Source organism: Elephas maximus, chromosome 4 (assembly GCF_024166365.1).
Source record: "Elephas maximus indicus isolate mEleMax1 chromosome 4, mEleMax1 primary haplotype, whole genome shotgun sequence".
NCBI lineage: Eukaryota > Metazoa > Chordata > Mammalia > Proboscidea > Elephantidae > Elephas > Elephas maximus.
Genome location: NC_064822.1, coordinates 159,830,299 through 159,974,477, shown reverse-complemented (window position 1 = coordinate 159,974,477; position 144,179 = coordinate 159,830,299). Strand labels below are relative to the sequence as shown.

Here is a 144,179-nt window from a genome sequence, read left to right as displayed (position 1 = left end):
GTCAGATGGATCCTGGCTGAAAGCAGAGAATACCAGAAGGATGTTTACCTGTGTTTTATTGACTATGCAAAGGCATTCGACTGTGTGGATCATAACAAACTATGGATAACACTGCGAAGCATGGGAATTCCAGAACACCTAATTGTGCTCATGAGGAACCTTTACATAGATTAAGAGGCAGTTGTTCGGACAGAACAAGGGGATATTGATTGTTTTAAAGTCAGGAAAGGTGTGCGTCAGGGCTGTATTCTTTCACCATACCTATTTAATCTGTATGCTGAACAAATAATACGAGAAGCTGGACTATATGAAGAAGAACGGGGCATCAAGATTGGAGCAAGACTCATTAACAACCTGCGTTATGCAGATGACACAACCTTGCTTGCTGAAAGTGAAGAGGACTTGAAGCACTTACTGATGATGGTCAAAGACCACAGCCTTCAGTATGGATTACGCCTCAACATAAAGAAAACAAAAATCCCCACCACTGGACCAATGAGCACCATCATGATAAGTGGAGAAAAGATTGAAGTTGTCAAGGATTTAATTTTACTTGTATCCACAATCAACAGCCATGGAAGCAGCAGTCGAGAAATCAAAAGGTGCATTGCATTGGGTAATCTGCTGCAAAGGACCTCTTTCAAGTGTTGAAGAGCAAAGATGTCACCTTGAAGACTAAGGTGCGCCTGACCCAAGCCATGGTATTTTCCATTGCATCATATGCATGTGAAAGCTGGGCAGTTAATAAGGAAGACCGAAGAAGAATTCACCCCTTTGAATTGTGGTGTTGGCGAAGAATATTGAATATACCATGGACTGCCAAAAGAACGAACAAATCTGTCTTAGAAGAAGTACAACCAGAATACTCCTTAGAAGCAAGGATGGCGAGACTGCGTCTTACATACTTTGGACATGTTGTCAGGAGAGATCAGTCCCTGGAGAAGGACATCATGCTTGGCAGAGTACAGGGTCAGCAGAAAAGAGGAAGGCCCTCAACAAGGTGGATTGACACAGTGGCTGCAACAATGAGCTCAAGCATAACAATGATTGTAAAGATGGCGCAGGACCGGGCAATGTTTCGTTCTGTCGTGCATAGGGTCGTTATGAGTCAGAACCGACTTGATGGCACCTAACAACAACAAGAACATTGTTTGTGGCAAGAGGATGGAGATATTGTTTCTAGTAATTGGGAAAGACTTCCTTGAGGAGGAACATTTGAGCTGGGCCAAGAAGGGAGAAATTTAAGGAGGGAGGGGAAGATTATTCTGTCCATTGAGAATATAACCTGCAAACAGAGATGAAGAGGGAAGGGAATGGTAAGTAACCCAGAAGGGCTGAAGTACAGAGAGGATGGTGAGGGAGCTGTAGAAATGGAGGTAGTTTGGGGAACGTCTTAAGTGGCAGTCATCATTAAATTAATTTCTCTTAATACAGAATACCCAGTAAAGAAGAAGAATTGTACTGTTTTTCGTTTTTGCTTGTATAATATTCATGATCCTAGCCAGGGCTAATTTGGTGGCAAGAAGAATTCCCTGGCAGTCTTAGGATGCTGCATGGATAGCCGCTAACGTCATTGGCCGCAGCTGTTCATAAGCTGGAGCTCTGGTGGAGCAGTCATTAAGAGGTCAGCTGCTAACCAAAAGGTGAGCAGTTCAAATCCACCAGCTGCTCCTTGGAAACCCTATGGGGCAGTTCTGCTCGACTTATCAGCAGAGTTTTTTTCTTCATAAACTATGAACACCTTATCAAAGTTCCAAGATCCTCTCAGCCCCACACAGGCCATTCCTGGCCATAGCCACAGAGACCCAAGTAGCCCAGAAGTGAGTGCCATTTGGGCGTTACTGTCATTGTGCAGGTCCTGGGGGGCAGGGGGAGGAAAGAAAAACAATTTTATTTTGCAGAGATACAAAAGGTTGCTCAAACGAATATGGCTGAGAGGGTGATTTTAGCTGTTGTCTACTTGGATGTGGGATTGATTCACTCCCACTCAGAGGTTCTTGGAGCCTAGAATTATTACATCAGTGAAAAGCCTGATACATTTGGTCTCTGTAACACTAATCCACCACCTCCACCCCCGTGCATCATTTTCAATATTCATACTGTACAGTGATATCTAAAGGGCAGGACTTGAATGTTTTTAAGTTAAAAGAGGAAGAAACGTAGAGCCTGAATGGTTCTCTTCGGTCTTTGTGCCTCTAATTGGAGAAAGCCATCTCCATGTCTCCATAAGAAACTGACAGGTAGGGGATAGGTACAAGGCTGGAGTCATGTATGATCCTGTCCTACGTGAATGAGGCCTGATTTTGGACGTATTTTAAGGGAGAGGCTTGTAGCTTGGCTGGTCTATGATTAGACTGGCTGAACTGGTTTTTCTTGGGTTCATAAATGCACAGGCCAGAAATACCTCTCGGGTATAGAATTGGTGCATTGTCAGATTCAGAGGAAACAGAAAGTATGCCTTAACATATGCTCACGTTTTGAGCATTTGCAGAGGATAGGCATGACCGCAAGCTTCAGCTTGTTGTTCTGCAGTCGAGTCAGCCCTAACTCATGGTGACCCCACGCACAAAGAGATTGGACCGTTGTAATCCATGGGGTTTTCATGGGCTGATTTTTTGGAAGTAGGTTGCCAGGACTTTCTTCTTAGTCTGTCTTAATCTGGAAGCTCCACTGAAAACTGTTGAGTATCACAACAACACAAAAGCCTCTACTGACAGACAGGTGGCAGCTGCGCATGAGGTACCTCAGCCGGGAATTGAACCTGGGTGTCCCGCATGGAAGGCGACAATTCTACCACTGCCTCTGACTCACGGTAAACCTGTGCTTCATCAGTTACCAGTTGTAAGAATAAAAAAATAAACATGCAGGTGTTTCTAAACATATGATATTTGGCATTGTTAAGCAATCACTGAATTTTTGGGGGGCCTCGAATCAGTTGGTGGATGTTTACAGATTTTCAAACAGGTTGCTTCTAGGTTGTGTTATGTTACAATAGGTATCTTTTAATGCTTACTTTCAATCATAATAAATACTAGGAATACCTTACATTTATAAAAGCACTTTTTTAAAATATAATTTACAGTCATGTGTTGCTTAACATCCATGATACGTTCTATGAAATAGGGTGTTATGTGATTTGAATGTCGTACAAACATGCATAAGTCACCAACAATAGCATTCACTGATTTTCCACTTTCATGTTGTTTAATAACCGTTTGTTTCACTTAGCAGAGCTATATGGGATACTGTAGTGTACTTCTATTGACTAAATACCTGAGATACTATACACATACAGTACTGTATTTTAGCGAATATATCTGGCAAGGTAGTATATAGTTAAGTGGATTATTACTGTGCAATACTATATACTTAATATAATATACATGGGCTTATATGTAATCTGTACTTACCACAGCCGAAGCCTGCTGGGCTAATGTAGTGTTGGGTGAGCCTGGAGGCTGTTGCTGGTACAGCCCTGTACTGGATAAGATAGTGAATTTATGCTAAAGTACTGTATGTACATTATAATATACTGTACAGCTGTAGGTACAATAAATACTTTTCTTACTTTATTTCTATAAACTAACCTTAGGCTACTTTGTAAGCTTTTTAATTTCATTTTAAACTTTTTGTTTTTTCACTTTTTAAACTTTTGTATAAGCACCTTCTTAACCTGATCACACACAGTTTAACAAAGAGGCACTGTTCTCAACTTCCTCATAGTGTCCACTGGGAAAGTTTCAGGCTGAATAACCTCCATCGATTGATGAACTGTCACCAACAATGATAATATCTCCTATATCGCCTAAAGGACCTGGTTGAGGCTCTTCTTGGGGAGGTGTTGGCTTCCTTAGGAATATGTCCAGTGTTGTTTGCCTAGTTTGCTTTTTCTTTTGTTCATAAATTTCTTTATATGCAGCAAACACCTTACACTCTTCTCTGTCAGTGAGAAGTATTCAGTGTTTGGGTTCATCTCTTTGGCAAGCTTTTAAGGTCTGGTTGGTGGAGAATTTGGCTAACCCCTTAACAGTGAACATCTGCGCCTGTTGTTCTTCTCCTTCTGCAGTTTGCCTTTCCCTTGCCTCTTCTTCAGTTATTTGCTCTTTCTCTAGCTCCAGCAGCTCTTCAGTTGTTACTTGCTTAGGAACCGCCTCTAGGAATTCTTCAAGGCCCTCATCATCTGCGTCTAGGTTAAGGTTGTTCATTCTCATCATCCTTTTCAAATCCGTTAAAGTCACGCACATACTACTTCAGTATTTTTTTCCATATGCTAATCGTTCACTCTTTGGTCACTTCATGCCAGGCCCAAGCAAGGTTCTTCACGTGGTGTTAAATGTTGTACTCTTTCCAGAGTTGCGTCAGTGTCTTGCCAGTGTCATCAGTTGCAGCAATAGCCTGAGCAAAGGTCCTCTTCAGGTGGTAGACCTTGAATGCTGCAATAACCCCTTGGTCCACTGGCTAGATTAAAGAGGTAGTGTTTGGTTGGAGGAATACCTGTTTGATATTGGGGTGGAAGTCACCAATGCAAGACATATGTCCTGGAGCATTATCTACAGTTAGCAAAATCTTGAAAGGTATGCCTTTTCCAAGCAGTACTCCATTTCACTGGCATAGCAATTGAAAAGGGCGTCCTGAAACAGCATTTGTGTCATCCAGGAGTTTTTATTGAACCCGTAATAAACGGGTAAAGTGTATTTGTTAATGTTCTTGAAAGCCCCGGGGTTTTCACTATGCCGAATAACAGATGGCTTTAACTTGTAGACAGCAGCATTGCTTCCTAACAACACTGTCATTCGGTCTTTAAAAAATCTTAAAGCCTGGCATGGACAGGCATTTCCTTCCAGAATAAGGAGGTCTCGTCCATATAACAATATTGCTGGAGCAAATAACCTCCCTCTACAATTAGTTTGGAGCCCTGATGGTGCAGCGGTTAAGAGCTCGGCTGCTAACCAAAAGGTTGACAGTTTGAATCCACCAGCAGCTCCTTGGAAACCCTATGGAGCAGTTCTACTCTGTTCTGTAGGGCCGCAATGAGTTGGAATCGACTGGACAGCAATGAGTTTTTTATTTGTTTACAATTAGTTTATCTAAAGTTTCAACAAATTGTCCTGCTGCCTTTACATCAGCACTCACAGACTCACCACTCATATTCACATTATTCAGCAAAAAACTCGATTATGATCGTCCGGTCCTGCTTTTTCTTTGTGATCATCAGTGTGCTGAGAGGGATTGGCTTTTGTGTTTGGTCCTCAATCCATGTCATTAGTGATTTCTCCATATCTGATGTAGTCCCTCTAGCATTTTCCTTAGCCTTGTGGCTTTCAGTGGAGACAATCCTTTAATAGCCTAGAGAAATTTTTCTTTGTTTTTGAGGATCATCGTGATTGTTGAGTGTGTGTGACATGCCTAAATCATGAACAATAGCATTCACTTTTTCCACTCTCCTATTGTTTAATAACCTTTGGTTTCGCTTCCAAATCCATACTTCTCCTTTGCCTCCTGCTGCTGCTATCATCGGCACTGGTCGTGCCGTGTTTGGAAGCCATGATGTGCTTCATGGTAATATTTCTGAAAGAAAATTAAACAGAGAGATAACACTACATCACTGAAGAGAAGTGTGATATATGAGATTGGATGCTGCTGTCGAGTCAAAGCATATACTGTTATACGGTAAACTTTTTATTTGAAAGTAGGCAAAGTTCACATTAAAATAATGGTAGGAAGTACAGTCCAGTATATACGTAAGCCAGTAACATAGGCGTTTTTTATGACTATCAAGACATATGTATTAAAAGTTAGTATATACCTGAAGCACTGGTGGAGCGGTGCTTAAGAGCTACGTTGCTAACCAAAAGGTCGGCAGTTCGAATCCACCAGCTGCTCCTTGGAAACCCCGTGGGGCAGTTCTACTCCGTCCTTTAGGGTCACTGTGAGTCAGAATTGACTGGATGGCAGCGGGTTTGGGTTTTTTGTTTTTTTTTTAATATGCCTGGCAGCACAATCACTTTATATACGAGAGACATGGCATAACATGCATTGCTTGCGGGTAGCTGTTGCGTTCACTATGTCCGGTTATGTCTGCTATGTGCTATTCTCGGATGCGGATTTCTGAACTGGATTATAACCTTGTGGGACCATGGGCGTATTTGTGGCGGGACATTGCCCAAACAGACGTTGTAGGGTACATGACTGTATTTTATTTTTTGTTGGTATTGACAATATACACAGCAGGACATATACCACCAATTCAGCAGTTTCTGCATGTACAGTTCAATGACATTGCTTAAATTCTTCAAGTTGTGCAGCCATTCTCACCCTCCTTTTCTGAATTGTTCCTCCCCCATTAACATTAAAAACACTGCCCCCGAAATTTCCTATCTAATCATTTGAGTTGCTATTGTCATTTTGATCCCATATAAATAGACCTTAAAAGAGCACCATAGTCAAGGCAGACGTTCTTTATTAGTTAAGCTAAACTACTGTTTGGTTCTAAGAAGACTTTAGGGGATATTTTTGGTTTAAGGTTTAAAGTTTACCTCAGAGCAATAGTTTCAGGGGTTCACCCAGCCTCCATGGGCCTAGAAATCTAGATTCCATGGGAATTTGAAATTCTGTTCTGCATTTTCTCCCTTTTAATTAGGATTTTTCTATAGAATTTATATAAAACACTTTTACTGGCCCCACATCATCAGATTCTGCCCAGAACCAACAGAGGCATAACAAATAGTATCCCTTTGAGCTGCAAAGGATGCTGACGCTGAAGTTACACGACTTGCACAAGGTGACAAAGCTCAACAGTGGCAAGCCCAGCAGTAGCAGCCAGCTAGGTCTTCTGCCTCCAGGTTCAGTGGTGTGGCCTCTCCACATGGCCAGGGAATAGTGTGACTTGATTGGTTTTCTAAAGCTCTGAATTTTCACCTTCCCCAAGGGAACTGGAGTAGGTCGTCTTTTTGTTTCTTCATTATGTTAATCCAGTTATACCTTCTCTTCTATGGATTTCTCCATCTTCTAGGATGTGGGAAGTGAATTTTACAATTAGCCAAGGATTTTTTAAACCAAATTTATAAGTGAAATCTGTCTTTTTTTTTTTTTTTTTTAGCAAGAAACAGGGAAAACAAATACCTTTGCTATAGTGATTGCCTACATAGACATGCTAAACAAGGCTCTAAAAAAGGGTTGGATTTTAGAAATTCAGATTATTTTGCTGTCTCCTAAAATAAAAACCTCCTCGTTCCCTCTCCCCACTCCCCTTTTTTAACTACAACCCTGTCTCTCTGCTCCACCTCCTTCTCTTCACAGGCCAGCTTTGGAGAGAGCTGGCTGACTTCTTGTTCCCGTTCCCTCACCTCCCTCTCTTTTCCCACTCTACTCCAGTCTAGACCTGGACGGAGCCCAGGTTTTTGTGAAGGTCACTGTGGTTTCCTTGTGAACCAATTCAGTGGTACTCAGTTTACTCCTTCTCCTAGCAGAATCAGTACACATTGTGACCTTGGAAAAGTTACATAATGTCTCTAAATTATTTGTAAAATGGGGGTAGCACATTTCTCATAGGATTTTAGTGAGATCCAGATGAGATAGTTGGTGGGAAGTGTTGAGCACAATGTCTGCTGCCGTGATAAGCAGCTGATGTAAACATTAACCATTGTTTTTATCAACACACTCTTCCTTTGGTTTCAGTGGCACTGTATTTTCTTGTTTCCCTCCTACACCTTTTGCCCCTTCCACTCCTCTATGATATCATGAAATGTTGGAATTTATTCATTCCACAAATATTTATCAAGCACATATTTTGTGCCAGAACATTTTCCTGGCTCTAGAGATATAGCAGTGAACCAAAGTAAGTAGCCGGTTTCATGGAGTTACATTTGGGGGTAGGAGATTTTTGAAAATTTAACGTATAAAATATAATATGCCATATTATTTTATGATAATAAAAAAAAATACAACCCTTTGCTGTTGAGTCAATTCTGACTCATAGTGACTCTATAGGACAGAGTAGAACTGCCCCATAGGGTTTCCAAGGAGCCCTTGATGGATTTGAACTGCCTACCTTTTGGTTAGCAGCCATAGTACTTAACCACTAGTCCACCAGGGTTTCCATATAATAAAAATATAATAGTATATATATAAAATAGTATTGTACACCATATTATTAATATATAATAAAACCCAAACCCATTGCCATTGAGTTAATTCCAGGTTTTACATAGTAGCCCTATAGGATAGAGTGGAACTGCCCCATAGGGTTTCCAAGGAGTGGTTGGTGTATTTGAACTGCCAACCTTTTGCTTAACAGATGTACCTCTTAACCACTGCAGCACCAGGGCTCCTTAATATGTAGTAGTATGTATTATATAATAATATGTAAGGAGCCCTGGTAGCACAGTGATTCGAACCCATCAGGCACTCCATGGGATAAAGACGTGGTAGCCTGCTTCTGTAAAGTTCACAGCTTTAAAAATCCTATGAGGCAATTCTACTCTGTCCTATAGGTAGTTATGAGTTGGAATCGACTCAGTGGCAATGGGAATAATATACAATATATGTCAGATGGATGTATATCATATCAGATGTTAATGAGTTTTAGAAAGCAGGGAAGGGGGATGGATAAGTCGCAATTTAGAATAGGATGCTCAGAGATGCCTTCACTGATTGGCTAACATTTAGCTAGAGACCAAAGGAAGTTAGGGAGTGATGCATGGGGAATATCTAGAAGAAGACCACTGCAGACAAAGGAAACACCAAGTCCAAAGGCCTTGAGGTGAGAGAGTACTTGGCATGATTGACTAAGCTAGTATGGCTGAGAAGCAGGCAGGGAGAGTGGTAGTGGTGGAGACAAGGTCAGAGAAGTGGCCTGGGGTTAGGAGAGGGGCAGGGCAGACCATGTGGTCTTCTGCAGGCAGAATAAGGGCTTTGCTTTATTATGAGTGGAATTAGAAGCCATTGAAGTGTTTAGAGCAGAAGAATGGCATGAGTTTTAAAATAATCAACCCTGCCTGCTATGTGGAAAATAGATTATAGAGGGACAAGGATAGATGCAGGAGGGTGGTTAGGCAGCTATTAAAATAGTTCAGTGTTTTTCTGCGCTCTGTCCCAGACCCTCTCCTTCCCATCCTGCCCTCTCCCCTTGGACCACACCTGGCTTCAAATAGCATCTACATGCCTACAACTTCCAAACATAGGTCTCTTGCTCCTATCTCTCTTCTGACCTCCGGCCTTACTTATCTACTTACGTCTGTACTTGGGTGGCCACTCAGTGTGTCCAAGTGTACCCATGATCCTCCAAGTGCCTTCCTTCTCCTCCCAGGTCCGCCAACTTTGTAACCAGTGGCTCACGTGTGAAACTTGGGAGTCCTCCTTGGTACCTCTCTCTCTTTAGCACCTCATATTTATAAAATCACCAAGTCCTGCTGTTTCCATCCCACTGAGCTCTCTCAAATGTACTCTGCCACCACTGTAGTCCAAGCCTCCATCACTTCTAGCCTAAACCAGAGCAGTAGCCTATCCCTAGGTGGTTACTCTGCTTATTCTGTGTCTATTCTGTCCCTTTTGACTGGACATAGAGTTGTCAAGTGGTATTTCTCACAAAAATGTCAGATTCTCTGGTGAACAGAATTATTCTGTAAAGGTGTACCTTTTCCACAGAGGGACAGCTTTTCAAGTGAGTAAGAGAACACTTAGTAATATCTGAAGCATTTGTTTGTGGATTGCATCACAGAACTTGATTGGGACCTAAGGACTCTAGGCAGCCCACTAACATTTGCATGGCCAGAGGGCTTCTTCCCAGAACACAAAATTTTTTTGCCCCAAATACAAATTTCCATATCTTCCCTTAGCTGCAGGAAGTCTATTTCTGTCTGTTTTTTAATAATAGTTTTGTATCTACATCCTACTACTCAGAGGACCCCACTACATAATTAGGTAATTTTTTAATTAAAAAAAAAAAGACAGGGAGTGGGTGGGGCACATATACATGTTTACTTCTTTATTTAGTTTTACAGGAAAGAATGTAGGTAACATACCAGGTTATCCAGTTCCACCATAAATGCAGCAAGAGTAGGATCTAAAACAACAATAAATAATTTATAGCAATTGAATCATGTGACTTTTCTGCTTAGAACTGATCGACAGCTCCTAATTGCCCTGGCAGTAAATTCTAGATTCCCTCATCCGGCCCACCAGGCCCTATATGATCTGGCACTTGCCCTGTCTTCAGCCTCATCTCTCACTACTTGTCTTTCCAGCGACACTAGATTTATTTCCACTCTCAAGTTTATAGCACTTTCTCCTCAGCTCTCTTTTTCTATCCCTTCTGTACCCAGTTAAAAATTATTTTTCTTTTAGGTATCAACATAAATGTCTCTTTATCAGGGATTTCTTCCCAACCCTAAACCTGCTTAGCTCTCTTTGCCATATGCTCCCTTCACACCCCTATTTCTTCCTCAGAGCTCAATCACACTGTACCAACTTGTTTAATGTCTGTCTTCTCTGATCAGTGCTATGTTCCATTCAGCCAGGTTCTCTTAGTGGCCTCAGTCACCTGCTGTCTCCCTGCAACCTGGCTTGAGCCTCACACAGTAGGCCCTCAAGAAGTATCTACTAGCTCGCAATCATTAGCCATTAGAAAGATGCAAATCTTAATAAATTCTATTATGAAAACATTCTGCATCCCACTTTGAGGTGTGGCGTCTGGGGTCTTAAATGCTAACAAGTGGCCATCTAAGATGCATCAGTTGGTCTCAACCCACCTGGATCAAAGGAGAATGAAGAACACCAAGGTCACACAATAACTATGAGCCCAAGAGACAGAACGGGCCCCATGAACTAGAGACTTACATCATCCTGAGATGAGAAGAACTAGATGGGGCCCGGCCACAACCAATGACTGCCCTGACAGGGAACACAACAGAGAACCTCTGAGGGAGCAGGAGAACAGTGGGATGCAGACCCCAAATTCTCATAAAAAGACCAGACTTAATGGTCTGACTGAGACTAGAAGAATCCCGGCAGTCATGGTCCCCAAACCTTCTGTTGGCCCAGGACAGGAACCATTCCCGAAGACAACTCATCAGACATGGAAAGGATTGGACAACGGGTTGGAGAGAGATGCTGATGAAGAGTGAGCTATTTGTGTCAGGTGGACACTTGAGACTGTGTTGGCATCTCCTGTCTGGAGGGGAAATGGGAGGGTAGAGAGGGATAGAAACTGGCAAAACGGTCATGAAAAGAGAGACTGGAAGGAGGGAGCGGGCTGACTCATTAGGGGGAGAGTAAATGGGAGTATGTAGTAAGGTGTATATAAGCTTATATGTGAGAGACTGACTTGATTTGTAAACTTTCACTTAAAGCACAATAAAAATTATTTAAAAAAAAAGATGCAAATCAAAACTACAATGAGATTCCATATCACCGCAGCTAAAATGGCGCTGATTTAAAAAAAAAAAAAAAAAAGATAACAAATGTTGGCAATGATGGGGGAAGGTAGGTTCCCTTATCCATTGCTCGTGGGAATGTAAAATGGTACAACCACTGTGGAAAATAATATGATGCTTTCTCAGAAAACTAGAAATAGAACTACTCTCTTGTAGTTGTTGGGTGCTGGCGAGTCATCTCTGACTCATAACCACCCTGTGTATAACAGAACGAAACACTGCCCAGGCCTGCTCCATCCTCACAGTCATTGCAATGTTTGAGCTCATTGTTGCAGCCACTGCATCAATCTATCTCGTTGATGGTCTTCCTCTTTTTCACTGACACTCTACTTTACCAAGTATGATGTTCTTCTCCAGGAACTACTCTATGATCCAGCAATCCCACTCCTAGGGATATACCCTAGAGACCTCAGAGTAGTGACATAAACAGATATATGCACTTCTATGTTCATTGCAGCTTTTTTCACAATAGTAAAAAAATTGAGACAACCAATGTGACCATCAGTGGATGAATGGATAAGCAAAATATGGCACATACGTACAATGGAATAGTACATAACCATAAAGAACAACGATGAGTTCACAAAACTTAACATGGATGGACCTGGAGGGCATAATGCTAAGTGAAGTAGATCAAGCACATAAGGACAAATATTGTATGATTCTTCTTTTATAAAAAGACAAGAATAAATATATATAGACCAGCGTTCAGTGGTGGTTACCAAGGGGAGAAGGAGAGGAAGGGTAAAGCAAGCTCTAGATCGTAAATACTTATTATTTTTGGTGATGTGAAAAGTGGCACCAAATGTGGGTGTAGTGAGCACAGCATGACTAAATAAATGGTGCCAGTGAGAAGCACTCATGAGAAAAGTATGCTTGTACCAAAGAATTTGACATATATTAGAGGACAACAAATCCAATAAAGAACAAAAGGCTAGTCTAGGATTGCATAAGGGTGGGTATAACCAAAACCAAACCTATTGCTGTCAAGTCTACTCTGATTCGTAGTGACTCTGTAGAACAGAATAGAACTGCACCGTAGAATTTCTGAGGCTGTAAATCTTTACAGAAGCAGACTACCACATCTTTCTTTCACAAGGATGGGTATAGGCACATACATACACAGGTAGGTGCAGGTATACACATATGTGAAAACAGAAGTATCTATATGTATATAAATACAGATACGTGAGGGCAGGCACATATATTCATTGAAGATACTACTACAGATGCTCCTCAGACATAGCCAAACACCTTCTGAGATTGATTTTCTAGGTTTGAAAGCTTAGGACCATAGTCTCATGGGACAGGTCAGTAAACTTGCATAATATAGCTCACAAAGTTCATGTTCTATATCCAAGTGACGTGAGTAGTGTCTGTGGTCTTAAAAGCTTGCAAATGGCCATATAAGGTACAACTATTGGTCTTTACTCATCAGGAGCAAAAGAATAAGGAGGTAATCAAAATCACATAGAAGAAACAAGTCCATAAGGCTGATGGCCTACATGAGCCATGACCTCAACTACCCTGAGACCAGAAGAACTAGATGGTGCCCAGCTACCACCACTGGCCAGTCTGACTGGGCCCACAATAGATGACCCTGGTTAGAATGGGAGAAAAATGAAGAATAAAACTCAAATTCTTAAAAATCTCCAGACTAACTGGACCACTGGGGCCAGAGGACTTCCTGAGATTATCACCTTGAGATGCTCTTTAAACCCTGAACCAAAACAATTCCCTGATACCTACTTTTAACAGAAAAGCTAAATGACACACAAAATAAAGGATATTAACCATTAGATTGATACTGTTCTAAAAAAAAAAAAAAAAATCTGTATGAGTCCAAAAGGCCAACATTTAATCAGAGCAAAGATGAGAAGGGGGCAGAGAAACTAGAGTACTAGAAATGGAGCAACCAGGACACAGTTAACAAGAATGTTGACACAATGTAAAAAATGTAACTAATGTCAGTGATCAGTTTGTGTGGAAATTGTCAAAGGGGAACTTAACTTGCCTTGTAAAGTTTCACCAAAAATACAATAAAATATTATTTTTTTAAAAAAACAAGTATCTACTGGCAGGCTTGCTTGGGTTTTGGTATTAATGTCAATGTATTTGATAAAACAACATGTTTTCCTAGTGAAGGTTGAAATGGCTACTCCCGTTAATTTGGTGATCCCTTAACAGGAGAAAGGTAGAGTAGTTGTATGAACTATACCTTTTAAAAAACTGAAATAGAGTTTCAAAGGGGGGTGGTAAAATAAGGGCAGGAATGGTGAAATACTGATGTGACTCTCTATCAGCCTTTTTATGAGCTTCATTTCATTTGGTCCAGTTTCATAGACTATAATGGTTTCATAAGCCTAATCCAGCAAAATAGGGTTGCTCACAGTTTTAGGCCTCAAAGAATACTCATAATGTGCTCTCCCTGAATTGAGGGGCAAGGAGGGTCAGGATGGTGAAGATAGAAAGCATCTTCACAAGCCCCCAAATCCAAAATGAAGTTTCTTTTACCCTTCCTCTCTAACAAGGTTGATACCTGAAGCTGCAAATACATTGTGTGACATTGGTTGCTGTGGTACCAGTATGTTTCATAATTTGTTTAGTAATGTCCATGAAATAAAAGATTTTAACCAAGTTCTGTTGGTATAGAATGCACTCAAGTCCTGCCAAAAGTTTCTCTTCCCTCCTTTGAAAATACTTATCTCACACTTAAATACTTTGATTTCCTTTTTGAAAGACATGGCTCCTTTTCTTTAGGAAGTGTGTGTTTCTACCGGGATACAAATAGGACTTCAAATACTGAAGGAAGTAGACTTGATTTACTAATTATACCCTTGGCAATTGAGAGAAAGCTATCTGAGATTTAAAAAATAATCATCATCAGGTTTGCCAGTGTATCACCTTGAATTGCAAAACTGCAACAAAGTTATTATGCCTGGAACTTTTTGTTGTTCTTCCCTTTAAACACACTGCCTAATTATGGACTTGACTACAGAGAAACAAAAGAGGCTCATTTCCTTCCCGGTTTTCACCCTCTTGATGATTGCCCCAGGGCAGACTTAAATTTTCTCAGTGATCCAAAAGAAAATTGAGGATTATTAAAGCAAAACAGCTTTCACCTTAAACCCACCCATAGCGACCCTATAGGACAGAGTAGAACTGCCCCATAGAGTTCCCAAGGAGCACCTGGCGGATTCGAACTGCTGACCTCTTGGTTAGGAGCCGTAGCACTTAACCACTACACCACCAGGCTTTCACCTTAGACTCTAAAAATCTGCATTAATGTTAGCAACAAAACACAAAAGTCTACCAACAAATGTTACCTGCTACCTGTTGAAAACTAACATTATGCCACTGTACACCTATGAGCAGTAATAGTACCTGCCCTTTGAGCTATTTTTTATGGATGGGATGCGTAATTTCTCCTGCAGTTTCAATTTTCCATATGAGGAGTTAAGGATGACCTTTGTGTTCAGAGCACTTTCGGTCGATAGGTGTGAAGCATTAGGTCTCATTAGCTCTGTGGTCCAACAGTGCTTGAGTTTAGTTGTGGACAAGTAGTTACCAGTCTACATCAAATAAATATAAATTAATTATTCCCCCTGCCAAATAAAAATATCTCTGATTAATGGAATTCCAGAAATTGAGCACCAGTGCTCAATTTGATGAAATACTTTACAAATAGACTATAAGTTTTGTGAAACAAATACAAGGTTCTAAGAAGCTTTCACATCTAAATATGCGTGACATGTTTTAACCATGCATTCTGTACTTCCTTATCTGTATGTCTTCTTCCACTTGGGAAATGTTATATAATAAAAAGGGTTACTTTCTGGTGTCAGGTAGGCTTGAGTTTGAATCAGTTAGTAGCTGATTTCTGTACCTTTTTCTGCCTCTCACCATGAATATGAGGTGTTGGGCACATAAGACATAGCTCAGTAAATATTTGTTCGAATTGTATTGGTAAATTTCCTTTCCTTACTCAGTTAAGAAGTGCTAAATAGCACTGCATTGCATTTTCAGGGCAATTCATTATTTACATTGAAAATAAAAAGAGTCCAAAAATCTTGAAATTTTTCATTACTTATTAATTAAGGTCAAATAGCCAAAATTTCACTTTATTTACCCATCAATTTGTGTTAATTCATACTTAAGTAAATGTCAGTTATGCTGCCAAAATAGAACCCAGTAACAATGCAGGAATTGAATACTAGGAAATAAAGCCAAGGTTTTGAGAAACTGTCAAATCTAATTTTGTATAATGCCATTATAAATATCAGTTTTGAATTTAATAAAGTAACTTCGTTCTGTTTATTAGAAGGCACAGGGCAATGGGAAAGAGTTGGTCTCAGGTATCAGGCAGACTTGGATTTAAATCAGTTACTCTGAGTGACAGTGGGCAAATTTCTTGACATCTCTCAGGTTCAGCCCCACTGTCCTATGACTGCATGGATGTGGTGAGATACATGTGTGAAAAGCGTACAGACACGGAACTGACCACCAAGCAGGTGCCCACAAACACTGCAGAGTCTCTCCAAAGTCTCTCTTGTACATCTTCCTCCAGCTCTGCCACTCATTAGCAAATCATTTCACATGCCTGTTTCTCAGTTTCTCATCTAAAAAAAGAAGGCTAGACCATCCACTCTTGAAGCTTCTCTACAGTTCTAAAGTTTTGCAATTCTAGACTTTAAAGATATAAATACTAATAAAAATGTTCCTACTTAAAAAAACAATATTGGTACCATATTTAGAAGCATGGTTGATATGTAAATTAAAATATCTGAAGACTATGAACTGTGTCTGTTTTTTAGGCTCTGAGTTCTTCTGAAAGCAAGTTAATTGCAAAATCAAGAAAGCACCAATGATTTCTGCCATTCACGTTAAGTGAGCAGTGAAATCCCATACCCTGCAGTCTTGAAATGAGTAAATGGAAGGGTGTAAAAATTGGAATGAGAATGGGGCAGAGAGAAGTTTTGCTTTGTCTACTGGTGGGTGGTAACACATCTATGGATCATTGTTTGCACTAAGTGTTTAATAATCCCATCTGTTGAAAATGTATATTTGGAGGTACTTTGAAATTGCTATAAGCTACTGAGAAATTGGCAGGGAAGTAATTCTGGAGAGATCCCAAACTGCAGCAGACAAGAAATCAAACATAAATCAATATGTAATTATAAAGTCCCATTTTTGGCTACAACTCTTGAAATTATTTAGGCATGTATAGACTTTTGTCACCAGAGTCTGGGACCCCAGAGTCCTTTGCTAGCCTCAGGTCCATTTATTTGGGGATGCTGTTTATTTGACCTGAAAATTCCCACTCCTCATTTGACCCAGGCTTGCAGTCATTGTCAGAATGTTCTGCATCTTCCCCAGCTGCAATGATGATGACATTGTCCCCACTGATAACATCATGCTCTCCCTTATCTCGCAACTGCTTTTAAGCAGACTGTCTGATTTCAAAAATGAATCACTCAGCTTTTGTTTGTTGTTTATTTTTGTTTGTTTTTTTACATAACTTCCTAAAATTGAGTTTCTATAAAAGGCTCATTAAAAAAAAAAAAAACACGACTGTCTTATAAAAACGTTACACTTCTTTTTCCTTCCTGTATCTCTTTTTCACACCAGAACTTTACTTGGTCAGCCCTGCTCTAGCACCTCAGCCAGAGAAACACGATTACAGCATGTTCTTACCTCTCAGTAGTATGTTTATATAGAATGTCTTTCTTTAAAATCTCAATTCACTGTTTTCCCATTTCCCCAGTCTCTTCTGTTCCTGTTCCCCGCACTCTCACTTTCTATCAGTGTGTCACTAGGCTCCACACACATGCTTTCCACAGAGGGATGGCATATTAGAAACTGTGGCTGCTCTGAAGAAGAAAAGACTGGGTATTTTGGAGGAACTATTAAAGGCATTTAATGGGTCATTATTTCTCTAGTTATTTCTTTTGATGAGCTTTTTTATGTAACTATCTCTATGTGAGATTAAAGTAGGAGTGTAAGAGTACCTAATCAAAATGAGCAGTTTTCAACAAAAGAAATGAAGGTTTTATTTTCCCAGGCTCTTGGAGATTCTCTCTAGATTCAGAGAGGCTTTCTCTTTCACTTCCCAGCTGCTGCTGCCCCTTGTCTCACGGCATGGCTCTTACATGTGTTTGCCAGATTAATTATCACATACACGGTCATAGCAATATCGTGTCTGCATTACGAGATCCCTGGAAGTTCAAACTGAAGAAGCCAAGAGCCAACTCTCTGTTTTAATGGTATAAAAGATAAGAGATTTAGAAAACAGGGGCAAACAACTCTCAAGCAGGAAGTAAACTCGCTTGAGAGGTGATGTAGAACATATTTGATTTGTAACATGTTTGAAAACATTCTTTTTTATGTCATACCCTAGTTTTGGGGCTTGGGCCTTCCTTGAAGTCAGGGAAGAGACTTCAGCGCCGGCTCAGGCAGACAGAAGTGAAACAGACCCTCTAGCCCACAGAGAGAGCTCTGCCCAAGCTAACACTCTGAAGTGACTGACACATGGCGTTAGGCTGAGAGGAGCTGGCTTAGATGTAGGTGAGTGTGAGGATACAATAACAGCCCAGGTGGAGGTGAGTCGAGAGGTGCTGTTTAATAGCACTGGATTTTTTTGTTCAGTTGGATTTTTGGTTTCAGCTTTATGGAGTTAGCTTCAAAGAAGTCTTTAGAAGTATTTTGCTCACTAGCTGAGTCGCTCCATGTATTTGATGGCCTCTGCCTCAGTTCTAAAATTTTGACCTTTATAAAGCCACAAATGACTTCTGGGTTGATTCAATACCTTAAAGAAGAAAAAATGTGTTTTAAGTACCCTATTGTCTGTCTGGGTGGGCATCTTCGCGATAAGACCTTAAAAGCCGTCAATTCTGTTCCTTTTTGTTTCTATTGGTTATGCTCATTGCGTAGGAACAGTGCATAACAATGTATACTTATGTATGTTCAGAATTTTCAGTGAGTTATCAAAAATAGAAAATGTGAATATAATTTTCAGAGATGAAGCAGATTACCTGGTTTTGTGTGCGTGTGTGTGTGATAGGAATTTACTGCAATTTTATTTTTTTCCATATGAAAAACCCATTGTTTTTATTTTTAGAAAATTTTGTTTTTGTACTTTAGATGAAGGTTTACAGAACAAACTAGTTTCTCATTAAACAGTTAATACACATACTGTTTTATGACATTGGTTAACAACCCCATGACATGTCAACACTCTCCCTTCTCAACCTTGGGTTCCCCATAACCGGCTTTACTGTCCCATCCTGCCTTCTAGTCCTTGTCCCAAGGCTGGTGTGCCCCTTTAGTCTCGTTTTGTTTTATGGGCCTGTTCAGTCTTTGGCTGAAGGGTGAACCTCAGGAGTGACTTCAGTACTGAGCTGAAAGGGTGTCTCAGGGTTTCCCCAGTCTCTGTCAGGCCAACAATTCTGGTCTTGCTTTCTGAGTTAGAATTTTGTTCTACATTTTTCTCCAGCTCTATCAGGGACCCTCTATTGTAATCCCTGTCAGAGCAGTCAGTGGTGGTAGACAGGCACCATCTAGTTGTACTAAACTCAGTCTGGTGGATGCTGTGGTAGCTGTGGTCTGTTAGTCCTTTGGACTAATCTTCCCCTTATAGCTTTAGTTTTCTTCATTCTTCCTTGCTCCCAAGGGGGTGAGACCAGTGGAGCATCCTAGATGGATGCTCACAGGCTTTTTAAGACCCAAGATGCTACTCACAAAAGTAGAACTAGAACGTTTTCTTTATAAACTATGTTATGCCACTTGAGTGAGATGTTCCCTGAGATCATTGTACCCACAGCTCTCAGCTTAGCAATTTTGTCCCTCAGAGAGTTTGGATGTGTCTATGGAGCTTCCATGACCTTGCCTTGTACAGATTGTGCTGGCTTCCCCAGTATTGTGTACTGTCTTACCCTTCACCAAAGTTAACACTTATCTATTGTCTATTTAGTGAAAAACCAATTGTTTTATTGGAAAGGAATGGTCCATCTTTTCTCATTGATTTATAATGCCACTTCCATTATAGATTATGTTTCCGTATGTGAATGGGTCTATTTCTGAGCTCTCTCTCATCTCATTGGTCTATATGCCTACTCCTAGTCATGTTAACTTAATTACTGTTGCTTATAAAATGTCTTGATATCTGATAAGGAGAACTCATCCTGCCTACCACCACTTGCCATATTTTTTTCTTTGTTTTTCGAAGCTTTACTCTCCAAAGTTATCTTTGCTGTCCAATGCTTGTCAAGTTTTAGGGAAAACTTTTTTTTTTTTTAAACTAGGTTATGTGTCATTTATCAATTGATTTAGGGAAAATGGGCATCTGTTCGATAAGTTATCTTCCTCTCCATGAGCACGGAATACCTCATTATTTATTCCGGTCTTCTTTTATAGAAAAATTAATTTTAAAAAGTCAACATATGCTATATTCAAATGCCCAAACATTTATGGTGAGATTTTCATTGCAGAGATTTTACTGGACACTGATAGGGTTTTTAAATGAGCAAGATCACAGACTAGTGGAGAGAAGTGTGTACAGTGGTAGTTAGTTGCCACTGAGTCAGCTTCAACTCATGGCAACCTTACGTGTAACAAAACATACACATAATTAATTTAACATAAAATATACTGTGATATAAGTACTATTCTCAAGTTAGATATAACATGCTACCAGAAAGGAAGATTAATTTTGACCTGAGTGATCACTTGGGGAGTTATACATAGTACAAAATTTATATAGTAATACAAGCTTTATATTACTATTGTAAGATTACTGTATATGATTTTATATTACCATATAAAACTATATAATTTATATTAATATAAACTTATATTACTCATATTTTATATAACAAGATGTAGAGAATATTTGTAAACTTCTGTGTTTTCATATTTTGATAAGTAAGTAAAAGTGGTTTTGTTGCGGTTAAGATTCTTGGTTTTTATTCATGGAGTTTTCCTTTAATTAAGAGCAAAGTTTAGACTAGCACCATCCAATAGAAATATGATGTGGGCCACATATACAATTAAAAATTTTATAGTAGCCATATTAAAAAATATAAAATGAAATTAATTTTAATAATATATTTTAATACAATATATCTACAATACTACCATTTCAATGTGTAGTCAATATAAAAAATGGTTATTGCGATATTTTACATTCTTTGTTCTAAGTCTTCATAATGTAAATTAAATAAAATTTTAAATTCCATTCCTCAGTCATAGTAGGCACATTTCAAATGGCAATGGCTGCATGTAGCTAAATGCCTATGGTATTGAACACACAGCTTCAGATGATATTTATTATAAATTTATTTTGACGTCAAAATGAGGGAACACATTAAAGCACAATAGTTTAAATAGGTGTTTCTAGAATGGATTTTTATGAATAATCTACAGTTTAATTGACATTTTATATTCTAATTGATTATATCAAATCATTACAATATTTTTGTATTGAAGAGAATGCAGCTGTAAAAGGAATCAGATGGAGACAATTAAGAATGGGAAAATCCTCATATCAGTAGAGCATTGTCCAGAGAGTAGTTTGCAAATTCAAGTGACGGGAAGCTATGATGAAATTTATGGATTTCCTGCCTCTTTGCATGAAGCAGAAATTCAAAATTGAGCTTTATGAACTGTTTGATCTCTTCTTGGACCTTTTATTTGTTTTTTTTTTCTTATTACCTCTAAGGGCCCTTTTTAGCAGTTGAAAGAAATACCTATTGTTTGTTAAATGCCAAATGACCAAACCCTGCTGATGTTCTGAAAAACCTACACATTGCCTTTTTTATAACTTCTGATTTTTCCTGTCTGTGTGCGTGTAAGTATGTGTACATGCATGAGCATTCGTGCTTGCCTGCTGGGTATCCTGTATGTACCATGATATTATATTAATTACTTTAAATTTTGTACCTGGCATAGCATTTTTCTCTTTTTGTGAAAGACAGTCTTCTAAGTTAGAAAGGAAAATCAATGGGATGTCAGAAATATTAACTGGGAGTACATCAGCCACAGCTATCTGGGAAGAAACAATGAGAAATAACAGAACTATAGAATACCTTTCAGAAATGTCAGCTAGAACACAGAGTACTTCTAAGTACTTACAGAAAATTTAATCTTCACTTCCAAAGTGATATGAGAGTTAAATTTTCATTTTGTGAAACTGAAAATGCAAAACTGATCATCCAGAAGTGTTTGGAGATGATGGAAAAGATATACAAAGAGCCTTCAGATATAGGAAAAGTCATAATGGCATAATTTTGAATTTAAGCAGTCCTTTTTGTCTTCTTTTTTTCAGGGAAAGAACAGGAAACAAGAGGCTTAGAATATAAAAATCATCTTCATGAGGTTATTAGGAATGCTGAACGCTCACTAAATTGTTTGGGAACAGCAAGGAAATGTTGGCAGGGAGTGGGGTTTGGGTTAGTTAAGTTCATATGAATTAAATGTTATGTGAGGGGACATGCCAACAGTGGAGTTTCCAAATGCACTGAGGTTCTTCCGCATTCTCAGTAGTGCTAGTGTAGATCTTTGGTCAAGAGACAGTTATTGTTTAATGGATATTATTATCCCCATTCTACAGGTGAGAAAATTGAGGCCTATAAAGGTTAAATAAATTGTTCAAGGATATACACCTAGTAAATGAGCTTTGGAGTCAGATAGACCTGGAATTTGAGGTCCACTTTTGCCATTTATCATAATCAACTTAAGGGCAGTAGATTTGCTTTGGTTTGGGTTTTTGTTTTGTTTTGCCATTTATTAGGTGAGCACCCTTGGTCAAATCACTTAATCTACTCAGAAGCCTTGGTTTTGACTCTGGGAAAATAATAGCATCTACCATGACAGAATTGAAGAAATAACTCAGAGTTGTGGATTTGAAGTATCTGGCACAGATGAAGTTAGCTAAGTAGATAACTATTGTCATTTGTTGGCTCTCTATAAAATACTGTAGAGATTCCGTAGGAAGACACACACACACACACACACACAGAACAGAGGATGTTTTTCTTACTCTTTTTTTTTTTTTTTCTTAAGTAGTATTTATTGGATTATTGACCATTTTGCCTGAACATTTGTAGGGTGGGATGGACCAGGACATATCACCATTTGTAATACTTTGTGCCAGACATTTTATTAGGCTCTGGATCAGTCAGTATCAGTTCTCATAATGAGAAATAACCTTCCACTTAGCATTTTTATGCAGAACATTTCATTTTCAGCAACTGATGACTGATGTTGCTTGGGAAAAACCTATTAAAATTTATTTACCCATTCTATTGTTGATGACAATTGGGATGTTTCCAGATGGGCAGTATTACCTCTTTGAATATTCTCGTAGGTGTGCCCTGGGCCACATTTGTGAGTGCTCCTTTAGGGTATTTACTGAGGAGTGGAGTGGCTAGGTCATAGGGTCAGCTTAACAATATAGTGCCAGTTTTTCAGAAGGGTTACACTATCACGTGCCCACCTCCAAGTCTGAGTGTTTCTGCTGCTCCAGATGACTGTCAGTACTAATTATTATACTTTTTAATTTTGTCAATCTGGTAGGGTTATCCTGGTCCCCGCCCCCCCATTACATCATTACATAAACATTTCCTGTTTCTGTGGATATGATCTATGTACATATAATTACGAATTCTTCCTAAGCATAATTTGTAGTAGGTGTCCAATATTTCTTGGTATGAACATACCATAATTTATATACTCAGTCCTTTATTTTTATAAACAATAAGCAGTTTTTTTCATAAACAATCTTTTAGATTATTTCAAATTTTTCAGAATGATAAACCATGATGATGGGCAGTCTTTGTGTGTAAAACTTTTCCTGTATTATATTATTTCTTTAGGATAGATTCCTAGAAGTGGAATTATTGGATCCAAGTATACAAGCAAAAAGAAACTCCATATTATATGTGGGAGCGGGTTCCTTGGGAATGAAGGGAATTGAAGATTAGTGTAAAAGGAGGAAGCCTGCCCTTCTCACTTCTCCTGGCTTGCAGATTCTGAGGTGGGAGCGACAGGATCCGCAGAGGCCAGGTTGGGCAAACTGGAGTCCAGAGCCTAACCAGAGGCTCCTACTGTCTTCCTAGTCCTACTAACAACATTTGAGGTGATGAGGTATATCACTGGAATGCATTTTCTTCCTTAATGTAACACTGTCCAAGATAACAGCTTAAATCCTTAGAGTCTTATCAGTAAGGAGAAAAAGTTTTCACATGAAGACAAATTTTAGGTTTTGTTTTATTTTCAGCATTTTTTTAAGCTCTTATTTTGTGCAAGGCACTGTGCTAAGTGCTTTACGTATAATATCTCATTTAATCCTCAGCAACAGAATGAGGTAGGTATTATCATCATCCTTAGCTTACAAATGAGAGAACCCAGGCTTTATAGTCAGTAAGTCGCAGTGCCAAGATTTGAATCCAAGCAGTTGGTCTCCAGTATGCCAGCCTGTAACAGTATAAGATCATACATAATTACCATGTGAGTGACAGAAGCAACAGATACTGTCAGAATGACAAAGAGATGAGTGTGGACTGAAGTGGAAAAGGAAGGCTTCAGCAAGCAGCATTTACTCTTTTTATAGGACTGTGACTTGGACTGCTTTTAGACATCACATCAGATTTCTTTGGCAGTTCCATCCTTATCTTGATAAAATGCAAAGTGAATTCGAGGAGTTTAGCTAGCTTGTCCTTCAGATTCAGTATGTGCTTAATGAAAAAGAATTTTCCTGGGTTGACTATGCATACAATGGAGTCAGCTAGAGAGCTGCAGAGAACTGCTTTCTCTGTGGTCTAGTGAAGTAGGAGCGCACAACATCACAACTCCAGTCACCGATGTAACTGAATGGAACGTTCTGGGCCTGGCACACAGTAGGGCGTTTTCATCTATGTTTGTTTTCTGTCATTGTTGCAGACTTCTGGGAAACAGCATTAAAGGACAGTCAAGAGTTATGCATGGTGTCAGACAGTGAAACTATTTTCTTGTAAGTGGTAGGATCAAGACATTAGAAATAACAAAGCATTCATGTTGTAGTTGGTGAGTATATGATATAAAGCAAAGACCCAGACCAACATGGGAACCCCAGAACAGAACAAAGCACACAAATTTGAGGAATTCTCTACTAAACCTTACAATGTAAATTTTGACTAAACCTACTGAGTCATTTTCAGCCTGAAACAAACCTGTGAACTTTATTCTTTCAAGTAAATCAGGACTTAACTATCAGTCACTCCTTTACTCAACAAACTCTTACAGAATCACTGCTTTATGCCAGGTGCTATGCTAAGAACTACTGGTCCAAGGATAAAGGGAACCTACTTTTGGCCCTCAAGCTGTTCATAGTTGACTTGAACCCCAGACGCAGGGTACGTTACAGCCACGTACACACATTTGTGGTCACATTAATAGAAACTGTCCACAGCCTTTTCTTTGTCCCCAGGTCCTAGAGCTAAGTCTCCTTCTTTGGTGGTAACAAGGGACCAGAACCTGGAAGAACTTTCTCGTATGGACAATTTCTCCTCTACACCACTCACTTGCACTTACTGTGCCACTAACTCCCCAAAACCCAGTTTTTCCTGTGAAAATTACGGTAATTGTGCCTAAATTTAAAATAAATTTTTATTATGTGTATTTATAATTAAAATTTTTGAGGTTTTTATAGATTCGCATGCAGTTGTAAAGACTACTACAGAGAAATCCTGTGTACCGTTCACCTTGTTTCCCCAATGGGAAACTATATTACAATATCGTATTAACATTGATACGATCCACCAATCTTATTCAGCTTTTCCCAGTTTTTTTGTTGTTATTGGTGGCGACAGTTGAGTAGATTCTGACCCAGATTGACCCTTATTTGTGCATGCATGAGTATGTGTCTGCTTAGTTCTCTGTGGTTTTATCACACCACACAATCAAGATAGTACCATCGCCAAAAGGATCCCTCATGTTGCCTTTTATAACCATACTCACCTCACTCCTGCAAACTCCTTGGCCCCTACTCCCCTGTTCCTAACACCTGACAACAATTAATCTCTTCCCATTTCTATAATTTTGTCATTTTGAGAATGCTGTGTAAGTAGAATCGTACAGTATATAATCTTTGGAGATTGGCTTTTTTTTCATTCAGCATAATTCCCTGGAGATTCATCAAAGTTGTTGCATATCAGTAGTTCATTCCTCTTTACTGCTGAGTAATAGTCCAGGGTATGGATGTTTTGTGGAAGCATTCACTTGTTAAAGGACACCTGGGCTGTTTCTAGCTTTTGTGTATTGTGAATAGAGCTGCAATGAAATTCATGCACAGATTTTTGTGTAAAGAGACATTTTCTTTTTTTTTTTCTTATGTGATAAATGACATTTCAGTAGCTGGGTTATATGGCCAATTGCATGTTTGGCTTTGTAAGAAACTGCCAACCTTTTCCAAGGTGGATGTACCATTTTACACCCCTACCAACAACGTATGAATGATGCAGTTTTTCCACGTCCTTACCGACATTTAGTATTATCACTATTTTTTATTTTAGCCATTCTGATAGGTGTGTAGTGATAGCTTCTTGTAGTTTTAATTTGCATTTCCCAAGTGGCTAATGTTGCTGAAATTCTTTTCATGTATTTATCTCCATCCATATATCCTCTTCAACGAAATGTCTGCTCATGTTTTTTGTTATTGTTGTTGTTAGGTGCTCTCGAGTCAGTTCTGACTCATAGCGACCCTGTGAACAACAGAACAAAACACTGCCAGGCCCTGAACCATCCTCACTATCAGTGTTATGCTTGATTCCATTGTTGTAGCCACTGTCTTAGTTCATCTTGTTCATGGTCTTCCTCTTTTTCACTGACCCTCTGTTTTCTCAAGCATGATGTCCTTCTCCAGTGACTGATTCCTCCTGATAACATGTCCAAAGCACACAAGACATAGTCTCGCCATCCTTGCTTCTAAGGACCATTCTGGCTGTACTTCCTCAAAGACAGATAGGTTCATTCTTTTGGCAGTCCATTCTTTGCCAACACCATAGTTCAAAGGCATCAATTCCTCCCCAGTGTTCCTTATTCATCGTCAAGCTTTCATACGCATATGAGGCAATTGAAAACACCATGGCTTAGATCAGGTGCACTTTAGTCTTCAGGGTGACATCTTTTCTTTTTAACACTTTCAAAAGATCCTTTGCCCAGGTTTGCCAATGCAATCCGTCATTTGAGCTCTTTACTGCTGCTTCCATGGGTGTTGATTGTGGATCCAAGTAAAATGGAATCCTTGACAACTTCAGTCTCTTCTCTGCTTATCATGATGTTGCTTATTAGTCCAGTTGTGAGAATATTTGTTTTCTTTCTGTGGAGGTGTAACCCATATCAAAGGCTGTGGTCTTTGATATCTGTAAGTACTTGAAGTCCTCTTCACTTCCAGTAGGCAAGGTTGTGTCATCTGCATAACACAGGTTGTTAGTGAGACTTCCTCCAGTCCTGATGCCCTGTTCTTCTTCATATAGTTGAGCTTCTGAGAGTACTTGTTCAGCATACAGATTGAACAAGTATGGTGAAAGGATACAACCCTTTCCTGACTTTAAACCATGTAGTATCCCCTTGTTCTGTTTGAATAACTGCCTCTTGATCTATGTATAGGTTCCTCATGTGCACAATTAGGTATTCTGGGATTCCCACTCTTGGCAGTGTTATCCATAATTTGTTAAGATTCACATAGTTAAATGCCTTTCATAGTTAATAAAATGCAGGTAAACGTCTTTCCAGTATTGCCCATTTTCAGCCAGGATCCATCTGACATCAGCAACGATACCCCTCGTTCCACGTTCCCTTCTGAATCCGGCTTGCATTCCTGGCAGTTCCCTGTCAATATACTACTGTAGCCACTTTTGAATGATCTTCAGTAAAATTTTATTTTACTGTGCAAATTTTATTTGCATGTGTGATATTAATGATGTTGTTGTTGTTAGGTGCCGAGGAGTCAGTTCCGACTCATAGCGACCCTATGCGTAACACTATACACTGCCCAGTCCTGCACCGTCCTTACAATCGGTGTTAAGCTCGAACTCATTGTTGCAGCCACTGTGTCAATCCACCTCGTTGAGGGTCTTCCTCTTTTCTGCTGACCCTGTACCCTGCCAAGCATGATGTCCTTCTCCAGGGACTGATCCCTCCTGACAACATGTCCAAAGTATGTAAGACGCAGTCTCGCCATCCTTGCTTCTAAGGAGCATTCTGGTTGTACTTCTTCTAAGACAGATTTGTTCGTTCTTTTGGCAGTCCATGGTATATTCAATATTCTTCGCCAACAGGACAATTCAAAGGCGTCAATTCTCCTTCGGTCTTCCTTATTCACTGTCCAGCTTTCACATGCATATGATGCAATCAAAAATACCATGGCTTGGGTCAGGCGCACCTTAGTCTTCAAGGTGACGTCTTTGCTCTTCAACACTTTAAAGAGGCCCTTTGCAGCAGATTTACCCAGTGCAGTGCGTCTTTTGATTTCTTGACTGCTGCTTCCACGGATGTTGATTGTGGATCCAAGTAAAATGAAATCCTTTACAACTGCAATCTTATCTCCACTTCTCACCTTGCTCATTGGTCCACTTGTGAGGATGTTCGTTTTCTTTATGTTGAGGTGCAATCCATACTGAAGGCTGTGGTCTTTGACCTTCATCAGTAAGTGCTTCAAGTCCTTTTCACTTTCAGCAAGCAAGGTTGTGTCATCTGCATATCGCAGGTTTTTAATGAGTCTTCCTCCAATCCTGATGCCCCGTTCTTCTTCATACAGTCCAGCTTCTCGGATTATTTGCTCGGCATACAGATTGAATAGGTATGGTGAAAGAATACAGACCTGGTGCATACCTTTACTGACTTTAAACCAATCGGTATCCTCTTGTTCTGTCTGAACAACTGCCTCTTGATCTATGTAAAGGTTCCTCATGAGCACAATTAAGTGTTCTGGAATTCCCATTCTTTGCAATGTTATCCATAATTTGTTGTTATTATTATTAATGATATTGTTCAATAATTTCCAAATTTGGTTAGATCACCTTTCTTGGAATAGACATAAATATGGATCTCTTCCAGTTAGTTGGCCAGGTAGCTATCTTCTAAATTTCTTGGCATAGACGAGTGAGCACTTCCAGTTCTGCATCCGTTTGTTGAAACATCTCAATTAGTTTTCTGTCAATTCCTGGAGCCTTGTTTTTTGCCAATGCCTTCAATGCAGCTTGGACTTCTTCCGTTGCTACCATCAGTTCCTGATCATATGCTACCTCCTGACCAGTTCTTTCTGGTATATTGGCTCTGTGTATTGCTTCCGTCTTCTTTTAATGTTTCCTGCGTCATTTAATATTTTCTCTGTAGAATCCTTCAATGTTGTGACTCAAGACTTGAATTTTTTATTCAGTTCTTTCAGCTTGAAAAATGCTGAGTGTGTTCTTCCGTTTTGGTTTTCTACCTCCAGGTCTTTGCACATGCCACTGTAATACTTTACATGGTCTTCTTGAGCCACCCTTTGAAATCTACTCAGCTCTTTCACTTCATCATTTCTTCCTTTCACTTAGCTACTGTATGTTCAAGGGCAACTTTTAGAGTCTCTTCTGATACCCATTTTGGTCTTTTCTGTCTTTCCTGTCTTTTTAATGACCTCTTGTTTTGATGTAGGATTTATGATGTCTGATGTCATTCCACAACTTGTCTGGTCTTTGGTCATTAGTGTTCAACAAGTCAAATCAGTTCTTGAGACGGTTTCTGAATTCAGGTGGGACATGCTCAAGGTCGTACTTTGGTTCTCGTGGACTTGTTCTAATTTTCTTCAGCTTAAACTTGAACTTGCGTAGGAGCAACTGATGGTCTGTTTCCCAGTCAGCTCCTGGCCTTCTTCTGACTGATGACATTGAGCTTTTCCATGTTCTTTTTCCACAGGTGTTGTTGATTTGATTTCTGTGTCTTTCATCTAGAGAAGTCCATGTTTATATTTGCCATTTATGTTGGTGAAAAAAGTTATCTGCAATGAAGAAGTCATTGGTCTTGCAAAATTCTGTCATGCCATCTCCAGCATCATTTCTGTTACCAAGGCCATATTTTCCAACTACCAGTCCTTTTTCTTTGTCTCCAACTTCCACATTCCAGTCACCAGTAATTATCAACATATCCTGATTACTTGTTTGATCAATTTCAAACTGCAGAAGTTGGTAAAAATATTCCATTTCTTTATTTTGCCCTTAGTGGTTGATGCGTAAATTTGAATAATAGTCGTATTAACTGGTCTTCCTTGTAGGCATATGGATATTATCCTATCACTAACAGCATTGTACTTCAGGATAGATGCTTTTTTCAACAATGAATGCAACGGGATTTTCTTCAATTTGTTGTTTCTGGCATAGTTAACCATCTGATTGTCTGATTCAAAGTAGCCAATACAGTCCATTTCATCTCACTAATCCCTAGGATATGGATGTTTATGTGTTCTATTTCATTTTTGACGATTTCCGATTTTCCTAGATTCATACTTCGTACATTCCACATTCTGATTATTTAATGGATATTTGCAGCTGTTTCTTATTTTGAGTCCTGCCACATCAGCAAATGAAGGTCCTGAAAGCTTGACTCCATCCACGTCATTAAGGTTGACTCTACTTTGAGGAGACAGCTCTTCCCCAGTCGTATCTCAAGCGCCTTCCAACCTGAAGGGCTCATCTTTTGGCACTGTATTAGACAATATTCTGCTGCTTTTCATGAGGTTTTCACTGGCTAATTCTTTTCAGAAGTTGATCGCCAGGTCCTTCTTCCTAGTCTGCCTTAGTCTGGAAGCTCAGCTGAAACCTGTCCACCATGGGTGACCCTGCTGATATTTGAATACCAGTGGCATAGCTTCCAGCATCACAGCAACACTGGAGTCCCCACAGATGACAAACTGACAAACAAGTGGGGGTTGTGTTTTTTTTACCTTTTTTAAAATTGGATTTTTTCTTTTCTTTTTTTACTGTTGAGTTTTGAGAGTTCTTTATATATTCTGGATACTAGTCCTTTGTTGGATATGTAATTTACAAATATTCTTTCCCAGCCTGTAGCTTATCTTTTCACCTTCTTCACAGAGTCTAACGCAGAACAAAGATTTTGTCTTTTTTTTTTTTAATTTGATGAAGTAAAATGCATTGTTGTATTTCTTAATGTAGCCTCAAGTCTATAGGAAATACATATGTTGGAGACCAGTTCCCCGAACATTTGAAGGGTGCCTGTAGAATCCTCTTTAGGAATCATTGTTCTTGAGATACCAATAGCATGGAATTGTTGCATTTGCTAAAGAGTCTTAGAAGCCTACAGAATTTGAGTTGAGTCTTTCTACTTCCGTGTTTTTGATCAAACTCTTACCAGGTAAAGTGTTGAGACTCTGTACGAAATAATTGTTGATGCTAAATAAACAGTAGTGAGTATTTTCTTACAGTCATATAAAAAAACCCAAAGCCAAACTCATTGCCGTAGAGTCGATTCCGATGCATATAGACCCTGTAGGACAAAGTAGGACTGCCCCATAGAGTTTCCAAGGAGCACCTGGTGGATTTGAACTGCGGACCTCTTGGTTAGCAGCCATAGCTCTTAGCCACTATGCCATCAGGGTTTCCTACGTTCATATAGAACACACTATTTTAGAACTTAAGTGTAAATGTTAACAGTGATGATTTCGAGGTGTTTTTAAATCAGGTGGTTAAAATTAGAGGTTTATATTTGCATCAAGCTGGGCAGCTTCTGAACCCTAATGTAAACATTTTATATATATCTGATAAGCATGCCTTCATCTCAAGCTAGCTGAGAAAATTTTTAAAATATGGCTTATTCTTCTTTTCTCTCTCTCTATTCTTAAATTCTTGGGGAGAAAAAAAAAAAGCTTACTGTACTTTTTGTCTTATAAATCTTCCCCCCTCAGAGGGAACACTTTCCAGTACTATTAAATCAAAAATGGAATATGAAAAGAAACACATTTTCCTTTATCTTATAAAAGGTTTGCATTTTCATCTTTAAAATTAGACTTTCCTTTATATCTATTTCCTTCTGCCTGCTGTGATGACATGGTAAGACTGAAACACCTAAGGAGATGAGTTAGGTTCCTGAGACAGTCATGTCCTTCCTTTGTCCTTCGATGATACCAAGGACATAACTGCATTTGCATCTGTAGCAATTTTGTTTGTGTGTGTGTGTCTTTGTCTCCGTATGTCTCTTTGTGTCTGTCTCCCTTTTTGAATAGGAAGTCCCCTTAGGATTGGGCTATGTCTTACTCATTTTTTGTTCCAGCAGCAAGAAAAAAGTCCATTACACCAAAGGTGCTCAATAAATAGAGAATTCACATACTTCAATACCTACTCAGTATCTGAAAACTGGTAACATTCATCACTTAGCAAATTTTCATCCTTATATATTATTCATTCCAACCTCTTGAGGATAACGGCTATCTATGTCTTTCTCATTTTTCAATCCCCAGTGCCTGGAAAATAAGAACACATTTAATAAATGTTGAATTCATTCATTTGTTCATTAGTTTATTTGGGAGTATATATTGAGTGCATGATATTGTGTTAGGAACTGTCAGGGGCATACACACTTCCCTGGAAGGCAAAGTCCTTTCTCTCAGGTAACCTGCAATCTAGTTGAAGGTGGAATGGGTCACAGAAATGATCACATGAAATATTTAATAACATTATGAGATACTGAAACTTTTAATTGTGTTAGAATGAATAGTACAGATTATAATTAGCTTGACAGCTTATAGATGGTCCTCTGGCATAAATTGACTAAGGAAGGCTCTTATAGCTAGTGGCCTGAGGAAACTTTGTGTGCCCACTAGAGTTCTCTGCTCAGCCCCCCAACCCCTGCCATAGATGCCGTCCATACTTCTTGCCATCTCTTGAAATGCTGCCCTTCTCTTTGCCTTCCTTCTGTCCATACTTAGCATTGAATGTTGTGATAGTCAGGATTCTTTGGGCTGCAGAAGTCAGAAACCCATCTCTAACTGGCTTAAGCAAAAAGAGGAATGAATTGGTTCATATAGTAACTGATAAAAGGGTCTAGGCATGGCTGCATGGTGAATCAATTGATAAGATGGCTGCCAGCAATTTCTCCTATCCCTGTATATGCACACTACTCCTTTCATTAAGACATGGATATTATTTCTCCTCCCCTTGAATGTGTGCTGGCCCTTTGAATCACTTTGACCACTAGATTGTGACAGAAGTGATTACAGTTCAAGAGGACCCCAAGACTGCTCTCAGGTTCAGTAATTTACTAGAAGGGCCCACAGAACTTAGCAAAGCTATTATACTCATGGTTATGGTTTATTATAGCAAAAGGATACAGATTAAAATCAGCAACAGGAAAGGGTCTAGAAGATTCCAGTCATGAGTTTCCTGTTGTCCTCTCCCAGTGGAATCATGCAAACAGTGCTTACTTCACTAAACAATGATGTGTGGCAACATGCATGAAGTATTGCTAAGCAGTGAAGCTCACCCGAGCCTTGGTGTCCAGGTTTTTATTGGAAGTCAGTCACATAGACAGGCTGACCACTCACATGATTGACCTTAGTCTCCAGCTCCTCCAGAGGTCAAGCTGATACCAATCAGGCATGGCCCCAGGTAAATAGAGACACTCTTATCAGGCATAACATCCCAAAGACTTAGAGCTTACCTTCCAGGAGCTGATCAAGGACCAAACCTTTTCTCGAGCAAGGTTAATCCTTTACTACACAGAGATACTCTGTCAGTTCCAGGCCCAGGCCTTAAGAGGCCTGGCAGCTTTCGTTTTTGTTCTCTTGGAAGTCAGCTATCATGTAAAGAAGTACAACTACAGAGGGAAGGGAAGATGGAAGACTAAAAAAAACATAGAAGTAGGCCTGGCTTCCCCCAGCCATTCCAGCCACCCCAATTTTGTTGCTGCATATGAGTAAAGCCATCTTGGATCCTCCAGTCCCAGCCAATATCACATGGAGCAGAGACAATCCACCCCACTCAGAGGCCTGCCCAAACTGCAAAACCATGAGCAAATGAATGGTAGTTCCTGTCGTAAACCAGTAAGTTTTAGGGTATTGTGTCATGTAACAGAAGTAATGGAAAAAGCTGGATCTACGTGATCTAATATACTCAAGGTCATATTTTGGCTCTCGTGGACTTGCTCTGATTTTCTTTGGTTTCAGTTTGAACTGCATATGAGCAACTGATGGTACGTTCTACAGTCAGCCCCTGGCCTTGTTCTGACTGATGATAATGAGCTTTTCCATCGTCTCCAAAGATGTAGTCAATTTGATTTCTGTGTGTTCCATCTGGCAAGGTTCATGTGTATAGTCACCGTCTATGTTGGTGAAAGAAGGTATTTGCAATGAAGAAGTCATTGGTCTTGCAAAATTCTATTATTCGATCTCTGGCATTGTTTCTATCACAAAGACCATATTTTCCAACTACCGATCCTTCGTTTCCAACTTTCACATTCCAATCACCAGTAATTATCAATGCATCTTGATCGCAAGTTCAATCAATTTCAGACTGCAGCAGCTGATAAAAATCTTCTATTTCTTCATCTTTGACTGTAGTGGTTGGTGTGTAAATTTGAAGAATAGTCGTATTAACTGGTCTTATAGGCGTATGGATATTATCTTATCACTGACAGCGCTGTACTTCGGGATAGATCTTGAAATGTTCTTTTTGATGATGCATGCAACACTGTTCCTTTTCAAATTGTCATTCCCAGCATAGTAGACTATATGATTGATTCAGAATGGCTAATACCAGTCCATTTCAGCTCTACGATATCAATGTTTATTCGTTCCATTTCATTTTTGATGATTTCCAATTTTCCTAGATTCATACTTCGTACATTCCAGGTTCCGATTATTAATGGATGTTGTGGAATGACATCAAGGACATCATCCATGAAAAAAGCAAGAGGTCATTGAAAAGATAGGAAAGAAAGAAAAGACCAAGATGGATGTCAGAGGAGACTCTGCAACTTGCTCTCTACTGTCGAGCAGCTAAAGCAAAAGGAAGAATTGATGAAGTAAAAGAACTGAAGATTTCAGAGGGCGGCTCAAGAAGACAAAGTAAAGTATTGTAATGACATGTGCAAAGAGCTGGAGATTGAAAACCAAAAGGGAAGAACATGCTCAGCATTTCTCAAGCTGAAAGAACTGAAGAAAAAATTCAGGCCTTGAGTTGCAATAGTGAAGGATTCTATGAGGAAAAATATTAAACAATATAGGAAGCAGCAAAAGAAGACAGAAGGAATACACAGAGTCATTATACCAAAAAGAATTAGTCGATGTTCAACCATTTCAAGAGGTACCATATGATCAGGAACCGATGGTACTGAAGGAAGAAGCCCAAGTTGCTCTGAAGGCATTGGTGAAAAACAAGGCTCCAGGAATTGATGGAATATTAACTGAGATGTTTCAACAAACAGATGCAGCGCGGGAGGTGCTCACTCATCTATGCCAAGAAATATGGAAAACAGCTTCCTGGCCAACTGACTGACTGAAAGAGATCCATATTTATGCCTATTCCCAAGAAAGGTGGCGCAACTGAATGTGGAAATTATAGAACAATATTATTAATATCACATGCAAGCAAAACTTTGCTGAAGATCATTCAAAAGTGGCTGCAGCAGTGTATTGACAGGGAACTGCCAGAAATTCAGGCAGGTTTCAGAAGAGGACATGGAACCAGGGATACCATTGCTGATGTCAGATGGATCCTGGCTGAAAGCAGAGAATACCAGAAGGATGTTTACCTGTGTTTTATTGACTACGCAAAGGCATTCAACTTTACGGATTGTAACAAATTATGGATAACATTGCAAAGAATGAGAATTCCAGAACACTTAATTGTGCTCATGAGGAACCTTTACATAGATCAAGAGGCAGTTGTTCGGACAGAACAAGGAGATACTGATTGGTTTAAAGTCAGGAAAGGTGTGCACCAAGGTTGTATTCTTTCACCATACCTATTCAATCTGTATGCTGAGCAAGTAATCTGAGAACCTGGACGATATGAAGAAGAACGGGGCATCAAGATTGGAGGAAGACTCATTAACACCTGCATTATGCAGATGACACAACCTTGCTTGCTGAAAGTGAAGAGGACTTGAAGCACTTACTAATGAAGATCAAAGACCACAGCCTTCGGTATGGATTACGCCTCAACATAAAGAAAACAAACATCCTCACAACTGGACCAATGAGCAACGTGATAAATGGAGAAAAGATTGAAGTTGTCAAGGATTTCATTTTACTTGGATCCACAATCAACACCCATGGAAGCGGCAGTCCAGAAATCAAAAGACGCACTGCATTGGGTAAACCTGCTGCACAGGACCTCTTTAAAGTGTTGAAGAGCAAAGATGTCACCTTGAAGACTAAGGTGCGCCTGACCCAAGCCGCGGTATTTTCAATTGCATCATATGCTTGTGAAAGCTGGACAGTGAATACGGAAGACCGAGGAAGAACTGACGCCTTTGAATTGTCCTGTTGGTGAAGAATATTGAATATACTATGGACTGCCAAAAGAATGAACAAATCTGTCTTAGAAGAAGTACAACCAGAATGCTCCTTAGAAGCAAGGATGGCGAGACTGCGTCTTACATACTTTGGACATGTTGTCAGGAGGGATCAGTCCCTGAAGGAGGACATCATGCTTGGCAAAGTACAGGGTCAATGGAAAAGAGGAAGACCCTAAACGAGGTATATTGACACACTGACGGCAACAATAAGCTCAAGCATAGCAACGACTGAAAGGATGGTGCAGGACCGGGCAGTGTTTTGCTGTGCTGTGCATAGAGTTGCTATGAGTCGGAACCGACCAAATGGCACCTAACAACAGCAACAACAGGTGCTCTAATAATTCAGTTACAAGTCTTTCTCCATTTAATGGCTCTGCTTTCCTCAATTTAAAAATGGCATGGTGGAGGTGGCCTCTGACCTCATCTATCTCACAAGGGAGAAGGAGAATCAAGATCAACAACAGCCCAAGTCTCATTCCCGTGAGGCAGAGGTCAGATATGCCTCCACCCTCCACCATCTGTCCCTCCCACAGCACTCTCCTCTGCTAGGTTCTATAATTTGTTGCAGTGGCCACAGAGAACTCACAGACCATAGTAAGGATCATGGGGCTTATTAGGAAAGTAATAGGTTATAATTCAGGGTCAGGAAATATTCAGAATATAGCTCTTCAGTTAGGACAGCCGCTTCTCAGCCATGCTCTTAGGGAGGTCTCTCTCTGGCCCTTGGCCCCTTGGCCTGGCCTCTGTCCTCCTTGGGCAAGTGTTACAAAGCTCTTTAGCTCTGCCAGTACGTGCCCGGGGGCACCCCACTCCACCAGGAAGCTTCCACCTGAAGGAACTCACCTCTCTTGGTTTGTGAGTCAACACACACATCTCGCCATCTCCTGCTGGTTTCCTGGTTCTGCTGCCTATACTGCCGCTATTTCTCTGCTACTGCTTCTTGCTGTCTCTGGTGTTATAACTCTCCCTCTCTGTCCTGGTTCTGATGCTTCTGCTACCTGTCTCTGCCTTCTGAGTTAGAGCTCCTTTTTATCTCTCTCTCTCTCAATGTCTCCTTTTAAGCCTAGTAGGATGGCAGAAGTGACCAATTCTTTCATTAGGGTTCCATACACCTTATTTGTATGGTCCCACCCCCACAAGGGTGCTATGCACCTTATTTGCAATATTAGCAAGCTATCCAATCCCCTTGGTGGTCCACAAGCACCTCATTTGTACCTCATTTGCATAGTACCACCCAGTCATTTGGTAGGAGTTACAAAGGCTATGGCTGTTGTTAGGTGCTGTCGAGTTGGTTCTGACTCATAGCAACCCTGTGTATAACAGAACAAAACACTCCCTGGTCCTGTGCCATCCTCACAATCATTGCTGTTTGAGCCCATTGTGGCAGCCACTGTGTCAGTTTATCTCATTCAGTGTCTTCCTCTTTTTTCCTGACCCTCTACCAAACATGGTGTCCTTCTCCAGGGACTGGTCCCTCCTGATAACATGTCCAAAGTATGTCTCACCATCCTCACTTCCAAGGAGCATTCCAGCTGTACTTCTTTCAAGACAGATTTGTTCCTTCTTTTGGCAGTCCATGGTATATTCAAAGGGCCATTTTAAGTAATTCAGTGCACCTCAGGCCACCCCCTGGCATTTCCAGCCAGTGGCCCTTTCAAACTTAAAGGATTAACTTCCCCCCCCCAATCATTTTTCCATTCCAAAACAGGCATTAGCAATTAGTCATTCAGTAAGACAAAGAGTCCTATGGGTGAGGTTACTCAGGTACCAACCATTCAGGTTTCCTGCAGGTATCTATCTAATCTGGTCAGGATCTCCAAAAGTTCATCTCTTCTTCACCCTTGATGACCTCTGATAAAATTTAACTGAGATAATTCCCATGCTCTGTGCCTCACAAGGTATCAGCATAGTAAAACCTTTAAGGGTCTTTGGGTTCAGCCACTGTACTCCATGCCAGCAGTGCCTCCCCTCAGTCCACTCTTTCACACTTATAGCTTCTACAGAGTTTTTACCATCACAATTAACCCTGTTAACAGTCAACACTCACAGCTGAATCATATGCTGTCAACATCTTAACCCACACTCTCTTGCCCCGACCTATCAGAAAAAGAGGAATCTATTCAGTGAGAATCTTCCCTTGTCCCCCTCATTTTGAGTCTAAGGATACCCACAAAAGCGTGTAAGCCAGCCACTTCGTGCCTTTATCTTCCCCTGTTTTCGATAGCCAGTGTTTAAATTGCCCGTCGCTATCAAACCAGTACTCTAAAGAGACAAGCATATTCATTGGTGCAGAGTCTGTTCCACTTGAAACTTTGAGCATCTGTATCCTTAAGCAAAGTCCAGTCCAGAGGAAGCCCTCAAATTGCAACATCCTACACCAGCTCACAATGTCAAACATCTTTCTCTTCAGTTGGTCAAGTTCTGGTCAGCTTATCCCTAGCCCCTGCAGATTAGGTCAACAAGCACCACCCATAGGCACAAGAGTCCATACGACTCCCTGCACTTCATGCCAGCCAGTGTTCTCTCTCCCTCTCTTATTCCAAGCCTCCATGGCACAGGTCAGTGAGTGCCAGTGGAGCATGTCCAGACTCAGTCCGTCTCTTCACTGCTGCATCTCCCCCACTTCTACTCGAGTGGATCCAGGTGGTCACCACAAGCAAGCATACCAGGCTGTCCAATCACCGACTGACTGCCTTTAACTTCCAGTCCTAAGACCAAAACCAAACCTGTTGCCGTTCAGTCCAACTTATAGTGACCCTACAGGACAGAATAGAACTGCCTCATAGGGTTTCCGACGAGCGGCTGGTAGATTCAAACTGCCAGCCTTTTCGTTAGCAGCCAAAACTCTTAAACACTATGCCACCAGGGCTTCAGTCCTAGAAGGGGATTTTTCTGACAGGCACTGACCTTTCCTGCCTCACAGCACTCAAAGGCAAACTATCTGTTCAAAATTCAAAACCAAAACAGTCATTTATTTTTTTCTGCAAGCTCTTTCTTTACATGCAAATTCCGGGTGGGGCTCAAGTCTTTTACCTAAGCTTCCACTCCATACTTGGATCCCTGGTGGGGAGTGGTTAAGCATTTGGCTGCAAACCAAAAGGTCAGCAATTTAAATCCACCAGCTGCTCCTTGGAAACTATGGGGCAGCTCTACTCTGACCTAGAGGGTCACTATGAGTCAGAATCCAATTAAGTATTGGCTGAAGGCGGAGTTTACATGCTCTATTATCTGTAATACCCAATATTCATTTCTGTCATACATTTAGATCTGTTTTATAACACTAGGTAGCAGAAACATTCAATATTCATAGTACATTTCAGAAAAGCAGTTAAACCTTTTTAAACATTCTAATTTCATCTTCTCCACACCTTGGCTATCTTCCCATTCATATGCATATGGCCTTGGGCCTCTGGTTGGGTTGAGCCAGTAGACCCTGGCCGCCTATCAATCATCTCCTTTATTTGGCCTGGTTTTTGCCCCCAGGCCATCCCAGATGCAGCCTTTCTCCCCTCAGCTGTAGCATAACATCTCTTACTTTCCTTTCAGTCATTACAAGTAACAATAAGCAAAGTAACCACCTAGGAATCAAAAGTTTCACTTCCCACACCCCTTGGTTCTTTCTCCTCCGAAGTCCCAGGTTTCCAAGAGTCTGGAACTATTGAAACAATCCCTGCTTCTGACACCAACTATAAAAATGGTGAGGCAGAGGTGTCCTCTGACCTCCTCTATCTTCGCAAGGGGAAAGGAGAATCAAGATCAGTATCAGCAGCCCAAGGCTGATTTCATGAGGTCAGACATGCCTCCACGTTCCAGCATTTTTACCAATTCTGCCACTGTCTGTCCCTCCCATGGCACTCTCTTCTTCTCTGTTACCCATTGTCATTGCTGTTAAGTCGATTACGACTCATAGCAACCTTATAGGACAGAATAGAACTGCTCCATAGCATTCCCAAGAAGCAGCTGGTGGATTCGAACTGCAAACCTTTTGGTTAGTTGCCAAGATTTGTTGCAGTGGCCACAGAGGACTCACAGACCATACTCAGGATTATGGGGTTTACTAGGGAAATGTAACAGGTTACAATTCAGGATCAGGAAATAGGATATAGTTCTTCAATTAGGACAGCCTCTTCTCAGCCACGCTCGCACGCAGGCCTCTCTCTGGCCCTCAACCCCTCCGCCTGGTCTCTGCCCTGCTTGGGCAAGTGTTACAAAGTTCTTTAGCTCTGCCAGTATGTGTCTGGGGGTACCCCACTCCACCAGAAGCCTCAGCCTGAAGGCTGTCGGCTCTCTTGCTCCATAGGTCAGCATACCTACCACGCTATCTCCTGCCAGTCTCCTGGTTCTGCTGTCTCTGCTGCTGCTTCTCGCTGCCTCTGGTGTTACAGCTCTTCTCCTCTCTCCTGGTTCTGCTGCCTCTGCTGCCTCTTTCTGTCTTATGAGTTACAGCTCCTCTCTCTGTTTCCCTTTAAGCCTAACAGGATGACAGAACTGACCAGTTCCCTCATTACTGTTCCATATACCTTATTTGCATGGTCCCACCCCCACAAGGGTGCCGTGTACCTTATTTACATTATTAGCAAGCTATCCAATCCCTTTGATGGTCCACAAGCACCTCATGTGCATAGTCCCACCCACTCATTGGGTGGAAATTACAAAAAACTATGGCTAGAAGGGCTATATTAAGTAATTCACTGCACCGCACTCAGGGAGGCTCTCTTTGTATGGTGACAAGGATTTCCATCACAGCAGGAGTCTTATAATCTATCAACTTAGCAATGCCCACTGAAAGGGCACAGTTCTTTCCAGCAAAAGTCTCAGGGATGACTCTGGGTTTAACTGGGTCGTGAGCTTATCTCTGCATGAGTCACAATGACTCTGATGGCCAAGGCAATATCACATGCGTCTCTTTGGATAGAGGGGTGGTGAGTGGTCAACCTTGCCTAAACCACCTGTGTTGAGAGTGGGGATAGGTTGGGTCCACAAAGAAAAAATCAGGCACTATTTCCAGCATAAGGGGCTGGATGCTGGACCAGCAAAAACACCAAATATGGACCACAAAAGTTCAGTGTAATCCTACCTCTTTTCTGAAAGCTTTTTCATCATTCTAAACCTTAAACTATTACAGTTCAAATAATCTGTTCCACTTCTTTAATGCTTACCATTTGCTACCTTGCTGTGCTTCTTACACTTTCAAAGTAGATTCTTATTTCACGCCTAGGTTTTTTACCTGTGTGTTCTTTGTTGTTCCAACTGCATTTGTTACTTTTTTTGCAGAGAGAGGCTTTTGGGGGTGTCATAAGAGGCAGAGAAAATTCTTACCTTGACAGGAGAAACTCACTCTCTTTCTCTCGAGGACTGATAAAACCCTAGGGGTTGCCTCTAAAGGAAGGGACATGGTCTGTTTTCCCCTTGAGTGCTACTTCCCAAAAGGAGCTCCAAATGGTCATGAGTGCTGCTTGTTTTCTTTCTTTTCTGGGGAACTTGCTCCTGCTTTTGTGCTATTTAATTTCTGTAAAAAAATATTTTGTATGAGTTCCCAGCAGAACAGCTTTTGGGCAAGTAGCTTATAAACTAAATCTAAATGATCTAAAAAAGAGCATCCTCTGTTAATTGGAATTTAAGCAAGCCTAATAAAATTTTAATTCATCCTTCTCACTCGGGGTCAGCATTTCCAGGACGGAGCTCTAAGGGACACCAAGACAGCAATAGAAATGGGAAGTAGGTATCCGCTGATACACCGACCAAAGGCCAGCCTTGGTTTTTCAGGGGTCTTACTTAGCTTTATGGAAATCTCGGTAGCTCAGTGGTTAAATGCTACAGCTGCTGACCAAAAGGTCAGCAATTTGAATCCACCAGGTGCTCCTTGGAAACTGGCCTACTCTGTCCTATAGGGTCGCCATGAGTCGGAATTGACTTGGCGGCAATGGGTTTGATTCGGGTTTTTTGTTCACTTAGGTTTGGTAGCAAATTTGTCCCCTCTAAAGTTATGCACCCCATGCATCTGTCAGTTTGTCGTACTGTGGGGGCTTGTGTGTTGCTGTGATGCTGGAAGCTATGCCACCAGTATTCAAATACCAGCAGGATCACCCATGATGGACAGGTTTCAGCTGAGCTTCCAGATTAAGACAGACTAGGAAGAAGGACCCGGCAATCTACTCCTGAAAAGAATTAGCCAGTGAAAGCCTTATGAACAGCAGCGGAACATTATCTGATATAGTGCTGGGAGATGAGCCCTTCAGCTTGGAAGGCACTCAAAATATGTCCGGGGGAGAGCTGCCTCCTCAAAGTACAATTGACCTTAAAGACATGGATGGAGTCAAGCTTTCGGTACCTTCATTTGCTGATGTGGCATGACTCAAAATGAGAAGAAACAGCTGCAAACACCCATGAATAATCGGAACCAGGAATGTACAAATTATGAATGTAGGAAAATTAGAAATAGTCAAAAATGAAATGGAATGCATAAAGATTGATATCTTGGGCATTAGTGACCTGACATGGACTGGTCCTGGTCATTTTGAATCAGATATTCATATCATCTACTATGCTGGGAACAACAATTTGAAGACGAATGGCGTTGCATTCACCGTTAAAAAGAACATTGCAAGATCTATCCTGAAGTAGAACACTGTCAGTGATAGAATAATATCCATACACCTACAAGGAAAACCAGTAACTGCTACTATTATTCAAATTTACGTACCAACCAGGCCGAAGATGAAGAAATCGAAGGTCTTTATCAACTTCTGCAGTCTGAAATTGATCGAACGTGCCATCAAGATGCACTGGTAACTACTGGTGATTGAAATGCGAAATTTGAAAACAGAGAAGGATCAATAGTTGGAAAATACGGCCTTGGTGACAGAAACAGTGCCGGAGAGCAATTGATAGAATTTTGGAAGACCAGTGACTTCTTCATTGCAAATACCTTTTTTCACCAACATAAATAGCAACTGTACACATGGACCTCGCCATATGGAATACACAGGAATCAAATCAAATACATCTGTGGAAGTAGACGATGGAAAAGCTCAATATCATCAGTCAGAACAAGGCCAGGGGCAGACTGCAGATCAGACCATCAATTACTCATATCCAAGTTCAAATTTAAACTGAAGAAAATTAGTCCTCACAGCTGGACCCATAAGCGACATCATAATAAAACAGAGAAAAGATTGAGGTTGTCAAGAATTTCATTTTACTTGGATCCACAATCAACATCCATGGAATCAGGAGTCAAGAAATCAAAAGACACCTTGCAATAGGCAAATCAGCTGCAAAAGACCTCTTTAAAGTATTGAAAAGCAAAGATGTCACCTTGAGGACTAAGGTGCGCCTGACCGAAGCCATGGTGTTTTCATTCGCCTCATATGTATGCAAAAGCTGGATGATGAATAAGGAAGACTGAAGAATTGATGCCTTTGAATTGTGGTGTTGACAAAGAATATTGAATATACCATAATCTGCCAAAAGAACGAACAAATCTGTCTAGGAAGAAGTACAGCCGGAATGCTCCTTAGAAGCAAGGGCAACGAGACTACGTCTCACATACTTTGTACATGTTATCGGGAGAGATTAGTCCCTGGAGAAGGAAAACATGCTTGGTAAAGTGGAGGGGCACTGAAAAAGAGGACGACCCTCAAGGAGATGGATTGACGCAGTGGCTGCAGCAGTGGACTCAAGCATAGCAACACTTGTGAGGATGGCGCAGGACCTGGCAGTGTTTCGTTTTTTTGTGCACAGGGTCGCTATCTCGACGGCACCTAACAACAACAAAGTTATGGATGTGCATACACACACACACACACACACACACATGCACACACACACACTTGAGTAGTATCTTTTATAGCTCCCTGAGTGGCTCATGGAAACCATGGTGGCATAGTGGTTAAGTCCTATGGCAGTTGGAATCTAACAGAGGCTCATTGGAAACTCTGTGGGGCAGTTTTACTCTGTGAGTCAGAATTGACTTGATGGCAGTGGGTTTTGTTTTTTGTTTTTTGAAGTGACTCATAAAAATAATTGAGTATCAGGTCAACTAGGGGGAAGACTAAGAGATGGAGTCTCAGAGATTTTCAGAATTGAACTTTGAAAGGTTGACACAATGTTTTTCTTTTTCCTTCCATCTTCTTTTTTTATTATTATTTTTTATTGAGCTTTAGATGAGAATTTACAGAACAAACTAGTTTCTCATCAAACAGTACACACATTGTTGTATGACATTGGTTAACAACCCCATGACATGTCAACACTCTCCCTTCTTAACCCTGGGTTCCCTATTACCAGCTTTCCTGTTCCCTCCTACTTTCCAGTCCCCACCCCAGGGCTGGTGCACCCCTTTAGTCTTGTTTTGTTCCATGGGCCTGTTCAATCTTTGGCTGAAGGGTGAACCTCAAGAGTAGCTTCATTACTGAGCTGAAAGAGTAGGGACCATACTCTCAGGGTTTCTCCAGTCTCTGTCAGACCAGCAAGTCTGGTCTTTCATTTTGAGTTAGAATTTTGTTCTACATTTTTCTGCAGCTCTGTCCGGGACCCTCTATTGTGATCCCTATCACAGCAGTCAGTGGTGGCGGCCGGGTACCATCTCGTTGTACTGGACTCAGTCTGGTGGAGGCCATGTAGATGTGGTCCATTAGTCCTTTGGACTAATCTTTCCCTTGTGTCCTTAGTTTTCTTCATTATTCCTTGCTCCCGAAGGGGTGAGACCAGGACCAGTGGAGTATCCTAGGAGGCTGCTACACCAAAGTAGAATGTGGAACATTTTCTTTATAAACTCTGTTATGCCAGTTGAGCTAGATGTTCCCTGAGACCATGGTCCCCACAGCCCTCAGCCCAGCAATTTAGTCCCTGAGGGAGTTTGGGTGTGTCTGTGGAGCTACCATGGCCCTGCCTTTCACAGGCTATGCTGGCTTTCCCAGTATTGTGTACTGTCTTACCCTTCACCAAAGTTACCGCTTATCTATTGTCTATTAAAGGTTTTTCCATCCCCACCCCTCCCCACCTTTGTAACCATCAAAGATTGTTTCTTTTTGTATGTAAACCTTTTCGTGAGTTTTTACAGTAGTGGTCTCATACAATATTTGTCCTTTTGTGATTGACTTATTTCACTCAGCATAATGTCCCCCAGATGCATCCATGTTATGAGATGCTTCACAGATTCATCATTGTTCTTTAGCATTGCATAATACTCCATTGTGTGTATGTACCACAGTTTGTTTATCCATTCATCTGTTGATGGGCATCTTGGTTGTTTCCATCTTTTTGTTATGGTGAACAATGCTGCAGTGAACATGAGTGTAGATATATCTATTCACGTGACAACTCTTATTTTTCTAGGACATATCCCTAGGAGTGGGATTGCTGGATTATATGATATTTCTATTTCTAGCTTTCTAAGGAAGCGCCATATCATTTTCCAAAATGGTTGTATCATTTTGCGTTCCCACCAGCAGTGCATAAGAGTTCTGATCTCCCTGCAGCCTCTCCCGACATTTGTTATTTTCCATTTTATTGATTTGTGCCAGTAATGTAGGGGTGAGATGGTATCTCATTGTGGTTTTGATTTGCATTTCTCTGATGGCTAGAGATTGTGAGTGTTTCCTCATGTGTCTGTTAGCCACTTGAAAGTCTTCTTTGGTGAAGTGTCTGTTCATTTCCTTTGCCCATTTTTTAATTGGATTATTTGTCTTTTTGTTGTAGAGGTGTTGGATTTTCTTGTAGGTTTTAGAAATTAGACCTTTGTCTAATTTGTAATAGCCAAAAATTTTCCCTCAGTCTGTAGCTTCTGTTTTTACTCCTTTGGTGAAGTCTTTTGATGAGCATAAGTGTTTAATTTTTAGAAGATCCCAGTTTTCTAGCTTATGATCTGGAGCTTTTGTGTTGTTGGTTGTGATTTGTATCCTGTTAATGACGCTCCTTGGAAACTCTATGGGACAGTTCTACTCTGTCCTACAGGGTCACTATGAGTCAGAATCGACTGAACAGCACTGGGTTTTTTGGTTTTTTAATGCCATTTATTAGGGACTCTAGCATTGATCCTGTTTTTTCTTCTGTTAACTTATGGATTTACATCTGCGTTCTCAATTCTGTTCCATCAGTCAATATATCTGTCATTGTACCAGTGCCAGGTTGTTTTGACTAACGTAGCTGTATAGTAGGTTCTGAGATCAGGTAGTGCAAGTCCTCTTACTTTATTCTTTTTCAGTAGTGCTTTACTTATCTGGGGCCTCTTCCCTTTCCATATAAAGTTAATGATAAGTTTTTCCATCTCTTTAAAGAATGTTGTTGGTATTTGGATCGGTATTGCATTGTATTTGTAAAACGTTTTGGGCAGAATTGTCATTTTCACAATGTTGAATCTACCTATCCATGAGCATAGTATGTTTTTCCATTTATGTAGATCTCTCGTAGTAGTGTTTTGTAGTTTTCTTTGTATAGGCCGTTTACATCCCTGGTTAGATTTATTCCCACGTATTTTATTTTTTTAGGGACTGTTATAAATGGTATTGTTTTCTCGATTTCCTTTTCATCTTTCTCTTCATTGGTGTATAGGAATCCCACTGATTTTTGTATGTTGATCTTATACCCTGTTACTCTGCTGAATCTTTTCTATTAGTTCCAGTAGTTTTCTGGTGGAGTCTTTTGGATTTTCTAAGTATACAATCATATCATCTGCAAATAGGGACAGTGTAACTTCTTCATTACGAATTTGGATGCCCTTTATTTATTTTTCTTGCCTTATTGCTCTATCTAGGACTTCCAGAACAATGTTAAATAGGAATGGTGATAAAGGGCATCCTTGTCTCATTCCTGTTCTCAGGGGGAATGTTTTCAGCTGCTATCCATTGAGAATGATGTTGGCCATTGGTTTTGCATAGATGCCCTTTAATTTTGAGAAATTTCCCTTCTATACATGTTTTATTGAGTGTTTTTATCAGGAATCGGTGTTGGACTTTGTTGAATGCCTTTTCTGCGTCACTTGAGATGATCACGTGATTCTTTGCTTTGCTTTTATTTATGTGGTGGATTACATTGATTGATTTTCTAATGTTGAACCATCCTTGCATACCATCCTTGCATACTTGGTATGAAATCTTACTTGGTCATGGTGTATTATTATTTTTTTTTTATATGATGCTGAATTCTATTGGCTAGGATTTTGTTGGGAATTTTTACATCTATATTCATGAGAGATATTGGTCTGAAATTTTCTTTTTTTGTGGTGTCTTTGCCTGATTTTCGTATCAGGCTTATGCTGGCTTCATAGAATGAATTCAGAAGTATCACTTCCTTTTCTGTGTTCTGAAATAGTTTGAGTAGTACTGGTGTAAGCTCTTCTCTGAATGTTTGGTAGAATTCTCTAGTGAAGCCATCTAGGCCAGGGCTTTTTTTGGTTGGGAGTTTTTTTTTTTTTTTTTTTTTTTTTTTTAATGACCTTTTCAGTCTCTTCTCTTGTTATGGGTCTGTTCAGATTTTCAACGTCATTTTGTGTTAGTTTGGGTAGGTAGTGTGTTTCTAGAAATTTGTCCATTTCCTCTAGGTTTTCAAATTTGTTGGAGGATAGTTTTTATAATACTCTGTTATGGTCCTTTTTTATTTCACTTAGGTCTGTTGTAATGTCTCCCATTTCATTTCTTATTTGGGTTATTTGTGTTCTCTCCTGTTTTGTCAATTTGGCCAGTGGTTTGTTGATTTCGTTGATCCTTTCAAAGAACCAACTTTTGGTTTTGCCAATCCTTTCTATCGTTTTTCGGTTCTCTATTTAATTTATTTCTGCTCTGGTCTTTAGTTATTTCCTTTTTTCTCATGGCTATGGGCTTCTTTTGCTGTTCTCTTCCCATTTATTTGAGTTGTGTAACTAATGTTTTGATTTTGTCCCTTTCTTCTTTTTTGATGTGTGCATCTAATGCTATTAATTGACCTCTGAGAGCTTCCTTTGCTGTGTCCCAAAGGTTAAGGTATGATGTGTTTTCATTTTCATTTGATTCTAGGAACTTTTTGATTCCATCTTTGATTTCTTCTATTATCCAGTGGTTTTTAACCAGGGTGTTATTCAGTTGCCATGTAATTATTTTTTTTCCTTGCTCTTCCTGTTGTTAATTTCTACTTTGATGGCATTGTGGTCAGAGAAGATCCTTTGTATTATCTCAATGTTTTGGATTTTTTTGAGGATTGCCCTGTGGCTTAAGATGTGGTCTATTCTGGAGAACGTTCCATGTGCCTTAGAAAAGAATGTGTACTTTGCAGCTGTTGGGTGGAGTGTTCTATATATGTCTATGAGGTCAAGCTGCCTGATAGTGCTCTTTAGCTCATCTGTTTCTTTGCTGAGTTTCTTTCTCGATGTTCTGTCCTTTATTGAGAGTGGTATGTTGAAATCTCCTACTGTTATTGTGGAACTGTCGATTTCTGTTTTCGGTGCTGCTAGAGTTTGTTTTATATATTTTGGAGCCTTCTCATTGGGTGCGTAGATGTTTATTATGGTTAAGTCTTCATGAGAGATCATCCCTTTAATCATTATATAGTGCCCTTCTTTGTCTTTTATGGTGGATTTTGTTTTAAAGCCTATCTTATCTGAGATTAGTATTGCCACTCCTGCTCTTTTTTGATAGTTATTTGCTTGATATATTTTTTCCATTGTTTTAATAAATTTACATCTGTGTTTCTAAGGTGTGTCTCTTGTAGACAGCATATTGATGAATCCTGTTTTTTTATCCATTCGGTCACTCTGTGTCTCTTTATGGGTGCGTTTAGACCATTTACATTCAGTGTAATTATTGATCAGTGTGAGTTTATTGCTGTCATTTTGTAATGCTTTTTTTTTTGTGTGGTGCTAACATTTTCTTTGTTCCTCTTACTCTCCTGTACTGAGTTTCTTTTGTTTGTGGATTTCTTTTGTTTTTATTGAGACTTTATGTTTTTCTTCTTTATTTTGATGAGTAGGTTTGTTAACTTTCTTTGTGGTTACATTGAAATTTACCCTTATTTTCCTAGGTTTGAACTAGTCTATGATTACTTGGTATCACCTTGCCTTCCTCTCCATTAGAAAGTTGTATACCTATACCATTTATTCCCTCTTTTATTGTCCTGATGTTGTTGTCATTTACAGATTAATCTCTCTGGTTCCCTGTTGTAATTGTTTTGGTTTTGAATAGTCCTTGAAAATTCATTTCCTAAGTTGGTATCTGGCTGGTACAATCTTTCCTATCTTTCCTCACTCTCTGTCCTCTGTCAGCTTCTTATTCCATCCTGGTGCTTGGCTGAGCTCTTTATCTCTTCATTTGACACTTCAGGTTCCAGGAATGATGTTTGTCTCTCTTTTTACTTAGTTTTTCGGGTCTGCTGTAGAGGTTCGGCGTAGAGCTTGTGTCCATGGTGCCGTGTCGGCTGGGAGACACAATGTTTTAAATTAATAATAAAAGGCTATCTTGCATTTATATCAAGCATTATACTTATAAAAGTGCTACTATGTGTATTTATTTGAGAAGGCCCTCCTACTGGTGACTTAAATTTCAGTATTAAGGACACCATCATCACGTCTATCCCTTGAGCCTTTGTTGCCTTTAAACTTTTAAAGTATTATGAAATTGTGTGTGTGTGCATGTGCATGTGTATGAATAAATACATATCCAGTGTACCAAGAGTTAGCTTTCTTAAACAGAGCAGTATTTATGATGAAGCCCTCTGGACCTCTCTCCTATTGAATTCTTCTTTATCCCCCTACCAGAGATAAACACTCCTGGAATTTGTGTTATCATGCTCTTGTTTTTCTTAAACAGTTTTAGTATATATCTTTGTATATATCTTTTTTAAAAAGTTGGGCTTTTTTCTTTTCGCATTTTTTAAAATTTTGCATGAATGAATAAAATTATGCCAAATGTAATTTTCTGTGGCTTGCTTTGTTTTTGTTTCTCAATATTGTTTGTGAAATTTATCCATATTGATTTCTTTTTTACCTCTAGTTCACTCTGTGACTTATCTTTTGACTTTATTATTGTTTCTTTTCATGAGTAGAAGTTTTAAAATTTTAATGTTTTATGGTTTATGCTTTTTGTGATCTGCTTTTTATGATGTGCAGTCATAATGATATTCCCTCATTTTCTTCTGACATTTTAAGTGGTGCCTTTTTTCTCCTTGATCTTTAATCTGTCCAGTATTGATTTTAACATATGCCATGAGATAAGGATTTAGTTTTTTTTCCCATATTGAAAAACAGATCATGTCATTGCTTTGCTCAAATTCTCCCAGTCTTTCCATCTTCCTCAGGAAGTATTTAAAATGGCCTAAAAGCCCTGTGTCATGGGTTGAATTATGTCCCCCCCAAAAAAGTGTGTATCTGTTGGGCTGCACCATGATTCCGGTATTGTGTGATTTTCCTATATGTTGTAAACCCTGCTTCAGTGATGTTAATGAGGGAGAATGGACAGCAGTTCTGTTAGTGAGGCAGGACTCAACCTACAGGATTGGATTGCGTCTTGAGGCAATCTCTTGAGATATAAAAGACAGGAACATGCAGAGAGACAGGTGGCTTCGTACCGCAAAGAAAGCAGCACCAGGAGCAGAGTGTGTGTTTTGAACCTGGGGTCCCTGCACCTGAGAAGCTCCTCCACCAGTGGGAGATTGAGAACAAAGACCTTCCTCTAGAGACAGCCTGCCCCTGGAGCTGACGCACTGAATTTGGACTTTTAGCCTACTTTACTGTGAAAAAATAAATTTCTCTTTGTTAAAGCCATCCACTTGTGGTATTTCTGTTACAGCAGCACTAGATGCCTAAGACACCCTGTATGATCTGGCCTTGACACTTCTCTGACCACATCTTCTACTGTCCTTGCAGCAAACACTGGCCTCCTCACTTTTCCTTGGACACTCCCATTTGATGTTCCTTCTGTTTGAAATTTTCGGGTATCTGCATGTCTAGCTCCCTCGCTTCTCAGGTCTGTGATCAGATGTCACCTGTAAGAGAGGCTTTCTCTGGCCATCCTGTCTAAAATCTTACACACACACCCCAACATTTGATATATCTCTTCTCTGCTTTGGAAAAACTTACTGAAAAACTGTCTGGGTCTGGTGGTAGTTGCGTGTGCATTGGGGGTGTGTTATTTTTAAACTATTGATTCAATTTCTTCGGTGGTTTTAGAACTACACAGATCTTTGTATTTCTTCTTTAAGTTTGGCCTTGTTATTTTATTTAAAAAGAAGAAAGATCCCCTCCCCCCAGAATTTTTTTTTTAATTTTACCTTTTGGATACTTAATGTGTATTTTACAATAGAAACATTCAAAAAGTTTAAAATGTGGAAAATAAATCTCTCACCCTTGCCTTCTAGCTACCTACTTCCCCTCCCCTGGCACCAGTTTCTTCTCTATCTTCTTAGTTTCTTGTTTATCATCCAGAAATATACTGTGCACATATAAGCATGTACATAAATTGTTTTTACATAAATGGTGAAATACCATATACATTATTCTGCACATTTCTTTTTTCACGTAGCCACGTATTAGAGATATTTCCATAGCCATACATGGAAAGCTGTGTCATTCCATTACCAGCAACCAATTGCCGATGAGTCAACTCCAACTCATGGTGACCCCGTATGTGCCAGAGTAGAACTGTGCTCAGTCGGGTTTCCGATGGCTGATTTTTGGAAATAGATCGCCTGGCCTTTCTTCTGAGGTGCCTCTGGGTAGACTCAAACCTCTAACCTTTTGGTTAGCAGCCAAGCACATTAACCATTTGTACCACCCAGAGCATTCCATTCTGTTAAAGTTGTCTAATATTCCATTGGATGATGTACTGTAGTTTATTTAACCAGCCTCTTTCTGAAAGACATTTAGGTTGTTCCCAATCTTAGCAATAGCCCCCTAATGAGTGTCCCTCACCCATCTTCAATCAGTCAGTGCTTCATACTACTGTCAGATAAACCCTTTGCCTAAATTTCCGTTCTGATGTTGTCTTTTCCTTGCTCAAAAACTTCCAGCAACGGCCCGATACCAATAGCCCTGAAAGTAGAGCCCTGCACCACATGCTCTTCACCCACTTTTTCAGTCATGTCCTTCTGTTCCCAAAGACACTCACTAAACTGACTACTACTCTGTTTTTATGCTCAATGTTTTTCTTCAACCTGCACTACCCTCCTCCAACCCTTTGAAGAGGAGGAGCAAATTCCTCCCTCCCTCTAGGCTTGTCACAACTCACTCTAGCTACTGGCTGGAACAGCTGCGCTTTAAATATTTCAACTCAGTCACCCACTAGCACACCCTACATAGCAAGACGAGGTGTTCTGAATTCTGGTTTAGGCAACTTATATCTAATTGTTCTCTGATCACACCTTTGTCATCTAGACTCCAAACGAAAAGATATGGTCGTTACTTTGAAGTAATTTACAAGGAAATGTAAAATGGGATATATGTGTGTGTGTGTGCGTTTAAGGGTTTTTGGTGTGTGTGTGTACATATATATATGTAATTTACAAGGAAATGTAAAATGGGATATGTGTGTGTGCGTGTGTGTAAGGGTTTTTGGTGTGTGTATATATATATATATATATATATATATATATATATATATTTTAAGTCTCTGATCCCTAGCGTAGGGCCTGGCACCTGGTAGATCCTCAGTAAGTGCATGTTGAATAAAAAATAACATAAAAGGAGGCATTTAAGACAAGCCTCGAAATCTTGCGATTAAAGCCATTTTTTATTATAAACATACAAATAATATATACTGTAGGTGTCTCTCATCTTTTGAAGAAAAAGAGGGCATTGTAGGAGGGAGAAGAATCAAGTTTCAGCCAGAGGCAGAGAAATTACACCTGGAGAAGGGTCTTGGCAAGGGAGAGGCGGGAAGAGGGGAAGAGGGCGGAGACTCTTGCATTCCTGCCCCGCCCTTTCCACCACCCCGAGGCGTCGGTGGCGGCGGCGGCGCAGGGCGGCCGCGCGGGTGGCAGCAACAGCTGCAGCAGCCCGCGCCGCCCCTCGGCCGCGGCTCCCGGGGCGAGTCCGAGCACGGCCGGCGGTTCGCGGCACGGTGTCCCCGGGAGACGGGAAAGTTCCAGCTCAGCGCCGCGATGCCGGGCAGCGACACGGCGCTCACCGTGGACAGGACCTACTCGGACCCAGGCAGGCACCTCCGCTGCAAGAGCCGGGTGAGAGCCGCGGGGAGGCGTGTGGTGGGGGCGCCGAGCCCCTCGGGCAGCGCGCGCTGGGAGCCAGGCCGGGCGGTGCTTTGGCTCCGGCGTTAACTCTCGATGGCCGCATTGCCCTGCCTGCCTCGCTCATCTGCCTCCTGGGTTTTTCGCTTCCGCACTCTGGAGGGTTGGGAAGGGGACGTCGGACCCCCGCTTGCGGCCAGGATGGAGACCTCAGGTCTGCCGCCGGGATGGAGTATAAAGTCCGGACTGCCCCTCCTGCGCCCACCGTTCCCCTGTCCACGAGCGCCTGTCGGGGACGCCCGGGTCTCCCCGACGGTCCGCGCCCTGTGCTGCGCTCGGTCGCCCCCTATGCCAAGGAGAGCCCTCCGCGCGGCGCCTGGACTTGTGGGGATCCCTCCAAGTCACGCCCTTCCGACCCCGTTTTCGGGCTCGGGGTACGTGGCCCCAGCCCGCGCTCTGTGCGCGGCCGGAACGCAGAGGGGCGCGGCTGGATCGGCTTCCTCATCTCCCACGGCGGCTGCTCCTGGCTCTGCCCAAGTGCAAAGTCAGTCTTCGCGCTGCCTCTCCGGAGTTTCTAACCGTGCAAAACAGGCGCACTCTTCATTGTTTGCAGTGTAATTTGCTGTTGCTGATTTTGGCTGTGGGTGAAAATAGCTCTTCTGTGCTTGCCGCAGAGACGAGCCATCTATTGCTTCCAAATAACAGCGGAGGCCGCAAGCTGAGCGCTTGTTTCTCCGGGGAGTGGAAGCCTCCGCCTTTCTTGGGGAATACCTTTGCCCTCCTGGGCTGTTTCATCGTCAAGCCTGGACGCGAGATTGGGTACTCCGTTCCTCCCTTGGCTGATTGAGTGCCGTTTAAAACAGCACCTCCTCCACTCTGACATCTTTTCTCCCAAGAGATAAAAATATATATATATATATATTAGTTGTTTTTTTTGCTCCGCAATCCGCTCGCTTGTCCAAGATCTTGATGTTTGGGTGTCAGCTTCCCTGTATAAAGTCCACAAAGGTAGAGCGGTGCTCAGATTCCGGCCTGTCACCTCCGAGATCGAAAGCCCCACCGGAGGGATACAGTAGTAGCAGTGGTGTCAGAAACGTGGCATGGCCCCTTGTGCAGGACTTGGGTAGTCAATAATATTTTCAAGAAGTAATCGGTTGCCCAAAGTAAAGTAACTAGTTCCGGGTATATATTTGCCTGCTTTTCTTTTTAGCATCTATTAATCAATGTAATAGAATAACGTAAAATTTTATAGTTTAAAAGTTTTGTTATATTTGATTGCACCCACCCTACTCTTCCACCCTCTAAAGCAAGGCTTTTGTTTCTGTGCTTTAAAAATAAGTGTCATAGCAAAACATCGATAAAAGATCTTAGGTTACCTACAGTTACAAGTTTCTAGAAGGATGACTGGTAGTTAACGCAGTTAACTATGCATCAAAAGTGAAGATCTTTTTTTAATGCATTTGTAATTGAGGGCGGGGTAATATTGAAGTTGACAGAAGAAATTTCAGACTTGAGAAGAGTGTGGAAGCTGGGATTTTCCTGTCACAACTGTGCTGATTCTTGTGTAAATAACAGGGTTAGAAATCCTCGATGGCTCACTGAGAGCTCATTTCAGTAATCTGGCAAAACTCATGAAACTTGCCAAAACTCACTCTTCTAACCTATAAAATGGTGGTGATAAAGTTTGTACCACAACTACGTAGATGGAAAGTGACAAAGCAGTCTTGTAACAGAACTGCAGACTTAGTTTGTCAATGCCATTGTTCCATTTCTGAGCCTGTCATTGTTGTTAAAGTACCACAACCTTATGTGAAAGGGGTTTCTTTAATTCATTAAAATTCTTATGGATGTTACACATACCACATTGCCTTACTAGCTTGGAAAGACCCCATTTTTTCAATAGCCTGTGTATTAAAACTGAGTTAGACATTATTAAAAAAAAAATTGCCAGAGTCAATTCCGACTCATAGTGACCCTATAGGACAGAGTAGAACTGCCCCTGTAGGGTTTCTAAGGCTGTAAATCTTCACGGAAGCAGACTGCCACCTCTTTATCTCCCTCAGAGCAGCTCGTGGTTTGACCTGCTGACTGTTCAGTTAGGAGCTGAGTGCTTTAACCACTACTCCACCAGGGCTCCTGTTAGACATTATGTGTATTGATTATTCTAGATTAACTTATTGGGCAAATGAAATCTAGTGAGGACTAAAAGAAATCAGACTAAGGAAAGCTAGAATTTTAATAGACCATGATCATAAATTCTACAGGAGTGTTGTTGGACTCCTTGAGATCCCAGTTAAGACTTGTTGGCTGTCTGTTGTGAGGATTTTTATCATTGAGCCAGTGAGGAATAGGGAGAACAAGTGAAAATTTTGTAAACTCATAAGAACTTTCCTTTCTGCTAACCAAAAAACAGCAGTCCGAATCCACCAAGCTTTCCTTGGTGGATTTACATAAGAACTTTTCTTATGTAAACTCATAAGAACTTTAATGAGCTCACAATCATCAAACCATCAGGTGGGCTGATGTAATTCTGAATCTGTTCTTCAGGCTGCAGTAAGCATGCTGTAATGAAAGGAAAGCAGCCACAACAGTCATTTCCCTGTGCAGGAAGCATGCATCCCATTAGTTGATTCTAGCTCCTGTTTTGTGGAACTCACTTAGATGTAGCACGTCCAGACTTATTTTCTGAACATACTGAAATACATTGAGCTGTGTTAGGACTTAATTCCTTGATGTCACTCTCTTTTGGGGAATAAACTATCACTAGTGTAAGATTTTAAATGAACTTTTTTTTTGGTGGAATCATTTGGTAAATTAGCTCCCTTGAAAATGCATGAAAGAATTGATCTACTTTTCAGGGATATGAAGGAAGAAGCCTAGACTCTTGAGTTTGAGTTCTTGGTTACTGAATGGTCATTTTCTGAGTTCAAAATTGATACCTTGTTGAGATAACAGGGAACATACGCGTCTCTCTTGCTGGGATTGTTTAAGCCTTTGAGACTGAAATAATAATGAGGCAGTGTACTATTTTAAGATTGCAGAAGCCTATTTTTACAGCCAGGTGGACTAACCTAGATTCCACCCCCTCTCCCCCCATGAAAATGAAGTGTAACTCACTAAGCTGACAAGGCAAGATCATTCACGTTTTTAACCTTAAACTTGTAAAACTCAGAAATTTTGCCTGTTACCATGATGCACATAATATCCCTCTACTTCAAAAGAATGAGTATACATAATTAGAATCCTACTTTTTTTCTTGCCCTAGATAGTTAATGCCTATCATCTTTTTAAGAATACAGGCAGTCTGCTTTCTATACAGTGGTTTTTTATTAATCGCTTTTGTGTGAATAAAATTTTTGTTAGTTGGTTCTAATTTTAAATGTTTTGGAATGCCACCCTAGGCCAGTTGGGTGTAGAGGTGAATGGCTGGAGCTCTGGAGTCAGACTGACCTGAATTGTATCCTGGCTGTTTGCATTTCCCAACTAGGTGACCACTAGGGCAAGGTCCTAACCTTTTTGAGCCTCCGTTTCCCATCTGTAAAGGAGATGATAATAGTCCATACTTCCTGGGAGTGATTGTGGGTCTTAAATAAGAGAACATGGTTGAAAAAAAAAAAATGGTCGCATGTGCCATTAAGAGTTTTTACCCACATGTAAAGTGAGTACTTTCTTTCTGTTGGCGGCACCACTGATTAGACCTGCTAGTCATTTTGCAGAAACTCTGGTGGCATAGTGGTTAAGAGCTACGTCTGCTAACCAAAAGATCAGCAGTCCGAATCCACCAAGCTTTCCTTTGAAAGAGGCAGTTTTACTATGTCCTATAGGGTAAAAAAAAAAAAAAAAATTATTTTTTTTTTTATAGGGTCACTATGAGTCAGAGTTGACTCGACGGCAGTGGGTTTTTCAGTGGGTTTTTAGTCATCTTGAGTGCCTACCATGCTCCCACCTCTGTAATCTATCAGCAATGCCATTGGGTCTTTTTTTTATTTTTCTCTGGAATTGGTTCATTCCTCCTGTGAGGAGGTTCATGAATCTCCCACCTTAGCTTAGCCACTTGCGACCTCACCAGGCAATAACTGCTACACTAGCTCCTCATTGTTCTGTGATTTCACCTTCTATTCCATCCTGCCTCCAAGGACCAGATTATTCTGCCTACAGAACAACTTTCATTAGACTGCCCTAGAAAACAGATCTTTCACTAGTGCTGCTTATTACTGGTGTGACCTTGGACCCTATAACCATTCTAAGCCTCAGTTTCCTCTTCTACATCATAGGGGTGTTGTGAGGAATAAATACAGTAATGTCTATAAAATGCTTAACTCAATGCCAGCGGCATAGTAAGAACTTAATAGATGGTAGCCATTCGCGTTTATTTCTGTACCTAAGAAGGATTCATAAGCTTGAAAATGGAAAGACTGCTAATTTTGTGAAAAGTGTAGAGCATTTTCTAGCGCTTTGTACCTAGCTCCATATGTTCCTCATCACATTGTTTACCTGTCTGTTATAAACTATTGATGCTTGCACTTGGAGGACAAGATGCTTCATTCATTCAACAAATACTTACTGAGCACCTTCTATGTGCCATCTGCAATTCTGGGCTTCAGAAATACAATGGTGAATGAAACATACAGTGTGGTCTCTCTAGAAGCTTAATATCCAGTGAGTGTTTCTCATTTATGCTTGTGGTCAGGCAAGACCCTTCGTTTTTACAGAAGGAAATGAAGATAACAAGTAGGGAAAAAAAAAAAAAAAAAAACTTGTGTCAGGTCTGAATGCCACCTGTAGTGCTCATTAAGTGTTCCGTGAGTTGGAAATAGATTCCAAATTGGGTAATGAATAATGACCGAAGGCATTCACGGATGTGATGTTGCGGCCCTTCTCACAGTGGATCTGGCCGGGCAGTGATGTAATAAAATGATGGTGACATGCTTACTCCCAAAGCAGGAACTAGGCTGAGTGGAAACGGACTTCCATGGTGCCAGACACTGACAGTGATGCAATAAACTGAGGAGTTTGCGAGTACACTTTTAATCAGTGATTTATTTTGTTCTAAAGAGTTAATTAAAGGGACTGTGAACAATGGGGAGTGGGTCTCAAGCCAGATTTTTCTTAAATTCAGGATAGATGGGTTGATGTGGTGTGTTTTTGAGCTATGCTTTGCTACAGGCTCACCACTTCTCCCTTAAGAGGAGAACAAATTGCCAGCCACAGCAGCACAGCCGCTTGTCACATCCACTGTAGAACACCAAGACAGCTGCCACCAACTTGGATTGCAGGATGCGTTTTGCTTGAGACTCACGGTCTGAAATTTCCAGGACTGCTCTTTAGGTCAGAAATCAACCTGATCCTACTAGATGAAAATTGCCAACATCTTGACTTAGAGGAGGCTGCAGCTTTCAGTCCTGCTGTTTCTTAATTGTGTTTTTGTGTTTTGAGTGGAGGAGGGTTGGTGAGAAGAGAAGGAAGAGAACCATGAATCACTGCACTGTGAATCAGAATGAGAACTTTTCATTCCCTATAAAAGAAACATCAGGGTATATTATCTGTGCATAATCCAGCAACTCCATCGATTTAGGGGGGATGCTGCTTGAGGAAAAACATGGTATATTTGTTTGTTATTCCACTGTTAGGAGGCAAAAAGAACATAAATGAAAAGAAGAATGTAGTAACAATGATAACAGCCAGTGTGTACTGATTTCCCTTACCATACACAAGTTACAATATGAAGCACTTCAAATACACTGTATTCTTAATCCTCATAGTATCCTATTTATGGTTTCATTTACAGATGCAGCTGAGGCCAACAGGTTAAGTAATCTGCTTAAGGTCTTGTGGTTGTCAGTGAATAAATGGTATAGCTAGGATTTGAACCCGGATCTGTCCACTCCAGAGCTTGCGTTCTGAACCACTTCTCCATCTCCTCAGTGAATACTGGAGAGCTGTAGTCTTACTAAACCTGTTGAAGGCTTGGGGATCAATGTATACAGCTTCTGCAGGTCACCTACCGGAACTGTGTGCTCTAGATTCTGATGACACAGCACTTTGCCTGTCCTTTGCACATAGCCATATATACCCAGTGAACAGCTGATGAGCAAACGATGTAGAGTGATTTTAAGAACTTTTTCTGTTGCTTGAGATATAAGAAATTTTCCAGTAGTTTGGGAGGTCTCAAAGGCTGTTAAACAAGCTCATGATTTAAGAACATCATTAAAGAACTATTTTCTACCTGGTATTTGGTGCCAGGAAGATGAGCAGTTGGCAAGCATGATGAGGGTGGTTCTTCCTTGTGACCATAGAGTTTGAGATGTCCTGCAGGCATGTTTCTCCTCAGTAGACCTCATGACTGGCCTGTTTGTATACATATTCTGTTCTCATGGGCCACTTGACCAGTCACCTGGTGATCTTTCTGTGAAGTCCCTCATGATAGAAAATCACTCCTTTGTCTTCCCCCTTAGCACATGACACAATGGGGGAGTAAGCTGGAGTGGTTAAGAGTGCCTGTTGTGGAGTTGTCAGCCTCAGCTGACTCTCCATGGTGTTCTCGCAGGCAAGTTACCAACCTTGTAACACGGGCATCATAATAAGCCCCTTTGAGGACTGTTGCGAGGACTGATGACATAGTATGTATAAGGCACCGCTTAGGGCCTGCACATGCTAAGCACTCAATTATGTTAAGATGGGGGAAGGATAATAACAAAAATTCAAAACGGCAATATAGCTGTCTGGCCATTGGAGGAGCTGAGTTGAGTGGAGACAGCAGGTGTGATTTCCAACACTTTGCATTTTCTCCAGAGCCCAGATCTTTTTAAGGATTGCTTTCTGAGATGCATCCCATTTATTGTAGTTCTCCTCAGGAAGGTACATATTAAATGACTGATTATAAACTGGTATCTGCCTCATGTCTGAGGGCATGTGAGGAGCCTGTGCCAACTAAAAGCATTTCAAAGGGCAGTTTAAAGCAACTGGGAAAACAGTAACCTGGTGGCCACACCGGAACTCCCTGTGGGACTGTAGCTTGACTGGACTGAAGGCACGTGCTTCTCATACTAAAGGCCGAGAGTTGGAAAGTTAGACTCAAAGGTTTAACCATGTTAGAACTGGAAGGAAATTTAGATATTAACTCCAGACCATTCATTTTTCAGAAGTAAAAAGTGACGTCCAGCAAGATCATTAACCAGTGAAATTACGTAACTAATATAGACCAATTGGAACTGACCGTTACAACTTCTTTTGTCTTAAAATGAATTCCTTTATTGCTTTAAATATTTCAAATACCATGGTAATCAGTGAGTTTTTAGAATAATAATGCTTACAGGGTACACATCTCTGTAGTAAACTAGGTAGAATTAGAGTTTAAAATATTTTTCAATAGAGAATTAATTGATAAAGAGATTTAAAAGTTTGTGAATTTTCCGGGTGAAAAAAACCTGAATTTGAGTGATTTAGCAGTAGGCCATTATCCTTCTGAATTTATTTCCATTTTTTTCTTAGGGGATGGAGAGGTGTGACAAATCGTGCGTCAAATTACTTAGCTGTGCAGATCTGGTGCCATTTTTTAATAATATTTTCTGAGGTCCCTTCTAGTGTCCTCATTTCTTTCAAAATAAAATTTGGTGAAGAGTTCATCCTTGTCTTGACCTTCTACTGTTTGGGACAGGTTATTGGGGAGGGGAATATATATGTATACATATATACATATGTATACATACATACACACACATAAAAATATATATACGCCATAAGCCATGGAGTACATCATACATGCAGTTAATTTAGGACAATTCTACCTTAGTCTTTATTGGCTCTGAAGCTCTCTCCTCCTCTCTGTCATTGAGAGCATCTTCCAGGACCAACTGTTTCTGCCATATGTAATTTTCATAAACACAGCCCCTAAACACAAGGCAAAAATTCATTTGGTCTTGACCAAAGAAATAATTCTCTGCTCCAACACTGGGGGGAAGTTGGCCTATTGAGAGAAGGCATGTCCAATGCCAATCCCCGGTTGAGTGCCTTCCTCAGGGAAATTCTCCATGGCTCCTGCCCTACACGCTGACTTGAGAGCTCAACCGTGTGTGACTTTACTGCATAATACGAGATGTTTCCTTCTGTGTGTTCCAAGGCATCTCAAGGTCGATATATCTAAGACTTAATCCATTCTCTCAATCCACCCTCCCATACCTGGTTACTACTTTCACCATAAAACCAGTCCTCAAACCAGATTCCTGGGACACTACCTCATCAACAACCTTACCTGCCACATCAATGGTTTACTGCTCTACCCAGCACCACTGTTTGAGCTCATCTCTGGCTTTTGAAGAGTAGTGAAGTGGTTAAGGTTATGGAGTCTGGAATCACATTGGAATGTCTACTCCTCCACTTCCAGCTGTGCGAGCAGCCGTGAGAAGTGGTGTTAAGAAACCCATTTATTACAGCATTTGTTGTTCTGACGTTGAGTCATTTGTTTTCTACCACGAAGTTTCTCCTACTTCAGTCATTCCCACTCCTCCTACACATAGCTTCATACCACCTGTACTATTGTTTACTTAATATTTCTATCTAAATTAATTTACTGTTTAAAACTTAAATTTCTTTTTCAAGTATCAGTGTTACTGTTCTAGCTAGATACTGTTTGAGCCCGTGGCCTGCAGTGCCAGATCAAAAAGGAAATTAGCAAATGTTGGAGGTTGTAGAGGTCTTTTAGCACTAATCTGATGCTTCTCCTGGACTGAATCAACTGGGTTGGACTGAGGATTAAAAGGGGAATAATTCTCTCACTGTACGATTCTGGGTATAATGCTTTGTCCTGTACTGCCTAAAGTAACTCAGGATCATTTTGGAAAACACTTTTTTTAATATCTCAACTCTCCCCATTCCTTTATGAAATACTCCTTATAGACCCATGGCCTAGAAGATTCTTAGAAGCATTTTTTCCCATGGATCGTGAAAATTTGGGTAATTAAATGTTTCACCTTTTGTTTTGGCCAGCAGGAAACTCGGGTCCAAGTTTAGCTGAGCTGAGCAAAATTTTTGTTTTTTTCTGTATTTTTATCTCTTAATTTTGACTCCCTTTTCTGATTTGTTTTCCCTGGCCTGATTTTAAAGTATGTACACATTTACATATACATGCGCTTCTTGCAATCTTACTTAAATCCTTTGTGTACCAAATGAGGTGCAGATCAATTTATTTAACTTAATATAAATAATTGTTATTTGTTATTCAGAATGAACAAACGTCCACTCTGATAGGTTGAAGATGGTCTTGTCTGGGAAGGAATACTTGAAAAACCTGAAACCCACTGTCGTCAAGTTGATTCCAACTCATAGCAACCCTATAGGACAAAGTAGAGCTGCCCCACAGGGTTTCCAAAGTGCATTTGACCTGCCAGCCTTTTGGTCAGCAGCCAAGTGCTTAAACCACTGTGCCACCAGGGCTCCAGGAATACTTGAAGAGACTGGAAAAACGAGGGCTGTGCTTGCTGCAGGCTGAGTCTCTGTGCATCCTTGTCTTTAGTCTCCTGATGACCTGAGAGAAACCGAGGCAGTGGAAGGCCTTAGGCTATATATAGGGTGGAATACCCAGCAAGATATGGATTCTTTGAGAATTTCAGGCATGGACAAATAGTGGGTGGAGAATGAATGTAAGCTCTGTTTTTCTGAAGGAAAGTTGAACCTAATTAAGATGTGCTATGTAGGCTTGTTGTTTTTTTTTTTTTTATGTAGGCTTGTTGTAATATACAGGGAAAGGCAGCCTTTCACAGAAATTCAGATATAAGTACTTCTCCAAAAATAAAGTATGCTCTTAGTGAAAACTATCCTTCAGCACCTAAATATATTTACTCCAGGCTGTGCGACTCTATGTTGGGGTCAAGGTCCCCCTCTCCCTCTTTGTAAAGATGTTGTCATCATCCGGAAGGCCTGGAACCCAACGTCAGTCGTCAGTCAGTGGTAGACTATTTTAATCTCACTAATTGGAACAGGTGGCCCCTATTTGAGCCTGAATCACTAGTTGGCATAAATTTTCATTTATATGACAATCTGAAGCCCATTCAGTAAGAGCTATTCATGCTGTGTGTTAGCATCAGGCAAAGTACTTGAAAGCCTCGGTTTAAAATCACAGAAGACTAAGAGAAAAATCAAAGAAACATAGGAGTCAGTTAATATTTGCTGCCTCTCTTTGATTCCAAAATGCTGCATGTGGAGCTAGTAAAAGAATAGGGTTGAGTGCAGCATGTCTAGATGCTTGAGAAGGGTACTTGTAAATCTTTCCCCAGATGAGGAAAATGTCATTAAGTATATCCTTTGAATCCACCCCATAAGATGACATGATTTAAGAACAGTTCATGCTGTCCTTGTGTTTTTGTAAGTATTAGCACATCCTCAGGCATAGGTAAGGGATATGTCCTGGGTGACTTAGTTTACTGTAAGTGCTCAAGTTGAAATACCTTAAGACACCTCTGATGACCTTGGAGATGGTCCCCAGATAATGGACTTCTCCAACTTGGTACATTCTTTTATTTTTATATTAAATATATGCCTTGTATAATGTCAATATCTTGCTTTAAATCCTTCAGCAGGACAGAATTCCAGCTCCTTAGTGTAACAGCCAAAGCCTCTCATCTGACCTTTGTCTTTCACCCAGTCTCAGCCCTTGAGCTCCGGCCTCCTTCCTCTGTGGACATCCACACCTCACCTCTGTGCCTTGGGCACCTGCTCCATTCTTTCTCATGGGAATAGTGGTGATCTTTTTATCCAGGCATAGAGCCTGGTATATAACCAGACCAAAAAAACCAAACGCATTGCGGTCGAGTTGATTCTGACTCATAGTGACCCTACTGGACTGAGTAGAACTGCCCTATAGGATTTCAAAGGAGCGGCTGGTGGAATTGAACTGCCGACCTTTTGGTTAGCAGCAGAACTCGCCGCCAGGGCTCCGGTATATAGCAGGGGCACTGTAAATACTGGCTGAATGAATGAATGTGGGTATTCTGTGAAACTGTGTTATGAGACTTGAGAAACCAGAAAGCATATTCTATGCTTCATATCAGAAGCACTAGTAGCTCAGTGGTAGAACTCTCGCCTTCCATACAGGAGACCGAGGTTTGAGTCCCGGCCAGTGCACCTCATGAGCAGACACCACCCGTCTGTCAGTGGAGGCTTGCGTGTTGCTGTGATGCTGAACAGGTTTCAGCAGAGCTTCCAGGCTGAGACAGACTAAGAAGAAAGGCTTGGCAATCTACTCCCCAAAATCAGTCATTGAAAACCATATGGATCACAACGGTCTGATCTTCAAGTGATCATGGGGATGGTGCAGGCTTTTTGTTCCTTTGTGCATGGGATCAGCATGCGTCAGGGGCCAACTCAACGACAGCTAACAACAACAACAATCCATATCAATGAAAGAAGAGTCTTTCACTTTAATTTTGGTGCCCACACACCCAGTAGCCTCAGCAGATACCAATTCAGTGATTACCTTTTTCTGCAGGACCCAGCATGAGCTGCTTTGTCAACCCCAGGCCACCTTTAAAAAAACATGCATTCTTGTCACTTAGTAAACATATTCAGCATCCTTGTGCTGGACTCTGTACTGGGAGATTTAAGTAGCTTTGTCTCTCATGTTAGGATAATGAATATAAACAAGATTTCACATTTGTGAATAATAAGCTGTTTCTTAGTTAGCTTAATTATCCTTATGTGTAAGTTACCCTTGTGCCTTACTAAAGATTGTTCAGCATTTAGTGGCTGTCATATGCACCTATGTTAATTATTCAAAGAGGTCCACCTGCTTTGTAGTCCCTCTGTCTGATGCTGAGGTAGATTAAAACCAGGGCTTCAAACACTCTGGATCAAACACCTGCTGAGAATTTGCATGTCCACACCAGATATACTGAATCAGAATCTACACTTTAACAAGATCCCCGGGTGTTTCTCGTATATGATACATTTTGAGAGCCACTGCTCTAGTAGTGGTTCTCAGAATTGGTCCCTAACCAGCAGCCTTAGCATCGCCTGGGAACTTGTTAGAAATGCAAATTCTCAGTAGGGGTTCGAAGGACTAACCTGTTTGAAGCCCTGGTTAAAACTGTTGGCTGTGCCCAGAACTGAACACGTAACATTTCATAACCTGACAAAAGAGCATATTAATGATGGAATGAACATGCTTTTATTACATGTGCTTTCATTTGGCAAAGGCACCTTGCTTGTAAAACCTCCTGACATAAGCAAATTATCAAGTAATATCTGTTGTATAAAGCCTGCCAAAGTTTACTTCATGTGATTTAAAGGCACTCACTGAACTGGCATCTACTGAGGCTGTTAGGCATGTGGGTACCAAAATTAAAGTATGAGAGTTCTCTTTCATTCAGGGGGGCTCGTTTATGTTCTCTTTACCACCCACTGAGCACTGGGGTCTCTTATTTACATAAAATTATTACCTACTTCTATCACCCAAAAATACTCTACTGTTTGGGCAAGTGGAGCATATTAAATTTTACTACTGGGAAATTTGACTAGCACTCTGGCAATTTAAAATGTTCTAATGGCAAAAAAGTTTTCAAAGTACTCAGGGCCCAAAGTAAACTCTCGTTTTTAAAGAAAGACTTTTAAAATTGAGCTCTTGTGCCTTGTTGCTACTTAAGGACATTTTGCAAATAGAGCCCACCTTTCCAACAGACATTTTTTGAGAACTTTTATATCTTTAAGCAAAAAAAAAAAAAAAACTAAACTAAACCAAACCTGTTGCTATCCCACATGCTTCAGGGTAGAACTGCACTCTGTGGGGTTTTTAGTGGGCAAATGGGAAATGAATAAAACAGTCTTGTAGTCTTGCGATTTTCTTTAAGTGTTTCTGCCCTCTGTTTTTGAAAAAAAATTTGTTGACTGTTTGGGTTAATCTTCGTGGTAACAGACTCACTAAACAAGAATAATAAATATATTGGTGAAAGACAAAGAAACACGAACTCTGAATAAAAAAAAAATTAAACTCTGAATACAAAGTTTTTTTATGTTTTCTGATACTTTGGACACTTCAGAAATCACAGTTACTTTGCTAGTAAATAATTCTTTAAAATAATTGCTCCTTAGTTTATTTTTAGTTTATTTACATAATAGCCTTAGATGAGCCTGGGATGTTTTTCTAGGGCAGTCAGCTTATTAAACTCTCAGTGGATTTTCATTTTCTTAAGTTGATGCTTGCTTTGATTGTTGCATTTAATTTAAGGTTGAAGCTAATGTCCTGTATAAATGCAGTGGCATCAGATTCTAAAATTATTAGGTAATGAAATAGCCCATCAGAAGCAGCAACTCAGACTATATTTAAAAAATAAACTACAGATTAACAGAGGGGAGAATGAAAGCCCATGTTAAGTCATGAACCAAATGGTTCTGGTTAAAAAGTAGACACATTGATTTTGTTTTTAATTACCAAATACTTCAAACATGGAAAAAACTTTTTTTCTTTATTTTTTTTTATAATTTTTATTGTGCTTTAAGTGAAAGTTTACAAATCAAGTCAGCCTCTCACACAAAAACCCATATACGCCTTGCTACACACTCCCAATTACTCTACCCCTAGTGAGGCAGCCCACTCTCTCCCTCCACTCTCTCTTCCCGTGTCCATTTCGCCAGCTTCTAACCCCCTCCACCCTCTCATCTCCCCTCCAGGCAGGAGATGCCAACATAGTCTCAAGTGTCCACCTGATCCAAGAAGCTCACTCCTCACCAGCATCCCTCTCCAACCCATTGTCCAGTCCGATCCATGTCTGAAGAGTTGGCTTTGGGAATGGCTCCTGTCCTGGGCCAACAGAAGGTCTGGGGGCCATGACCACTGGGGTCCTTCTAGTCTCAGTCAGACTATTAAGTCTGGTCTTTTCATGAGGATTTGGGGTCTGCATCCCACTGCTCTCCTGCTCCCTCAGGGGTTCTCTGTTGTGTTCCCTGTTAGGGCAGTCATGGGTTGTAGCTGGGTACCATCTAGTTCTTCTGGTCTCAGGATGATGTAGTCTCTGGTTCATGTGGCCCATTCTGTCTCTTGGGCTGGTAATCGCTTTGTGTCTTTGGTGTTCTTCATTCTCCTTTGATCCGGGTGGGTTGAGACCAATTGATGCATCTTAGATGGCTGCTTGCTAGCGTTTAAGACCCCAGATGCCACTCTTCAAAGTGGGATGCAGAATGTTTTCTTAATAGATTTTATTATGTCAGTTGACTTGGATGTCCCCTTAAACCATGGTCCCCAGACCCTTGCCCCTGCTACGCTGGCCTTTGAAGCATTCAGTTTATTCAGGAAACTTCCTTACTTTTGGTTTAGTCCAGTTGTGCTGACCTCCCCTGTATTGTGTGCTGTCTTTCCCTTCACCTGAAGTAGTTCTTATCTACTACCTAATTAGTGAGTGCCCCTTTCCCACCCTCCCTCCCTCCCCCCTCTCATAATCACAAAAGAATGTTTTCTTCTCAGTTTAAACTATTTCTCAAGTTCTTACAATAGTGGTCTTATACAATATTTGTCCTTTTGCCACTGACTGATTTCACTCAGCGTAATGCCTTCCAGGTTCCTCAAACATTCCATGTTATGAAATGTTTCACAGATTCCTCACTGTTCATTATCGATGCACAGTATTCCATTGTGTGAATATACCATAATTTATTTATCCATTCATCTGTTGGTAGGCACCTTGGTTGCTCCCATGTTTTTGCTATTGTAAACAGTGCTGCAATAAACATGGGCGTGCATATATCTGTTCGTGTAAGGAAAGAACATTTTAAAAAATGTGATTCCTACACACTCACCTCCTAGATTTAACAGATGTTCACATCTTGCTCTAGGAGCCTTGGTTGCACAGCGGTTAAGTGCTTGGCTGTGAACCAGAAGGTTAGCAGTTCGAACCCACCCAGTGGCTCTGCAGGACAAAGATCTGGCAATTTGCACCCACCAACAACAACATCTTTTTATGTTTGCATCAAATTTTGTCACTAGTTTTCAAGAAATAAATGATTCCAGATGCCGCTATCTGGGTACGTTCTGCCTTCTTACTTTCCTTCTTAGAAGTCACCATAACCTGAGGTTGTTGTGTATCATTCCCTTGCATTTTTTCATACATTTGGTGTATCCGTAAACCGGATATACTATTGTTTCTTGTATTATGTTTTTACATAAATAATACCTGTTATTTATTCTTTTGTCACTTGCTATTTTCTTCAACCTGGTATTTGTAAAATTTATACATGTGTCAATACTTGTAGACCTAGTTTACTTCCATTACTTCAGTGTGTGACTAAACCAGAGTATGCTTGCAACCATTCTCCTATTGGTAGACAGGTTGGTTGATTCCGTGAAATCTTGTGTGTACTCGTGGGACAGTTTCTCTAGGGAAGATGCCTAGAAGTAAAATTGCTGGGGCACAGGGAAAAGAAGATCTCCAACGGCACAATCTATTTCCAGATAGTGTTCTAAAGTAGTTGTACTTACAATAGTGATATTTAAAGCCACATTTTAGTATCTGTTATCAAATTTTTTGGTAGTAATGCTGGATTTTGTGTGTGTAGGTATTGAGTCGCATTTGTTTAAAGTTTGCGTGCATTTTAATTTTGCCTGAGAGAAAAAAGAAAGTTATTCTGAATTTGTTCGTAGGCAGTGTTGGGACCTGAACAAGAATTTAGCATCTCCAGGCGCTCCTCGGAAACTCTATGGGGCAGTTCTACTCTGTCCTGTAGGGTTGCCATGAGTCAGAATTGACTCGACAGCAATGGATTTGGTTTTTTTTTTGTTTGCTTGTTTGTAATCTTGTTAATGTCTACAAAAGCTGATGTGTCAAGTTTTTTTTTTTAATTGCGATATAATTTATACTATAAATTCCACCTTTCTTAGGTGTACTGTTCAATGAACTATGTCAAACACAGCCTTGTAATCATCTCTCAACCAAGATATAGAATATTTACACGTCCCCAAAAGTTCCCTCTTGAGCCTTTGTAGTTAGTACTCTCTCCACTCTCCCCAGCCCCTGGCAACCATTTGTCTGATTTCTGTCCCTGTAGTTTTGTCCTTTCCAGAATGCAATATAGGTAAAATCATTTGAGTGGCTTCTTTCACTTAGCATAATGCTTTTGAGATTCCTACATGTCGTTGAATATATTAGTTCATTCCTTCTTACGGATGATTAGTATTGAGTATATGTTTAAGAGCACTGAACTGTGCGTGTATGGGCACAGGTGATGAATGACTTAAATCCTGTGCCTCACCTGGGGCTGAATTTATCTCAGTTTTTCTTGTGTCATTACTGTACCATTATAAATAGTATGTCCACATTTAGAAAGTACGATGTTTATAGAAGTGAATTTATTGGAGTATCAAGAGGTCATGCTTTTATGTTTCTTGAGAAAGTTTACAAAATATTATGTGCAGAAGATACCATTTTTATTTAAAAAGTGGTACATACATATAGAATTTTAATAAACCTAACATAGCTGAGTTGTTGTAGATTAAAACAGTTCTCAAAACTGTACCAAGAAGTAGATACAATTATCTTCATTTTATGGCTGAAGAACTGAGGCTTAAACAGGGTTAAATTACCTGCCCCAAGATCATGTCTCTAAGAAGTGAAAAGTCTAGAGCTTGAACCCGGATCAATCTGATTCCAGAGCCTTTGCACCTCACCATTAGACTGAGCAGCCTAAATATCTGAAAGGATAGTGATATAGAAACCCAGGTGTAGGCACTGGTTACCTGGGGATGGTAGAATGATGGATGTTTTATTTGCTTCCGGCTTTATTTTCATAGCTTTTCTAAAACAAGCATGTTTTGCAATTAAATGTAGTTAAATGGACATGTGTAACTTTTTAAAAGAACTTTAAACCAAAAAATAATGATAGCTAAACAGGAACATCTCCATTTGCACCCAACTATAAATTTTAATGAGCAGCCTTGGTTGAGAGAAGAAGATAAATCACATTAATGCTATAACTTTCTGATTAGTTCTTCCTTTTGCTGTCCATCTAGGGAAGGATCCTTGGTCAAGACTTGACCATAGTACTCAGTTGTTGATTTCCCAGGCTGCACGCCTTAGAGTGTAGAGCTAGAATTCTTCCTTGGCTTTCTTTTCAGGCAGGGCCGATTCGAAGCAAGCTAGGCCCAAACTCGGAGATTTTAGTAGGAAATTGAGTGGCTGTCTTATCTAAGAGCTCCATTCATTGCCTCAAATGCTTCATTGTGCGCCCAGTGCTATGCAAGTAGTCTCTGAGCACACAAAGAGCAGTCAGTTACAGGCACTGTCCTCAAGGAGTCCAGGCTGCGGAGCACCCTCTGGAAAGAACTGGCCCAGAGGCCATCTTGAGACACTCTAGACTGGAAGGGAGTAGGTGTTAAGCTTTCCTCCCTCATCCTCCCTTTGTACTTGCTACCCTCTTGCAGGAGTCTCTCTTGTAAGTTGTTTGTGGGACATTGTTGGGAGAGGAGGGCAGTGGTAACAATTTTAGAGGTTGTGGTTCTGACCTCTGATTAGCCCTTGGATACGTATTTTGGATATGTGGTTATGTGCGTGTACATACATTTTCATATCCTCATGCCACAGGAAATACTAAATCATGGGTGTTGCTTATAGATTCTTTGATTTGACTCAGATGCAAGAAGGATGCTGCAGAAAAGGGAGGAACAGATACGTTAATTGTCATGGCAACCAGCAGGTTTTTATAGTGGAACCCAAACCAGTCACCTTTTTTTTTTCTAACTACAGAAAACAGACTGACGCAAACTAAAGAAATTACAGTAACATCTCTCAGTGGGATTTTATTTGTTTTTTGGAAGCAACCTTGCAGTGATTTTAGTTCCTTAGAATATCAGAACTGAAAGGCCCTAGAATTTTACCAAAAATCAGGTGCTTATGGCTTTCTCATTATTGTTATGTGTCACCTCCCCTCCTTTCTAATCCATGTGGCCAGGATTTTTACAAGGGATTTAGAATGAGGATGAGTTTGGAGTTTGGCTAACGTTATACATTCTCCGACACAGACTCCTCCTTAGGGAGAAGTATTCCATCTCCCAGCTTTTAAGCCAAATCCTTTTTGCTGTTTGACCTTGTCTGACCTTATTGTGCTTATTTCCTCACCATCCATCACTCTTCAGCTTCAGCGGATGCGAGATGCTTAGAATACTTCACGCCTGCCAGTCACTGTAGGCAAGTTCAAAGTCCACCCTTTGCTGCCTGAGAACTCCTGAAGAATGGAGCCCTTGTGGTTTTCCTTCCATTGCCCTGGTGAAGTTTAATAGATCGGGGGTGAGAAAGGCCAGTGTCAGAGAACAGCCCTTTTGTGAACAGGTGGGACTTAAATTGGGAAAATAAAGAGCCCTTTTAACACCTTAGCCCAGCTTTCTGTGAATTAGGACTTTCAAAGAAAAAGGCAGAAATATACTGCTCTTTACCAAAGGCTGGAAAAGATGTTTCTTGGCCTGAGGAGTCTAAATCTCATTCACCCAGGACCTTACCTTGAGATTGAGAGCTCTGGGACCATTGGCTCTAATGGCGGAGTAGAAAGTGTGTGGGTCCTTGAACACTAGAATCAAGACTGGTGATGCCTGTATCTCCACAGGACATGGCGGAGGTGTCATAGGCACCTGCTCATGGCACTGGATTTAAGGATGGTCTCCCCTTAGCCCTTTGCGTTGGCTTCTTCCCACCCTACACCTCCCAGTTGTTCCTGCATTGCCCACCCTTCTATCAGGTCAGGAGCGTGGTACATGGGAGGTGTCAGGCCGGATCAATTTATGAGCAGCTCAGGTGTGAATTGTGCTTATAATGATTCTGCTTTTGGTCTAATTCAACAAATTCATTCCAGTATGTGCTGAGCAGCACCTACTACATGCCAGGCATCCCAGTTAACAAAACAAAAATCTGCCTTCATCAAGCTTATATTCTTGTGGGGACAAATCTGACCCGCAGGTAAAATATACAGCATGTAAAATGGTGCTGAGCGCAATGTTGAAAAATAAAGCAGCGAAGCAATGTGGGGTTAGAAGGAAACCATTTTAGGTAGGAGAGTCAAGGAAAGCTCTCCTCAGAGATGATGTTGAGGGAAGACCTGAGGAAGCTATCTCTGCAACCGTCTAGGGTAATAACATTCCAGGGAGAGGAAACAGCAAGTACAGAGGATGAACAAGGAGTCAAGTAGTAGGAGGTGAGGTCAGAGAGGTAGTGAGGAGGCTAGTTCATGGCCAATCCTTGTTTTACAGGAATCACCTTGGCTGCTGGATTGAAAATAGATTGTAGGTGGGCATGGACTGGGGCAGGGAGACATTTGGGGAGGCTCTAATAATTATCCAGGTGAGCAATGATAGTGGCTTGGATTAGGTAATAGAGATGGAATTGATAAGAAGTGGTTAGATCTTCTAAATGCAGTCCAATTTAAAGCCTGCCTCTGATGTCCCAGGAGCCTTGCACAGTGCAGTGCGGAGACAACATGGTGCCAGGGTTCTGGGGACAACTGGTCTGGTTATTAAATCCTGGCTCTGCCACTTATAAGCCGTGTGAAGTCACCTTAGACAATTTGCTCAACCCGTTTGTGCTTCAGCTTCCTCAGGTTTAAAAAAAAAAAAAAATAGTGTAATTCTTTCCTTATAAGGATGTTAGGGACTTTTGTAAGGTAATGTACAGAAAAGGTCCTCCTGACTCGCTGTCCCTCCTCAGTACTGGCCTAATTGCTCCCACCCAACCTGTGCCCATATCTATTGTGAGCCCTCGTATCCTTGTAATGTGTGGTTCACTTGTCTCTCTTCCCACTGGGATATGGACAGAGATTGTGTCTCCAGTGCTAGACATATAATACAAAGTAAATGTTTGCATGGATGGACAAGTGGGAGGAAGGAAAGAAGGGAAGAATTAAGTGTTTCATGCATAGGTACAATATTTGAGCTCACACACTCCAACAGACAACAGGACTTTTTCTTCTCAGAGTTCAGTGTTTGAGTACACTGCGTGATTCGTTAAGGCCTTGGCTACATGTTTTATTAAAGTAAGTCTAATTAGGGAAGACGTGTAGTTTTATTTCCATATTTTAAAGTTTATCTTCTCTCTGCTCTTGGCTTGTAGAAAAATGTTCAAAGATGTTAATTGATGAGTTTACTTAGGTGCTCTTTAAGAATAAAGATTTTATTAGCAAATTTTGTCAGAAATAACTCTGGAAAAAATTTTCCCTGACATTTTATTGTGCAAATTTTCAAACAAATTAAATACATTCAAAATACAAAAGTAATACAACTTAGTATTAACTTAATGCACTGATGATGAAAATCATCCCTCATGATGTCGGTACAATAGTGACTACTACAGGGCAGTGTTCCTTTTAAATTTGACATGTGTCTAGCCTACTATATGGTATAAACCAAAAACCAAAATGGTATGGGAAGGCTTAATTCTAGCAGAACTTCCCTCTGTTAGGAAAGTTCTGTGTGTGACGCCTTTGTTCACAGTGAGACCATTTGGCCTTCATCTGTAATCGCTGTATTATTTATGTATAAAGTCAGCCAGGGTGTTTGCTTATTGGCCCACAACAAAGAAAGACTAATATCCAGCCCCAGCATGAGTAGAAATATAAGCGGCCCTGAAATTCCAGGGCAATACTTGGTTAGCAGATGCATATCCCTGTGATTCCCCAAATGCAGTTATATTAACTTTTTTTTTTTTTTACCATCTACATAAACACAGTATTGTAAATTATTTGTAGCAAACTCAAGAATATATCCATGGACTCAGTTGGAAAACATGGGTGTAGGAATAGGAGAAGCAGTTCAGACTTTGGATCTGAGTTCAAATCCTCGCTCTGCCACTTTCCAGCTCTGTGGCTATGGTCACCTTGCATAATCTTTCTGAGTCTGTTTGTACACCTGTAGAGTGGTAACATAGTGGTGCAAATGGTTAAGAGCTTGACTAGCAAAAAGGTGGGCGGTAGACAGTGGACAATTCAAACACACCCAGAGGCTTCTCAGAAGACGGACCTGGTGATCTGCTTCCGAAAGGACACAGTCTTGAAAACCCTCTGGAGCAGTTCTACTCTTTACACATGGGGTTGCCTCGAGTCAGAATCGATTTGACAGCAATTAACAACAATGGTGTGGGAGCAACACTGCCCCATCTGTGGATTGTTGTGAGAATTAGAGATAATGAAAAGTACCTAGCATTGTGACTTATACACAGCAGGTATTAAGGAATTGGTATCTGAACTACTGTTTGCAGCACAGAAACTCAGGTGAAAGAGGAAGAACCAAATGAGGGAGCATGAAATGATTTGGTAAAGGGCAATAGATCCTGCAGGCAGAGCGAGTTTGACTGTCCTGTTTAAACTTCCCCTGAGAAGTTTTCACCCAAATGATTTTCTCCCTCAGATATAAAGTCACAAATTTCTTTGCCCAAGTGGGCCCTGAAGGAAGAGAACATCTGGTTTTAAATACAAGTCTTGAGTCTTCAACAAAGCATGAAGACCCTGAGAAACAAAGTAACTTGTCCAAGGTCAGGCAGTCTTGTCGCTGGGGCTGTTTTTTTAAGTTTGTTTAAGAGGACAATCAAATAATGATTTTGTTGGCTCTTCCCTTTTTTTTTTTAAATAACAGTTTTATTGAGATATAATTCACATGCCATACAGTCCACGCACTTAAAGTATACAGTGATTTTTATTATATTCACATACTTGTGCTACCATCACCACAATCAATTTTAGAACATTTTTATCACCACAAACAGAAGCCATGTACCCATTAGCAAAACATCTTGTTCCCATTTTCCCCCAATACTCCCAAGCCCTAAACCAAATCAAAAACCCCACTGCCATTGAGTCCATTCCGACTCATAGCGACCCTGGTGGCGGTGGTTAAGTGCTACGGCTGCTAACCAAGAGGTCAGCAGTTCAAATCCACCAGGTGCTCCTTGGAAACTCTACGGGGCAGTTCTAGTCTGTCCTATAGGGTCACTCTGAGTTGGAATCCCAAGCCCTAGGCAACCACTAATCTACTTTCTGTCTCTAGGTTTGCCTGTTCTAGACGTTTCATATAAATGGAATCATACAGTACGTGGCCTTTTGTGACTGGTTTCTTTCACTTAGCATAATATTTTCAAGGGTCATGTTGTAGCATGTATCAGTACTTTCTTTTTATTACTGAATAATATTCTATCATATGGGTATACTATGTTTTATTTGTCCATTCATCAATTGGTGGGCATTTGGGTTTTATCTACTTTTTGGCTATTATGAATAATGCTACTATGAACATTTATGCACAAGATTTTGTGTGGACATAAGTTTTCATTTCTCTCAAGTGTATACCTAGGAGTGAAATTATTGGATTGTACAATGACTCTATGCTTAACTTTTTGAGGAACTGCCAGACTGTTTTCCAAAGTGACTGCACCATTTTACTTCCTGACTACCAGTGTATGAGGGTCCCAGTTTCTCCACATCCTCACTATCACTTATTATTATCTCATTTTTTATTACAGCCATCCTAGTGGATGTGAAGTGGTGGTATCCCATTGTGGTTTTGTGTTGGTTTTTGAAATTTATTTTAATGAGATTTGTTGTATTCACTAGATGAGTAAATAGGTAAAATATCCTTAGCTGGGTTTTATCCTTGGCTGAGAAGTTGGTATGATTAATAATATAACTTCAAAATTAACTTACATGCTTTTGCCGGACTTACTGGTCATTTCTTGAAGCTGGGTATCAGAAACCAGGGCTGGGGTAGCTGTTGTGGTGGCTTGGCTTTTACGTTGTTGCTGAAATGCACAAGAACAGGCACCTAGAACTCCATGGTCCTACCCTCCTTCCCACCACCCTTTGTCCCAGAGTCCAGGGTTGGAAGGCCTTGAACATTGACCTGATTCTTGAGGGATGTAGGGGGTGCCTGTGCCTGTGCCATCTTAGGCAAATGGCCAGGGCATTTACTCATGATTCTCCAAAAGGGGAAGCTGCTGTTGTGCAGATGCAGTAGTTGTTAGAAGTGGTTACAGTAGAACTAGCCCCTTATGCCAGTAAAGACAGAATCCATATCATCTTTACTGACAAGGTTTGCAAGCTATGGGTTCTACTGTAAAGAACAAGAAGGCTAACAAAATGCACAGCATCTGTGGGTCCAGAAATAAATGTTGGTTGGATCAATGAACAGCTCTGGCTTTGGGAGCCAGACACCATTCTAGCGTAACAGCTTGAGCAAGTTCCTTAACCTCTCTGACTGTAGTCCTGTATCTGCAAAATAGAGATGGAAATGCCTCCGTTGCAGGGTTCTCATGATGATGTAAAAGTACCTGGTTCATAGTAGGCTCTCAACAAATGTTAGTTCTTCTTTAAGTGGCTCTGCTGTCAGTCTCAGATATTTCTTCTCTACAGGTTTAGTCCAGTACCAAGAATGACAGAACACAAGGTCGATTGTATTATTTAGAATATCTTTTCTTTACAGAGGAATAATGAACCCTTGGCAAAAATTAAGTATTCATAGAAATGAATACTGCAATTTGGTAGCTGCTGATTGACACATGTTTGCAAAACAGCTACTCATATTTCAGGAAGCTTGCGTTAGAAGAAAAAAATGAAAGAAATCCTAAGAACATTTTTACCCAGGTATTTATTTCTAAAGTCCTTTAGAAAGTCCCAGCTGAGAAATTTTTATAAAACGTTGGCTAGCTTTGACTCGAGTTCAAGTTAGCCTGTATGAAGCCTAAAACGTCAGTGGATATAAAAGGGTGGGGTTCTTTCTGGAGCCTCTTTGCCTTGGAAATTATTTTTAAAGAAAGAGCTGGTATTTGGTCACTAGATCTTTTTTTAAACCAGCCAGGAAGTCATAGTAACAGGCTTGGTATCTGATTGGGTTCCATGGCAACAAAGGGTTGTGACTTTATTAGAAGAGCGTCGAGCATGCCAAGAAAGATAAAAATCAGAGTATGGAAAATGCCCGACCGGATGAATGTGTGCTGTGGACCCTGCATCTTGAAGTGGAAATGTTTCTGGAGTCAGCATCAGGCTCCACTACAGATTTGAACCCCGCTGTGTTATCATTAGGTCTTAGGGATCAGTGCTTATTTCCAAAATCTGCATCTTTGCTTTTATTCATTCATTCATCTTTTTTTGCATCTTGGTATATTTTTTAAAAATTTCAAAACAGTAATGATAAAAACGTAACCAGAAATGATTCTGATTTCAAAGGTAGAAAAGAAATGTAGTACAGTCCTTGTGGAACTGCTTACAGGTGTAAATTGTGAGACCGTGCAAGGGCCAATTTTAACTCGATTGAACTCTCCCTGAATTAAAGCTTGCTGTGTGCATTCCAAGATGGGAGTTTGTTTCCCACCAATGTTTCTCGTTGATGAGTTCAGAGATACTGGTCCCAGGCCAGGAGTGTGGAGTCTCTGTCCTTTCTCTTGCAGCAGCAAGGTGCAGGCTATTCTTCTAACTGAATGAAGGTCTGTGATTATCACAGTTCTTTTGCTAAAAGTTCAAGAAATGGTGAGATCTGAGGACATTGAGTCATCCTCTGTGTTCCTGTTTCACCTGGTTGTAATTGTGTGGGGCTGTGTTTATTTTTCTGTCGAATATGCTGCTTCATATTTCTCCTCATACTGATACTGAAAGTGAACCAACTCAGAGGAGCAAGTTGATGTTGTTGGACAGCTTTACAGTGTCAATTACCCTTTAAACCACCGACTCGTTCAGACATGTCTGGTGGGTTCAGACTTCATTAGTCACTTACTTATGGCTTGATTACAGTGAATCAGAAACTCCCCAGATACTGATGCCGTCATGATTAAACTTAATAATAATAAGCAGTATTGGTATAAGAGGAAAGAGCTCCTTGGTTTCGGGTCGCCCAATCATTTATCAGGTGTAAGTCTTTGGACAAATTATTTAACTTTGTGGGCCTTGGTTTCCTTATCTTAAAATAAGGAATTTGACCTGCATCAGTGTTTCCCAAACCTTCCTGTTTATAAGAATAACCTGGGGCACTTGTTTAGAACCCTGACTCTCCTTCTGATCAGTAGGTCTGAGTGGGTCAAGGATATCAGGGGCCCCAGGTGATCTTATAATCTGATGTAAGTGCAGTCTATCTGGTGGTTGTCAAACTTTATTGGGGCATAAAAATGGGGTGGATGCCAGGAGAAAAGAATTTGTCAAATGGAGATACCCAGAAATTCACTTCGGCCTAGGCGGAGCCTTCAATTTGGGTGATTGCAGCCCAAACTTGAGGAACACTGGTCTGCACTACCCTAGCTGCCTTCCAGCCACCTTCCAGCCTCAGAGATGGCTCTTCTCCATCCTACCCCTCACCTCCTCAAATGAGCCAGGAGAGTTTCACTGATGGGAGGGCGTGATGGGTTCTGCTTACACCCAATGCTAACACCAAACCCCAGATCAGTGTCTGAAAAGCTATTTGTTTTAAAAGCTTAAAATAACACAATAGTGAACACTTTTGCTCCTGGAATTTTCTACTCTATGCTGTATTGTTTCCTATACATAAGACACGATGCTTGCTAGGCATAGTTACTTCTGGTGTACACGAGGCAGTACCAGCAACATAGGAATTACCTGCAGAGCTTGTTAAAAATACATATATATATAGATTGGACTCCAGAGAGTCAGACCCAGAGATTCAGGAAGCCCTACACAGGACCTGAGCATCAGTCTTTTATTTGACCTGAGGGGTTTTGTGGATTTTTTTTTTCTTTCTTTTTAAGCTTTTGACACGGGCTGTAGTGTCCTTCCTCCACAGCCCTAGTCCATCCCACTTTCCAGAGTAAAACTAACTTTAAGCATAAACACAAATGTTCAGCATGAGGAAGATGGTTAAACAGAGCAACCTAAATTGTGAAAGAATCTATAAGACATACAGCAGTTACCTTTAACGAAAAAAAAAAAAAATCAAACCTATTGCCGTCAGGTCGATTCCGACTCATAGTGACCCTGTAGGACAGAGTAGAACTGCTCCATAGGGCTTCTGAAGGGCGGCTGGTAGATTCTAACATCTGACCTTTTGATTAGCAGCTATAGCTCTTGACCACTGTGCCACCAGGGCTCCAGGTACCTTTATAGAGGGGGAAAAAATACAAACAAAACCCTAAGCTTCTGAGGCTCTAAGGCAGGGATTCGTAAAGTTTAAAGATGAAATAAATCATGAGCTATAAAAACAAACATTGTAGTATATACCTCCTGTATAGAATTACTTATTTGTGCCTTGTTTTTCCATCCCTGTTCTAACAAAAATGAAATAACATTGTTAAATGAAATGTTTAGTAGATCATTTGCATAAGCCTAAATTATGAAGGTTTTTTTTTCATATTAACTAGCTTAATGTGCAAGTTCATAGAAAAAAAAAAATCCCATAGTGCTAAAGGACATAAGGTGAAAAATGCAGCCAAGCGCTTTAACCACTGTACCACAAGGGCTCGTTTTCCCCAGAGATAAACACTGTTAAGTTTCTTATGTATCTTTAGAGAAATATTCTCTGCACAATATATATATCCATATTTATTTAACCAGTCTCCTATTGGTATACAATTTAGGTTCCTTCCAGGGTGGGTTTTTTCCCCATGTTTGTTTTGCTTTGTAATACTGTATTGGGTATCTTTGTATATATATATGGACAAATTTCTAAAAGCAAAATTGTCAGGTCAAGGGGTATGTGTATTTTAAATACAGATAGATATGAACAAATTGCCCCCCTGAGCTTGTTCGGCATTATAGCAACACACAAGCCTCCACTGACATACGGGTGGTAGCTGTACATTAGGTACATTGGTTGGGAATCGAACCCAGGTGTCATGGATTGAATTATGTCCCCCCAAAAATGTGTGTATCAACTTGGTTAGGCCGTGATTCCCAGTATTGTATGGTTATCCTCTATTTTGTGACTGTAGTTTTATGTTGAGAGGATTAGGGTGGGATTATAACACTACCCTTATTCAGGATACCTCCCAGGTCCAAGGTAAAGGGAATTCCCCTGGGGTATAGCTTGCACCACCTTTAACTCTCAAAAGATGAAAGGAAAGGGAAGCAAGCAGAGAGCTGGGGACCTCATACCGCCAAGAAAGGAAAACTGGGAGTAGAGCGTGTCCTTTGGACCTTGGGGTCCCTGAGCCTGAGGAGCTCCTCGACCATGGGAAGATTGAGGACAAGGACCTTCCTCCAGAGCTGACAGAGAGAAAGCCTTCCCCTGGAGCTGACTCCCTGAATTTGGACTTTTAGCCTACTTTACTGTGAGGAAATAAATTTCTCTTTGTTAAAGTCATCCACTTGTGGTATTTCTGTTACGGCAGCACTAGATGCCTGAGACACGAGGTCTCCCAGTTCTTCCATTTAGAAGGTGAGAATTCTACCACTGAGCTCCTAGTGCCCCCCCTAGGCAAGCAGCTAACTATGCTTTTCTACTTAAAAACAAAGACCCACTTGAAGATCCCTGGTTGAAAGAATTATGAGGTATCTTGGGAGAAAGAGAAGAATTTAAAAAGTAACTGTCTTAGTTATGTAAAATGCTGCTATAACAGAAATAGCAAAAGTGCATGGCTTTAACAAACAGAAATTTATTATCTCACAGTCTAGGACCCAAAAGGAGGCTACCCAAAAAACCCAGTGCCTTCGAGTCGATTCCAAACTCATAGCGACACTATAGGACGGAGTAGAACTGCCCCTTCCAAGAAGCGCCTGGCGGATTCAAACTGCCGACCCTTTGGTTAGAAGTCTGAATTCAGACTGTCAGTGCCAGGTGAAGCCTTTCTCTCTCTGTCAGCTCTGGAGGAAAGTTCTTGTCAGCTTCTGCTTCCTGGTTCCTTGGAGATCTCCATGTGTGTTCATCTGTCTTACCCATCTCTATGATCTCTTGTTTAATCTCTTTCTGTAACTCAAGATACATTCTACACTAATCCTGCCTCATTAACATAACAAAGACAACTCATTCCCAAATGACATAGAGGTTAGGATTCACAGCACATATTTTGGGGGAACATAATTCAATCTATAACAGTAGTTGAGCTGTTCAGAGGAAAAAGAATAGAGAATGGCTTAGTAGAGCAAGTAGCTAACCCTGAATTTGCAAGGAGAGTGCTTTGAGCCATATGAGGTCACAGAACCTGAATTGAGTTCTAAAGAAAGTAAGACAACCCTTGAGCATAATGTGTTAGTGAAAAAATAATGCTATAAAAAAAAAAATAGATTATGGTAAATTATTTTCTTGATAGGACCTGCTCCTTTTGCAGATGCCCTGGGACAGTTGTGGGGAAGCATTATGATGATGAGAAGCTCTTCGTTCTAATATGAGTCATCTTGTAGTTAGACTGGTGTGTGATGTGTGTTTTAAAGTAATATTTAATCAGAAGAATTATGTCTCAGTATTCTTTCACACTGTCCTCGCCTCCTCAGTGTCTGAGAGATAATGCAGACCCGCAGCCAGGTGGCATGGAGATGTTGCTGACGTAGTAGCAGGTACAGTTAATTGAATGACTATCTATCTACCTTTTTTTGTTTGCCCCCTGCTAACAGCCAGATAGAGGATATTATAGACACACAAAAAATTGGTCAAGTCTATTCAAATCTGAATAGTGGTTGTTCAGTGATAGAATTCTCACCTTCTGTGCAGAGACCTAGGTTCGGTTCCCAGACAGTGCACTTCATGTGCAGCCCACCTATCTGTCAGTGGAGACTTGTGATGTTGCTATGATGCTGAACAGGTTTCAGTGGAACTTCCAGACTAAGACAGAGTAGGGAGAAAGACCTGGTGATCTGCTTCCCAAGATCAGCCAATGAAAACCCTATGGATCATGACAGTTGGATCCACAACTGATTATGGGGAACATTTCATTCTGTTGTACATGGGGTCACAATGAGTAAGGGACCATCTCAACAGCAGCTGACAACAACATTCAAGTCTCGGAAGATCAACTGAGACAAGAAAGAATTGGGAAGTATCTTGGGCCTATGTGTCAATGAGGAGTCAAAATCTAAGAGGCATGGGCAGGTGTATTGTGAGTTTAAAGGGAGATATTCAGAGTCCAATAAACGTGGGAGCAGCAAGAACTGCAGGTTAGGGCTAAGCATGTGAGGGGAGAGGCATCTTCTTCAGCACTTAGAGACCAACATGCCCTCTCAAACTAGTCATGCTTAAGTCATGCTGGGTGTGGCCAGGTTGCAGACAGCCAGCTGTAGGTTGTGAAGACCATTAGCACTGAATTGAATCATTTTGTATGTTTAATCAAAAGACTTAAATGAGCCAAGCTAGCAGAGAGCCTTGAGGCAATTGTAAAATCATTTTGTATTAGAAGCTGTGGTGGAATTTTTGTTGGTGGTGAGATATTTATGACTGAGACACTGCACGTGAAATGGAAATGCTGAACTGGGCTGTAAGGGAAAGAATGGGAGTACATGAAGCCACCAGGGGAGGATCAGGAAGGAAGGAAGAAGTGATTGTGAATGTGTTTTGGCAAGTAAGTTGGAGATAAAACAAAATAATCCAGTTGCCAAGATAATTTCAGTCTAGGGAGACACAAAAGTAGGCAAGACAGATTGGAGCCAAATTTGAAGGTAACAGCAAAAGAAAAATGAACAAGCTTAGCTATGTGGAATTGAATTTTGTATGCCTTAGTCAGTCAGTCTGATTTTTAAATCTTGTTGTAGTTTTAAAATGTTCATTTTAAAAGTTTTAAACAGAATAAACAAAATGAGCCTGGTAAAGAAAGTATATGTATTTTTATATACAAAACGTAGTACTGACGTAACATTCGGTTTAAGGCAATATCCGTTTGCTAGAATTTATTATTTAACATTTAAGACCTTTACTTGCACTGTGCCAGGGGAGAAAGGCTATGCAGTATTAACTTCAGTAGACACTCTTAAATATTACAGTTTAGTTTGGCACAGAGTAGAGTTCTGGTACTTTGACTAGGCTTTATTAGAGTGACAAAATTCTCTCTTTCCAAACCCGTTGCCTTTCTTTCCTCTCATCCCACCCCCAACACGGAGTTAAATCAATACTGCTTAAATCAAATAACAATTTTGAGATCTTTGCACTAGCATTTAAAGGCAGGAAACCCTTGGTCCCCTGGACAATTCTGGCCTGAGTTTTTCATATGACTTATGCCAATCAAATATTTGAGAAACTGTGCATACACGGGTCAAAAGGGATTTATTTAAAGATGAATGACTGACAGCAAGAAAGCTTATAATCTGTTCGAGGAGCTAATACTCAAGTTGTTATAATACAAAGCATACACATATGATTAAGAAAGGGCAAGAGAAAAGTATTGAATGTCTTCTGTGTCAGGTATAACATCAAGCTCTTTTCTGATCTTGTTAAATTCTAGGAGGAATTTCCTTAGATGAAAATGAGTCTCAGAAAGGTTAATTTACCTCCCCAAGGCCGTATACCTGCTCAGTGGCAAAGCTGGGGTTTGATCAGGTCTGCCTAGTCCTAGGAGTCCCTGAGTGGCACAGATGGTTAAGCATCCAACTATGAACTGAAAAGTTGGCAGTTCAAACCCCCCCAGAGGCATCTCAGAAGAAAAGCCTGACGATCTGCTACTGGAAGGTCACAGTGTTGAAAACCTTATGGGGTGCAGTTCTACTCTGACACACATGAGGTCACCATGAGTCAGAATCAACGCCACAGCAACTGGCTTGGTTTTTGCCTAACCTAGAGTGCATGTATATCCTCTCAGTAAGGTGCTTCAAGGCAGCTTACTGTCCCTGACGGGCCCTGATTCTGTTTCTGGAGCTCCTTTCTCTCTCTCAGCTTTGACCTGTATACTCAACAGGTCTGGACACCTGTGATTAATTGTCCCACAGGAGCCTCAAAGCCATCATACGAAAGCTGAATGCCTCTCCTACTCCACAGCTCCCCCTGCTTCTCCTCACCTTGTGAGTGAGCTTATCAGCCACCAGAAGGAATGAAACGAAGTCAGGGTTTTCTGTGACTTCTTCCTCTCCCTTGGCCCCCACATCTAGTTGGTGTCAAGTACTTTTGATGCTACCTCCTTTGTGTTCCTCGAACACTATTCTCTCCTTTCCTCCTAGCACCCGACATACACATTCACCAGCTCTTGCCTTAGATTGCTACAGCAGGCTCCAGTCTGCTCTGTCAGAATGTATCCTCCACCCGGCTTTCCCAGAAGGACAGGCCTGGAACGGGGATTCGATCGGCCTAATCCCCTACATAGCATTCTTTAGTGGCTGCCACGCAGACTACTGGATGAAATCCAAACACCTCAGTGTGATTTAACTGGGTCCCTCAAGGTTTGATTCCTGTCTGACATCCCAGTTCATCTTCCTTATTCACCTCTAACCACGTGCTCCAAATCCTTACCTGTCATCTGGCTAACTCTCTTCACCAGACAAGTCTTTCTGCCGTGTGCTACTTTGTCAGTTCCCCCTTAGCTACCCACCCAAGTACTTCCTCAGTGCCATGTACTGCGTCTCTGACACTTGCATCAGTGACTGTCATTGTTCCTGTCTCCCTCACCACTAGACTAGGAGGGGGCTGGCTCCTTTCAAGTCTAGCATGCCTGACTCCCTGTGCCTGACACACAGAGGCACCCAGCGAGCCTCTATGGGATGAAGAATGAACAGAGGAAAGAGTCTCCTGCCCGACTCTGCTGACTGCATTGCCAGTTCCTTTCTCTAGGCGCTCTGCCTGGCCACTTGCTGTTCACTGTCTTCATTCATGTTTGTGTTTCCTGTGCTCCCCGCAACCAGAATTAAGTCCATTTCCTCATTGGTAAATGGGGACTGCCAGACTTAATGTCCTAAGGTTCTCTTGCCATCCCAGAGTTGTGTGATAACAGGACTCCATTCTAGTCTGCCCCCTGCAAAAATATAGAATGAGTATCTTTTCTGTTAGCAACACAAAGAGCACATTTGTGCAGCAGTAATGTTGAATACAGTGTATTATTGCTGGCAGTTGGACTGGTTACAGTAACGGGGCGTGGAGTTTCTCCGAGACAAACACAGGAATACCCAGAGATAATGTGGGCAATATCTCCAAAGTCCAGGGTGAGTCATCTGGTAGGTACTATTGGAATATCTAGCCAGGCTTCCTTCCAGACTCGTTCACAGGCCTCTCGGGCAGGAGGTCGGGGTGGTTGCTGATCCTGGTCTGCTCTCTGATTTGTGGTGTGGCATTTGGTAAGTCTCTGCACTGCCCTCTAATTTCAGTCAGTGTGTAAATATTGTGGAACTTTGTGATAATTAATATCCCATAAGGTGCCTTAAACCAAAACCAAGCCCACTGTGGTCAAGTTGATTCTGACTCATAGTGACCCTATAGGACGGAGTAGAACTGCCCCATAGGGTTTCCAAGGCTATAATCTTTATGGAAGCAGGCTGCCCTGGAGCAGTTGGTGGGTTTGAACTGCTGAGCTTTAGGTTAGCAGCCAAACTCTTGTAAAACGCCTTAGAGAAATGCAGATTTTTTTGTGCTCTGGGTAGTTATCTTTGTGTTTGCCCAAATCCTTCTCTAATCTCTCAGTGCAGAGCTAGGTATTTAAACTGGTTAAACTCCTAGTAAATCGCCAAACACCTGATCGTTTGGTAAGCCTGATGTCTGAGATTTAAGACATGGATGAATATATGGGTTTGTCTGCTGGCTACTGCTTGGAAAAGAGCCAGTTCTCCCAAGTTCCACTTCCCTGTGAGTTTGAAAGTCATCCCGGATTTAACTAGGCTGAGTTGGAATCTAACTTTGTACTTTAACATTCAGTCTTTCGACAAGTGAACATGTCTGAGTCCTCCCTTCCCTCCATAAAATTGACTTTGCGTGAAAGTGTCAGCCACTATCCACCCACCACATGAAAGAAAGATACTGTCAGTGCCTCAGAGGTTAGGGAAGGAGCAGTAGGGGAAGTATAGTGTGCGTCTGTGAAGAATCAGGGCTTCTCCGGCCATACTCAGGTACCCATGCTGAAGGATGCAGGGCCCCTAAACTCTGCTCCTGAGCTGCTTGATCTCATGGGAAATCTGTATTCAATTTGTGGCTTTGTGTTTCTGTGTCATGGAAGACTTCCGTATATTACTTCAAAATAAGTATGATCCTCCTTTCATTTCCTGGACCTTAAAATATTTGAACATATGTATTCATTCATATTTTTTTTCTAAATAGTTCTGTATTAAAAGTTTGTACAGAATGTCACAAAGGAGAGTTTGTCGTTGATAGCCATCCCCAGCCTTCAGAAACTAACGAAATTGGGGGTAGGGAGTAGAAAGCTGGAGGAGTTTCTTGCTTACTGTTTGATCCTTTACATCTTGAAGGTTTCACTTCTATCATGAAAAAAGAGAGAGAGAAGTCAGTTCCAATATAGTTCAAAGCATCTTGTAGCCTCATAGAATTGTGAGTGCAACAGTAGACAGAGACTGACGTGCAAAATTTCAGTTGGAAGGAAAGGGAAAATTGCCACTCACAACCTGCTAGAACATTGCTTGTGAAAGAACTACAGCTGCCTTTTGTGTAAGCCTGTTCAAAAGGACACAGGAACGGGTGTCATCTCGCCAGCCCCTGGTTGACAGGCTGTTCTGGAGAAGCCTATTAATGCCTGCTGGTTCCTCCAGGCTCCTCCTTCCCCTTGTTCCTTTCCTCCAGCAGATTAAAGGGGAATGGATGGTTTTCAGGCTGTCAAGGGCTGGACCTGTGGTCTGGGGGAAATAAGGAGTCCCGCCTGACTACATCCTGCACACCCGTCCTATGGCTGGGGCATGTCGAGATATTCCTTCTAAGGTGAAGGGTAAGTTATTGCATCTGGCCCCTCCCATGATTAAAAAGGAGGTACAACACCTGGTGGGCCCCTTTGGATTTTAGAGGCAACATATCCCTCATTTAGGTGTGCTACTCCAGCCTATGACTCAAAAGCTGTTAGTTTTAAGTGAGGCCTAGAACAAGAGAAGGTTCTAGAACAGGTTCAGGCTGCTGTGCAAGCTGCTCTGCCACTTGGGCCATTTGACCTAGCTGATCCAACGTTGCTTCAAGTGTCAGTGGCAGATAGAGATGCTGTTTGGAGTTTTTGGCAGGCCCCTATTCCTGAATTACAGCACAGACCCTTAGGATTTTAGAGAAAAGCCCTGCCATCCTCTGCAAATAACTACGTTCCTTTCGAGAAACAACTTTTGGCTTGTTACTGGGCCTTAATAGAGACTGAACACTTAACCACTGGCCACCAAGTCACCACGTAGCCTGAACTGAGTGGTATCTGACCCGCAGAGCCATAAAGTTGGACATGCACAGCAGCATTCCATCATTAAATGGAAGCGGTAAATACGAGATTGAACCTCAGCAGGACCTGAAGGCACAAGTAAGTTGCATGAGAAAGTGGCCCAAATGCCCATGGTCTCTACTCCTGTCACATTATCTTCCATCTCCCAGTCTGCACCTATGGCCTCATGGGGAGTTCCTTATGATCAGTTGACTAAGGAAGAGAAGACTCATGCCTGGTTTACAGATGGCACTGTAAATATGCAGGCACCACTTGAAAATGGACCTCAGCAGCACTATAGCCCCTTCTGGGACCTCCCCAAAGGATAGTGGTGAAGGGAAGTCCTCCCAATGGGCAGAACTTTGAGCAGTGCACCTGGTTGTTCACTTTGCTTGGAGGAGAAATGACCAGATGCATGTTTGTATACTGACTCATAGGCTGTGGCCAGTGGTTTGGCTGGATGGTCAGGGATTTGGAAGGAACATGATTGGAAAATTGGAGGCAAGGAGGTATGGTGAACAGGTATGTGGTTAAAAAAATTGGATAGACCTCTCTAAATGGGCCAATGAAGTGAAGATATTTGTGTCTCATGTCAGTTCTCACCGAAGGGTGACCTCAGCAGAGGAGGATTTTAACAATCAAGTGGATAGGATAATACTTTCTGTAGAAACCAGTCATCTTCTTTCCCCACCCACTCCCGTCATTGCCCAGTGGGCTAATGAACAAAGTAACCATGGTGGCAGGGATGGAGGTTATGTGTGGGCTCAGCAACATGGACTTCTACCAAAGCTGGCTTGGCTACAGCCATTGTTGAGAGCCCAATCTGCCAGCCTAAGAGACCAACACTGAGTCCCCAGTTTGGCACCATTCCTCAAGGTGATCAGCCAGCAACCTGGTGGCAGGTTGATTACATTGGACCTCTTCGATCATGGAAAGGACAGTATTTTGTTCTTACTGGAATAGACACTCTGGATACAAATTTACCTTTCCTGCATGCAGTGCTTCTGCCAAAACCACCGTCTGTGAACTTACAGAATGTTCATCCACCATTGTGGTATCCCACACAGTATTCCCTCGAATCCAGAGACTCACTTCACAGCAAATGAAGTGTGGCAATGGCCCCATGCTCATGGAATTCACTGGTCTTACCATGTTCTGCATCATCCTGAAGCAGCTGGCTTGATAGAATGTTGGGATGGCCTTCTAAAGACACAATTGCAGTGCCAACTAGGTGGTAATACCTTCCAGGTTTGGGACAGTGTTCTCCAGGAGGCTGTATATGCTCTAAATCAGCATCCAGTATACGGTGCTGTTTCTCCCATAGCCAGGATCATAGGTCCAGGAATCAAGGGGTGGAAATGGGAGTGGCACCACTCGCTGTTGGCCCGAGTGACCCACTTGCAAAGTTTTTGCCTCCTGTCCCTGTGACCCTGTGCTGCACATAAGTAACCCTGCCATATCTTGGCTTCTGAGAAACTTCACCCTTAAAGAGAACACTAATAAACTTGTTTAAGAAGATAGCTTTATTGTTATAGTTACAAAAACCATTGTTGAAGGGCAAAAACCACACTTGAAAACAGTAAATAAAGTATTCTAGCCTGCAGGAGTCCCACGAGCTACATGCAAACAGTCATTATATGAACTCTGTGATTCTCTTCAGGCACTGTGAATAGAGTCTATCACAGCTGTTATCATCTGCTTCTGTGGATATTCTGAGTGAAGAGCTTGTATGAGAAACATCATGGTCATGTATTACAGATCAAAGCTGTGATCCTTGGGAAACCAGTTTCTCAATAGAAATGTTACAGTGCTCTCAGTAGTGTTGTTCCTTGGGAAGATGTTTTGTGAAGTTACATAAAAAAGGGATATAACATTAGTATACAATATTTCCTTTCTGAGATTTTCATTTGAAAACATATTTATGACTTGGCAATTTCAGATTAATTCTATAAATTTTGTTTTAGAGTTACCTTTTAACATATGGTTTTACTTCCTTGGGAAATTGAATTTAAAAACCCGCTTTTCAGTAGGAAATTACTTTTCTAAAAAATATCCACAAAAGCTAAATCATCAAGCTGGTTTGAGTTACAAAAATGCTTACTATCCTGGACATTGAGGCCAGTCATCTTGCTGTATTAGCAAAATCATAGATCCATAGAGAACACAAGAAAGTATCTTGAATGTGCTAATGAATTTTACAAATATTTGCATATTAGTCTCACTTTGAGAATGCAGACACTGGGAACTTTTTAAAAAATATGAACATAACAAGGTGAATTTAAAAAATAAACTATACCAAAAAGAAACTATTAAACAAAAAATGATTCTGTTTGTCCCCAGATTCCCAGTTGTACTCCCCAGAGGTAACTACCATCAATAATTTCCAAGATATCTGTCTTGGTCATCTAGTGCTGCTATAACAGAAATACCATAAGTGGATGGCTTTAACAGACGTTTATTCTCACATAGTCTAGTAGGCTAGAAGTCCAAATTCAGGGTGCCAGCTCCAGGGGAAGGCTGTCTCTGTCGACTCTGGAGGAAGGTCCTTGTCATCAGTCTTCCCATGGTCTAGGAGCTTCTCTGCGCACGAACCTTGGGTTCAAAGGATGCACTCTGCTCCTGGTGCTGCTTTCTTGGTAGTATGAGGTCCTCCTGTTTCTCTGCTCCCTTCTCTTATATCTCAGAAAAGATTGGCTCAAGACACAATACAGTCCTGTAGATTAAGTCCTGCCTCATTAACATAACTGCCACCTGTCCCACCTAATTAACATCATAGAGGTAGAATTTACAACACACAGGAAAATCATGTCAGATGGCAAAATGGTGGACAATCACACAGTACTGGGAATCATGGCCAAGCCAAATCAACGCACATATTTTTGGGGGATACAATTCAATCCATGACAATATTCTTTTAGAAATTTCCCCAATAGGTCGTACACGTGTGTATTCTATATAAATCCTCCTATTCTCTTTTAAGGAAACCTTGGTGGCATAGTGGTTAAGAGCTACAGCTGCTAACCAAAAGATCAGCAGTTTGAATCTACCAGGCGCTCCTTAGAAACTCTATGGGGCAGTTCTACTCTGTCCTGTAGGGTTGCTGTGAGTCAGAATCGACTCAACAGCAACAGGTTTCGTTTTAAAAGAGCCCTGGTGACACAGTTAAGTGCTTGGCTGGTAACCCAAAGGTCGGCAGTTCAAATCCACCAGCCACTCCTCAGGAGAAAGATGTGGCAATCTGCTTCCATAAAGATTACAGCCTTGTAAACCCTGTGGGACAGTTCTCTGTCCTGTAGGGTCACTATGAGTTGGAATTGACTCAGCCACAATGGGTATTCTCTTTTAAAAGGAGCCCTGGTGGTGCAATGGCTAAGCACTCGGCTGCTGACCAAAAAGTTGGCGATTCGAACCCACCATCCGCTCCATAGGAGAAGACCTGGCGATCTGCTGTCATAAAGATTACAGCCTAGAAAGCCCTATGGGGCAGTTCTCCTCTGTCCTATGCGGTCATTAGGAGTTGGGATCGACGGGACAGCACACAACAGCAAGAAGAATTCTCTTTTAAAGCACAAAAGAGCATGTAGTGTAGTATAGGCGTAGCGCTGCATCTTGCTTTTGCGCCTTAACAATTTAGATTGGTTAACTTTTCATGGTAGCCCATTGAGATCCACTTCTGTTTTAGCGGCTACATTGTTTTCCATTGTAATGCAGTTTTTTTAAAGTGGTTCTGTATTAATGGATGCCTGTGTTCTTTCCTGAATTTTTATTATTAATGGGATCTTTAAAATATTTTTATAAAGCTATTGCTTATTTTATCATTTATAACTTGAATTAACCAAGTCATCACATAGAAGACTCATTGGAATTTCTCCTTAGAGTTTATCTTAAAGCCTAGTGATTTTGCAAAGATAGATGTGATGAAGAATAGAATATTTATACCTGATAACTAGAATGGACTGTGTTTTTTGAGAAGGGACTTTTCTCCTAGATGACTAAGTTTTATCAGTAGCGGCTATGGGGAAAATCCAGGGACAGTAACAGTGTTGAATGTCTGGAGAGCCAAGTTCTGACTTGGGTTTTGTTGCAAGATAGCACTGTGGCTTGGCCATAGACAGGAAAATTTTTAACCTTTAGGTCTTACTTTCTTCCTCCATAAAAAGATGGTAATAATATCTAAAAACATAGATATGGAAAATAAACTAAGAATTGTGATGTTATGATACAACTGGAGAAGTTAAAAATCCTGTGGTGATAGGTATTACTGTCATAATCTGGCTTTCTTATCTTGATTCTTGATTGCTACTAATATAAATTGTGGGAGAAATGGGTATTAGTGTGACTTAAGGTAAATAAAAACTGTAAACCTTCAGAATTCGACAACTTTTAAAAGACAGGTTATTTATTCTTTTCAGTCTGTGTTTAGTCTATATTGCTGTCTTTATTCTTTCAAAACTATTTTTTTTTTTTTTGGATACATAGATATACTATAGTTGAATGTATGAGAAGAAAAATTCCTTATACTGATCTCTGTAGAATATCTTTATATTTTCATTTCCTCTTCTGTTATGACTAGGATTTTACTAGAAAACACGTTCCTAGGTCAGTAGGGATTAGAGATTAAGTAGCACTTCCCACGTTATAAATGAATAAGTGAAAAGAATAGAAGTTGATGGACAATTATCAGTCACACACCTGCTGTATTCTTCAGGCTCTGTGGGGAAATGCCCTCTAGATGCTCAGAGTTTAGTAGGCTGTTAGGATAATTGCACGCGATGATGGTGGTGATAGTGCTGTTGGTGGTGACACAAGGCAGGCTATAGTGTTAGAAGTGCAAAGAAGAATATGAAAATACTTTAATCTTCATTTCTGTTCCTCCTTTCTTTCTTTATGCCTGTTTTAAAGTATTTGAAGGACTACATGTAAGTTCAAAAGGGCTTAGGGTTTTTCTTCCTTTCCCTGGTGCTTCTCATCATCTCGATGGTGGAGAAAGGGGTTATGATATTTAAGGATGTGAGGAAGGGGAATGTATTTACAACTTGGTGGCTAAAGAATTGAGAGGTTCCAACTGTCTTCTGTCCTACCTCTGCTTTGTTATGAGCTGATTAGCAAAGTTTTTTATAATCATCTATTTGGACATGGGAGGACATTTGCTACACAGAGCTTATCATTGCATTAGTATCTCTCTAATGGTGTTTTTTGCAAACACTGTTGGTTGCCTATCCAAACACCATTTTCCTTTCCTTTTTACCTGGCTAGCAGAGCCTGCTCCCACCATAGAGACTGAAAATGTTAGGCACTGCTTTCCCAGCTTCCCTTGCAGCTAGGGCACAGAATATGACTCAATCCTGGTCAGAGGGGATCTGTGGGGAAATTTGATGATGAGTTTCCGGAAAATGTTTTCCTCCCTAATAAAATATGAGGGAAGAGAAGTATCTTCTGTTACCAGAAATTGTCTACATGTGTTATGCAGTAGCTCCCTTGCTGTACATGAAGAAACAAGCCAGTGTTCTAAGGATATTGTTGTTGTGTGCCAACTCATAGTAACCCTATAGGACAGAGTAGAGCTGACCTATAAGGTTTCCTAGGCTATAATCTTTACGGGAACAGACCTCAAGGTCTTTTCTCCCACGGAGCAGCTGGTGGATTTGAACTGCCAACATTTTGGTTAGCAGCCAAGTGCTTAACCATTGCGCCACCAGGGTTCCTTGTTCTAAGGAGACCCATGCTGTCGAGTTGATTCCATCTCAAAGCGACCCTATAGAACAGCGTCGAACTGCCCCCATAGGGTTTCCAAGGCTGTAAATCTTTACAGAAGCAGGCTGCCACATCTTTCTCCTGCGGAGCAACGGTGGGTGCAGACTGCTGACCTTTCAATTAGCAGCCAAGCACTTAACCACTGTGCCCCAGGGCTCTTTGTTCTAAGGATAGTGGAGTGAAAAGATGGTAAGAACTTAGGTCCTTGATGATATTTTTAAGCTTCCAAACCAACCCTCTCTCTGATGATCTTAGTTTATGAGATAAGTGCCTTTATTATTGAAATTTCCTTTTGTTTGGATAGTTACTGAAATTATCCTATCTGATATAGAGCTTTACTGGTAGGAAATATTATTAAAGTAGTTAAATGACTCATTTACCCAACAGTTGAGTGCAAGGTAACTAATACTATGAGGAAGGAAAAGATTTAGTGCAATGGGAGAGACTCATAGCGCACAGGAGCTCAGAGTAAGCACTGTTACTAGATAGGAGGTGATAAGGAACAACTTAGTGTGGAAGAGGGTAGACCCTGAAGGAACCCAAGACTTCAGTAAGTTAGGGAGCTGGGGATTGCATTCCAGGAATCCTGAGGTTGTAGAAAGAAACAGGCTATGGAATCTCACCTGGGTTAGAATCCTGGCTCATCCCTCACTATTTTGTGACCTTGTCAAGTTACTTAATCTCCCTGATCCTCATCAAGATACACTAGACACAACTTATAGAATTTGGATGAGGATTAGAGACAAAATAGGTTAAACATCTGTCACAGTGACTGACACCTAGCAGGCATGAGTAGATGGTGGAGGTAGAAAGGGTGACTGTGCCATGACTGTGCGTGGCAGCGGGGAGGGAACACCATGAGCAGTGATGAGGTAAGCTAGTAAAAATATCTTGGTGTGTCATTCTTTATCTGGACAGAGTTCACCTGGATCATGCCCCTTGGTCTAGGTAAGAGAGTTGTGAGTACAAAATCTGGAGAGACAGGTTTGGGTCAAGAATGGAGGACCTTGAATCCAAACTTAAGGAATTCAGCCCTTATCCTGCAGAGCCCCTATGTGGTGACTGTTGAGAGGGGTAGCTGGAGAGATTGAGACAAGTTAGGAGATCACTGAAATGGTCTAGTTGTGCGGCATAGAAGACCTAGACCAAGGAGAGAAAGGAAGGGTCAAGTGTTACAGAAAATATAAAAAGAGTGATGTGAGAGGCAAAGGGAGAGGGAAGACTCAGCGATGATTCTGAATGCCTGCCAGCCATTGAGTATGAAATTAAAAACAGACTTGTAACACTTCCAGATAATCATATCCCAGGTAGGAGCAAGAACAGTTTGGAAGATTTATCGAAACTTCTGATGAGTGATGCTACTTACGTGAAAAATAAATGATGCTGCCAAATCTGTTTGTCATTTAATTCTTGTGTAATTACACTTGCCGCTTTCCTTCTGTTTATATATAAAGTTTGATTCCCTTGAAGGATGTGCCCCATAATAAAGATAAACATGCCCTTGCCTCTAGTTAGATATGATTAAACACTTTGAGTCAGTCCTGTGACATGAAGTATATACTCACTAGTTGCCGACTACATGTTTACCTGGGTTAAAGGTAATCAAGCCAAGTGTTTCTCTGACACAGGGATTGTGATTCTTACAGATATATTTACAATGGCCTATTAACAAAGCTTCAATCATGACAACATCTAAAGTAATCAATGACTAAATGACATCAGAGGCATCATGAAGTATAGAAATCAAAGAAATTTCAGTTCATCAAATTCAGGGTAATACTGGGCTGAATGGGGTTTCAGAATGTTCTAGTTGGTGAATCTTGAACAGATGGTCCTTTAGCATTTTGAAATGCTGAATTAAGTAGGTGGACTCAGTTGAATTAATAAAGTGTGCCACATTGGAGATACTATTATATAGTTAACAACCATTGAAGCCTTCTTTAAGTTCATTAGCTTTCCTAGTCAGTATAAGGCAAAAAGAAAACCTCATCCTTCATCTGTCTTAGGGAACAGGCATGAGAAAAGAAACCTCTAACAAAGGCATTGCACCTTTTGGACATAAAATTAATGTTTTCACACAGGAATTCTGCACATAGGTAGTTCTGTCATAGGCTCAGAGCAGGTGTCCCTGTCTGAGAGCTCACAGTCTCGTTAGGAAGTCAGGGCACTGAGCCTGGTACATTGCCCAGGATTCGGGTTATTGCGGTGCTCAGCGAAGAGGGAAAAAGCAATTGCCAGAGATACTTCCACGCTTTTTTTTTTTTTCTTTTTTCCAACCTTTTACTAATTTGGATTTTTTCTTTTTCAGACAGAATTTGAGTCATAACGCCGAGTTAGACCATGTCAATAGGAGTACCATGGTACTCTTCCACAGCTTGAAGAATCTGGGAAGTTTTCCCTAACTGTGGCTTACTTCCCAAACCCAGCCATTAACAATGCTGTGGAGCACAGTTCTACTCTAACACACGTGGGTTACCGCAAGTCGGAATCAACTCAACAGTAATTGGTTTGGTCTATTCTGTGGTTTAGAGTGAAAATATGATTTGCAGCCTACACTGAGAGATTTCTTTCTTCAATCCATGAATAAAAGACTGAAGGAATTGCACTTTTGGGGGGAAGTCATCTTTAACTCCTGCCTTTTCTTTCATCTTCTTGAAAATTTTTCCTTGTTGCCATCTGTAGAACCCCCTGATGAAAATCACCAGGGCTGTGATGATAATTGGAGTTTGTTTACCATTTCAGGTCCCTGGAAGGAATGAGTGGAGATGGAATAAATTACTGATCATGTATTCATGAGGCAAAATGTCCTTTTTTTTGTTTGTTTTGCTTTTCATGTGATGAACAACATTCTTTTCGGTGAGAACTTAGCCGTCCTTACCTTCAAAGGATTTAAAAAAAAAAACAAAACAGTAGGTACGGTCGCATGATCCTTGCATCACAGACAAAGGCCCACTTAGTGTTGGTATGCAATATAGCGGGTCGCTATGAGTCAGAATCGACTCAACGGCAAGAGGTTTTTATATAGCTACTTTGACGAAATCTTACAGATTCGCCAATGAATCGTTCTGTGTCTGTGCACAGCACGTGGATCAAAGCTGAGATCCCTGTGTACAGTACGGTCACAGCCCTGCATTTTTAGAACTACACAAGAATCTAAACAGTGTGTTTAAAATGGGTTCTTTTTTTTCTGCAACTCAATTTTTTTAAATTGTTCTCTTGGGGTAAAAATAAATATAACAACATTTGCCAGTTGGACATTTTTTACATGTGCAATTCAGTGAGATCGTTTATGTTTATCATGGTGTGCAACTATCACTACTACCCGTTTCCAAATTATTCTGCCAATAAGATAGGGTTTTGTAGGTGTTTTTTCCTTTCATCCTCTTTTCTATATTCCAGTTTCTCTATTTCTCAATATTTCATGTTTATGATTTAAAAAAAAAAAAATCCACATCTATTTTAAAAACACTGGCTTCTCTTTGCCCACACATGAGCATCAAGTCCAGTGTGGTTTACAGAGCCTGCTGCAGGCTGACTGCTCTCCAGAGCACCTGCCCTGCACCTCTCTCTTGTCCCAGCCCTCAATCACACCCTGATTTCCCATTGCTATCAAGTCGATTCCAACTTATAGTGATCCTATAGGACAGAGTAGAGCTGCCCCGTAGGGTTTCCAAGGAGTGCCTGGTGGATTCGAACTTCTGACCTTTTGGTTAGCAGCCATAGCTCTTAACTACTACATCATCAGGGTTTCCATACCCTGATTTAGAATGACCCATTTAGTCGTGCTAACTTCTAGACATGCCAAACAACTTTTAGTTTCTTGAACATTCTGCTTTTTACCTCTGTAAGCACACTGTGCACCTTGCTACACACTCTTGGCTGATTTTTTAACTACCTCTAAAGGAAACCCTGGTGGCGTAGTGGTTAAGTGCCATGGCTGCTAACCAAAAGGTCGGCAGTTCGAAGCTACCAGGTGCTCCTTGGAAACTCTGTGGGGCAGTTCTACTCTGTCCTGTAAAAAAGCTATAAATCAGAATCGACTCGACGGCACGGGGTTTGGTTTTTTGGTTTTATAGGATTGCTATGAGTCAGAATCGACTCGTCGGCACTGGGTTTTCTGTCCACATCCAAGTCAAATATCACCTTCTTAGAAGCTGGCTGACTGAAGCCTTCTAGTTATTTTCTCTTCTTTGTTCCCTATAGTACTTATTACATTTTACTATAACCATGTGATCAAGAGGCAGCCGTTCAAACAGAACAGGGGGGGAAAAAGTCTTTTTTTTTCTCTTATTCAATATGCTGAGCAAATAATCCGAGAAGCTGGACTATATGAAGAAGAATGGGGCTTCAGGATTGGAGGAAGACTCATTACCAGTTTGTGTTATGCAGATGACACAACCTTGCTTGCTGAAAGTGAAGAGGACTTGAAGCACTTACTAATGGAGATCAGAGACTACAGCCTTCAGCATGGATTACACCTCAACCTAAAGAAAACAAAAATCCTCACGGGTGGACCACTAAGCAACGTCCTGATAAATGGAGAAAAGATTGAAAGTTGTCAAGGATTTTATTTTACTTAGATCCACGATCAACACCCATGGAAAGAACAGTCAAGAAATCAAAAGATGCATTACATTGGGTAAATCTATTGCAAAATACCTCTTTAAAGTATTGAAAAGCAAAGATGTCACCTTGAAGACTAGGGTGTACCTGACCCAAGCCATGATGTTTTCAGTTGCCTCATACGCATGTGAAAGCTGGACAATGAATAAGGAAGACCGAAGAAGAAATGCCTTTAAATTGTGGTGTTGGCAAAGAATATTGACTATACTGTGGAATGCTAAAAGAATGAATAGATTTGTCTTGGAAGTACAGCCAGAATGCTCCTTGGAAGCAAGGATGGTGAGACTATGTCTCACATACTTTGGACATGTTGTCAGGAAGGATCAGTCCCTAGAGAAGGACGTCATGCTTGGTAAAGTAGAGGGCCAGTGATAAAGAGGAAGACCCTCGACTTGGATTGACACAGTGGCTGCAACAATGGTCTCAACGATTGTCAGGATAGGGCAGGACTGGGCAGTGTTTCATTCTGTTGTACATAGAGTCGCTTTGAGTTGGAACGGACTCAACAGCACCTCATGGTAACAACAGTAACCACGTGGTTCTGTAGGCCTCTCTGCCCAAACAGTAAACTCCTAAGGCAGAGTTTATCATGTGCATCTTTCTGACTCTCATGATTTTAGCATACTGCCTGGGTTGCAGAAGATGCCCAGGAAACATTTGTCAAGCAGAAATTCTGCTTTCTGAGGCAGTTTCATCAGGCTGGTGTGGAATCTAAATTAATCAAGTCCATTAACTATCATGAAAACAATTTTCAGCTAAATCAGTAAGCCATTTGTACATTCTGTGCTTTTAGTTAAATTCATCCTCTTTAAGAAACATTGGCTTTTCTTTTTTTTTTTAATTGTACTTCAGATGAAGGTTTACAGAACAAACTAGCTTCTCATTAAACAATTGTGGCATTGGTTACCAACCCCACAACATATCAACACTCTCCCTTCTCGACCTTGGGTTCCCAATCACCAGCTTTCCTGTCCCCTCCTGCCTTCTAGTCCTTGCCCCTGGGCTGGTGTGCCCCTTTAGTCTTGTTTTGTTTTAGGAGCCTGTCTAATCTTTGACTGAAGGGTGAACCTCAGGGGTGACTTCGTTACTGAGCTGAAAGGTGTCTGGGGCCCATACTCTCAGGGTTTCTCCAGTCTCTGTCAGGCCAATAACTCTGGTCTTGTGTGTGTGTGAGTCAGAATTTTGTTGTACATTTTTTCTCCAGCTCTGTCCAAGACCCTCTATTGTGATCCCCGTCAGAGCAGTCAGTGGTGGTAAGCCAGGCACCATCTAGCTGTGCCGGACTCAGTCTGGTGGAGGCTGTGGTAGTTGTGGTCCATTAGTTCTTTGGACTAACCTTTCTCTTGTGTCTTTGGTTTTCTTCATTCGTTCTTGCTGCTTAAGGGGTGAGACCAGGGGAGTATCTTAGATGGCTGCTCACAAGCTTTAAAGACCCCAGAAGCTACTCACCAAAGAATGTACAACATTCTCTTTATAAACTAAGAGAAACATTGGCTTTTAAAAATATTATGTAACAAACCAAGGTAATAGCAATCTGCATCAACATGGTATTTAGGAATTTGCTGCATTTTGCAGAATTTAAGATCAAATAATTCTACATCTAAATGTGATGCATTTATAGATATTAGTGCCTTCCTACTGTGCCGTTAGGATTTCCTCCCCATTTCTGTACTTTGTATGTTTGCACTTTTACATTCTGGTACTAAAAATAAATACGTATTAGGAAGTGTCAGGAAAGTTTCTGGAAACTTTAAAAAATGTTAAAGAGCTGGCAAAAATGCAGTACAAATTGATGAGTTAATGAAATCAAAGGTTTTTTTTTTCCCCTGCAAGAATTGAGCAATTCTGTATGTTAATCAACAGTCATTTATTAAGCATCTGTAAGTTAAAAGCACTGTGAAGATAGCATTTTTTGACAGCTCCTGTATTGCCATTGTATAAGTTTTTTGTGTTTTTGGTGTTTTAGGGGATGGAGGGTTAAGTACTTGACTACTAGCTGAAAAGTTGGCAGTTCAAACCCACCCAGAGGTGCCTCAGGAGGAAGGCCTGGTGATCTTCCTCCAAGAGGTCACAGGCTTAAAACCCTATGGAGCAATTCTACTCTGTACATGTGAGGTCACCATGAGTTGGAACTGACTCAACAACAACTAACAACAAGTTTTTTTTGTTTTTTTATTTTATAGTATAACTATAAATTCCGACTCGTAGTGACCCCGTGTGTGCAGAGTAGAACTGCATTCTGTAGGGTTTTCAACACTGTGATCTTTCAGAAACAGATGGCCAGGCTTTACTTTGGAGGTGCCTCTGGGTAGGTTCGAGCTGCCAAACTTGCAGTTAGTAGTCCAGCGCTTAACGATTTGTGGCACCCAGGGACTCCTTTGAGTACTAGGACTTCAGAATCTCCTGCCCAAATGTCCCTGTTTGCTTCCAGGACCTACGTGGACCTCTCACCTGAGTTCAACCACCCAAAAATGGACTATGCTGTGTGTGTGCACACCCCTAGGCCCAAGAGGTGGCCAAGAGACAGCTGCTTGCTGGAGGTTGTGAATAAAGCTTGCACATGTGAACTGAGTGTCCACACGTGTATGAGAGGCCCTTTGTGGTGTGGGATGGGGCTGGGGGTGGGAAAACAAGGGGGTCATAAATAAGTAATAAAACTAATATAAAGTCCAAAAACTAACTGTGTTTTTAAAAATATAGTTGCATTGCATGTAGTAAAGGTAAAAGTTATTTCACAAAACTTGTGTTGCAGTTACATATATATGTGTATGTGTGTGTGTATATGTATGCACACACGCACAGACATGTATTGACAAATACGTATTTCTAACTGTAGGTCTCATTCAGAATTTGAAATATACCGTTCTATAGGGAAATTGGTCGCAAAAATATTTGCTACTGCTAGTTCTGTGCTGAGTGTTTATGGCATACCTAAAAAAACAAGCGCCTCTAAAAAAAAAAAAAAGCCTCTAGTAACCTAAAAATCCAACAAAAAAGATAAAACAAGTAAGTAGGGACCTGCTCAACTGTGTAAATACGAGCGCACATGCCTAGTACAGGTGGATCAGGGAGAGGAGAGGGTAACATGGGTAGGAGTCCTTTGGAGAGGCCCCATGGGAGAGATATAGAAGGAATGGTAGGATTTGGATAAGACAGAGGCTTGGAAATGGTATGTCCAGAAGGGAATGATATAAATATTAAGGTTTAAAAAAAAAAAAGTGAAGAACAAACGGGATGGAAATAGAATATTCACGTGCTGTGAAGAATGTAACCAGTGTCACTGAATGAACAACTTGTGTAGAAATGGTTGAATGGGACCCTAAACTGCTGTGTGAACCTTCCCCCAAAACACAATAAAATATTATTTTTAAAAAATACAGAAATGTGTTCAGTGTAGTATAGTGCTGAGATCTGTCTGGTGGGTAGTGAAAGGAGGAGGAAGACAGACGTTGGATAGCTGGAATAAGAAAAGTTAATCAATGTGTCGTTATCAGCAGGAAGAGGAACCCAGTTCCTTTCTTAAAGGAAGAAGCATTGTACATCTTGAGCAGTGTTGTAATAATGTGAAGCTCAAAAGGTTAGTATAGTGACCTTATATAGACGGGATTGAAGGAGTAAAATGTTGAAAGCAATGAAACCTAGTTAAACTGTTTTCCTCTGTATAGGAAATAAGGGTCTAGGAAAATAGTTTGGACAAAGGATAGCAAGAAGGGCCAATATGGAGAGAAAATTACTGTACAAAGAAATAACAAAATTTGGTGACAGTTTGAATAAGGGATGAAGAGCAAGAGAGAACCTGGATAAATAGGAGAATGATGGCGTTGATAGATAAGGTCATGGAATTGGGTATAACCTGGTCCAAAAAACAAAAAAGCCGTAAGTTATAGAAACAAGTTTCCATGCCATAGTACTCTGAAAAAGTATTAAGGATGCTTTTTAGAGAAGTAGCAAGTTATAATTACTAGATAAGCTTTTCTGATACAATTTTTCCTTGTTTTGCTTAAAGACTTGGAGATGGGAGATACTAGACACCTGTCTTTAAAGTCTTAATTTAGAGGCCTAGTTTTACCGAAAATAGCAACATAGAAGACTAATAACATTTATTTAAAGAATTAAGGAGCAGATACTAGGGTTTTTAATTTTAGTCATTTGAGATACTGTACAAAGTCAAATTAGATCACTCAAATACTAGGTAAGACACTTTAAAGCAATGTCTTAGGCTTTTGGGTGTGTGAGCATCTTTTAGAAAGTATTTTCTGTACTGTTTGGGTTCACTGAAACTTGATCTTTAAGGGACTTCCTGGTATGAGTTTGAGACCCTGTGTGCCTTTTTTCCTCTCACGTCCTTGCAGCAAGATGTACACACAAGCAGGTTCCATGAATGTTGGGTGTGAGGGGTGCGGCAGGGGAAGTTTCCACTTCGGGTGAAATAGCTTAATCTTGGTGACAGAAGCATCATTGTTCTTAGCTCTGGACTTTTCTGGAGTTTCCACCTCGGATTGTGTTGAGTGTAATAATGATACCAGTTGCTGTCAAGTTGATTTTGACTTCGTGATGACCCCGTGTGTGTCAGAGTACAACTGGGCTCCATAGGGTTTTCAGTGACTGATTTTCTTTTTAATAGTTTTTTTTTTTTAATTGTGCTTTAGATGAAGGTTTACAGAACAAACTAGTTTCTCATTAAACAGCTAGTACATATATTGTTTTATGACATTGGTTAACAACCCCATGACATGTCAACAGTCTCCCTTCTCAACCTTGGGATCCCTATTACCAGCTTTCCTGTCCCCTCCTGCCTCCTAGTCCTTGCTCCTGGGCTGGTGTGCCCCTTTAGTCTCGTTTTGTTTTATGGGCCTATCCAATCTTTTGCTGAAGAGTGAACCTTAGGAGTGACTACATTACTTAGCTGAAAAGGTGTCTGGGGGCCATATTCTCAGGGTTTCTCCAGTCCCTTTCAGGCCAGCAAGTCTGGTCTTTCTTTTCAAGTTAGAATTTTGTTCTACATTTTTCTCCAGCTCTGGGACTCTCTGTTGTGATCCCTGTCAGAACAGTCAGTGCTGGTAGCCAGGTACCATCTAGTTGTACTGGTCTCAGTCTGGTAGAGGCCATGGTCGATGTGGTCCATTAGTTCTTTGGACTAATCTTTCAGTGACTGATTTTTGGAAGCAGATCACCAGGCCTTTCTTCTGAGGTGCCTCTGGGTGAACTCAAATTACCAACCTTTTGCTTAGCAGTTGAGTGTGTTAACCATTTACACAACCCAAAGACCCCAAAGACCCCATTTAATAATTATTGGCAGTACTTATATAGCACTTACTCTGTATAAGAAAGGAGCCCTGGTGGTGCAGTGGTTAAGTGCTCAGCTGCTAGCCAAAAGTTTGGCAGTTCAAACCCTCCAGCAGCTCTGCGGGAGAAATTCCTGGCAATCTGCTCTCATAAAAAATACATTATAGAAAACTCAATGGGGCAGTTCTGCTGTGTCACATGGGGTCCCTATGAGTCAGAAATCAACTCAATAGCACATAACAACAGTAAAAACTCTGTACACAGCCCCGTTTCAAGCAAGCACTTTAAAAATATTATTTCATGTAATCCTCACAGCCACCCAGTAAAGTAGATAGTGTTGTCCCCATTTTACAGATGAGGAAGTTGAGGCATGAAGAGATTAAGTAATTTGCCCAAGATGATACAATTAATGGGGCAGAGCTGGAATTTGAGCCTACGCAGTCTGGCTTTAAAATCTATGCTTTTAACCACTATCTTCTGCTCCAACCATGGCACCGTTAACCTCTGTTTAGGACACATGGCTTTGGGATCAGCTTTCCTATGATATCTGAGCTGGGTGATTCCTGCCAGTGTTATGGAGTGGGCCCTGGAAGAGTGTTCTCTCTGTTTTGGAAATATAGTCAACACAAATACAGGCTTGGGTTCTAAGAAAGGTCACTCCATAGTGTTTATCACAGGCCGCACTCAGTTTCTTTGTGGTTTCCTTTCTCCCAGGTTAGAAAACATGTTCCTAGAGGACTGTTCTCTGCCGGAAACATGAAAAATCTGGTGCTTTTAACTGCTGTGGCAGTGGGAGAAGGGAGCCCCCTCTAATCTGCATCTTGGTAGCAGAGCCTTTAATGATTATAGAATCTGCTAGGACTTTAGCCAGAGAAGGAGTGTTTGTGCACCTGGCATATTTCACTGGTGTTGAGAATCATTGTCAGTGGTTAAAACAGAAGCAAACTATACTTATTATGCAAGACATCTTGGGATTTTGGCTAATTTCTTCTCTTACATATTAATGTTATTTGGCAGCATCTTCAGTAATTTCCTCATGGCCTCCAAGGAATGTCTAAAGCAGTTTGTTGGTATTCCTCTTCTGGATTCTCTACCACATATACTTTTCACCTTTCATTTAAGCACTAAAACCAAAAACCCATTGCTGTCGAGTTAGTTATGACTCATAGCAGCCCTGTAGGACAGAGTAGAACTGCCCCATAGGGTTTCCAAGGAGCAGCTGGTTAGCAGCCGAGCTCTGAACCACTGTGCCACCAGAGCTCTGAACCACTGTGCCACCAGAGCTCTGAACCACTGTGCCACCAGAGCTTATGATTTAAGCACACTAAGTAAAATTCACGAGTTGTATGAAACATGTGCATGTATAATAAAGGTTCTGGGGTACACAGTTGTTGTTGTGAGTTGCTATGGAGTTGGCCCTGACTTACAGCAACCTCATATACAACAGGGCAAAAGCCTAAAGAGGGAATGATACCCTCAGGGAAAATGGCACTTAGGGAGAAAGGAATAATACCTGCATATTCTATACCTTATGGATCTTAATATTTATCATTGGTGATTGATCACCTATATTCTGAGTGGAGCAACAAAGAGCCATGAGACACATCGGTTTCCTAAATATTTGACCTCTTGCATGATTCCGAAGCCATGAATGGCTAACAGTCCAGTCTGTCTTGAAAACAGTCCAGCACAAACTCAGCTGCAGATCCTTCTTGATCTCACTGCAAACAGCTGAGAGAATGTAAACATGAGGGACAACCGGCTGCCCTACCTGGCTGTTTGTCAACTACTGATTAATTCAACAGACACTGAGGTCCTACTAATGAAGGAGTGTGGGACAGGATACAGGTGGTTTATTAGACAGTCCCTCCCCTCAAGGAGGCTTCAAGATAGTGAAGGAACAAATGTTATATGAATATTTACTAGACCTAGCAAAATAACCACTGTAAAGGGGTAAGTGGGAGGTTTGTGGGGAGAGTTTTGGGTGATGAAAAACTTCTGGAAATGGATAGTGGTGAAGGTTGTACATGTGGAACATCATTAAGGTCATTGGATTGTGCACTTAGAATTAGTTAAAATGGCAAACTTCTTGTTACATGTATTGTACCACAAAAAAATTCTATTTAAAAAAATTTGGGGGAGAGCACAAAGAAATCGATGGGTCCAGTGGGGGCAGAGCTGTGAACGAGGGGGTGGGAAAACTTTGTGGGAGAGACAATAGTTGAATTGCGCCTTGAAAATAAATCAGATAGGAGACATGGGAGGCCTTGCTGGAGTGAGGAACCAGCATGCACCTAGTGCACAGACACAGGAAAGTATGTGAAGCATTCAGGAGCGGCAGCCATCGGAGCAAGAGGAGGGGTAGAGGCTAGACCTTGATACAAACCCTGACTCTGTGTCTTATTAACTGTTGTTGCTGTTACTGTTAACTGCTGCCAGGTTGGCCCCTGACTCGTGGTGACCCCATGCATAACGAAATGGCCTCTGCCTGGTCCTGCGCCATCGTCATCATCAGTTGTGGATCCAATGGTTGTGAGCCATAGGTTTTCACTGGCTGATTTTCGGAAGTAGCTCTCCAGGCCTTTCTTCCCAGTTCATCTTAGTCTGAAAGCTCTGCTTAAACCTGTTCAGCATTATAACCAGAAAGCCTCCACCGACAGACGGGTGGTGGCTGCATTTGAGGTGCACTGGCTGGAAATGGAAACTGAGTCTGTTGCATGGAAGGCAAGAATTTTACTACTGACCCACCAATGCCCTCTCATTAACTGTAGCCACAGCTTATTTGATACCTCTCCATTCCAGATCTATAAAGCAGAGCTAATGATACCTACCTCATGGAAGGAACTTGTGTGTGTTAAATGAAAGAGTGTATGAAGTTTCAGCCTACTGTAGTGCCTTGTACCTAGTATGTGCTCAAAGTGTCATTATGGAGGGACCTACTGGAATATGACTATGATAGAGCCCTAATCAAGAGGGCCTTAAATTCTTTGCTAAGGATTTCACACTTTAGGGAATTTTAAAGTTTTTTGAGAAGTAATACAAATGTTCTGATTTATCCCTTAAAAAGATAATTTTATCTAGCCTAGAGAAATCAAGAGTTTTGTGTTGATGGCTTTATTTGAAGGCCCAGCACAACTTCACAGTCAGCTGTTTTTCCATACTAGAAACAAATAATAAAACGTTGACTGAGTGCGCTGTTGATGGATATTAATTTTTTCCCCTTAAATATAATGCTTTTTTTATTTTGTACAATTAAAGGCAGCTTTTTGTTTATAGTTGCCATTGGGTGATAATACTGATGGCTTGTATTAGAAAAAATAAAACTATTCAACAGAATTAGCTTCAGCATTGCAAAGAGGAAAAAAAACTAACACAGGTTACTTTTCCTTTTGCCCCTTCAAAACCACCATGTTATTTCGAAGTCTTGTCTGATGGCTAATAGTGTTCAGATCCATCTATAACAAAATTTGGTACTACAAATCATCCAGTACAAATATTTTTGCCCCCAACATTTGTTACAGTACAAAAAAAACAAATTAAACCCTGACCTTCAGGGAATAACTTAATTATGAGGCTTAGGTTTGCTTTGGGAATGTACTTTTGGACCTGAGCACCAAAGTACTGTTTCCTGCCTCAGTCTTACACAGTAATTTTTTTAAAAACATGGACCAAGTTATGATGCTCCTGTGGCTTTTTTCTGGGTCATGGGCGGATGCTTTGGGGATGAGGCTGGGAAAGTAGCTGTACCAGCTCATGAGCTGGCTAGGTTTGACCACATTCCTCCTATGACATATGGAGGTAAGGTTATAGTGTTCATCTCCAGGCAGGACAACATACCCAGCATCTGTAGATTAAAGTACACATACTTTCCATTAAGAGCCAAGCTGTGATACAGCACATGGAAAATAGAGTATCAGTAAAACCTGAAAGTCAGAAAAGGAGGAGAAGGCAAGTAGGCTAATCACCAGGCCTAGCAGTTACTGTAACGAATATTAAGTTTGGTTCTGAATTTCCTGCCATCCAAGGCAAAACGGGAAACATGATTAGGCACCCCTATTATATTCACTTTGGAAACCCTGGTGGCAAAGTGGTTAAGTGCCATGGCTGCTAAGCAAGAGGTCGGCAGTTCAAATCCACCAGGGGCTCCTTGAAACCTCAGTGGGGGCAGTTCTACTCTGTCCTGTAGGGTTGCTATGAGTCAGAATCAACTCGACGGCAATGGGTTTTTTTTTTTTTTTTTAAATTCACTCTATTTGTTATTACTCAGGTCAAGTAAGTCAATTACATAGATAAGTGGCTCCAAGAAACTATAACCTTGGAAGATAAACCTGTCAATTCTGATATGCCATTTACTTTCCTTTTCGTTTAGAGCCCCTGTTGCCACCACTAGTTGCCATCTGGTTGACTCCATCTCATGACAGCCCCGTGTGTGTCAGAGTAGAACCGTGCCCCATAAGGTTTTCAGTGGCTGATTTTTCAGAAGTGGATCACCAGGCCTTTCTTCCAAGGCACCTCTGAGTGGACTTGCATTAACCCTATGACCTACCCAATAAACAGAACATGGGCTAAAACGGAAAGTTACTTGAGTTCATATTCGAGTTGCTTCTTATAAAAATGGAGATTGAGCCAAGTGAGATCTCTAAGGTTGCTCTCAGCTCTGAACATCACTTTTGTTGCGGATTAGTGCCCCTTATCCCGAGCATTTGTTTCAGTCCGTTTCTTTTTAACCCTGGCCCTTCTCAGGACGTGGTCATCGTGTGTGTGGGAGAGGGTGCTAAGACTGTCTTCTCTCAGGAACCCCTCAAGGATCTGCATTCAGATTGTTCTTGTTGTTAGGTGCCATTGAGTCGGTTCCAACCCACAGTGACTCTGTGTACTACAGAACAAAAACACTGCCCAGTCCTGTACCATCCTCACAATGTTATGCCTTGAGCCCGTTGTTGCAGCCACTGTGTCAATCCATGTCTTCGAGGGTCTTCCTCTTTTTTGCTGACCCTCTACATTCAAATTAGAGATGCTAAAAGACTGCAGGACTGGTGCTAGATTCGTAGAGATCATTCAGAAGCTTAGATTAAGCGCATATCTTGCTGGGGGTCCCCACCCTGCAAGTTTATGTGGTAAGAGAGGTGGTAAATAAATGCTGAAAATAAAGACTAGCCAGTCCTGGGAAGTAGGCAGTCCATCAGCCCCTAGACTGCCACTCAGGCCAGACATGGTCATTCTCTGCTCACTGGCCAAGGGCCCTTTTGGAGACTCATTTTTCCTCCTCCTTTAAAGCTGCCTCCAATCCTCAATTCCTGGGAGTGGTTCTTCCTGAGTAGATCATCTTCCCACCTCCCCCTTCCTGGCTGCCCTGAAGACAAGTGCACAGGCCCTTTACCTGGAAAGACTTTACTAATAAAAAAAATTTTTTTTTTTTTTATTACTAATAGACCCTGGGAAATAACAAACATGGGTGGAGAAAGTTCCAGAGTCCCCCAAAAGTGGTTAGTGTCCAAGGGATCTCATTCGCCCGTCTCTTCTTTCTCTCCTGAATATAACAACTAAAAGCCTCAATCAATGGAGATTTGTTGTTTGTTTAGTATTAAAATCGTGGCTCCCTCCCTCTCCTCTCTTCAAAACGCACTATCCCCCATCTCCCCAGAGGAGAGCTCCTTCCTTCCAAGAAGGCCAGATTCCTTGTGCCCAGGCCTCCAGAGGGGAAGGGCAGGCATTAGGTGCTCAGCCTTCTTTCCCAAACTTGCTCATTTCTAAGATGCACAGGATCCTCAGGGACTCCCTCGTCTTCTTAGAAATTGCCTTCTTTGCATATTGCCTCACAATACATTACGGTTCCCTCCTGAAGAGACAGTGACTGTCTTTCACCTGCATTTGTAACTCAGCGAACGTTAGTTTGATTTCCATTGCCACAGCCGTACCCTTCTGCCCTTCACAACACAGTCTTTTTTGATCTGGCTTCTTTTTGTCTTTAAGCTAATAATTTTTTTTTTTAATGTGTTTTTGATGAAAGTTTAAACAGCAAATTAGTTTCCCATTGGACAATTTCAGAACAAGTTGTTCAGTAACATTAGTTACATTTTCACAAGGTGTCAAGACTTTCATTAGTAATGGCGTTCTGGTTGTTCTGTTTAAGTTTATTCTTCCCAGACCCAGTGCCGCCAATAGGCTTAATATGTAATAAATCTTTACAAAGTAAGACTAATTTTGTAAGGGATTAGTTTGTATTAATTGAAAGTGTGAGTTTTAAGCTAGTTTGAAGAAGTATGTATTTTCTAAGTGCAGGTAACTCAAGTAGGCTACCACTGTTGTTTGGTACAAAGCTAATGAGAGGATAATTATTTCTGATTACAGTATCAAGTATTTGTAAGCGCTTGAAGATGCTTGAAGAATTTGTTTTTGAGAACCTTAAACACTTTGTCTAATCTCCTTGGCACTGGTAATTTGCAGTGTCTGTAGAGAAAGAATTGGGCTGTCAAAGGCACCCTGCATTTCAGCCCCTGTCCTAGATGCTCCTTAATTCAAAAGTCATAAAGTTTTACTTTACCTGCAGTCAAGAAATAGGGGTTTTGATGCTGTAAAGTTTCTTGTGTCAGTCATGCTAAGAGAAGAAAAGGGGGGGGGGATAAACCATTTATGATAAACCTTGTGACTCAGTTCCTGTTCTGTACATGGTGAACTTACTTCAGTTCAAAGTGTACCATTGTCAGACTTGAACTCTGAAAGGAAACGTTCTTTGTCTAAGCAAATGAGAACAAATATTTTGCTAAGACACTTGACTAATATCCTTTTGGGTACTTTGTGAAGATCTTTAAGATATTTCATTTCTAGCAGGTAGTGGGAGAAAATGTGGCTTTCTTGTTCTAGAGAATATAGGTAATGCATATTCTGTACAGGTATCCATATGAATGTATTAACATGTCTGTCCAAACAGATGACAAGGATGCTTATCAAGCCTTCTGAGTGATTTTTTTTCCACTACAGGTTCAGTCAGTTAGCAAGAACACCAAGTGTTTGATGCTAGAGTCCAATGGTTTGGTTAGCATTCCTAACAAGACATTTTGCAAGTGCAGGTCAAGTGACCACAACATAGCAAGAAGGAGGGTGGTTTAATGGTATCATATATAGTACTCGTAGAAAAGGGGTATAAAGTTCATGTTCTTCTGGTAGAAGATATAAAGACACCTCCTTTAGGGACCACGCTAGCAGCTAAAATGAATAATCCTACAGGATGTCGGCTTTATTGATTTGGACACCTAGGCCACAAAGATTTGGGAAAACTTTTGGATACTGAACGTGGTGGCTCTTTTTGGGCCTGCCTGTAAAACTGCACTCACATGTACTATGAAATATCTGTTGCTTTGGAAATGGCAGCCAGTTTGAAGGGCCTGACTCTCTCCTTGTATATCTGAGCTCAGGCAGCTTTTTCTAAGCAAAGGCTCATTGTATCAGGCCATGGAGAGTAAGTAAGCAGTTGTTATCAGACCTGTCGTTCTGGCCTCTCTATTCCCCTGCATGTTCCTTGTGGAGTTCCCCCCCATCCCCCACATTCTCCTTTCCAGTTCTGTTGGGTAAGGGTTTAGGTGGTGTGCCTCAGCACAGGTTGTCCTCTTTTTGTTCATTTCCTGGAGCTTTAGGTAGTGAATCTGAACTTGACACAGGAGACAGCCCTTTCTTGAGGGCTGACCAGTGTGTTCTGAGCAGCACTGATATGGTTGGGTTGTGCCTGGCCATCCCAGTGTGTAAGGTGAGCTAATATGGGGCGTTGTGCTGGAGGTTTGGTTCATTGCAGAGATGACTCAGTGCCCATGTGTGACGTCTGTCCAGGGCTCAGGCTTTTCCTTAGCCTTTGTTCCAGAGCATTGAAGTGACAGTGGAAATGCCTCTCTGCTGGAAGGAAAATGCTATCAGAAACAGTGGAAAAGCATTTCATTAATGCTGGTGATCTGCCTTTCCTGTCAGGTCATAATAGCCGAGTAATTCTAGGAGAACTGAAAAAGACTAGGGGGACAATTCTAAAAACAGCTTGTTTTCTGCCAAAACAGTAACAAGTGTTCATTTTTTTTTTTTTTAAATCAGGAAATATGAAAGCATAATTAAAAAATAAAAAGAATTCTTATAACCTGAGGGTGCAAAGATAACCATTGTTAACACTTTGGAGTTTGTTTTCCTTTCAGTTTTTTATATACAGGTACATTTTTAAAAATGAAATTGGGACAGTCACAATGGCAAACATTTATTGAACCCACACTATGTGCCAGGAGCTCTTGAAGCATATTATATGAACTGTCTCACTTAATTCTGTTTGCAGCTCTTTGAAGAATTAGTATCTCCATTTTACAGAAGAGGAAACTGAGGCCACAAAGGATGTCATTTGTGCAAGGTCACACAGCTCATAAGAGTGGTACCAGGATGGAAACCAAAGCAGTCATTCTCTAGAGCCCATGGTCTTGACTATGACCTGATACTGTCTCATAGCAAAGATAGCGTGGGTTACAGTTCATGGAATTACACAGTGTTAGCTCTGAATCAATCAAGAAATCAAACAGTGCATTGCGTTGGGCAAATCTGCTGCAAAAGACCTCTTTAAAGCATTAAAAAGCAAAGACATCACTTTAAAAGACTAAGGTGTGCCTAACCCAAGCCATGGTGTTTTCACTCGCCTCATATGCATGCAAAAGCTGGGCAATGAATAAGGAAGACAGAAGAAGAATTGACGCCTTTGAGTTAGGGCGTTGGCAAAGAATATTAAATACACCATGGACTGCGGGAAGGACGAACAAATCTGTCTTGGAAAAAGTACAGCCAGAGTGTTCCTTAGAGGCAAGAAGGTGAGACTTCATCTCCTATACTTTGGACATCTTGTCAGGAGGGATCAGTCCCTAGAGAAGGACATCATGCTTGGAGAAGTAGAGCGTCAGTGGAAAAGAGGAAGGCCCTTCACAAGATGGATTGACACAGTGGCTGCAATAATGGGCACAAGCATAACAACGATCATGAGGATGGCACAGGACCGGGTAGTGTTTCGTTCTGATGTACACAGGGTCCCTATGAGTTGGAATGAACTCGACAGCACCTAACAACATCAACAAACCTCTGAATCATCTGGTTCTCCTCGTTTTATAGATTAGGAAGTCGAAGCCCACAGGTGTGACTCGATTTACCCAAGAACACACAGCTATTCAGTGTTGGCCTCAAAACTAGAACACATGTCTCCTGATTTAGAGTCCACATACATGTTGTTGACTAGAGGTGATCCGTGAACCTTTGTCCTCCTCCCTCATGTCCTCCTGTGAAACAAAGCTGCACTATATAGCTCCTCTCAGTGCCAAAACCAAACCAAACCCATTGCCGTCAGGCCGATTCTGACTTACAGCAACCCCGTGTGTTACAGAGTAGAACTGTTCCATAGGGTTTTCTTGCCTGTAAGCTTTACCAAAGCAGATTGCCAGGCCTTCCGTGGTGCTGCCAGGTAGGTTTGAACCACCAACCTTTAGGTTAGTAGTCAGTGGCAAAACATTTGCATCACCCAGGGACCTACCCTCAGTGCCACATCCAGATTAAATGAAGGATTGAGGACTCTCATAACTTTATTCCTAATCAAACCCATTGCTTGTCAAGTCGATTCTGACTCGTAGCAGCCCTATAGGACCAAGTAGAACTGTTCCATAGGGTTTCCAAGGCCATAAATCTTTTACATATGCAGACTGCCACATCTTTCTTCATGGAGTTGCTGATGGGTTCGAACCACCAACCTTTTGGTTAGCAGCCAAGGGCTTAACCACTGAGCCCCAGGACTCCTTTCTTCCTAACGCATACACGTATCGGTTTGTGTTCAGGGAATTTATGGGCATATAATGATGATATGTATAGCCAGCTCTTGATTATCCATGCAACAATAGAATCATAAAAGGTGCAGCCCAACAACATTATGCCCTCCTCAAACATTTTTAACTGAGATTTGCTGATGAGCAGCAAGAGTGATTGATTTGAAGTGTAAATTCCGTTGCTTCCCCCAACCTGGACTCCAGGGGACATGCCAAGCATTGTTATAACACTTTAAAGCGAGCCAGAAGTCAGCTGGCCATCTGTGCATCATCATTCTTGTATGTGCAAGGCTGTCCTGACCGAGCAGTAAGAGAGCAAAGCAGTAAGAGAGCAAAGCTCGTTATAGGGAGACTACAGAGCTGGATGGCCAGCTGGGGTGGGGTTGAGCATTAAAGGAAGAAGGACAGGTGGTGACTTATTGCTGAGTTTGGTAAGGTAAGGTATGAAAGCCTTTGTATCTTCAGAAGTTCTGATGGACTTCTCCATAGAGACTGTCAAGCAGGTTTTTATAACTCAATCTGTTCTTATCTATGAGCTCCAGGAAGATGAGAACAGTTCTTAGGAATTTCACAACGTCAAGCAAAAAGCACAGAAGAGTGCATTTATGTAAGAGGAAAAACTAATGTATGTTATATTAGATGTCATGATCATAGTTACCCTTGGAGGCAGGACGATGTAGTTGTGACTGGAGGGATGTCAGTGGGGATCTTTTGTTGTATTTCTTTTACTGGATGCTGGTTACACGCTGTGTTCAGTTTGTGAAAATTCATTGAACTTTATACTTACTTTTCTCCGTGTAAATATTTATACTTCAATTAAAGTTTTAAGGTCTTCATTCATTGTGTATCTTGTGGCACACTGATACCCAGAAAATCTTCATTTAGTTGAGTCAGTTAAGATGATGTGGAATTATTTAGATATTGGGAAAGCACCTCTACTGGAAGTGTCAAGTCTATATGGGCAAAACTTCCAGGGTCATTTTTTGATTCTATTAAAATGTATCTTGAAAGGATTCAGTGTAGACTGTCCTGGAATAAAGAATTCTGTCACTTATAGCTCAGCAAACATTTATTGACAACCTCCTGTGAGTAAGGGACAGTGCTAGCACTGCAGGCTGAGTATAAGGACGAATATGCCACCATCTGTCCCCTGAAGGAGCTTGCAGTGTACAAGGATGAGTATGATGAAAGGAGGTAACAGTAGTGCCACAAGAAAAATACAGAGCACCATGGAGGGTCACAGAAAAGAAAAGCTTCTTGGAGAAAGTAGCATTTGAAATGGATCTTAAAGAATATGTAGACCTTCAACAAGATGGGTTCACACAGGGGCTGCAACAGTGGGCTTAAGCATAGCAATGATTGAGAGGATGAGTCAGGACTGGGCAGTGTTTTGTTCTTTTGAACATAGGGTCACTATGAGTTGGAACTGACTCGACGGCACCTAACAACAACAAGAGAATTTTTTTTTTTTTTAATTTTTACTGTGCTTTAAGTGAAGGTTTACTAATCAAGTCAGTCTCTCATATAAAAATTTATATACACTTTGGCTGTATACTCCTAGTTGCTCTCCCCCTAACGAGACAGCACACTCCTTCTCTCCACCCTCCATTTCCGTGTCCATTCAGCCAGCTTCTGTCCCTCTCTGCCTTCTCATCTCCCCTCCAGACAGGAGCTGCCCACGTGATGTCATGTGTCTACTTGATCCAAGAAGCTCACTCCTCACCAGTATCATTTTTTATCTTATAGTCCAGTCCAATCCCTGTCTGAAGAGTTGGCTTTGGGAATGGTTCCCGTCTTGGGCTAACAGAAGATCTGGGGACCATAACCTCCAGGGTCCTTCTAGTCTCAGTCAGACCATTAAATCTGGTCTTTTTATGAGAATTTGGGATCTGCATCCCATTGCTCTCCTGCTCCCTCAGAGGTTCTCTGTTGTGTTTCCTGTCAGGGCAGTCGTCGGTTGTATCCAGGGACCATCAGTTCTTCTGGTCTCAGGCTGATGTAGTCTCTGATTTATGTGGCCCTTTCTGTCTCAACAAGAGAATTTTGATAAGCAGAGATGAATGGGTGAAGGCAATGTGAATATCTTAACGTATGAGAAAATCCATAGAAGACTCACATGCTTTACGGACACTTTGGGTTAAAAGGTTCACTTAAGATGCATGGTATCTTTCCGGTATAAAATGAGGCCTGAAAGCTAAGCTAAGGCCTTACAGTGGCCAGGTTGGGAATATTACATAATTTGAGAGGCATTAAGGAACCAAAGAAAGTTTCTGAAAAGTAGAGAAACACGATCAGATCTGATATCCTCAGTGAAATCAAATTTCTAGCCACAGTGGTTAGGCACCCTGTCTCCTCAAAACAGAGGAATCTTTGGGTGGCATAGATGGTTGAGTGCTCAGCTACTCATCGAAAGGTTGGCAATTTAAACCCATCCACAGGTACCTCAGAAGAAAGGCCTGGTGACCTGCTTCTAAAAGAGCACGTTTGTGAAAACCTTATGGAGCCCACAGTTTTACTCTGAAGCACATGGGGTTGCCATGAGTCAGAATGGGCTCAACGGCAACTAGCAAGGCTTTTTTTTTTTCCCCCCTGTGCAGAATTAACGTTTTCTAGGTGTGGTACATTCTTTGTTGCTGTAATTTGACCCCATTTCTATTTGGGTCTCCTAGTGAGCCATCAGTATATAGCTACCTTGAGTTTCCTGCGGTGATTCTTCTAGCACCTGAGGGTGATCACTGGGCATCTTCTTTATTCCCTGCACCTGTTCTTCCCTCATGACCAGGTGAAGTTGCCATTTCCCTTATCCTTTTTTCATACATCCTATTTTCTGGTTGTATAGTGGTTGGACATTTTTTCTTTTTCCAGACTTTTCATCGCAGTGGTCTTCTGCCAGATGAAACAGTCTCTTATTCACAGCAAAATTATGTGTGGAAAGAGAAGGCCAAGACATAATGGTAACAAACTTGAAGTTGTGAAGGAGACCTGACCCACCGACCTGGGGTTGTATCCTACTGTACCGGTGGGATTTTTCACTTATTGTTGGTCCACATTCAAGTTTGGCTCACTCATTAAGTGTGAGGCGTTTTAATATCTTACTAACTTTTTACTGTGTCAGCCTACTAGTGCCTAAAAACAAAGGTAACTTGTGCCGAATATTGTGCTTCAGTGTAGACTTCATGAATCTTTGGAGATTGTTTTCAGATTCTCCAAAGACCTGTTTCTAGTCTTCTGAGAACACTAATAGTAGAGGTCCTGATGTGGAAAGGGCCCAGAGTTAGGGTGACTTAGATTCAAATCCTGGCTCTTTACACCTAGTTTCTACACGTTACATGGACATATCACATCCTTTGCCTGGTGTGGTGGTGGTGAGTGCCATTGAGTCAACTCCGACTCAGCAACACTATAGGACAGAGTAGAACTACCTCATAGGGTTTCCTAGGCTGTAATCTTTATGAGAGCAGATCGCTGGGTCTTTTCTCCCCACAGAGTGGCTAGTGGTTTTGACTACCAACCTTTCGGGTAGCAGCCAAGTGCTTAACCATCATGCCACCAAGGGCTCTGGCATGGTAGTGAAGGTCAAACAAGATGACCTACATGAAGCCTCAGTAGGGCCTGACACACAGAGTGCCTTCCCCCCTTAAAGCATAAGCCAGCCACCCCCTTCCCAGGACATACATTGTCACTTTGCAGTTCTTTTCCCTAAGTGGCCCATGAATGAGACAGCTTTTTCACATGGTCTTAATATTATCGTTATTTAACAGAAAGAATTACTGTGATTGTGGTTTGGAGTTGTTTTCATTTCTAAATATTATGGTTGTATTAATCATTAAAATTAATCCTGCACCTTTTATTCAATCATGTCTGTTTAATGATTCTGTTAAGGAAATAATTTTCTAGTGTTGATGTATGCACCTGCAGGAACTTCACTTTTCTTTTTTCCTTTTTCTTTTTGCCCCCATTCTCCCTCTGTTAAACAATTGAATTCTGAATTGGATGCCTTTCCCAGGTTGGTGAAACTCAGTGAATGGGCTATGGCAGGCATCCTGGTTACCTGGGCACTTTGGAAAACAGTGACTTACTGGTGACCTCCTTGTATTCCGCATTTTCTACCCTGGGAACCAAGAGTTATCATCTAATTAGACAGAAAATTGGGTACCCTGGGAGACCTGAGGAAACCCTCGTGGCGTAGTGGTTAAATGCTTCAGCTGCTAACCAAAATGTCAGCAGTTGGAATCCGCCAGGCACTCCTCGGAAACTCTATGGGGCAGTTCTACTCTGCCCTATAGGGTCATTATGAGTCGGAATCGACTTGATGGCAGCGGGTTTGGTTTTTTTTTTTGGGAGATCTGAATCTCACAGTCAGTGTTCACGGATGTAGAAAAGAATTGGGCTGTCCAGCATTGAACTTGAGAGGATAGTGGGAAGTTTTTATCCTGTGAACACTTGGCAGTTTGGAAATCTAGGACTTAAAGTATATGTGTACGCACGTATTATCACAGTAAGTCTCTCTGATTTGAAAATTTAAAATATCTCTTTCCTGCCTTTTTCAGGTAGAACGTCATGACATGAATACCCTAAGCCTGCCCCTGAACATACGCCGAGGGGGTTCAGACACCAACCTCAACTTTGACGTACCAGATGGCATCCTGGACTTTCACAAGGTCAAACTCGCTGCAGACAGCCTGAAGCAAAAAATTTTAAAGGTAACAGAGCAGATAAAAATCGAGCAAACCTCTCGCGATGGGAATGTTGCAGAGTATCTGAAACTAGTTAACAGTGCAGACAAGCAGCAGGCTGGACGTATCAAACAGGTTTTTGAGAAGAAGAATCAGAAATCAGCACACTCCATTGCCCAGCTGCAGAAGAAGTTAGAGCAATATCACAGAAAGCTCAGGGAGATCGAACAAAATGGAGCCTCCAGAAGCTCAAAGGACATTTCCAAAGACAACCTGAAGGACATGCAGCCCTCTCTGAAAGATGCCCACATGAAATCTCGAACTGCTCCCCACAGCATGGAGAGTAGTAAGTCGGGCATGCCAGGGGTATCCCTCACTCCACCTGTGTTTGTTTTCAATAAATCCAGAGAGTTTGCCAACTTGATCCGGAATAAGTTTGGCAGCGCTGACAACATCGCTCACTTGAAAAACTCCTTAGAGGAGTTTAGGCCCGAGGCAAGTGCAAGGGCCTACGGGGGCAGCGCCACCATTGTGAACAAACCCAAATATGGCAGCGATGACGAGTGTTCAAGCGGCACGTCAGGCTCTGCTGACAGTAATGGGAACCAGTCCTTTGGGGCTGGCGGGGCCAGCATGCTGGACAGCCAGGGGAAACTCACCATGATCTTGGAGGAACTGAGGGAGATCAAGGACACCCAGGCACAGCTGGCCGAGGACATCGAGGCACTGAAGGTGCAGTTTAAGAGAGAATACGGTTTTATTTCCCAGACCCTGCAAGAGGAGAGATACAGGTATTTCTAATTATTCTACTGGTATTAGAACCATAAGTTACTAACTACAGAGATACCTTTTGCTTGAAAGTGATATGTTAATGGCTGTGTTTTCCATGAATATGGACATGGGTCAAAAGGCATTTAGGAATCAACAGTCCTTTTCATACTTCATGACTCTCTAAGTTTTATAATTTGTGACTTATAGCTAACTATTTAGAAAAGCCATTATATGTGTGAGTCTGTTAGAATACAGTATATAGTCTATGATGCGTATGCATCTGAGGGTCCTGATTCAGTAGAACTCTAAAGACTCACTATACTAATTCATAGGTCTATTTTTGATTCCATTACTGAGTCAGGTAAAAGACTAATTCATTGTTCAACAAGGTAGATTTTATTTGGTCCATCAATCTCGAAGTCTTCATATACTGCCATACTGCATTTTTTTTTACATATTTTATTTTTCTCATCAAACTTTTCACCCTAAATGACGTGCTTTCAAAAGTAATCTTAAGATTAAAGTATAAATTAAAATCCTGTGGGTTATATTAGCTAATTTTAAAAGTCAGTTATTTTGAAGGCTGGCTTTTATGTGTTTATAGCTTTTTTTTTTTTTTTTTTTCGTGTCCGTGCCCCCAGTATGAGGTGATTTTCCTCCATTTTCTCAATAGAAGCATCCCTCCAAATTTTTTGGTCAAAATGAATGTTAACTTCTAAAATTGTGAATAACGAAATGCCTATTACATATTATAACATTTAACTTTCAAATTTAGCTTGCAGATTGTTTTTTATCTGGTGTGACTTTGTATTAATTTAGAAATGTGTCTTTTCCCAACTCACCTGTTTTATGAACCAGTTGTCTTTGACTTTCCCCATGCAACTTTGGCTTCAGTGTCTTTGTCACATAAGAACTATTTTCTGAGTCGTAGATTTTCCAGGGTGTGTCAACTTTAATCACACCAGAATAGTTTGGGATATGGCATTTTTTGGAGGCAAATTTTATACCAAGTCACAGGTATGCATTTATATAAACTTAGGACTGTTTTTGCTTTCATTTCTCCTGTAGTTATATTTGTGATTCCCGTGATACAGCCATCTACTGTTTTGCTTACTTAAGAGACCTTTAAAAGGCTTATTTACAGCACCACCACCATTTGACACCTATGAGATCATAACTGAGAATAATCATTAAATCTGAATTAAATTCTTTTGCCCCTCCCCCCCTTTTCCAACGATTCCATCAGATGACCTATATAAGCATCTAAAACTAGCATTCAGGGAGGCCATTGCAGGCTAATGCATCTTCCCCAAACAGCACTTCCTTTTCAAAGTAGACATTGTGACATTTCAAATATAAGACAAATCCCTCTCCTCTGTGAAGGTGGGAAAGTTAGGGGTGGGAATGGGAACCTTTGTATTTCTGTTACTTTAGGTTTGGACTTTTAGAAATGCCACCTGATAAGCCATCTTTAGTTAGTAATAAGCATATTTTTTTTACTGTCACTTTAGTTCCAAGAGCTGAAAAATGTATTCAGTATGAGTGTGGGCATTGGAAAACAGAGGAATAGGCTCCAGTAGAAGTTGGTACTAAAAGTATGGCTTTCCCATCATGGGCTCTCTGGTGTGCAAGAACCTTGGCCATGAACCCCTAGGCACTGTGGGGGATGGAAGAGGGGGAAGTTGCCACAGATGCCAGTGGGTCCTTGCCTTGAGCAGGACCCTGGACAGCCCTGTCTCTGGCCCTGCTGAATGCATTAGCTGACAAGGTCTATCCTGCCTTCACCGCAGCCAGGTAAGGTTTTGGTCTGATATGAGTGGAAAAGCCATATTTGTTGGCATGAAACTCAGCAGTCAGGACAGACAGTTGAGACTGTAAGTCCTTCACAGACCTTGATTCAGGGTAATCCAAAAAAGCATTTCCTGCAGCTAGACTTATTCTTTTAGAGGTCAGGGGGAACACTCTGCCAGGGGCTAAAAACAAGCCAAGGGTTACTGGCAGCAGTAAGATAAAAAGGATATCAGTTCTAGGATGTGCTGTTTGAAGATCTCTGAAATGTCACGCTTAGAATCGGCTCCTGTCTTTGTAAAGGTACGAACGACTGGAAGACCAGCTCCATGACCTAACGGAGCTGCATCAACACGAGACAGCCAACCTGAAACAGGAGCTGGCCAGCATCGAGGAGAAGGTGGCCTATCAAGCCTACGAACGGTCGAGGGACATCCAGGTGCCGTTTCTCTCATGATTAGGCATTCACACTGGCTCTTTCCAGGCTTGAATTCATTGAACGAACTAAGTAAATCACCCTTAAACCCTAAAAACTTTCCAGAACAGTGGGCAAGGTGTTTTCTGTGCACAAACATTTCTCATCCGCCATTAGCTCATGTTATAAACATTATGTAAGTAAGCTATACTCTGTGCACTTTCCACCTAAATCAGTTAATAAGAATTTATTATCTATCCCAAGCCCATCGCTTATACTGCCCTCCCCACCACCACTAAATTTTTTAAAAAATTTAAGCGTGTGAGACAAACCCACCTTCATTAAGTTTGCTGCCTAGAGGGAGTCAGGAGTTAGGTCAAGCCGCTCAAGACAGCATAAACAAATGCCAAATTACATGGCACAGACTCTGAAAGCCACAGAAATTCAGACCTGCAGTGCCCAACAAGCTTTACAGTGGTGAGGCAGCCAGTCACTTAGCGGCCAAACGTTGGAGTCCAGTCCCAGATCTGCCATTTACTAGCTGTGGGGTCCTGAGGAAGCCTCGAGTCGATTTGCTCATCTATAAAATAGTAGCTTTCATATTCTAAGTTTCATAAGAATTTCAAGCATTGAGTGCATACTGTGTGTCAGGCACTCACAAAGCACTTTACCCTTTTTCCCTCATATACTCCTCACAATATCTCTACAAGGGAGTTCCTATTACATAAAATGGGGATAAAATAAATTTTATCCCCATATCTCAGATGTGGAGGCTGATGCACAGAAAGGTTGAGTGACTTGAACAAGGTCTCAGAAAAAGTCCTTGAATAATGCATGTGAATGAACGTCCTGGATAACGTGGTACTTGAAGGGATAAGTAGGACCCAAGTGGGTAGATTATACCTGGATCAGTATAAATAAAGGCACGTTCCAATATTTCCTAATTGATACTAGTGCCGTAATGAAACAACCCTGGGCTTCTTGGTCAACTTCGTTTATTATTATTTTTTTTTTTAGCAAAAGAATGTAATCTTCAAGTAATGCTTAGCTTCAGTTTTAAAATTTTCTTTTTAGGTAGTAGGTATTTGTCCAGCTCTGTAAAGGCTGTTGGCTATTCAGACCCCGCTTTAGAAGGGAGAAAGTTGAAACATAAAGGTGCAGATTTCTCCTACAATGTGTGAACCGGAGTCCCAACTGCCCCTGTTTTATTCCACTCTGTGTCACAGCCTGGCCTTTTGCTAAACCCAGATGGGACAATTCTGGGAACCAAAGCATCAGAGATGCTAAGAGATGTTTGCTTTCAGAGACCACTGACCTTCCTTTGGAATAGAAGACGCTTGAGAGATTTTTGACCCTGCTCTGGGCTAGGAGACTTAGCAAACCACTGATGAGTTTGAAAAACTAGAATCCATTTATCTGTGAAGTGTTGTTAGGTGACCAGTACAGACAGTGTCTTAGGCTATTCTATTTTAGAACATATCTGAGATATCACCAGGTCATGTCTGAATGCGTGGCTCAAGACTGGTTTTCTTATTTGGGAGGGATAGTTCCTCCCTTTTTAAGAAACATGTTAGGGGTGAAGAGGTCAGATAAATGGACTTCATAAAGGGAATGTAAAAGTTCAAGAGTTCATTTCAACATTTTCTAGTTCCATTCTAGCTCAGAAGTACAAGGATGACATCTGTGTAAGTGACTGGAGAGGTCTTTCTTATCGTGATGGCTAGAATCCTGGCTCTACCACTTATTCTTTGCATGACTGTGGACAAGTAACCTCCCTGTGCCTCAGTCTCCTCATCTATAAAATGGAAATATTAATAAGCTCTCCCTCAAAAGGTTGTTGAGAGGGTTAGATGGGATAATACATGTAAAGTATGAAAATCTTTGCCTCACACATAACAAGCAGTCAATAAATGTTGGCTAATCTTTTTATTATACTGTCATGTAGCCGTATTCCTCAGGGCTTCTGGCAGTTGGGCCAGTTCAACTTCATCTTATTTCTTGTTTCTTTTGCTCTTACAGGCGAGGTTGTACCAAGGGGATGGGCTAGTGTGAGTGAAGGTGGCTGTTTTCTACAAGGATGCAGGAATTTTATTTTTTTAAGCAATTGAGTTTTGGTTTCTGTTTTAGTCCTGAACTCCTAATTAAAAATGTTTAAAGATACTCCATCTATCCTTACTCCCAGTAGTATATTAAATACTAGGCCTGAAGAGGCACTGAAAATTGTGGGACTGAATATCTCTTAATGCCATGACTAAAATTCCTTGCAGTTGACTGCTTAATCTTCTTGGATTTTACCTTGTAGCAAAAAAATTTAATGACAGTTCCAAGGCAGTTCTGATATCAGTCATCTGTACATGTAATTCATATACCCAGCAGTAGATTGGAGCCCTGGTGGCTCAGTGGTTAAGAGATCGGCTATTAACCAAAAGGTCAGCTGTTCTAATCTATTGGCTGCTCCTTGGAAACCCCATGGGGCAGTTCTGCTCTGTCCTCTGAGGTCACTATGTGTTGGAATCGACTCGACAGCAGTGGGTTTGGTTTGGTTTAATAGTAGGTTAATGAATTTGAATAATTCGTTGCTAATTCATTTTTTGTTTTGCTCTATTGCCTTTTCCATTTCATGCCTAAAATGGAGGAAGCCTTCACCCCAAGTGGTTGAAAAGAATGCATGATCTCTGCGGCATATGCCTGTTACTATAGTAGGTTTATAATGTACCCAAGAAAGCAAGCACGTTTTAGGATGTAAGGATCTGCACAAGTTTTACCTTTTCTTGTTGGTAGCCTAGTGTAATGAAAGTTACTATAGCAACAGAGAGCCCTTTTCTTTGGCCCGTAGAGTATATTCAGCAGAAGAAAAGCAAGTCAATGTTGAAGCCATTATGCTTGTTTAAAACTTTGAAAAGATGACTGCATTTTAATTGAACAAATGCATATTGGTAAATGAGTTAGATAATAGAGTAGCGAACTAAAGAGGCACATTGTATTGCCTCTGGTCAGGTATTTTTCTCCCAAAGGGGATAGACGTTTTTTGCTCTCAATTTCACATCCTAATACTGGCACCCAGTCTCTTTAGTATTCAACAGATGTGTGGTACCTGCTGTGTGCCTGGCAGTAGGCTCTTTGCAGAGGCAACAGCAGCACGGCAAGATGGGCCTAGTCCCTGCCCTCACACAGCTTATGGCCTGGTGTTGGGGAAAGAAGGCCAGAGGGAGACTTGGCTTAGTCTGATGGGTCACAGAAGGCTTCGCCCAGGAAGCAACAACTGTGGTGTGATGGAAAAGATGACTAGGAGATCCACTGCTAAAGAGGGGAGGGAGTAGGAAGAGGAACATTTCAGGCAGAGCATACTGTATGGACATTCAGGCCCTGAGGCAGGTAGATGCTCCTTTTCAGAAATGGAAAAAGGCCAGTATGGTCAGCATGGTGACAAGGGGGCTGGCATTAAATGAGGCTAGAGAGATTGACTAGGTCTAGACTATGCCAGGCCTCGAAGAGCCATGTTATGGACTGGAAAGTTCTTAAGAAAAAGAGTGACATCAAATATGCATCTTTAAAAGAGCACTTGGACTGCTTTGTGGCAAATGGATTCATGGAGTTGGGGAACAAAAGGATGTGTAGAGAAAATAGTGTAAGGTTATTGCAGGCAAGTGGTGACTTAGACTGGGTGGTGGCCGTGGGAGGAGAGAGAAGTGAGCTAACTGGGATAGATAATGGATGTGAGATCAACAGGGCTGGGTGATAGATTAGATGAAGGGGTTATCAGGGAATGTCTCACAGTCTTCTGGTGTGAGGAACTTGGTGGATCATGGTGATGTTTTCTGAGAAAGGAACAGCAGAGGGGAAACATGATTGATTGGCTGGGGTCTGGGGGGAGTGTGATACATAAATCCATACATGACCATGTTCAATTTGAGGTGCTTTTTTTTTTATTAAAAATATTTATTTTTATTGTACTTTAGATGAAGGTTTACAAAACAAGCTAGCTTCTCGTTAAACGGTACACATATTGCTTTATGACATTGGTTAACAACTCCACGACATGTCAACACACTCCCTTCTCGACCTTGGGTACCCTATTACCAGATTTCCTGTCCCCTCCTGCCTTCTAGTCCTTGCCCCTGGGCTAGTGTGCCCCTTTAGTCTTGTTTTGTTCCTGAGCTAAAAGGGTGTCCGCAGGTGAGGTGCCTTTAAGAAGCTCAAATGGAGATGTCAAGGAGGTGTGGATTTATGAGTTGATTTCAGAAGAGACAGCCAGGCTAGGGAGACACTCAGGAGTCATCTCTTAGTAATTGAAACCTTGAAGTGAATAAGATCTATAGAGAGTGTGTACCGTAACTAGGGTAGTATCAAAGAGCTGGCAAAAGTGCAGTTGCCCCCACCTTGTTCATCTCTGTCTCCTCCCTTCTCCCTTCTCTTCTCTCACCATTCTCCACTACTCTGTAAATGGACACATATAAACTTTGAGTAGTGAAAATTAAAAAAAAAAACCATTGCTGTTGAGTTGATTCCGACTCAAGGTGACCCTGTGTGCAACAGAGTAGAACTGTTCCATAGGATTTTCTCAGCTGTAACATTCATGGAAGCAGATCACCAGGCCTTTCTTCCACAGTGGATTTGAACCACCAACCTTTAGGTTAATAGATGAGTGCAAACTGTTTGCACCACCCAGGAACTTGGGCAGTAAAAATAAGGACTAGCAATTGAAAACACCACCCCCTCCATGGCTGAAGGTAGAGTACTCAGCTGTCACAAAACAAAGCTGCATCCTTTCTTGGGTTTGGGCCTCCCCCTCCATGGTACCAGTAGCTGCTGATATTTTTTAAAACTGGTAATAACCATAATTCTTCATTTATGTTCTTTTATGGTCATCCACACATGTTCATTCTCTGTGAATAATAGGGTGAAATGAACCTTGGGTTCTTGTATCACATCTTTGCCTATCATCATCATCATCACTGTCACCATCATCATCATGAGCTGGAGGATTTGAAGCTGCTTAGGCATCAGGCATTTAGAGCTCAGGGCCTTTTGTGCACATCTGAGCCTGCACCGCGTTCCACCCATCATCTCAACAGCTTTTGATCCTCACTCTCTCTCTTGCCCACAGGAAGCCTTGGAATCCTGCCAGACTCGCATTTCCAAGCTGGAGCTCCACCAGCAGGAGCAGCAGGCCCTGCAGACAGACACCGTGAATGCCAAAGTTCTCCTGGGGAAGTGCATAAATGTGATCCTGGCCTTCATGACTGTTATCTTAGTGTGTGTGTCGACCATTGCAAAGTTTGTCTCACCCATGATGAAGAGCCGCTTCCACATTCTTGGCACCTTCTTTGCTGTGACTCTTCTTGCAATATTTTGTAAAAACTGGGACCCTATTTTGTGTGCCATAGAAAGGATAATAATACCAAGATGAAGCCACTGGGTCTTGTCTCCAAGTTCTTTCAAGTTTTTATTTTAGAGAAAACTTTGTGCATACTACCAAATTTTAAAATAAACGGTTGTGCCGACTGAAGATTACAAGAAGTACTGGGGCTGTGTGGTGTATATAACTATTATTATCTAACTCAGTAGCAGCTGCCAGTTCATTTCCTGTACTTGGTTAATGTGAATCTGTTCCTGAGTTCTCTCCACATTGCTCACTGCCTTAATCAGACCAGATTTCCTGCTTACCTGACTAGCCTAGCATGGTAAACCTCTGTTCCTGAGCAATTGGCACAATTAGTGACACAGAAGAAAAGAGATTTTAAATCTCTCTCTCAAATCTCTGCCAAAATTTAACTTCACTATTGCTAATCAATGTATTTTCCCTGAGTCCTGTAAACAGCAAGCACGTGGCATGACTTGGGAAAATGAAGAAACACAGGAGTTGACAATGTTGAACACTTGTGGCCTATTAGAGTACAGTAAATCCCTGTATAACCCATCCCACTTGTCCACAGATGACTGTAGATCCTATTATCTACCCAGTGTCCACAGTGGTCAATTGTGTGTGACTCTTTATAACATGGAAATCTTACAACACACCTGTTTATCCAACTGGGCTTCTGCTGCTTAAAATGGCAAGACACAGGAATTTATGAATGGAGCTCCCCCCTTTCTATACCCAGGAAACCGCACACCTGACTTTATCGTAACTGGCTAGTGAATGTCCCACCTCCGAAGCATGCCGAAATGCTGCTAAATCCCTCATAAAACCATGGCTTTAACATTAATTTTGAGTTCTGTAAACACTACTCCAGAGGTTTGTGTTTTGGAAAACCTTAATTGCGATAAATCCCCCTTGAGGATGTGATTCACTCTGTGTGATTCACTTATTCACAGGTCTGTGAGGAATTGCAAAACTTACTCCAGTAAGTGAAAGCAAATGATGTCCCTGGTTTGTGTTGTTTTGTTTTTCGACAAGAACATCAAAATCATAGTTCATAAAGCTTAAAGTTCACTGAGGTAGTCAATACTGGAAGCATGAGGAAGATATGACTTCTGGCCCAATTGGATGGTGGCTAGATTAGTGGGAGTCATTCACCTGGAGGAAGGTAGAGAGGACCCTCTTAGGAAAGTGAAAGACCAGCAAGAATAAACTAAACCTAGTGTTTGAGCCAAGGCTGCCCTCTGTCTCGTAGGATCTGACTGAAAATAAGTTCTGAGGTAATAGAATGGCCACACTTGTGCTGAGGTGAAGGCATCCAAAAGTTAACATCTTTGGCCTCTTTTGGGAATGCCAGTCACTGTCTTCATCTCGGAAGACACTTTCCTTTAAATATGTTTCTCTGCGTCCATAACAAACAACAAAAAAAGGGAAGATATAGAAGATTCAGTGGAAGCTGTGCTGTTCAGTCCCTCCTCTTACCACTCCTCTGTTCTCTGAAGGCATACAGAGGCACGTCAGAGTACGTTTTCTTCCAGAAAACATCAAGTTACCCAGATTTAAGTTAAGTGCAATATTTTACCAACGGCTGCTCTTAAGGAAATCTCCTGAAAAAACTGTGACAGTGTGCCCTAATTTGAGAGAATAGACGGGCTTAGCAATTAATACAAACTGGGTATGCCTGAGATTCCTACAGCTCAAGCTTTCTTTTTTTTAAGTGTACAATCTAGTGGTTTTTAATATATTCACAAACTTGTGCACCTATCACCACTATTTCATTCCCCATTCAAGCTTTTTAAAACAGTAAACATAATTTCCATGAAATCTTTGGTTATAAATTACTTTTGCTTCAGGGAAGAGGGAGTTAGTAGTCCCACCACCATCTCATGGCTGTGACCCCTTTCCTTGTCAGAACGCCTGCTTAGCCACCCAGTTTGGCTATAGGCATGCTGTGACCCATCACACCTGCACACTGATAGGGAAAGAGAAGAATGGTATGCTTCCATTGGCCAGTGTCCCCCTTCACCTGGGGACATCAGTCTCCATGTGGACTCGGGACTGGGTGTAACTTAATCAAGCTGGATCCTGGGTGGGCTCCTTTTAATATCTGCAAATCTTTCTGAGAGACACTTTAGACATGCCAGGGTTGGGTGTGGGTGTAGAGTCTGCTGTTAGTTAAGAAAGAGTGAGTGAGGCTCTGTGAGAATCCAAAAGGACGTGGGCTTCATTCTCATGTCACCACACTCCACCCGGTCGCTCAGTCTAGCAAGTGCTTGTATTGGCACTTCTCAGGTCTGTGATCAGTGTGTCTTCTCTCCACTGAGAGAAGTAGAGAAGAGATGGAAAGCAGCACACGATGCCCTCCCCAATCTGGAGCTGTTAACAGAATCTGGTAGAAATTGGCTCTGTTTTAACCTGAAATACTATAAGGTCTAAGGCATCCCACTTAATCGTGGACTCCTTTTTAAAACTTCTTATTTTCGGTGACTCTCATTAGATGTCAAATAACCGTATTTTCGTTTGGGTGTGCTCAACCTACACAGCATATTTCTTTTATTAGAGTATTACTGAAAGTACATGAAGCTTTTTAATGAGATGATATATTCTCTAAGGTAGCTATATCTTTTATTCGTCACAGTTTATTCTCTTCAGGAGATTAAATAAAAGCTGCAATTTAAAAATAATGGTATAGCTGTGACATATTCTGAAACTGGATATTTATATTTAAATCAACTAATCTTGTCCCACCCTTTCATTTGTACTAAACATTAGTGCGTTCCTAAAGGTGAAAACTAGTTGTATGAGTTTCCTAGGGCTGCCATAACAAAATATCACTAACCAGGTGGCTGAAAGCAGAAATTTATTGTCTAATGTTTCTAGAAGCTATTGTCGTTAGGTGCCATCAAGTTGATTCTAACTCACAGCAAGCCAGTGTACAACAGAACAAAATGCTACCCGGTCCTGTGCCATCCTCACAGTCGTTATGTTTGAGCCCATTGTTGCAGTCACGGTGTCAATCCATGTCATTCTGAGGGTCTTCCTCTTTTTTCGCTGACCCTCTACTTTATGAAGCATGATGTCCTTCACCAGGGACTGGTCCCACCTGATAACATCTCCAAGAGCCTAGAAGTCCAAAATCAAGGTGTCAGCAAGGCCATGCTCTCTCAGAAAGCTCTAGGGGAGAGCTCTTGTCTCTTCCAGCTTCTGGTTGCCCCAGGCATTCTTGGCTTGTGGAAAAAAATGTAACTCCAATCTCTGCCTTCTTCACGTGGTTGTTTTCCCTCTGTATCTCTACGTCTGTGTCTCCTGTTCTTATGAAGACACCAGTTATACTGGTTTGGGGCTCACCCTACTCCAGTATGACGTCGTGTTAAGGAATTACGTGTCCACAACGCTTCTTCCAAGTAAGGTCACATCCACAGGTACCAGGGACACAGTTCAACCCATAACAGGTTAGCACCTGGTCACTCAGTGAACATTACAGAGGGATTTAAGATGTTGGTCGTTGAATTCCTGTACTAGGTTTTTTGGTGACATATTATTTTCGTGATCAGCAGGATAATGATAGTTCCTGAGGATAAAACAAAAACCTAAAAATACTCTCCTGTGGGTTTTGAATTGGTTATTTCAACTCGTATTTTGAGTATGATTAAGCCAGCACAAAGCAATCCCCCCCGCCCCCCCCCCCCCAGAAAAACCCACAATGAAGTAGTAACTCAAGCACTTTATTGCTGATTTTGAACAGTGAAAGTAGAGTTTCAAGATCCTGACCTGGAACTTTGGTGGTTTTGCGTACTTGATCGCCGAGACCTATTGAAAGGCTGTAATCTGAAATGCTCCTCTTTTCATTTCAGCCCAGGATTCTATTGTCCCACTCTGTCGGCATTCATGTGATTTTAGCCCGTCTCGTCTCCTGCTTTGTCACTTTGGTTTTCACTTAAATATTGCCCTCAACTACCTTGTTTACTGCCCTGCCATTTCTCCAGCATGTCAACTTTAATTATTGGTTCGATAACAGTAACTAGAACTAGCTTCCCTTGGGCAAAGAATTACTTTTGTCCTTTTTGACTTGGTTTAAAAAACCAAATTATTTTGCATTGAATGGGGACTTTTTTTTTTTTTAAATTGAATCCAAATATAGTTGGTTTGGAAAAACATTTAAACATACTTATTAAGATGAACATGTGTGATTGAACAACTATTTTGCATGTATCTGTAATTTCAGGGAGCTGAGCTAGCAGTAGGAAGAAATGACATTATTTAAAATTCAAGGCTTTATCTAGAAAGAGGTGTTTCCAGTAGGAGTTTAGCACACGTGCTAAGGAAGGAATTGGTCCAAAGATAAATCACTTTGAAAAAATACATCCGAACCTGTGAAGAAGCTTAAAAAAAAAGTCGCAGTTCACAAGAGCTTGGTAACCCATAAGATATAAAATCAACACTACAGTTTTTGTTTTAAGTCAGTACAATTCTCTCTGTTATAAGAAGCTCGAAAGTAACGTACCTTGATTGTTTCAGGAATGATTATGTGTTGCAATTTTAATTTATTTAAATCGTGTCTGCTGTGTTTGTCCTAAGAGAAATGTTTCAACAAAATGGGCTCTGTGTTTAAGAATATGTTTAGGCAGTAGTTAGAGCGACTCTGAGTAGACACTGGAAATGTTCATTGTGATGTCTGTGAAGTCTATTGCAGAATTCCCATTTTGTGGCACACTATATAATTTCATGTCAGCCTAATGTTGTAAATTCCCTGTTGATCTTCACCCGATTGTGGTGTTACCGATGAATTCAAAGCAGGTGCCATTATTTTTTTAAATAAACACTTGATGTTAGCTTTGGTGTTAAATAAAGAGTTAGATTTCTTAAATTTTCACGTTTGTCAGAGTGTATCTCAGTAGTAGGTATGCGTGTTTAATCAATTTTTAAAACTAATTTAAGTCTTCTATGTCATAGAAAGTTGGCAATGTATGGTCCCTCCCAGGGGAAGTATGGTAGGATGTTGAGGAAAAAGGAAGAGTCATCATCGGCTGGAGAATCAAAAAGACAAGGACAAATAGGGCAATACTGAAACTGATGTGTACACGCCCAGGTAGGTAGTTGAAAGTAAGAGACACCTCTGACTTAAGCGGACTCTTTAATGGGATTTCTCTCAATTGTATGGTGTTTTGGGGTTTACATAGCACTTTATGTCATAGTGTGTTAATTCATCTGAATGTCTTATGATATGGGTGCCATCATCTCCATGATATGGATGAAATCAAAGCTCAGACACATGACCTTTTCTGAAGGCCATAACCAGTGAAGGAGGAATTCAGGACTATCTCTTTGTCTTTCCTTTTCGTGATCCAGCCTTTTTAGCCCTCTGCTTCCAGTCGACTTGGTGTCTTGAGCAATTTTCTCCATTGGTCCTCCAGCACCCAGCCTGTATGAACAAAATAACAACAGTGCTTCGATGATAGAAAAATTCTTAGAGACAAAAGCCCTTTTCCTGCTCTGGAAAACAGAGCATATTTGAATCTTTGGAAATCTTGTAGGTCTTGACTTATTTTGCATGCTTGTCATTTGATGCTCTGGAGGGGTAAATATGGAAGTGATTGAGTTAAGTATGTGTCCAGCCCAGCATATTCCAAATGTTGCTCTTGGGGAAACACCTTACTGAGTGTTATCTTTCCCTGAAAAAAAAGAGACAAAGCTTGATTACTTGGGTTTTAGCTAATAATGAAGATATTGCTATAGAATAAAGCAATGCATTCCAATTCCGAATAATGTATGGGCCCCTAATACAAGAGAAAGAAAGAAATTATTTTAAACACATGAGAATGTTGATAGTCACAACTTGAGAAAGTGGGTTAAAGTTAATTGTGTTTTATAACGGCTTCGCTATAAGTTGGAATCGACTCGAGGGCACTGGGTTACTTAGTTTGCAGTCATAAGGTTGCAGATTATATGCCCACTCACACATGGAGTGACTTTCTAGTAGGTATGACTATGAGACGTAGAAATTTATAGGACACACAAGGACCATGGTGATACCAAACAGCACGTTTCTGGGCATTCAGATATATGGGATGGCAGTTAACATCTCTTTGACCATTTACTGTATGCCAGGCACTGTGCCAAGTGCTTTACACACATTATCAAAAGTAATCATCCCAACAACCAAATAAGACAGGCACTATTACCCCTGATAAACAGATGAGGAAACTGAGGTTCTGAGTGATTGAATAACTAGCAACAACACACTGCAGGTAATAGTGGAGCTATATTTTTCACATCAAGTTTGTGTGACTCTGGAGCCTACACTACTAACCACTACCCTGCGCTGTAACAGAAGGAATTGAGCCATTGGCTTCTAGTCATTCAGCAGCTCCCCAGCACCTGCAAGGTAGATGAATGTCTTCTGGAATCAAAGATGAACGCTTTTAATCCTAAAATTGGATTGCAATACTGTGGTTGTAAATGGCACAGCCAAGGTTTATACTTTCACACCATTGGCCATGCTATGATGAGGGCAGAGATACCTGAAGCCAACATTCTAAATCTTTGAAGAGCCATGGGCTGGTGGATTTATGGATGAAGAGAAATGGGAAGCAATTAATTAAAAAAAACTTTTATACCCTGCCTGGCTTCCTGAGATTCTTGGGTGTATAATTGGCAGTTGGCTTGGCGGAGTATCAGTTTTCTTGCTTAGCTCTGGGATGGTGTAGTCTTTGGGGGCTTCTGCTCTATGCTATATGACATCTGCTACCATTTTTTTTTTACCATCTGTGGTGGCTACCTATGAAATTTCTCTCCTTGCTAAGCCAGCCAAAATGTCTCCCCTGCCAAGCCTTCAATTTGACGAAGCAGTTAGCAGGAGTGATCGTCAGCCACGTTAGCAGCTGTTTTGTTGGTGGTTACTCTGCCCTGGCTCAGGCTTGGGGAATTGGATTTTCCTTCTTTTTTTTTTTTCCTTCTGTTCCACTTAAAAATAAGCTACTGAGTAGTAAAAAGAAAGGAAGCCATTCATTGATCTGTACTAGCATTTAGGGTCTCCACTTGCCAAAGAAATTCTCAGAGGCCTGGATTCTTCTCTGACTTTTGAACTGTCCACATTACAAGTAATGGTGCCATTCAAGCCTTCCGCTAGGCGTTTGTTCCCCATGTATTTTGACTGCTACTCTCTCATCATACTTCCCTTATGGTTTGAAGCCCAGGCTCTATGGTTCCATGAAATAGTGAGCTGTAAGACAGATACCAAAGGGGCAGTGGTGGTTCAGTGGTAGAATTCTCTCACCTTCATGTGAGACATCAGGTTTGATTCCCAGCCAAGGCACCTCATCCACAGCCCCCGCCTGTCTGTCACTGGAGGCCTGCAAGTTGCTATAATGCAGAAAAAGTATCAGCAGAGCTTCCAAATTAAGTAGAATTAGTAGGATTAGGACTAAGAAGAAAGGCCTGGTGATCTATTTCTGAAAATAGGCCAGTGAAAACCCCATGGATCACAGTGGTCTGATCTGCAACCAGTCATGGTCATGGCACAGGACAATGTTTCAGTCTGTTGTGCATGGGGTTGTCATGAGCCTGGAGTTGACTCCACAGCAGCTAACAATAGCAACAAGACAGACCCCCAAATTTAGTCTACTGGTAGGACATATATAGCCTCACACACAGTGGTTCAAGCTAGCAGAGACTCAAACACAGGCATGGACTCACAGAGATGTGGCCAGAATGTTTCAAGATGCCTTCCTGTTGTTATGTGTAAGTTTTCCCCGTCAATAAAAAGCCATCACCTAAGAAACAATGAAAGCAATGTATGAAGTTGGAATGTAAGAGGCCCATTCAACCTTTCAACTTTTTATCCTCAAAGAAAAGTCTGGAAGGACACAATGAGGCTGATGGCTGGTGGTTGGCTTTCTTGGCAAACTAGAGTCTGGATAGCAGTGTGTGCTTGCCCTGTTGGAGTGAGAGGTCCTGACTGACCAGCTGCGATGGGTCTTCCGGGTATCCGCTTCACAGAGCTTGTTCCTGGGCTCCCGGTAGAGTACCTAACTCCACTCAAACTCCTAGCCAAATTGGGGATGTTTGATTGGCTTCCTCAGTAGACTGTACCTACTAGGGACAGACTCAGGTACCTAGCTGGTCAGAGCATTTCAGCTCCTTGGTAGCTACAGGCAGTCACTGGATTACAATTTCCTTCCCTAAGTCTGTCTTTGAGTCGAATTTGTACATAAGAATATTTGGGTATGGTTCTTACCTAACACCAGTTAGTCAAACATTTGTATTAGTATATAGTATACAGTGTACTTTTCAATGCATAAAAAACATTAAAGAGATACTTCCAGGTACATTAAAACCTCTTTAACATAATAATTGTTGTTGTTAGGTGCCATTGACTTGGTGCTATCCACTCGATTTGAACTCATAGTGACCCTATGTACAATAGAACAAGACAGTGTCAGTCCTCTGCCATCCCCACAGTCATTGCTATCTTTGAGCCCATTGTTGCAGCCACTGTGTCAACCCATCTCATTGAGCGTCTTCTTCTTTTTTGCTGACACGCTACTTTACCAAGCATGATATCCTTTACCAGGGACTGGTCCCTCCTAATAACACCCAAAGTACCTGAGATGAAGTCTCACCATCCTCGCTTCTAAGGAGAATTCTGGCTGTACTTCTTCAAGACAGATTTGGTTGTTCATCTGGCAGTCCATGATATATTCAATATTCTTTGCCAACACCATAATTGAAAGACATCCATTCTTCTTTGGGCTTCCTTATTCATTGTCCAGCTTTCCCATGCATATAAGGTGACTGAAAGACTGAAAAACATCATAGCTTGGGTCAGACACACCTTAGTCCTTAAACTGATATCTTTGCTTTTTAACACTTCAAAGAGATCTCTTGCCGCAGATTTGCCCAGTGCAATGAATGCGTCATTTGATTTCTTGACTTCTGCTTCCATGGGCATTGATTGTGGATCCAAGTAAAATGAAATACTAGACCACTTCAATCTTTTCTCCATTTATCATGATGTTGCTCATTGGTCCAGTTGTGAGGACTTTTGTTTTCTTTATGTCGAGGTGTAATCCGTACTAAGGCTGTGATCTTTGATCTTCGTCAGTAAGTGCTTAAAGTCCTCTTCACTTTCAGCAAGCAAGGTTGTGTCATCTGCATATTGCAGGTTGTTAGTGAGTCTTCCTCCAATCCTGATGCTGCATTCTTCATACAGTCCAGCTATTTGGATTATTTGCTCACCATACAGATTGAATAAGTATGGTGAAAGGGTAGAACCCTGATGCACACTTTCCTGACTTTAAACCACGCAGTATCCCCTTGTTCTGTCCAAACAGCTGCCTCTTGATCTATGTAAAGGTTCCTCATGAGCACAATTAAGTGTTCTGGAATTCCCATTCTTTGCAGTGTTATCTATAATTTGTTATGATCCACAGAGTCAAATGCGGTTGCATAGTCAGTAAAACACAGGTAAACATATTTCTGGTATTCTCTGCTTTCAGCCAAGATCCACCTGATATCAGCAATGATATTCCTCATTCCACGAACTCCTAATCTGGCTAGAATTTCTGGCAGGTCTCTGTTGATGTACTGCTGCAACCACTTTTGAATAACTTCCAGCAAAATTTTACTTGCGTGTGATATTAATGATACTGTTCAATAATTTCCACAATAGGTCACCTTTTTTTGGATTGGGTACAAATACGGATCTCTTCCAGTTGGTTGGCCAGGTAACTGTCATCCAGATTTCTTGGCATAGACGAGTGAGCACTTCCAGTGTTGCATCCATTTGTTGAAACATCTCAAATAGTATTCCATCAATTCCTGGAGCCTTGTTTTTCACCAATGCCTTCAGTGCAGCTTGGACTTCTTCCTTCAGTATCATTGGTTCTTGATCATATGCTACCTCCTGAAATGGTTGAACATCAACCAATTCTTTTTGGTACAATGACTCTGTGTATTTCTTCCATCTTCTTTTCATGCTTCCAACGTCATTTAATATTTTGCCCATAGAATCCTTTAATATTGCAACTCGAGGCTTGAATTTTTTCTTCAGTTCTTTTAGCTTAAGAAATGCTGAGCATGTTCTTCCCTTTTGGTACTCTATCTCCAGGTCTTTTGCACATTTCATTATAATACTTTACTTGGTCTTCTTGAGCCGCCCTTTGGAATCTTCTATTCAGCTCTTTTACTTCATCGATTCTTCCTTTTACTTTAGCTATTCTACATTCAAGAGCAAACTTCAGAGCCTCTTCTGACATCCATTTTGGTCTTTCCTTTCTTTCCTGGCTTTTTAATGACCTCTTGCATTTTTCATATCTGATGTCCTTGATGTCATTCCACAACTTGTCTGGTCTTTGGTCATTAGCGTTTAATGTGTCAAATCTATTCTTGAGATGATCTCTAAATTCAGATGGGATATGCTTAAGGTTGTACTTTGGCTTGCTCTAATTTTCTTCAGCTTCAACTTGCATTTGCACATGAGCACTTGATGGTGTGTTCCGCAGTTGGCCCCTGGCCTTGTTCTGACTGATGATATTGAGCTTTTCCATCATTTCTTTCCACAGATCTAGTCGATTTGATTCCTGTGTATTCTTTCCCGAGGTCCACATGTATAGTCACTGTTTATGTTGAAAAAAGGTATTTGCAATGAAGAACTCATTGGTCTTGCAAAATTCTATCATGCTGTCTCCAGCATCGTTTCTATTACCAAGGCCATATTTTCCAACTACTCTTCTTTCTTGTTTGTTCCCAACTTTCACATTCCAATCACCAGTAATTATTCATGCATCTTGATTGCATGTTTGATCAATTTCAGACTGTAGAAGTTGGCAAAAATCTTCAATTTCTTCATGTTTGGCCTTAGTGTTTGGTGTCTAAATTTGAATAAGAGTGGATTAACTGATATTCCTTGTTGTTGTTGTTAGGTGCACTCTAGTCAGTTCTGACTCATAGTGACCCTGTGCACAACAGAATGAAACACTGCCCAATCCTGCACCATCCTTACAGACTTTGCTATGCTTGAGCTCATTGTTGCAGCCACTGTGTCAGTCCACCTCGTTGAGGGTCTTCCTCTTTTTCCGCTGATCCTGTACTTTGCCAAGCATGATGCCCTTCTCCAGGGACTGATCCCTTCTGACAACATGTCCAAAGTATGTAAGACGCAGCCTCACCATTCCTGCTTCTAAGGAGCATTCTTGTTGTACTTCTTCCGAGACAGATTTGTTCGTTCATTTGGCAGTCCACGGTATATTCCATATTCTTCACCAACACCACAATTCAAAGGCATCGATTCTTCTTCGGTCTTCCTTATTCATTGTACAGCTTTCACATGCATATGATGTGATTGAAAAATACCATGGCTTGGGTCAGGCACGCCTTAGTCTTCAAGGTGACATCCCTGCTTTTCAGCACTTTAAAGAGGTCCTTTGCAGCAGATTTACCCAAAGCAATGCGTCTTTTGATTTCTTGACTGCTCCTTCCATGGCTGTTGATTGTGGATCCAAGTAAAATGAAATTCTTGACAACTTCGATCTTTTCTCCGTTTATCATGATGTTGCTCATTGGTCCGCTTGTGAGGATTTTTGTTTTCTTTATGTTGAGGTGTAATCCATACTGAAGGCTGTGGTCTTTGATCTTCATTAGTAAGTGCTTCAAGTCCTTTTCACTTTCAGCAAGCAAGGTTGTGTCGTCTGCATAATGTAGGTTATTAATGCGTCTTCCTCCAATCCTGATGCCCCATTCTTCTTCATATAGTCCAGCTTCCCAGATTATTTGCTCAGCATACAGATTGAATAGGTATTGTGAAAGGATACAACCCTGATACACACCTTTCCTGACTTTAAACTACTCAGTATCCCCTTGTTCTGTCCAAACAACTGCCTCTTGATCTGTGTAAAAGTTCCTCATGAGCACAATTAAGTGTTCTGGAATTCCCATTCTTCGCAATGTTGTCCACAACTTATTATGATCCACACAGTCAAATGCCTTTGCATAGCCAATAAAACACAGATAAGCATCCTTCTGATATTCTCTGCTTTCAGTCAGGATCCACTGAAAAGATAGGAAAGAAAGAAGATACCAAGATGGATGTCAGAGGAGACTCTGAAACTTTTCTCACAAACGTTGAGCAGCTAAAGCAAAAGGAAGAAATAATGAAGGAAAAGAACTGAACAGAAGATTTCAAAGGGCGGTTCAAGAAGACAAAGTAAAGTATTGTAATGACATGTGCAAAGAGCTGGAGATGGAAAACCAAAAGGGAAGAACACGCATGGCATTTCTCAAGCCAAAAGAACTGAAGAAAAAATTCAAGCCTTGAGTGCAATAGTGAAGGATTCTATGGGGAAGCTATTAAATGACACAGGAAACATCAAAAGAAGATGGAAGGAGTACACAGAGGCATTGTACCAAGAAGAATTAGTTCATGTTCAACCATTTCAAGAGGTACCATATGATCAGGAACTGATGGTACTGAAGGAAGAAGCCCAAGCTGCTCTGAAGGCATTGGTGAAAAACAAGGCTCCAGGAATTGACGGAATATCAATTGAGGTGATTCAACAAATGGATGCAATGCTGGAGGTACTCATTCATCTATGCCAAGAAATATGGAAGACAGCTTCCTGGCCAACTGACTGGAAGAGATCCATATTTATGCCTCTTCCCAAAAAAGGTGATCCAACTGAATGCAGAAATTGTAGAACAATATCATTAATATCACACGCAAGCAAAATTTTGCTGAAGATCATTCAAAAGTGGCTGCTGCAGTATATCGACAGGGAACTGCCAAAAATTCAGGCTGGTTTCAGAAGAGGATGTGGAACCAGTGATATCATTGCTGATGTCAGATGGATCCTGGCTGGATTCTGGATATTCCTTGCAGGCATATGGTTATTATCTTGTCACTGACAGCATTGTACTTCAGGATAGATCTTGAAATGTTCTTTTTGACGATGAATGCAACGCCATTCCTCTTCAACTTGTCATTCCCAGCATAGTAGACCATATGACTGTCTAATTCAAAATGACCAATACCAGTCCATTTCAGCACACTAAGGCCTAGGATATAGATCTTTATGCATTCCGTTTCATTTTTGACGATTTCCAATTTTCCTAGCTTCATATTTGGTACATTCCACATTCCGATTATTAATGGATGTTTGCAACTGTTTCTTCTCATTTTCAGTTACACCACATCAGCAAGTGAAGGTCCTGGAAGCTTGATTCCATCCATGTCGTTAAGGGTGACTCTACTTTGAGGAGGCAGCTCTTCCCTAGTCATCTTTTGAGTGCCTTTGAACCTGAGGAGCTCATCTTCCGGCCCTATATCAGACAATGTTCCGCTGTTATTCATAAGGTTTTCACTGGCTAATTTTTTCAGAAGTAGACCACGAGGTCCTTCTTCCTAGTCTGTCTTAGTCTGGAAGCTCAGCTGAAACCTGTCCACCATGGGTGGCCCTACTAGTATTTGAAATACCAGTGGCATAGCTTCCAGCATCACAGCAACACTCAAGCCATCACAGTATGACAAACTGACAGATGCATAGGGGACGTAATAATACAATATTGATCATAATTATTATTATAACATCATAATACATTAATAATAATATTTTGATGCGCATCACAAAATAGCGCCCGTTTATCATGAACCATTGTATGTACTTCATATTTTTAATATAATAGGCTTTACAGGAGTTGGTTTGTAACTACGGGTTGTACATAAGTTTGATGTTCATAACCCAGGGACTGCCTGCATATATTAATGTAAATCAGTAATGTGCTTTTTCTTGTCAGGAATTTTCCTTTCAGAGTTGGGTTAGTATGAATCAGTTTCACAGGAGTGGTTTCCTTTGGTAAACTAATAAACTAATTTCTGAACTATTGCATGACACATAGGGAAGCCCAGTTTGACACCATGGGGGTTTTTCCCCTTACCACTGTCTTAGTCATCTAGTGCTGCTATAACAGAAATAGCACAAGTGGATGGTTTCAACAGTTTATTCTCTCACAATCCAGTAGGCTAGAAGTCTGAATTCAGGGCACCAGCTTCAGGGGAAGGCTTGTCTGTCGGCTCTAGAGGAAGGTCCTTGTGATGCATCAGTCTTCCGTTGTTCTGGGAGCATCTCAGCACAGGAACCTCAGGTCCAAAGGACGGGCTCTGCTCCTGGCACTGCTTTCTTGGTGGTATGAGGTCCCCATGTCTCTCTGCTCGTGTCTCTCTTTTGTATCTCAGAAGAGACTGGCTTAAGACACTACCTAATCTTGTAGACCTCATCAATATAATTGCTGCTAATCCATCTTATTACATCATAGTGATAGGATTTACAACATATAAGAAAATCACATAAAATGGTGGACAATCACATAAAATGGGGGACAGTCACACAATACTGAGAATCATGGCCCAGCCAAGTTGACAGATATTTTGGGTGGCACAATTCAATCCATGATACCTACTGTATTAGTTTCTTAGGGCCATTGTAACAGTGCCACAAGCTGGCTGGCTTAAAGCAATAGACATTAATTTTCTTACAGTTCTGGAAGCTAGAAGTTTGAAATCAAGGCATCAACAGGGACATGGTCTCTCTAAAAGTTCTGGGGGAGAATCTGTTCCATGCCTCTCTTTTACCTACTGGTATTGCCAGGAATCCTTGGCGTTCCTTGGCTTGTAGGCGCACCGCTCCAATCTTGCCTCCTTTGCCACAGGGCATTCTCCCTGTGCATCTCTGTGTCTCTTCTCCTCATATGGTCACCAGTCACATTAGATTAATGCCCACCCTAATGCCCTCATCTTAACTGATTACATCGAGAAAGACCCTGTTTCCAAATAAGGTCACATTCACAAATACCAGGGTTAGGACTTTAACATACCTTTTGGGGGAATACAAATCAACTAACCCCTACAATCTGATTACCTGGGGAAACATTTTTTAACCTCTCAGAAAGTCCCTGTCCTACACTGTTAACTGCCTAGGATTATAAGGTTTAAATGAGATAAAGTGCTTGGAACAGGGCCTTCAGTCATTTAATGTATTTATTGAGTGCCTACTATGTGCCAGACACTGTTCTAGGTACAGGGATACAAACAATATTCCTGTCTTCATGGCGGTGATATTCTGGTGATAGGAGACACATGATAAAGATATAATATACATTCAGGGGGGATAAGGGCCATGTTCTGAGCACCTTAACCTAAAATTAAAACTTAATCTTCTTACGGGAAACCCTGGTGGCGTAGTAGTTAAGTGTCATGGCTGCTAACCAAGGGGTCGGCAGTTCAAATCCGCCAGGTGCTCCTTGGAAACTCTATAGGGCAGTTCTACTCTGTCCTATAGGGTCGCTATGAGTCAGAATCGACTCGACGGCACTGGGTTTGGTTTTGGTTTGGTTTTTAATCTCCTTACAGAGAAAAAAAAATTCCTAAGTGTTTTTTGGGAATTTTTGTTTGTTTTTCTTCCCAACTTCATCTCCCAGACAGCCGCATGGGCATGGCTGAGCAGAGTTCTACAAAGTGGAAGTATTTCTAGGTCAGAGAGGCTCAGCACAACAGCAGGATCACTCAGCATCTGAGATGGTTCTGTTTGGAAACGGGATGAGATGCTTCTAGCATTCCTGCCCGTTTGGGCTTGAAGTGAATAACATGCAAATGAGCTCCTGGGTTTGAGTCAGCAGTGAGTTACCCCCTCTGTGGGAGGCCAAGCCCTGAGCACATGGCCTCCCCTGCTGGCTCCTTTGCAAGCTAAGGATCTCTCACCAGCAGCTTCTGCTCCCTGACTCTGGCCTGTGTCACCCTGCCTAGTCACCATCCAGGCCCCAGCCCATGGGCTCAGCTGATGGAAATGGCTTTACCTAGAAGCCTCTGCACTTCCTGGGTCCTTGGTATTCTTCTTCCCTCAGCGTGTTCCGGGGGACCACTCCCTCCTCCTGGAGCCCCATTTTTAGTAGCTCTCCCTCCACAGAGGGCGGGGACACCTACTACATCAGGCCTGAACTCTCTCAATGGCTTGTCCCATTCTCCTTTTTTACCCTTCTCAATCCACCTGTCCAGGACTGACTCTCCCACCCACGTGAGCTTCTCCCCATGCTTCTTATGAGAATGTGCTCTTCCACCATCTCCTCCTACACCGTCAGTGCCTGTTTGTCCATGAGTTTTAGCCTGCACAAATGTTCACACTGCTGCTATCCTAAACCCACTTTTTTGGACCCTGCTTTTACTCACTATCCCTTCTCTTTTCCTTCACCACCAGAGTTCTTAAAGGACTATTCTCCACTCCCTTCTCCCAGGACTTCTTTATCCACTAAAAACTAATATCAGAACCCAATGGTCCCCTAAAACTTTTGTCAGTGGGGTCATCAGTGACCCATTTGCAAATTGGTGCATAGCTCTCTACCTGTATCTTAACTTCTACCTCACTTGCCATTAGGACTCCATTTTCCTCCCGTTGGGTACTTCCACAATACCACTGGCTGGCTGGCTACCTCCTGACCATGCTCCAAGCTTCTTTGGCTGCAGTAACTCCATTTCACCCCTTTGTACACACTCTCCATGATTTCCACTACCAGCTGATTGCACCATCTTTATGTAGTGAGTGCCTGCCTTTTTTTTCTTTTGAACTGCAGACCCATATTTCCAATTATCTACCCTTCGTCTTGGAAGAAGTACAACCAGAATGCTCCTTAGAAGCAAGGATGGCGAGACTACATCTCACACAATTTGGACATGTTATCAGGAGAGATCAGCCACTGAAGAAGGACATCATGCTTGGTAAAGTAGAGGGTCAGCAAAAAAGAGGAAGACCCTCAACAAGATGGATTGACACAGTGTCTGCAACAATGAATTCAAGCATAGCAACAATTGTGAGGATGGCTCAGGACCGGGCAGTGTTTTGTTCCGTTGTGCACAGGATCACTGTGAGTCAAAATTGGCTTGATGGCACCTAACAACGACAACAATCCCTCATCTCTGAAACCCTGGTGGTGTGGTGGTTAAGAGTTTGGCTGCTAGAAGGGGACAGGAAAGCTAGTAATAGGGAACTCAAGGTCAAGAAGGGAGAGTGTTGACATGTTGTGGGGTTGTTAACCAATGTCATAGAACAATATGTGTACTAATGGCATAGTGAGGAACTAGTTTGCTCTGTAAACCTTCATCTAAAGTACAATTTAGAAAAAAAGAGCTTGGCTGCTAAGCAAAATGTCAGCAGTTCTAGTCCACCAGGTGCTGTAGACATCCTTTACAGTACCTCAGAATCTAAACCCAAGTTCATTGTTTTCCTTTTCATAAAATTAGCTCATTCTGTACTACCTATACTACTTAATTTCACTAAAGGCACTACCGCCATCCGCCTCAAGGCCATCTCCCCCTTTCTTTTTCTCTTCCTCACCAGCACTATCATCAAAAAAACAAACCCCATTGCCTTCGAGTTGATTCCAACTCATAGTGACCCTATAGGACAGAGTAGAACTGCCCAATAGGGTTTCCAAGGAGCACCTGGTAGATCTGAACTGCTGATCTTTTGGTTAGCAGCTGTAGCTGTTAACCACTACACCACCAGGGTTTTCTCACCATCATCAAGTCATGCTAATTCTACTTTCTAGATAAATCCCCAAATGTCCCACCTCACTCTAACCCACCTGCCACTGCCTTTGTTCAGGTCACCACTGTTTCTCCACAGAACACTTAACAGCCTCCTAAATGATAACTCTGGTCTTTGGTTTTGTCCCAACCCCATTCATCCTCCATGTGACTGCCAGAGTGATCCTTCTAAGATGGAAATCGGATCGCCTTGTCCTGCTGCTTAAACCCTTTCTGAGCAAAACCCACAAGGTCCTCAGTGTCCTGGAGCCAACCCAACTCTCCAGCCTCATCTCCCAGGCCCTGTATGTGATGTTCCGCCCACCCCTCAGCCCACCTTGCTGTTTCCTGCCCTCAGGTGATGTGCAAATGCTTTCTTCTGCCTGCAATCACTTGTCTTCTCCTTCTTGTGATTCTTGAAGACCCCCTCAAGTGTCAGCTCTGTGAAGCCCTCCTGTTCTTCCCATCCACCGTCTGTATTCTGTGAAGGAATGCTCTGTCATAACACCTAGATCCTAGTGATTGGGAGGCGTTTGTTGTATGTCTGTCTCCTGTCCTAGAGACTGAGCTCCTTGTGGTCAGAGTCATCTTACTCATCTGGTTCTCCCACAAGACTTGGCAGAGTATCAGGCCCGTGGGTGGCGTTCAAGATAAGCAATGAGCAAACAAGCCTTATACTGTGAAAATGAAACCTCAGTGGGGCAGCTTTCCAGGCCTCACTAGATTGTGAGCACTTGGTTGGCTGGAACCAAGTCTCCTTCCTCTTTATCTGCCATATCTAGACAGTGGTGCTCAGTAAATATGATTGGA

The 144,179-nt window shown here is 41.3% G+C and overlaps 1 protein-coding gene across 1 annotated transcript; it reads left to right on the top strand.

Annotated features, from left to right (window-relative positions):
* Positions 1-52,862: 52,862 nt before the first annotated feature.
* Positions 52,863-130,650, top strand: TMCC3 (transmembrane and coiled-coil domain family 3). The gene is made up of 4 exons (XM_049884082.1): positions 52,863-53,117; positions 117,342-118,258; positions 120,330-120,465; positions 125,549-130,650. Exons 1-4 carry the CDS (start codon positions 53,040-53,042, stop codon positions 125,849-125,851), a joined length of 1,434 nt encoding a protein of 477 aa, XP_049740039.1. The 5' UTR covers positions 52,863-53,039; the 3' UTR covers positions 125,852-130,650.
* Positions 130,651-144,179: the final 13,529 nt, after the last annotated feature.

Coding starts and splice junctions, on each gene's coding strand:
- TMCC3 (XM_049884082.1), top strand. CDS start 53,040: ATGCCGGGCAGCGACACGGCGCTCACCGTGGACAGGACCTACTCGGAC. Junction 53,118..117,341: donor ACCTCCGCTGCAAGAGCCGG/GTGAGAGCCGCG, acceptor TGCCTTTTTCAG/GTAGAACGTCATGACATGAA. Junction 120,466..125,548: donor AACGGTCGAGGGACATCCAG/GTGCCGTTTCTC, acceptor TCTTGCCCACAG/GAAGCCTTGGAATCCTGCCA.